Source organism: Phycodurus eques, chromosome 15 (assembly GCF_024500275.1).
Source record: "Phycodurus eques isolate BA_2022a chromosome 15, UOR_Pequ_1.1, whole genome shotgun sequence".
In the NCBI taxonomy this organism is placed as follows: Eukaryota; Metazoa; Chordata; class Actinopteri; order Syngnathiformes; family Syngnathidae; genus Phycodurus; species Phycodurus eques.
The window spans coordinates 6,565,915-6,707,307 of record NC_084539.1 but is presented as its reverse complement, the minus strand read 5'-3'; the positions used below and the strand labels follow the sequence as shown (position 1 = coordinate 6,707,307).

The following is a 141,393-nucleotide window of genomic DNA, read 5'->3' as shown; positions in this document are numbered from 1 at the left end:
ACCACCAGGATGTGACTGTGAAGTAAATGAATAATGCATCAAATTGTAAAGTGCCATTGCGCGCCTAAAAAAGCACATTTAAAACAAAATTTCACCTAATTTTAGGTATTATTATTATTCATCGACGAGACCTTCGGACGCATTCAATTTCGGGGGGGGGGGGGGGGGCATTGAAACGATTGCATCTTCAGCCATCCCCCTAGACATTTTCCTGTGTTGTTAATAGATGCCCAAAAACCTCCATCCGCCAACCACCCACCCCTCATTGACGATGGGCTTTGGAGGTTGGAAAACTATACAATTATATATATATATATATATATATATATATATATATATATATATATATATATACACACACTCACATACACGCACACACACACACGAGTTAACAACATGGATGGTCATCACTTCACACCCAAGGACTTCCCTCAGCAAGAAGAGCCAAGAGACACCTGTGTTGGACAGATTTAGTCTTATTTAGTCTCTTAATCAGCAGAAACACATTTTCCACAGCTTTATTTTCACTATAGAGAGGATGTGAAGAGGCTTCTTGGTGCTTATACCAAAGAGAAGGGCCGAGCTGCTTTGGATATTGCCTTTGCTGAATACCTAACCAAAATGGGGATCAAAACCAAGCCAAGAGACAATTAAGAGAACTGCAGTGGACATTGGGACAGAGTAGCTCTTCCTGGTTCCTCGTCAGACTGCCGTTTACCAACATGCTGAAAAAGCCACGTGAGACAAAACGCTCCACAATCTTGACCGTGTGAAATACAAAAACTTAATTAGAGTAACACACAGCAGAGCGCAGACCTACAGTACGACAGGTTGGAAATGTTGACATAAAAGCTTAAAATGGAGGACTGTGCATCCACTTGGTGGTGCATTTATTAATTGAATATAAGTTACTTCGCAAGCGACTCTGTGGTTCATGGAGAGTCAAGTGACACTTTTTTAGTGGAAGCATAGCCCTCCATTTGCATTCTGGGGCAGGGAGACTGGTTCTATCAGTAGGCTGCTGAAGATAATTATTCTCAAAATCTTGATTTGCATTGAAACGGTATTAGTTTTGCTCGCATTTTGCATGCTTATTCAAATCAACCGTCTCATTCCTGCCTGATTTCAGCCATACCCTGCAAGTAACGGATATTATGAAGTGTACAGTGCTGAGAAAAAGTGTTGGCCCGCAACTCAGATTCTTCTTCTTTTTGTGTTTGTTTTTTTAAGTTTCCCCACTTTAATGTTTAGGATCATTCAACAAACAAACAATACATATCAAACAAAGGTAACCCAAGTAAAGACAAAACGTTTACATGGTTTGGTTTTTAAATTGTAATTTTATTTTTTAAGGGGAAAAAAAGAGCATTGTCTATAAATGGCAATGAGTCTTTCACATCTCTGTGGAGATATTTTTGCCCACTCTTCCTTGCAGAATTGTTTTAATTCAGCAACAATGGAGGATTTTCAAGCACGAATGGCCTTTTTAAGGTCATGCCACAGCATTTCAATCGGACTTTGAATAGGCCACTCCAAAACCTTTGTTGTTTTTTTTAAAGCCATTCAGAAGTTGACTGGTGGTGTGTTCTGGATCGTTGTCCTGCTGCAGAACCCTCGTGCGCTTCAGCTTGAGGTCACAAACCGATGGTCGAACATTCTCCTTTAGGATTTTGTGGTAAAGAGCAGAATTCATGGTTCCATCAATCACAGCACGCAAGTTGTCCAGGTCCTGAGTGTGAAAGCAGGCCCAGAGCATCACACTAACACCATGTTTGACTGTTCGTATGATGTTCTTTTTCAGAAAATTCGGTGTTACATTTACGCCAGATGTAACGAGACACACAAAAAGTTCAACTTTCATCGCGTCAGTCCATAGAATATTCTCGAAAACCCAGATTTTTTCTTTTTTTTGCAAAAGTAAGACAAGCCTTTACGTTCTTTCTGGTCGTCAGTTGTTTTCACCTTGGAACCCTGCAATGGAAGCCATTTTTGCCCAGTCTCTTCCTTATTGATGAGTCATGAACAGTGAACTTAACTGAGCCAAGGGAGGCATGCAGTTCTTTAGATGTTTTTCTGGATTCATTTGTGACCTCCTGGATGAGTTGTTGCCATGCTTTTGGGGTAATTTTGATAGGACGGCCACTCCTGAGAAGGATCATCACTGTTCCATGTTTTCTCCATTTGAGGGAAATGGACCCTTGTGAGGATAAGTGGTTCAGAAAATGAATGTATGGATGGATGAGGGTAATGGCTCTCACCATGGTTTGCTTGGAATCTAGGGCTAGGATTTTCTATTGTTTACACAGAGATCCAAACAGGGGAAACCTGAAGGTTCCAGTGAACTGGCCGGAATTTACCAATACAGTTCCTGGACATCAATGCAAGGACGAATGGAACCTCCATTAAACAGGAAATTAGGTTACATTTTGTAAAGTTGTGGACCAGCACCCTTCCCAGCCTCTCTTCGAACAGAGCTGTGTGAAGCAAAACATTTGATTTATGCAAATAAAAGCATATATAAAGATACTTTGAATTATTTAATATACAACATCTTGTAAAAGTCAACCAAATGCATTGGAAGAGGCAAATTCAAAGTGTGGAAAGTCACGATCATGATGTCTCAGTAGAATTTCTCAGTAACGTATTATTATTTTTTAACCTGTGTTAAATGTAAGCCTAAGGAAGCCAGTTTGGGAGAAGCCAAACTTCAATGATGATGCAAGTTTTGTATTTACTTTACAAGACGGACGAGGGGGGCAGTTATGCCCGCATCACATCACCCCCACCCAGACCAACCAGCTCCACAACGGATGTGTGAATGTATGTGGTGCATTAAAAATCAGCGGGGGAAAGGCTAGGCGGGGTAGGGAACAAGCTGGAGTGCAGTAACACTTGTCCGACACTACCCTTCCTCCGCCGAAGGGTGTATGCATCAAAACCGGAGGACAAGCCAGGCAGAGAAGGGGAACGACCGGACGGGAGACCAGCACAGATGTGCCAGCACCTGGCCTGGCGTCCGCATCATCATGCCTCTCGCCAGCCCTCCAGGGTACCCTGGAGGAGATGTCAATGTGCCCAATGCGTGAAATATGTACAGTGTGAGTAATACAAATGTGCAGAGTGCATGATGTAAGAGGCTCCCAGCGACTCTGCACAAGATAATAAATCCATCCATCCATTTTCTGTTCCGCTTATCATCACTAGGGTCACGGGCGTGCTTGAGCCTATCCCAGCTGACTCTGGGCGAGAGGCGGGGTACGCCCTGAACTAGTTGCCAGCCAATTGGAGGGCACATATAAACAAACCACCATTTTCACTCACATTCACACCAATGGGCAATTTGTTACATTAATACTACTACTCTGACTGTGTCTATCAAAACTGAGTGTTTTTAATCGGGCAAATTTTCGAAAGAAGTTGCGCACATACTGTTAATTACAACCAAAGTAATAAACATATTGTTACATTAATACTACTGCTCTGACAGTGTCAATCAAAACTGAGCCTTATTAGAGGCCAAATTTTCAGAATCAGAATCATCTTTATTTGCCAAGTATGTCCAAAACAGGAATTTGTCTCCGGTAGTTGGAGCCGCTCTAGTACGACAGCAGACAGTCAATTTACAGAACACTTTGAGACATAAAGACATTGACAAAAAAAAAAAAAAAAAAAAAAAAAAAGCCACTGAGCAGGAAAGGGTTGCTAGTTATCTGGTAATGCCGGTACATTATTTATTTGTTTTTTGACAATTGTGCAAAAAAAAAATAAATGCAGAGTCCTCGAGCACTTTTCTAATGAAGTTGCACAAGTGCACTTTATTGTCTGGCCTGTGAGTGTTTACCTAGTACTCAAAGTATTTTAATGTTGTGGTTAGTGGTTACACTGGTTGTTACCAGGCATCACCCTGCTAACATTGCATTCACAACAAAGTGTCATGAACGGAACAGAGGATAGGACCCAAAAATGCACGACTCCAAAACAAATGGACAGTTTCCAAAAAGAGAGGTTTAATAGACGGGCATAGGTCGGTACACAGGTAGGCAATCCAAGAAAGGCAACAGTATCCAAAAACATGAGGCAAAGAGGCAAGGTCGATAATCCGTACAGGGTCAAATCTTACTGTGAGTCTGTGACGTGGAAACAAGGAATGCTGGAACGCGACGACAAGGTACAACGAGCTGGCAACGAGAAGGAATGAGACACGAGGTTAAATACAATAGGTAATTAGGGTGAACGAGGCACAGGTGATGACGATGCTCACAGGGGCAGGTGTGTGAGAAACAGGGGGGGGGGGGGGGGACAAAACCTGGAACACACACCCATGACACAAAGGGATTAGCAGCCAATATGGAATGTTTGACTTGCATCGGGACTCTCCAACAAGTCCCCACCCCCACCACCCGCGAAGAATAGGGTCAAATCTTGATCTATTGAACCACAATTAGACAAGCATACAGCATAATTTTTCAACGCAAGCACCCGGCTAATGTTGATGTTTAAATTTTACACATCAGGCATGTTTGGTTTGCTAAGGCTCCAAGCTAGCAACAGCAGTCTACTTAATCTGCAGTTCACACATGAAGTAAAAATGGCAAGAGCCTCTCTTTGTGTTCTTGTGGGTGGAGTAAGGCCATGTCACAGCCTATCTATGGAATCAGATTTGTGGCAAAAAGAATCACACAAAACTTTTTAAAATTGCAAACAACAAAGAACATTGTCAAACAAAACTGCAAATAAAAAATTAGACACCAGCCTTACAATAGCAGCCATAAAATTCTAAGTTAATGATTATTTGCTAAAAAAAAAAATGTTTATCAGTTTGAACGTTAACTATCTTGTCTTTGTAGTGCATTCAATTCAATATAGGTTGAACCTGATTTGCTAATCATTGTATTTTGTTTTTATTTATGTTTAACACAATGTCCCAACTTCATTGGAATTGGGCACACACACACACACGCGCACACACACACAGCCCCCCTGGAGAAGACTCCACCAGCCATAAATTGGTCCATTAACTTCCATGGTGGAAAGTCTTCATAAGGTGTGTTTACAGACTGAGGGCGTGTTAAAAAAACAAAAAAAAAACTACTTTGCATTCCTCCTGCTGCTACCTGCTCTCACCCGAAGTGTGTCGTCTGAGAATCAGAAAGCAGCCAGCCAGTACCATGAGTCAGAATCATTATGTTAAGAGGGTAGCCGCCTCGGCCAGCCTGGTAGTATGTGCCCTTCTCTTCATGCAAACCGGACAACCCCAGGGCCCACAAGTGGGCACCGACTACTCCACTTGGAGGGATGTGATGATCCAAGGCGCTGATGTGTGCATCATAGCATGTGTTTCCCTCCTTTTGGTCTCCACGTACAAACTGTTCTTCAGCCCAATGGAGCTGCTTAAGACACTGGAGGATGTGGGATACATCAGGGAGGACGGCCGCTCCAAGGCGCGCACTGCCAACGATGTGCGCCGCCGCAGGACAACCGGAGACCTGCCACCAGTCTACCCAAACGGCTGGTACCGAGTTCTGGATTCTCATATGCTGGAGGGAGGAGAAGTCAGAGATGTCACCATGGTTGGTACGTAATTCTGGATTCAAATTCTACCATAATGTAAGCGAGCACTTCCTAATGTCTTAGATCCTTAGATTGGTGTGATGGAGCTGTGGTTCTAAAAGTACCACGTAAAAAAAAAAAACAAAAAAAAAACACTTACTTCTCAAAGTACCACCTTAATGAACACCAATAAATACAGAAGTGTCGTTGGCCCAAGTATTTCATCAAAAACGAGAGTGAGGTTTTAGTCCTAAAGATATATCTAATGTTACGGAAAGCCACAGTAACATTATGCACCGTTTATTAACACCGTGCTTAAATATAGGATAATATACTTAAATAATGATCCAATTAAAATTTATTGCACATGAAAGTTAAATAATATCTGTACCTTACTAAAAGTTTAAAAACAAACACCTTTAACAGATTAACGCTATAGTATATAACTTTTGGCGCCCCCTAGTTTGAATTCTCCATGACAACAAAAGAACAGAGCTGCCGCTTCAATATGACGTAAGGCAACGCAATGTGATTCTACAACATTTTTACTATGTTTTGAAGAAGATGCGTCATTTTATTGCCATCATCTGCAGTGCGCCACCAACCGGGTCAAATGAATAGGGCGGTCACTAAATATAAAAAATAAGATACTGACGAATATAGCAAGATGTTAGAGGAGCAGATTGGCTTAATCCTCATGTCATCTCCTCTAGTAGTGGCTTTGGTGAAGATGATTTTTTAAAATTATTATTATTATTTTTTAAGTTGTGGATTCTAGCTTTCAATGCAAATGTATTATACTAAAAAGTTAAATACACCAGAAATGTACTTGTATGTATTCTTTCACGTACCACTAGAAGAAGAATCACTGGAGTAGACAAAAATTGTCTTTTGTCCTGATCCAGGAAATTGGAGCCGATTAAATCTGGTGACAAGACATATATAACCCTTAAGGCAGGGCTCAAGAGTCCAGCTAATTTGGTCCCTTGTGCGTCCTAATTTCTCAACAGTGTGCCTCTTGAAAAAGGGTTACTGTTAGGGGGTTAGGTTAGCGTTAGGGGTTTGGGTGTTAGGGCAGTATATTGCCTCTTAAGGTATTATTAACTGCGGCACGGTGGACGACTGGTTAGAGCGTCAGCCTCACAGTTCTGAGGACCAGGGTTCAATCCCCGGCCCCGCCTGTGTGGAGTTTGCATGTTCTCCCCCGTACCTGTGTGGGTTTTCTCCGGGCACTCTGGTTTCCTCCCACGTCTCAAAAACATGCATTAATTGGAAACTCTAAATTGCCCATAGGTGTGACTGTGAGTGCGACTGGTTGTCTGTTTGTATGTGCCCTGCGATTGGCTGGCAACCGGTTCAGGGTGTACCCCGCCTCCTGCCCGATGACAGCTGGGATAGGCTCCAGCACGCCTGCGACCCTAGTGAGGAGAAGCGGCTCAGAAAATGGATGGATGGAGGTATTAATAACTCTCTATATTTCTGTGTCAAATGTTTAATATTCAAGTGCAATTTTTGTGAACAGTCTGAATCTTTTTTATTTATCCAAGATATGTTATTTATTTTTCGGCATTTCAATGCCAATGGTAAATATTCTTGAGAATTAAAAGTTAATCGCTCTTAAAAAGGATTTACATATGCTCTTATATCATTATATCAGCAGCATAAAAACAACAGCCTCTTTTATTGTTGCTATTAAAATATACAGTCCTAAAAATGGGTTATCGTGACCTAGGTGAGTGGCCTATTATGCCCATCATATTTAGTGTGGAAATAGCCATGGATGATCACATGACAAGAACGATTGACAACTTCTTTATGAAAAATGTTAAGGCCTGATTTATCTGAAAGTCCTGACCAATGCTTTAAGCACTTTAAGCACCAACACTTTTCAATAAGTTTCCTGTCTCGTGGAATTTTGCTTCAAATAACGAACATAAAAGATTGCGACTTAATCATTTGCTAGTCAATATTGCCTAAAAAAAACCCAGGCAGCTATGTTTATTCATTTATGTTAAGATTGAACCTGTAAAACTGTGGCGTTGAATGCGATGCGTTTGGACCTATATATTATGCACCCACTCAAAAGTTGGTGGCACCAGTGCACCCAGTTCAAAAAGTCTAGAGCCCTGCCTTAAGATCAGATCAGATCAGGGGTTCCCACCCTTAAATACTTAAAGAGCCATTTGGACCGTCTCCCACAGGCAAAAAAACAACAACACACCGGGAGCCACAACACTGCATATATCATTTATTTTTTGTTTTTACCTGTAAGTATAAAAACAAACAATAGTTTGTTACATTTATGAAATCAATGAACTGCTACAGAGAACACAATATTTTATTTGTGCAGGTAACAAAATCAGTTGAAAAAAAAGATGCTTGGTTGAAGCCTACTTTCTAATAAATTAGTCAGTCTATTTGAGTCCTCCTCATATTTATACAATAAAACCAAACTGAAATGATCCACCTGCAGCGAACCCAAAATGCAAACCAAAATGGCCGTCTGCTTCTGTGTTCTGTCATAATTTTACCACATAAAAGCATACAGCGTCAGCACATCAGGGCTGTAGATGTCGCCTTTATTTTCACAAACGATGGTCAACTGTCATCTGCGAGGTGTGAATGATGTCTGTTTTTAATAGAGATCACGCAGCATATAACTTTAGTTTTCTTCCATTTATCCATGGTTTACCTACCGAGGATCAAATAGCTCAATAAATCTTGGCACCAGGTGTCGCACATCGGTGGTTGTGGATAAGGATTGATTAAAAAAAAAAACATTTTATTGTCATGTTACAAGAGCACCATTATCCCCAAATTTAGAATTACATTTGAAAAATGAATGAACTAAAATAACAATTAATTGAAATTTAATATTCATTTATTTTACAAAGTCACATGGAACCACAGCAGAAAGGATTAAAGAGCCACATGTGGCTCTGGAGCCCTGGGTTGCAGACCACTGCCCGAGATTAACAAAGCAACTTCAGTAAAACAGAAATATTCACTTACTGTAGTACCCAAAAATCTGCATACATAATTGCTTGCAACCAGTCAGACCACATTGATGACCTTTCCCAAAACAATTAGGAGTAATTAAAGTCTTGTAATTGTCTTTTAAGAAGATAGTTTGAAGAGAATTATTTTTAATTGCTTGCAACCAGTCAGACCACATTGTGGACAGTTCATCTTTTCAATTTTGCACTATGTATGCATGTGTGTGTGTGCGTGTGCGTGTGTGTGTCTGTGTGTTTGTATGAGTCTGACGAGACCTAGAACAGAAATTTGCCTTTTATTTTGCTTTTATTTCATTATTCTGTGAGAATGCAAATCAAGATTCAGTGTTATTCAGGCCCAAACATGTTTAGCATGTATTCAGTACTGTACACTCTTAATTAAAGATTACTAAAAGCAGCTTGCAAGTTCATGTTCATTGGTTTGTTGGGAAATTTGGATACTTAGAGACATTGTCTTGTCTAACAATGACTCATTGTTGACACCTTCTCACATGTACACTTATATTGTGCAGGATTGTTGTAGTCAGTGAAACATGACTCCCTTAATCACACAACTCTTCAGTCCAGCTCTAACCATTTGTGATAGCATTGTGTTTATCTTGTGTCGTCACAAATGTTAATACCGCAGGAGCTCATGATGATTGATTTATTGTTGAGTTGAAATCACCGATTTAATTAACTGACCAAAATGGTCAAGGAAAATTAATAAATAGATCCCAAATAATAAAACATACGTTAGCTTAAAACAGAGTCACTGATGTTGTAGTGGTACACTCGCCTGACTTTGGTGCAGGCAGCATGGGTTCAGTTCCCACTCAGTGACGGTGTGAATGTGAGTGCGAATGGTTGTCCGTGTCTATGTGTCCTGCGACTGACTGGCGACCAGTTCAGGGTGTAGTCCGCCTTTCGCCCGAAGTCAGCTGGGATAGGCTCCAGCGTCCCGCGACCCTAACCAGGATAAGCGGTGTTGAAAATGGAAAATGGATGGATAGCTTAAAATATACGGTAGCATGCATGCACGCTAAAACATACGCTAGCATGCATGTAGCGTATGTTTTTAAAAAGCCAGCAGGAGGAAAACTGTGTTCGGTTGTACTTTATTGACGTATTTAACAATGTAAACAGTGAGTTCGGTTGTACTTTATTGAAGTATTTGACAATGTACTCACGTAATTTTTTGATCAATCCTTATCCACAAATCCATCAAAGTCCTCATCTTCTGTATCCGAAATGAACAGCTGGGCAAGTTCTCCATCAAACATGCCGGGTTCCCTCTCGTCATTGTCAGAGTCAGTCTCGTTGCCGGAGGGCTGTTCAGCAATGATGCTGGCGTTTTCCTGCTTCCTCCACTTGCAAACCATGGATTTGTTGATCTTGAATTCTTTCGCTGCTCGATTCCCATGTTCCTCCGCGTAACTGATATCTTGCAGTTTAAACTGTGCTTCGTAAGCGTGTCTCTTCGTAGGTGCCATTTTCGGGGGTCCTTAGCCAAACCGATGTTGTTTTCACATACTATATACCTACTGGGGGCTCCAGCTCATCCTATAGGATAGACGGTATAGAATATAGATGGATGAGGATAAGCGGCATAGAAAATGGATGGGGATCATAATTCCTTGAGGAATACAGAAAATACTGTAGGGAAAAACAGTAATGAAAAGAAACACCTCCCATGTCTTTTGTATTTGGCTGAAAAGAAGGAAAAAGTAAAACAAAGATACAATGTGCAACCACTGAACTTGAATAGGAGAAGGGATGGAGACTTCAGCACATTGGTGCAAGAAATGAGGACATCGACGGGGAGAAGCATCATCAGTACGCATTTGCAGTCCATGCAGTCAAAAAAACTGGGCTGCGCTCAGTTGACTCCTGCGGGGTCCACGCGGACCCTTGTACACAGGGGCAGATGACGATATTTACGTCACATGGACCAACGTGCACCTTGCAGACACGTAACGTATGAACTGGCCTTTAATTGCCACACTACCACCAACACGAGAGAATTCAGAATCGATCACAGGGCACTTTAGGCAGACAACTATTCACACTTAACTCATTCACTGCCAGCCTTCCCAGTTAACATGGATATTTGACTTCTAAAGCCGTCAATGGCAGTGGATGTGTTAAGTATTTAGTGTGACACTCCCCCATTAACCTGTAACCTTTTTGTACACCAGGACCTGATGATTGGGTTATACTTAATTAGCATGCATTGGAATGTGCCACAGAACCATTCACAAGAATGTTGATCTAATTTTGTAACAAAAGGTAAAAACATTGGAACAAATAACTGTATGACAACGTAAATTTGGAGGAAGCTGCCCCTATAAAACTCAAATTAATGTATTTGTTAACATCAACTGCTCTAATATGTACTTTCTTGCTATATCAAAATGGCTCCTGTGAAACAAAGTTATTTAGACAACAAAATCTGCTTCTCTTAGGTGTAAAGTTAGTAGTGTTTCGAGGTGAGGATGAGAAGGCCTATGTGTTAGATGCCTACTGCCCACACTTGGGTGCCAACCTGGCTGTGGGAGGACGTGTGGTGGGAAACTGTATTGAGTGCCCGTTCCATGGATGGCAGTTTCGGGGGAACGATGGCAAATGTGAGAGAATACCATATGCTGAAAAAGGTATGATCCAAATCAGTTGCTTGTGCATAATCACTTTCATAATTAAAAAAATAATATAACAAATATAATGTCACTCAAGCAGTAACATAAAAATGCTTGCGCATGTTACTTTTCCATTCTGTGTCATTGAATAAGATACTCAGGTGCTACCATTGGAGAGATTTCCAACAAGTATGGAAGGTCTTTGGTGTGTGATAGTACTGCATTTAATCTATGCTATCTTCAAGTGCCAGATTTTGCAAAGGTGGACGTCTGGCCCAGCTGTGAAGTTAACAGTCAGATCCTGGTTTGGTTTCACTGTGATGGAGAAGATCCTCAGTGGATTGTCCCAGAGCAGGATGAGATTACCAGGGGCGAGTGGGTCTATCGTGGAAGAACAGAACATTTTGTCAGCGCTCATATTGAGGTATGTGCTTGTGATGTTAAACCCCCCCCACCATCATGACATACACGACGAGCACACTTGATTTAGGGATCAGTTGCTTACCGACCAATCTTTGTCCCTCAAAAGATGTCAAGGACAAAGTTAACATTCACAAGACTGGAATGGGTTTCAAAGCCATTGGCTACAGGCTTGCTGAGAAGGTGACACCCTTATTCGAAAGTGAAAGAAACCATGAGATCATCAATTGCCCTCAGTCTGGTGCTCGAGATCTTACCTCGTGGAGTGAGAATGATCATGAGAAAAGTAAAGAACACAACAGTAATTTAACAGTAAATGATCTGAAGGCAATTGGGACCTCAGTCACCAAGAGGACAGTTGATAACACACAGCTCCATAACGAATTGAAATCTGACTCAGTGAATGTTTGGGATGAAGTTCTGTGATCAGAAGATGACACCAAAGTCAAGCTCTTCGGTATCAACTAGACCCTCCATGCTTGGAGTATGAAAGAATCCTAGTATGACCCAAGGAACACCATACCCACAGTCATGCATGGAGGTGGAAACCAGAGATGGGAGCAGTCAAGTCAAAAGACTTGACTCGATTTCACTCCAGTTGCCTGTTTTATGACTTGCGACTTGCTTGCCAAATACTTCAGCAAGGTTTGACTTTGACTTGGTAGTCAAGAGACTCGAATTGACTTTGTGGAAATCTTCATTTGAATTGAGACAGTTTGCCTTCTTTTTTTATTTTAAAAGTAAGAAACATTTTTGAGGGTCAAGAGGATGGCAACCTGCATGGCTTTCAAATCGCGCATTAAAGACACTTGAAATATGTATGTGTAGATTCTCAGTCGTTCAGGTCATGGCAATCTGCAAAGGTTGAATCAATGCAACCAGACTGTCCTTGTTTGTTGAAGAAATGTCACCTTTAATCCAGAAGGCTTCTTTAGTTCTAAAGTTTAGGTGTGGAGTCCCTCTATTTATGCCAGGGTGGGTGTGTTCTCTGGGGGTGGTACATAATTGGGTGTTGTTGTTGCCCAGTGTGGTTCGTGAAAAACGACCGTCCTGCATAGCAATCAGACTTGTCTTGTGGCAAAAGAGCTCGTTAGGGCCGGCATTTGCAGACTGCAGAGCAAAGGTGAGTTGACATGTTAGCCAAAAGACAAGAGTCGGGAACAAGTAAGAGGGGAAAAAAGGCAAAAAAAACCCTCATGCTTCACTTGAATGTGGGTATATTGTTGGAATAAAACTTGGTACTTTGATAGGAATCTCTGTCTCCAGTATGACTTGAATGACTATTTCATATCATCATATCATATAATGACCACCCCCCCCCCCCCCTTCCCCCCCTTCCACAGACACACCACCTCAGGACTGACGACCATTAATTGAAATTCGTGCTTTTATTTTGACAAGTAATGTCGAACCGGAAGTGCTGTGAGTGGTGTGATGTAACATGCACGTAGCTGTGCGAAAGAACAAAGATCAGCGTGGCGGGCACGCCTCCAGTTAATATGCAGTAAGAGAGTGAGACTTTGTGTGAAGCAATCATATCTTATATTGTTTGTTAAGTAATTTCATGTGCAAATGTGCACATGTGCAGTTAAAAACGAGTTTGTGAAGTTAATTGGCACATGGGTTTATAATGTGAGTGACTTGAATCAGAATCATCTGAATCTAAAATCTGATTGGTTAGACCATTTCAACGGTGGGTGTGTTTGTGGGTGTGACCTGGATGATCTCAGCATTTAGGATTCTGAAGGATTTGAGCAGATTACGTTTACATGACAACACATAAAAGATGAAATCTGATGGTACACAATATTCTGCTACTACTATAACATAACAAACATTTTGCTTAGGGCCCCAATTTGGTCAGGGGCGGCCCTGGTTAAAGGCAGACAACAGCTGATGCCTCAAACCTCCCCCTCTGCTAAGAGAAGGCTCGAAGGATTTACCTGAGGAAGGATTCTCCTTTTAAGATGAATTCAAGATATACATTGTATTTGAAACTTGAAGGGTGGAAGCGGTCTGCAAAGAGTTGACTGACTCCATATTTTACATTAATACATATTTATTTATCTAACTCTGTGGTGTAAATGTTCTCATTTAGATCATTTTGCTAAATTAGATAGAAAAAAGAAAAATTAAACGGTGTTTTCAGTTTTATTGCACATGTTCGCCTAACACACTGATGATGCATAATGCAGTGTTGCATTAAGCCGCCGATGTCACTTTGCAGGAGATCCCTGAAAATGCAGCAGACCTGTCTCACCTGACTCACTTGCACACGCCAGGCATTGTCAGTGGAGTCGATCTACGCTACACAAACAACACAACTTGGCAGTTTGTCCGACATGGTTGGAAAGTATGTTGATTTTCGGCTAATACATTTTTGCATGTTCACAGCTACCATGTTAGCATTCCCAGCATTCTTAGGATATATGAGCCTGATTCTGGAGGTGCGGGTGCCATTTCCTCTTCTCAGGTTTCTTAATTGCATAATGTGAGGCATATCACAAACATGTTAAGACAGCTTGGAACTCTTTTAAATTGTGTGGGGAAAAAACTCTTTTGAGAAAATTATTTATTTCTCTCAGTTCTATATGTGTGTGTGTGTTTTTAATTCAAGGCTCAGTGGGCACCAGAGTCCTTTCCCAACAATCATTGTTCTCAAATGCTGGTGAAACATTCCCTTTATCTGTTTGGACGCCATTGGCCTGTGTTGGATCTACACATTGTTGCTAGACAGGTACAAGAAAGTCAAAAGCATATACAGTATAGGATGTAACTCTTCATTGAACCAATAACTTGAAAATTCGTTTTCATAGAATGCCGTCTTGTAATTTTGATAATAGTGTCGTAGTGTCACTCATAGCCTTTGTGACACCATATGAGCTGAAATATGTTATGTATTTTATACTGACCCTGGCACAAATGTTCCAGGCTTGCTTTATGAAACCACACAAAGTTGCGGCAATACGACAATATCCTGTCTTCGCAGGGTTCTTTGTAAAAAGGAAAGCTGTCATATTTATACTATGCAAAAAAAAAAAGAAAAAAACCCCAAACTTCTAGACAGAAATCTACATTTGAATGTAACTACTCAATTCACTGAAGAAGATGCATACGACATTAAAAGAAAACATTTCATGAGTTTCAGGTAGGACCAGGAGTGGTGTTTCTGAAGTTTGACCACAGTTTCTTAGGCAGGGGAGTGATCATGCAATGTGTGACACCAGTGGAGCCTCTTTTGCAATGTGTCTCACATACAATCTTCTATCAGTCAAATATTCCAGCCCTGGTGCCCAAATTCCTCTTGAAAGGAGAATCTATTCAGGTAAAGCCTACTTGCACACTGACACACAGTACATATTTTCCTTGCCATAACTGTTGAACACAGGACACAAGACTGAACAACGCCTAGTACCCGTCGAACGGATGTATCTAATTTGAATTCGAATTAGATTGTATATTTTATAACCTTTTCAGTCAGATTTCTGATCATTTTCAGATGTTTTAAAAGTACTAAAAGTATTTTAAAAGTATTACACTCTGTTTGCGCCTAATATCAGTCATAATGATTTCTTTGTGCTAGTTGTGTAAATATTACTCAGCGATTCAAAATTTGATGTAGAACTTTACTGAGAAGACATTACAGTGGTGCCTTGAGACATGAATGACCTGATTTACGGGTTTTTCAGGATACAATCTGTTGTTCCAACAATTTTTTTTAGATAGTTTTTGCTTTGCGACCGCAAACTTGAGATACAAGCCCTGTATGGTGGCAGTGTTCAAATTAGTATGTTAATATTCTCAACAACAAAAAAAGAGGATTCAAGTTGTTTATTGCCACTTTCAGTTTAAGATTACTAGCAAAAAAAAAAAGAGAATTACAATTTATGTATATAAAACAACCACATAGCCTTTACTCCACTAGCTTAAGGCTAATGTTAAGATAACACATCAGGTAATGATTAGCATTTATGTGGCTGTGTTAACTTTAAGACACAGCTATTTGAACACAAACTATGGGACAGCAACACATGTAGACAGACAATATAACAGTTAAGATTAAGGGGTCTCTAGAGACATTGTTACCCATGTTTATTTTTTTTGTGTAGAAATTTCTTTGACTACACTTAAACCTTTGTGTCCTGCATACAGTGTGAAGCGATCCAGGGTTTAGGGGTGGGGTGTGCGACGTAGCCACGGGTTTATTATTTATTTTTGTTTATTGCTTTCTGTATTTTTGTTGTTGTTGTATTGCTAGAGCGGTCAGAGACTTCACTAAATATAGAAAAAAATTCGCCAATTGACAATGCTGCAGACAAAAGTCATAATTCTTGTTGACATACTGTCCACACATGCGGACATCAAAATAAAAGCACTACTTTCAAAATAATATGTTTTTACAGACATTATATTTTGACTTCACGGTCACTGCGAGGGCCGGTCAGAGATTGTGGACGGGCCGGATGTGGCCCATGGCCGTACTTTGCTCTGGTCTGGCTTGTAATATTGCATCAAGCTTTTTGTATACATTTATTTTTGTAAAAAAAGAAAAGTATTCAGCTGTCAGACGAGACCTGGGAGAAAGTATACTTAATATATTTTGGATGTGCTGGGAACAAACATTACAGATTCCAGTAATATGTATTCCATTTGTCTGTTTTTGTCTAGTTTGAGCGGGATGTGATGATCTGGAACAATAAAAAGTACATCTCTAAGCCTCTCCTCGTGAAGGAAGATTCTGCCATCCAGAAACACAGACGCTGGTACAGTCAGTTTTACAGTGAGAACAGTCCTCGACTCCAATACCAGCGTAACACTTTGGACTTTTGACCTGCCTTTCGTCAGTTCATAAACATTTGCTTTCAAGTTAGCAGTCCATCCATTTTCCATACCATTTATCCTCACTAGGGTCGCGGGTGTGCTGGAGCTTATCCCAGCTGACGCTGGGTGAGAGGCAGGGTACACTCTGAACTGGTCGCCAGCCAATTGCAGGGCACATATAGATAAACAATGATTCCCACTCACATTCACAGCTATAAAAAAATGTAGGGTCTTCGATGAACCTACCACGCATGTTTTGGGAACGTGGGAGGAAACGAGTCCATGGAGAAAACCCACGCAGGGGGAGAACATGCAAATGCCGAGGCCGGTTTTAAACCCGGGTCCTCAGAACTGTGAGGCAGATGTGCTAACCAGTCGTCCACCATGCCACCTAAGTTAGCAATATTTGTGTAAATTCATATTTATGAACGTCATTTCTACATAGAAGTTGAAAAATATCCTTTTATAGTAATCACAGTGCCCAGTTATTATGCAATTAATTTAAGCTAATGCTATGTGTATGTATTGTATGCTGTTAAATTGCTTACATTACAGTAATTAGGTCCCAGGATTCGTGTGGGGTCTCAGTCTGAACACTTGGGACATGATGTAAAAGATGAAAAAGAAAGAGACAAAGAAGAAAGTAGAGGTATTTCACAAGTACAAATACAATGATTGATGCCATATTTCCTATGTGTGCTAGCTACTAAATAAAGTGAGTACAAAAACAACAATGAAAGACTGGTTCTTGAAAACATCACATAATGGCGCCGAGGATGGTGGCTATGAACCTTCACACTTTCTGTAATACGTCGGGAAACCACCAAAACTTGCAAGAATTACTTGCTAGCGATGTCAAATTCTGATCTACCGGAGGAACGAAAGTGTATGTTATAAATGTGTTAATATGTTATATTACAGTGTGACTAGACTAACAACAACATACATAGGTTTTTACTACCCTGGATGACACTGAAGATGCATTAGACCAGTTATTCAATCCAGGCTGGCCCTCAATTCACATTCCACTGGGAAATCCTGAAGAACACACTGGAGTGTGTCTGACGCATGGCACCTCTGGTCAAAGAAATGTGTGTTGCGCAGATGAAGAAATTATGGATGAACATCCTGAATATAACATTTAGACTTATTTCAATTACAGAAATGTCTCAATAGGCTGGACTGGACTCTAGCTTTTCACTTGATTAATATTCAAGTTAGTTTATACAGGTCAGCGGACAAGTAACAAGTAAATAACAATGTTTTAGCCGAGGTTGTAGATCAGATTGCTTAGTAATAAATTCACTCTTTTATTGTCTGGTACAGTATATGTCAGTTAATATATTTTAATATGTTATTTAAATATCGAATATGGAAAATTAAGTGAGAAATTACCATTTGCAGTAAGCTGCTCTCTGCTCTGAGATGCTGAGAGCTTCTAGCTAACTGCCACACAGCACTTCCTTACAAAAATAAAGAATCTATGTCCTGTATGTTTGTAGGTGTAGGTCAAAAGATATGGTCATATATATATATATATATATATATATATATATATATATATATATATATATATATAGTAATTTCATAACCATTAGGCGCACCGTATTAAAAGGCGCAGTCTCAGTTACGGGGTCCATTTCTGTATTTAACACAGACATAAGGCGCACCGTATTATTGGGCGCAGGCATGGTAGAACATACGATAGCTTAAAACATACGGTAGCATGCATGCACGCTAAAACAATGTTTTTAAAAAGGCAGCGGGTGCAAAACTGAGTTCGGTTGTACTTTATTGAAGTATTTAACAATGTACTCACGTTATTTTTTTTTATCAATCCTCAACCACAAATCCATCAAGGTCCTCATCTTCTGTATCCGAAATGAACAGCCGGGCAAGTTCTCAATCAAACACGGCAGGTTCGAGTCAGTCTCGTTGCCGTGCGGCTCCTCAGAAATGATGCCGGCTTTTACGAAAGCTTGAACAACAGTGCAAGCAGAGGCGTTAGCCCAAGCATCCACAATCCATTCACAAATTGTGGCGTAACTCGCCCGGCGCTGCCTCCTAGTCTTAGTAAAGCGGTGTTCGCCATCTGACATCCATGGCTCCCACGCCGCTCACTTCACTTTGAACGCCCTGCGGCGGTTAATCGCAATAATAATAACAATAATAATAATAATAATTGCAAGCTCCAAGTTATTGCACTCAGTCGAATGGTGACTGTAGAGACGCAATTGGAATCACTCTTATCACAGTCACCCTGTTAAATGGGCTGGATCAGTTAAGCTAAGAAACATGTTTTTGGAATGTGGGAGGAAGCCAGACTAATGCAGAAAACCTACTCAAGCACCGGAGAGCATGCAAACAATACAGTTTTACAATTAAATTAAAATTACAAAATGTTATATGCAGTTTTCTCTTTCTTTTGTACCGTTAATTATGTAATTGCTGTCACGTAATTACTTAATTACTATTAATGGTTTACCTTCCATAATAAATACTGCATAAAAACATTATATTGCTTTAAGCTGCTGCGATTCACTGGAGACCAGTTCAGGGTGTACCCCGCCTCGAGCCCAAAGTCACCTGGGATAGGCTCCAGCACACCTGTGACCCTAGTGAGGATAAGCTGTACCGAGAATGGATTTTTAATTCCAAAATTACTACAAACAAAGCTATTTATGTCCATCTGTCTTGTGATGTGTCGCTCTACTTATACTAAGACATCATGGTGAATGGCCATTGTTTGTTCACTACTTTTCAAGATGCATTGTGGGATGCACTGAGGCCACTATTAATATATACAGAATGATTCCCAACAGAGCCACTGTATTCTTGGGATCCTGTCTGGCATGGGCCCTTTGTCATTAGTTTCCCCCACTTAAGGTTCCCCTGCCTGTTCCTTACCGAGACTAAAATGCTCCAAATGCCCCTAAAACAAGGCAGTGTAGTATTTGTCATGTTGTTTCACTGGAACTGGATTTTATTAAGAGAATGTGATGTCAAATCTAAAATTGCTTTTAAAAAAATTGAAATAATGATTTCAAATGTTTTTGGGTGGGTTGTCATTACTTTTTTTAAGGGGATCTTTAATCAATAAACACTTAAATATTCAGTCCGTGTTTTGGCCTTTTCCGTCTTTTTACTTCCAATTTGTTAGATATATTTACCAAGCAAGGTACAGGTAACCGTTTTATAAATGTGAAAGTCCACGATATAGAGAGATCATTTAAAAACATTCTTTATGTAGTTTTGTCCCTCCGACCCACTTCAAACAAAAAACACAGTGAAACTTGGAACACTCTTTTAGAATTATTCCTTAGCGCCTGTTCTCACTCTCTGTCAAGAAATGGGAGACTTCCGTATAACATCACTTTGAGGAAACGAAAAGATGATGACTCTGACTTGCACAGTTCTCCAAATAAGGCAAAGTGTGCTAGCTGTTTGTCATTCTCAGTTGAGGCTCACTGTAAAAATGAAACTTAAAACATAGGAGAATCAAACATTCTATGATTTAAACACCACATTGTTTAACCAAACCATATAATTTCATCTAACAAAAATCAGCCATCTTAATGCAAGCATATGATGCAAAATGCGATAGATGGGCTGACATATATTAGCATAGATGTTACGATGTTTGTAATCCATAAAACAAGTGGTACTTTAACACACTTGGAGCAGCAACACATACAACACTATTCAAAGCGAAATAATCGCTCTGTTCTGTGGAAACCATACAGTAGACCTCAGTGCTACCCAGCATGTTGCGACACAACGTTGTGCTCCACTGAAGGCGCGCAACTCTAAATTCAGACTTGCCTAAAATCTGTAAAACCCTTGGAACTCGCACATTTAATCCATACAAACAAAACAGAAAATAGTACATAGTCAGTGTGTCCATTCAACTTGTCCCCACACAATATATATTTGCAGCTATAAGACATAATAAAACATTTATATTGTATTCAAGTCAGTGTAAGCGTATGAAAGTGTTTATGGAAGATTTTAAAATGAAATGTTGATGAAGATATAAAGTAACACTTCAATTCTTCATATACACTCAAAAGTGACTTGCATTTTTAAATAATCCTACAAGCAGACAAAATAGACTCAGCCTTGTCATTTTATTTAATTGCCCTTCACTTCTTCATCATCATCAAGCAAGCAAGTGTTTGCAATGGCCTTGGTCACAAGGTACGGGTCACAGTTTGCTGCAGGGCGGCGGTCCTCAAAGTAGCCTTTCTTTTCTTGACCCACCTGGCGAGGAATGCGGATACTGGCACCTCTGTTTGCAATTCCAGCAGAGAATTCGTTCACATTGGACGTCTCATGACGACCTGTGAGACGTCTCATGTTGTCCTGACCACCGTGCGGGTCGTACATCTTAATATGCTCCATGTGTTTTTTGCTCAGCTTCTTGATGGCCTGCTCAATGTATCTGTCAGCAAAGATTACACAAGTGAATGTGTGATTGCTTGTTCTCTGCACTTAACAAGTAGATTCTCTCCTTACACTCGGGCTCTATTTTTGTAGCTGGCGCAGCTACGGCGGAGTGTAAAAAAATGGTGTATCCTGATCGTATCCCTGCCGTGTTTGCCAATTTGGCAGACTGGTCTGCGACAAGCTAGGTGTACCAGCACAACGAGGGTGTGTCCTTTGACTTGCGCCCTGCTCAATGAAAATTTGGTGGCAGAAAGTCAGTCAAAACTTATGCATGACGGGATCACGTGGGAGGAAACTGGAGTGCCCAGAGAAAACCCACGCAGGCACAGGGAGAACATGCAAACTCCACGCAGGCGGGGCCGGGGATTGAACCCCGGTCCTCAGAACTGTGAGGCAGACGCTCTAACCAGTCGGCCACCTATTGCCGCCTATTATCCATCCATTGCCGCCTATTATCCATCCATTCATCCATTTTCTGAACCGCTTCTCCTCACTAGGAGCCTATCCCAGCTGTCATCAGGCAGGAGGCGGGGTACACCCTGAACTGGTTGCCAACCAATTGCAGGGCACATACAAACAAACAACCATTCGCACTCACATTCACACCTACGGGCAATTTAGAGTCTCCAATTAATGCATGTTTTTGGGATGTGGGAGGAAACCGGAGTGCCCGGAGAAAACCCACGCAGGCACGGGGAGAACATGCAAACTCCACACTGTGAGGCTGACGCTCTAACCAGTCGTCCACTGTGCCGCCTATTATTATTATTATTATTATTATTATTGTTATCATCATCATTATTATTATTATTATTATCATCATCATTATTATTATTATTATCCCACAGCCTGGCACAGGGGACAGATTTTCCATTCTGCTTGACCTCACAGTCGAACAGGACAAAAAAAAAAAAAGTGCATATTTCCCTCTTTGGCACTGGGGTGTGCTAGTCCATGAAATTACCAACACCGGGTCTAGCTCGCCTCTGCGCAGAGTTACGGATTTATACCAGTCATGAAAATAAAGCCCAACATGTCATATTGCTTCAAATATTTAAATTCAAATTGATGGTAGTACGTTGAAATATAGTTACAGTTATAGGAACTATTTTAAATTGTGAAGAAAAAAAAAACAATACAGTATGTCTCCTCTTCTCTGTGAAGATAATTGTATACCGTACTTCCTCAAATAGTGGCGTCAACTATAATGATGCAGCATCTCATTCAGGAGCATCATCCACTTGAAAAAAATCACATCTCCCCCAAATAATTGCCTCTTTATTACCTCATAGATACCTGGTCCCCTTAGCATTTGAATAAATAAATACCCCCGGTCACTGTATGAGGCAATACATGAGCTCAAACCATTGTTTAAGATTTCACTAATTCACAGTGCACATTACAAATTACTACCAAAGCACTTTTTAGGAGGATTGTTTACTTACTGTAGTCCTCCTTCTTCCCTCATCTGCTTTGTGCTGACATTAATGTGGCCACCAGCACCATTCCAATTTCCCTTCATTGGTTTCGGGTCCAGTGTTGCAACAACCCCAAAATCTTCACATAGACGGTGCAACAAGAAGCGTGCAACCCACAGTTGATCTCCCATCTCAATACCTTCGCAGGGACCTACCTGAAACTCCCACTAAGTCAAGACAATAAAACAGGGGAAATAACTAAACAAGGGAACTAAGTAAGAGGGTCTCTGGGGATGAATATTCCAGAGAGAAAAAAATCACCATGGCCATGTAAATCACGTTTGCTTTCTTTACTTGCCTGAGATGGCATAACCTCAGCATTTGTTCCAAAGATGTTTATCCCAGCGTAGAGACATGCCTTGTAGTGAGACTCCACGATGTCCCGTCCAATAGCTTTGTCTGTGCCCACTGCACAGTAGTAGGGACCTTTAAAAAAGTCAAACAAAAGTTAATCAATGTCTGCATTGCCTGACTAGAGCGTGGACCATTGGAATGGAGGGGTCACAGTTCAAGTCTTGCTGCAGAACAAAAGAAGATATCTTTTGGTCTGCAGCATTTGTAATAATATTACAATTGTTGGAGAGATGCTAGATTACATCCTGACTACTGTCAGCTGCCCTGCCATGAGGAAGACACCAAACTTCGGAAGCTTGCGACAAGCAGATAATGCTCACTTTCTCCTTTTTCGTATGCTGTTCTCCTTGGACATGGGTAACCTTATGGAGTGTGTGTGACTGTCCCTTGTTCCTCGGTGGTTTATATTTTTGTTTGGTGATGCTCCCACATAACCTTTATGGACAGAATTTATAGGCGCAACCGAGGCGTAGAGGGTGTCCAGTTTGGTGGCCTCAGTATTGTGTCTTTGCTTTTTGCAGATGATGTTGTTCTGTTGGCTTTATCAGGCCGTGATCTCCAACTCTCACTGGAGCAGTTCGCAGCCGAGTGTGAAGCGGCAGGGATGAGAATCGGCACCTCTAAATTTGAGACCATGGTCCTTAGTCGGAAAAGGGTGGAGTGTCCTCTTTAGGTCAGGGATGAGATCCTTCCCCAAGTGGAGGAGTTCAAATATCTCGGGGTCTTGTTCACGAGTGAGGGAAGAATGGAATGCGAGATCGACAGGCGGATCGGTGCAGCTTCTGCAGTGATGCGGACTTTGTATCAGTCCGTTGTGGTGAAGAAGGAGCTAAGCCGAAAGGCGAAGCTCTCTATTTACCGGTCAATCTAGGTTCCTACCCTCACCTATGGTCACAAGCTGTGGGTCGTGACCGAAAGAACAAGATCCCGGATACAAGCGACCGAAATTGGTTTCCTCTGCAGGGTGGCCGGGCTCTCCCTTAGAGATAGGGTGAGAAGCTCGGTCATCCGGGAGGGGCTCAGACTAGAGCCGCTGTTCCTCCGCATTGAGAGGAGCCAGATGAGGTGGCTCGGGCATCTGTTTAGGATGCCTCCCAGACGCCTGCCTGGTGAGGTGTTCCAGACACGTCACACCGGGAGGAGACCCCGGGGACGACCCAGGATACGCTGGAGAGACTCTCGGCTTGCCTGGAAACGCCTCGGGATCCCCTCGGAAGAGCTGGACGATGTAGCTGGGGAGAGGGAACTCTGGGCTTCCCTGCTGAAGCTACTGCCCCCGCGACCTGACCTCAGATAAGTGGAAGACAATGGATGAATGGATGAATGCTCCCACCCTGTTACGAGCCCCTAAACACCGGTAAGCCTCAGCCACAATTGGATTCCCCTCTTTATTTGCCTTGTATCAATGGTGTTGTTGTTGTTGTTCTTAGATTCTATATTTTTTTTTTGTCATAAAGAAACATTCTGTCTGTTGAGTGGAAATTTGTCTCTTGTCTGTTTACTCACCACAGTGTGTTCTGGTGAGATGAAGACTTTACTTTTGGAAGCGATAACTTCCCAGTGTAGTGTAGTTGTTCACATTGTTGGCTTTAATTCAGCTGGTAAAGTTCAGAAGCCGAGAACTCAATGCCCCACTGCATTTTAAGGATGAATGGGCAAGAATTGTATCACAATACTATGCTTTCGATATACTGACCTTGGGGTGCAGGGAATCCATTTTGAGGCCAACCAAATGGATGCCCATCTTTTCCAATGAGTGTGTATTCCTGCTCAATGCCAAACCATATCTGGTGCTCTTTAACCTGGTCCATGACTTTCTTGCAACTCATTCGATGGTTTGTGTCTAAACCAGACATAAAAAGTTTCAGATTTCCCGTTTCAATTTGGAGAATCACATATTTCAAGAAAAAAGTGGAGAATGTACCTGCAGCAATGCGGTTGTATCTTAAAACTTCGCAAAGGACCAGTTTGTTGGGGTCAAGAGTGAATGGATCTCTGAACATGTGCACTGGGATGAGGTACATGTCGCTGTTGGAGCCTTCAGACTGGTATGTGCTTGACCCGTCAAAGTTCCATTCAGGAATATCTACCAGAAATCAGATTACCACACAAAACAAAACACCAAAAGGCTAACCCAAATGAACGAATGCTGTTTGATCATAGCATGTTCAGATTTCTGCATGTACACATTTGAGGTCATAAACACTTTAATTTGCCCTCCTCATACCAATGCTGATTAATTAGGGGATTAACCTCAACATTTAAAATTTACTTGATCCCCAAAAGTTGTTGTGAAGTAGTCAACCATTAAAACAATATATTTACCTCGTATACTTTTTGGTTCTTTATCCAGGGTCCGGGTTTTGTTGCGAAGTCCCTCTCCAGTTCCATCAATCCAGATGTAAGTCACCTGGCATTTGTCTCCTTGTGGCAGACTCATGTAATGCTCACGTACAGCCTTGTTAAGGCAGGAGCTGATCGACACTGATGTCATGTTTGAAGAGGTTTCTATCCTGCAATGACATTTTACAACTCATAGCAGTCATAATTAAATTCTCTCTCTTTTTTTTTAATGCTCAGAGGTTTAGACATACTGGTAATGCCTCGCTTAATCACAACTGTTAATAGTTTCTCTTTTCTTCAGTTGCCTCTTGGCATTGATTGGTGTTCTTCCATTTTCACTTTTCTTGCATTACATTTGTGAGGTAACCAACTCAACAGACAGATATTTATACCTTTATTTTGGTAGCTACTATTTATTTAAGTTATTCAAGTTTGTCAGTTAACTAATAGCCTGTAAATCATGCTGTTTCATATATTATCACAGTATGCTATATTCCGTCAAGTGGGAATATTGCAATTATTGTTACAGTTTCTTGCCATAATTTTTCTCATTCAATAGGAAACTCAAACTATGAGAAAATGCATCAACTGTATTCTATATTCATAAAGCAAGGTATTCAATATAAAGCACACAACTTACTTTGTCAAAGGTGATTTCAGGTGTCTACTGACAGCTCTCCGTCAGCACAGGGCATATATACCTGTTTGTGGTATTTAACTGCACGCCCATGATTGGCATACAACTGTAGTCGAACACAGAACGTGACACATCACAGACCGACTGCTTCTATGTGTGTGGGTGTGTGTGTGTGTGTCTGTGTGTGTGTGTGTGTGTGTGTGTGTGTGTGTGTGTGAATAAATGCTTTTGCCCCTTTATCTCAGAAAACATGGAGTTTTTCATATCTAGCAGTAATTCACAATTTACTACATATCACAAGAGTCCAATAACAGTTTAAAATGAGCAAAAACACAAAACTGAAATTTGATCTTAAGAGTTTTAGTGGGAAAAACAATGCAATTGAACATGGACAACAGGTTTTGTGTGTTAAAAGTTTAAAACTATTTACAATAAAATTTCTGATTCTTTGTCTCTAAATGTGCAAAAACAGTGCATAAAATGTAAACTATGTACAGGCGGCTTTTATCACACACGGCAATTCTCTCCTCCCTGGACTTATTTTAGTCCAGGTGAACTTCCTCCCTTTCTCCAGGTTTTTGGCTGCATTGTTTTTAGTGTTTTCACATATGAGTCTGAAAACATATGAGTCACAAAAGTGCGAAAAGATTTCACCTGGTGATGGATTTCCCATATTGAGAGGTGGTTGGACACCTGGGATGCGTCTCGGGTTGAACCTCAGTGGATGAGGGACTCTATCATCCGGCTCTCCAGCTGTCTTCCACCTTTGTTGATGTGGTGAGTGGCTTTGGTCTTTGACTACATCACCAGAACCTCCAACATGCCCACGACTTCTCCCTCTTTCTTTCTAAAGAACATATCCAGAGTGAAGGCTTGCATGTGTCAAGCAGACCAGGAGAAGCTCATCCATGATTTTATCGCAATTAGACTTGACTATTGTAATGGTCTTCTGACTGGAATCCCCAAAAAGAGCATTAAACAGCTGCAGCTCATTCAGAATGCTGATGCGCGGGTTCCGATCAGAACAAAGAGGTCAGAGCATATTACTCCAATTCTACAGTCTTTACACTGGCCTCCATTCAGCTTTTGATTAGATTTTAAAGTTCTGCTACTGGTCTATAAATCACTAAACGGTTTAGGTACTGAATACATAAATGAAATGCTAATAGCATATAAAGGGTTCTGAGATCGACAGACTCAGGTCAAATAGTGGAGCACAGAGTCCAAAGCAAACATGGTGAAGCAGCATTTAGCTATTATGCTGCACACAAATGGAATAAGTTGCCAATAGAAGTGACGTCAGCCCCAAATGTGCATGTTTTTAAGTCCAGGTTAAAAACTGTTCTTTTTTCCCATGCTTTCTAGAGAATTTGTGTCTACAGCAGTGGCCTCACAGGACGATGAAATGACGAATGGTCCACCATTCTACAGTATAACAAACAGTGATCAGTGCATAACTTCTTGCTCCAGGCTTTGTTCCTTAGCAGTAACAGATAATGTTGTTGAACTTGATACTCCACAATTTTCTCTTTTAAACTGCTGTAGGTATAAATAGATGCAACATTCTGCACCCTTGATTCTTCCAATGTGTTTGTATAACCTCAGCCAACTAAGCTGAGGTTATACAACCTCAGCTTACATGACGCCCAGAACACCGGGCCATTTAGGGGCCAAGCACATTTCACTTGTGCTGGCGTCACTCCACTTGCTCCCAATGCATTTTACAGTTCATTTTGGAATTGTATTGTTTGCTTTGAAAGCGATGAATGGGCTGGCTCCATACTACCTCGCTTACCTTTTACACACATACACTCTAAACACGGTGTCTGAGGTCTGCCGACAGATCTCTCCTTGTTGTCCCAAGAGCAAGGTTGAAATGCAGCGGAGACAGAGCCTTTGCTACTGCAGCCCCCAAACTGTAAAATGAGCTACCCCTCCAGGTGAGACAAGCTCCCGCTCTCCTTATATTTAAATCCCATTTAAAACCCTATTTGTTCTCCCTGGCATTCTCAGACCCTTTAGGAGAGTTGGCAGTGTGTGGTTTTATTTTGTGGTTTTGTTGCATTTTTGGAAACCGTTTTTATATTCTGCATTTGTTTTTTGTTTTTACTGCTGTTGTATTTTATATTTGTGCATTTTAATATTTGATATCTTCTGATATACAACACTTTGGTGAACTTTGATTGTTTTAAAATGCACTTTACAAAATAATTGGATTGGAAACACACATGCCACAAAGGTATTGCTGTGGCTTATTGAAGAACTAGAAAGACAACGTTCTCAGTGCTCAAGTATGACATGCATGGATGTGATTGAGCAAGACAACCCTCTAACTGATTTATGCAGCAAATAAGTCCTACAAATGGTGGCTGTAAAAGACATGTTACTCCTTGTCAGAACACGATAATTATCTCATAAGATCTGTATGTCAGTTGTTGTGGCAAGTGAATGCTGATATTTCCCGTGGAGGTGGGATGGAAATAACAAAAAAGGAAGGAAATAAATTAAGTCGCACTGCATATCTCAAATGTTAAGGCCTGGCCTGGCGGTTTTTCATGTCATCTGTAACATACTCAAGACACTGCACGTAACACTGAAAAACATGAAAAAGCGAAAAGAATGTGGAACATATCATGAGCAAGATAAAAAAAAAAAAAAGTTGCTTTTGTAAAAGAAAAAAAAAAGGATGATGTGACATAACTATGCTCATGGCTGTCGTGGTTGGGTATAATAAAATAATATACCACCCAAAAAATATATATATATCTTTGATGTCTTGCACAGAGTTAGTCTAATAGCATAATTGATCAGTCATTTTAAACTTGTTGTCACCATAGCAATAATAAAATAAAAGACCGTGAAAGATCAAGGTTGTTACAGGAAATTATCCAATTTCACCTACCGGTAATTGTTCTGAAAATTGTTGTTACCCAGCCTGGAATAATTTGTTACCAAGCCATATCCAATTGATGTTATGGTCAAAGAGGGAATATACAATCTACCAGGGAAATGTAATTTTATTTCACATGAAATTTAATTGTTTTAATCTTCTTTAATGTATGGATTAATGGAATATGTATGTTGTTATTGATTTTGAAATTAATACAATGGGGGGTTGAACTTGACAAACCTTTGCTTCCTTCATCCCCTTCTCAAACTTGCACTTTATCACACAGTGTGCTATTTTATGAGTATGTTTTTTACTTAGTTTTATGCTTGTGCTTGTTTGAAATAACGAAAAATCTAATTTATATGTATTTACTCCAAATGTATCTTTGTTCATCTTTCTATGCCAACGACATAGAGTGACAGGCGGAAAATGTTTTTTTTTTTTTTTTAAACTTTAATTGAGCCAGAACAACCTAATTCAGATTAAAAATCTCTTTAACAGTAGTGTCCTTGGTCAGGACAAGCTACAAATATTCAAACAATCTTGAAATGCAACAATCAAAATTAAATGTTCTTCCACTAGATTGCAGAATAACAATTAATCTGTGTACTTGTGTATCCTCCTGTAGCCAGTCATCCAACAGAATGGTAGCGTTGCATTCAAGTAATCAGGCCCAGATTTCACAGTAAAGTAAATTTGTGAGTACTATAATTTTATACAATAACATAATTATTCAGGGTCTATAATCTTTTGTGAGATTTTCAACGTCAAATATGCACTTGGCTCAATCAAGGCTGTGAAACAGTTGTATGGGGAAGAGTGAGTTTCACACATAAAACCTCAACTTCATAAGCATCACAAAATGTGACTGGATATCTTCATCTTGTTTAAAACATTTTGTTACATTGTTTTTACAAATATAAAATATTGATTTTACTCTAATGACACAACGATCACAGGAAAGTGCTGACCCTTCTAATCAGTACGCTAACTCAGTAAAGCCACACTGATGTTACAAGGTTCTTGGTCCAGGTTTGACTGAGTTTGTTTTTGGGTTTGGGATGGCTGATGGTTAGAGTGGCTCTCTTGCAATAAAACACAGAACATCCAGTTTCCCCTCATGCGGTGTTGTCAATGTAAATGCCCTGTTGAACTGTAAGGAAATAACTGACTAAATCAAAACAAACACACAGACACACACACCTCTGGTGCAGCAGAGGTCCAGCCTGATTGCAGGGCTTGACACTCCATCTCCGGTACTGCATCCATCCACAGAGCAGCCCATGTGCAATCATCACACAGAGCAAGAAGATGAGCACAGAGGGATCCATTCAAATATAGTGCAACATTAATAAAACATAAGAAACAAAGACGGTGAAAATAATGGTGCACAATTTTTGTGTCCCATGACTAATCCCGCTCTTTCATCCTTCATTGTCGCCAGACACAAATGGCTGCAGATGTGGTCACGCGCTCGCCATGCAACCATGACAACAGCGATCCTTATTTTAAATGAATATATTTCATCTGAATGATGAGAATTGCTGCGACCAGACTGTTGCTAGGGACAGGATGCCATTATCCCCTTCTTGAAAGAAACAAGGCTTTTTTAGAGTGAGTGTGTTAGTTAAACCAATTTTAAAATTAAAATGCATTAGGTTGATGGAGTTACATATTTGCAGAGGTGGGCAATGTAGCCAAATATTGTATTCAAGTAAGAGTACTGTTGCTTTAGAATAACATGACTCAAGTAAAAGTAAAAAATAGTCCTCCAACACGAAGAAAGAACTCAATGAAAAAACTAACCAAGTAAATAGTAACTTGTTAGTAATTACTTTTTTTTTTTAAATCAGAGTATGAGCATAAAATAAAATAATAAATAATAATAATATATGGGTGTCGACACACACCTGCCACCATTTCAATTTTTAACTGCCCAAAAACCAGCAACACATGCATTGGGCCCTAAAGAAACATTATTTGCTTTATTCACTTAAATGACTTCATAAAGAAGCTGATTTACTGTATTTTCTCATGTATAATGTGCACCCATGTATAATACGCTCCCGCAAAGTTGACCTAAAAATTCTGGAAAACCCTTCTACCTTTGTATAATGCATTTTTGCCTCCTCCGGGTGGCTGGTTGTCGTGGGGCCGGCGGACCACCCTGGGTTCCTCGGTGTTGGTCGTAGCAGCTGTACAATAGAAAAGAGAGTGGACACTGGGTAGATGTGACGACACTGCCTGGAGAAGAGAACACAATTCCTTGCAGAGCCGATTAGAAATATAGATTGGTATGTTTGTGCATCCCATAAATCCATAATTTACTTTTTCCAGCATTCTCACTTGTCGATAGAAACATAAAGTCATAACAGACGCAGTATGAGCAGTTGGCCGTTCATGTGGGATTCATAATGCATTGGTCCATCCATCCATCCATCTATGTACCGCTTATATTTATTTGTTATGATATGACAGAGTATTTTATTGTACAGTGTGTGCATTATGTATATTTGGTCAGTATTCTTCCAGTTTCTTGGCGAGAAGGCGGCGTAGGTATATATAAGGAAAACCTAACCTCTTGTCTGCGCCGCTTCACCGCTGCACCATGGCGGCTGCGAGATTTTGTTCTCTTGCTGGCGGTTCAGATCCCGAGGGCCGTAGGAGAAATAGTTGGCACCGCAGCTTGTTTCGGCCTCTGCCTAACTACACTTTTGTGTATCCAATGCTTTCAGCTATGTCTTTCTCAAAATATGTCAGTTCAAAGTGATCAGCATAGAGTCCGGAATGCTTGCTTGGCACCCATAGCTGACCACGTTTCTTCCCCTGTTTATTGACTTTCCCTATCCACTGGTCACGTATTCGTTTATCACTTGGAGAGCCAAAAAAACTCTTTGCCACTGCCTGAACCATTTGTAAAACCAAATGCCACACAATAAATCATCGTGAAATCGCTAAATCATCCATCCATCCATCCATCCATTTTCTGAGCCGCTTCTCCTCACTAGGGTCGCGGGCGTGCTGGAGTCTATCCCAGCTATCATCGGGCAGGAGGCGGGGTACACCCTGAACTGGCTGCGAGAGAGGACCGAGGAGAGGCGAAAGGAATACATGGAGATGCGACATAGGGCAAAGGTAGAGGTGGAAAAGGCCAAACAAAAGGCAAATGATGACATGTATGCCTGTTTGGACACTAAAGAAGGAGAAAACGATCTCTACAGGTTGGCCAGACAGAGGGAAAGAGATGGGAAGGATGTGCAGCAGGTTAGGGTGATTAAGGATAGAGATGGAAATATGTTGATTGGTCCCAGTAGTCTGCTTGATAGATGGAAAGAATACTTCGAGGAGTTGATGAATGAGGAAAATGAGAGCGAAGGGACAGTAGAAGAGGCAAGTGTGGTGGACCAGGAAGTGGCAATGATTAGTAAGGGGGAAATTAGAAAGGCATTAAGGAGGATGAAAAATAGAAAGGCAGTTGGTCCTGATGACCTTCCTGTGGAGGTATGGAAGCATCTAGGAGAAGTGGCTGTGGAGTTTTTGACCAGCTTGTTCAATAGAATTCAAGCGAATGAGAAGATGCCTGAGGAATGGAGGAAAAGTGTGCCGGTGGCCATTTTTAAGAACAAGGGTGATGTGCAGAGCTGTGGAAACTATAGAGGAATCAAGTTAATGAGCTACACAATGAATTTATGGGAAAGAGTAGTGGGGGCTAGACTCAGGAAAGAAGTGAGTATTTGCGAGCAACAGTATGGTTTCATGCCTAGAAAGAAGAAGAAGAATCATCTTTTATTGTCATGAACATGCATGCATGTACACGAAATTTGTTCTCTGCCTTTAACCCATCACATGGAACACATACACATGTTAGTGGAAGACACTGGAGCAGGGGGCAGCTGAAGCACCCAGGGAGCATTTTGGGGTATCAGTGCTGTGATATTCCTGCCACTTGACAGCTGCTGAAAGTAACTAAAAAGTTACTTTTTCTAACTTCTTTACTTTTGAAATCAAGTCATCAGTAAAGTAACTAAGTTCATTTTAAGCTCAAGTCATCATTAAAGTAACTAAGTTACTTTAATGACAACCAGTTCAGGTTGTCAATAAAGTAATGGCAACCAGTTCAGGGTGTACCCCGCCTCCTTCCCGTAGTTAGCTGGGATAGGCTCCAGCACGCCCGTGACCCTAGTAAGGATAAGCAGTGTAGAAAATGGATGGATGGATGGAAAATTAAACACAAACGTGGAAATAATCTTTAATAATAAAGATAAATAATTAGATTAGAGATTAATAAAATTAAAGATTAATAAATAATTCTTGTTTAAGTGTCAGCGGTTAAGTCCATGCTTTACTGTAATTATGAAACATAACGTAGTATCACAGTGCAGGTTTTTTTTCTTCTTTGCAAACTGTATCCTCAAATATAAACATATTATAATATTGGATAACTGTAAATTACCCAAAGAATATCATTTAATATCCATCCATTCATCCATTTTCCGTACTGCTTACCCTCACTCGGGTGGCGGGCATCATTTAACATAAATGTATTAATTTATTCATTTGCACTGATTTGCATGGTTTCACTCGATAAATGTAGCTACCTCAGGCGTTATGGCGAAAGCTCAATTTGTGTTGTGACATAATTGTGCCAAAATGTGATCAATTTCTTTTATAAAGAACTCACCACAGTTCTCCTCGTCGGTCCAGTCGCCACAGTCATCAGTGCCATCACATACCTGCCGTTGGTGGACGCAGCCCCCACGCTGACACTCCAGCGTTTCAGCTGGGCACTCTTTGCCAGGTAGTGGAACTGCAGAAGTTAGAAGAGGGAACAACTAAATTTAAAAAAAGTAAGACACAGTAAGACTTGAACAATTTTTATTTTTGTGGTCGTGCTTTGCAGTGGTAATCATGCGGTTCGTCATACAGTATTTCCGCAATGCCTTCGGCACAGCTCTCAGTGATATAATGCATTTCTACACCACTGCAGACTAAAAACAAAAAATAAGCATATTGTTAAATTAATACCACTCTAAAATGTCAGTAAAAAAAAATAAAATCTTTGTAAAGACAATATGTTTGATACAGTTGTATAACGGACATGCTCTTCTCCGTCAAACTCTGTACTTAATTCTACTGTTCCATTATCAATACAGAATAATAATTTTAAAAAAAAAACTCTATTATTAAAATACTACAACTGTCCGCATGTCAAAGTGTCCTTGGGCAAGACACTGAACCCTAATTTACTCCCAGTGGACCTGGCAGCACCTCCCATGGCAGCAGTCGCCCATTGGTTTATGAATGTGTGTGTGAATGTGAGGCTTTGTAAAGCGCTTTGGGCACTGTGACGATGTAGATAAAGTGATAAGTAAGTGCAGTCCATTTACCATTTATTGTTCCTAAGATATCAAATAAACTACATTTTTTTAATGTATCTCAAGATTCAAATTAACTTTGCTGGTTGCATTCCTTAACGGAAGAGCACTGACGTCTGTATTATTGGGAAGAGGCCTCTGGATAAGCAACGTGTCGGCAGGAAAGGCTCCCAGTCAGTCAAGCGGCGCACTCAACAACATTTATAGATTTTGGAACTCGGTGCACACATAAGGCGCGCCGCATTATAAGACTTTTAAGTGTGCCTTATGAAAAAAATTTGTGTGTGTGTGTGTGTGTGTGTGTGTGTATATATATATATATATATATATATATATATATATATATATATATATATATATATATACAACATTTTGGAGTCAATGATAATTTTTCACCTTTTTATAGTTGAATGTGGATTATTTCAAAGCGAAAGATCTCTTGGAAGCAGTTATGGGACATGGAAGCATTTTGATCCTTGTGCAACACAAACATACAGAAGTTTTAGTTGAATTTACCCTTGAGGGATTATAATAAGCATAATAAATAAAAATAAAACAAAATTCCTGGAATGAACTGCAGCTGACCCTAATGGTTTCACAGTTATAATGGACAATTTAGCACTGAGGAGAGAGCAATTTAATCCATTATGAAATAAGACTCTACTTTTGCCTGTCAATATTAGAATGTGTTTGGCAATTTTGCTAAAGCATAGCTGAGCTGTTTTCATGTCTCTTCTGAATATGTACTTGGTAAATGAGCAAAATGTTAAAATTATTGGCCAATAAAATTTGTTTTGTCTCTTGCTGTCTCATGTGCTTGGCTTTGAATTATTTTCTTTTCTTTCTCCTTTGTAGTGACAATGTACTAAACTGAAGACAAACACACAAGAGACACAAAGTTAGCTAGTTAGCAGCCCAAATAGATAAACATAATTGCTTGGATTTATTGTCTTTCATAGTCATATTGTATGTTTTTACATTTTACATTCAGCGTTCTTAACCACTCAGCCACAGCTGCACATGCACTGCTGCTAGCAAAATTCATGGGCCACGCTTCTGTCCTAAATCCCAATGGAAAATTTGCATATTTTAGTCATGCTCACTATGATGATTCCATGTAAACTTGGGGCAGATGGCTCTGCTGCTGCACAAATCAGATAAAGGACTGGGAGAGCCAGGACGAAACAGTCAAAGTAATGCCACGTGTACTACTAATTAAATTACACCAAAAACAAGATGGTAAGGATGATGTGACAATTGTATTTATCCACGTGTTGAGTCCAAAATCACTTACTAAGCACTATATAGTTGTTAGGACATTTTGTAGTGGTGTCTGAATGCTTAATGATCAAATTCAGCACCCTTTTTAGTGCACTCTAAATTTCCCACAAAGCATAGCAAAAAGTAGTGGCCAACTGATGGTCACCCACGAGTCGTGATATACCATGATGCATGGCGTCTTCAGAAGAAGAAGAAATACAAAAATGGCAGGACGAGATGCCTCGCAGACGGATGGAGTGAAGTTTCCTTATGAATGTAAATAACTTCAACAAAACTTCAATTGTGGGCATTTTTATAGAAATGTACAGTAACACTATGCAGCAATCCTTTTTATTTTTATTTATTTAAATGTTTTTCAACCCACCCCAACAGCCTACTTCATTATTGTACGACAGCTGTGACATCATTTAACAGAATTTCGGACAAAGCGATGGATTTTGCAAATGACTCGCTGTTCTGTAAGAAAAGGTACTATGCTTCCACAACACAGTGTCATTTGCTGGACATGCAAAATTGCCACTAATCTCTTCTGAGTGCTCGTGTTGTTGAAAAAGCTAGATGTAGAGGAAACCTTTAAATGGAAAGAGCAAAAAAAAGCAAAGACGTTAGAGTGAAGCAGTCATGCTCCAACATCAGTACAGCTGTTGGGAGAAAGGCAAAGCGGGCGACAAACTGTGACAGATGGGCTGGCCAAAAGACATCTGTTCCACTACAGTAAGACTTGGCCTGCAGGAATTCTCCTCACTGTGGTACAGTGTCAGGAATTAGTGTTGCCACACAAATCGACACGATAGTCCCATCTGCAGCGAGCTGTTTGACTGTACAGCTGTACAATAACCTTGACTCACTGCAGTGCCCTTTCTGTCCACAGACAACCGCATTCCCACAGTGGGCCTGTAGGAGGAGTCGTACAGTGACAAACAACTGGGGCCTCCTCTTTACTCCAGTCAGCTTGTTCCTTCCACTCATCTCGTCTGTGTGTATTTATACTGTATTGGCTGGTTGTAATACATGTAGTACTGTTGTATTGCTTACGCTCTTTGTTTCACATTTAGTTTTATTGGGACTTAGATCTTTTGCCCACAGTAACTTTCAGCATTTTAGTGATAAAGATTTTGAATTTCACATGCCTTTGATTCTGCCTGGCTTCACTGCATTTGGGCTACTACTTCTACCTCCACACAACATGAAATGTGAATCTTCTTTTTTCTTTATTGTAGTGCAGCGTATTTCCATCCAGCCAGCCATCCATCCATTTTTATCCTCAAGAGGGGCGCAGGTGAGTCGGAGTCTATCCCAGCTAAATTTGGGCAAGAGGCAAAGTATACCCCGAATTGGTTACCAGCCAATCACGGGGCACATATAGATAAACAGCCAATCACACTCACAGTCACACGTACTGACAGTTTAGTCTTCAATTTACCAAAGGAAAATGTTTCCAATTCAAACCTCAACCTCAGAACTGTGCAGTTCCACCTCTCAAGAATTATTATTGTGAATGCATCTGGATTAAGACAGCATTTAGCTCATCAGGTTGGGAAAGTTTGGATCATGCTGTGGCCCATAAGTGCCTGGATGTCATTTTCACATTCAGTTCTGCATAATTGTGCCAAATCAGTTGGAAAAAACATAGAAAACTTACAAAAAAACAAACAAACAAAAAACTGTAACCCAGGGTATACATTGCGTGTGTGTCGGTGCCACAGGGCACTGATGAATTTTAATAGTCTAACAGCTTCCGGAAAGAAGCTGCTCCTCAGTCTGGTGGTCCTACAGTGGATACTCCAAAGCCTCCTGCCTGTGGGGACAGGATGGAAAAGAGGATGTGCGGGTTGGGTTGAGACTTTGATGATGCAGAGAGTCCTTTTTCTCCACGTGCTGATGAAGATGTCTGTAATGGTGGGGAGGCTGCCCCCACCATCTTCTGAGCAGTGCAACACACACACACAGCTGCTGTGCCAGTGTTGTGTGTTTTGGTTCCAGGTGAGGTCCAGGTTTGTCTTTCCTGAAGTCCACCACCATCTCCTTGGTCTTATTCACATTGACGCAAAGATTGTTCTCTTTGAGCCCGTCCACCAGATGGTCTACCTCCTCTCTGTACTCGGACTCATCATTGTTGGTGATGCGTCCCACTACTGCTGTGTCATGCGCACACCTGACTATATAACAGCTCGGGAATTTCGCTGAGCAGTCATAGGTCAGTAGTGAGAACAGGAGGGGGCTCTGCACACAGCCCTGGGGGGAACCAGTGCTGAGGGTGATGGAGGAGGAGACCGGGTTGTGGATCCTGACAGTCTGCTACTACTAGTAATGAAAATCAGGCATTTACTTGTTTTTGTGGTCCAACATAATAATATTTATGTAAAAAATAGACAGTACCCTTAATTTAAAACTGCAATCCACAACTATTTTGTTAAAAATATATATTTTCAGGCGGCAACGGTGGGCGACTGGTTAGAGCATCAGCCTCACAGTTCTGAGGACCCGGGTTCAATCCCCGGTCCCGCTTGTGTGGAGTTTGCATGTTCTCCCTGTGCCTGCGTGGGTTTTCTCCGGGCACTCCGGTTTCCTCCCACATCCCAAAAACATACATTAATTGGAGACTCTAAATTGCCCGTAGGTATGACTGTGAGTGCGAATGTTGTTTGTTTGTATGTGCCCTGCGATTGGATGGCAACCAGTTCAGGGTGTACCCCGCCTCCTGCCCGATGACAGCTGGGATAGGCTCCAGCACGCCCTGTGCAACCTTTGGAATCTATCTCTGCAATCAAACAACCAATATAAGACTTGCACCCATCAACATGTATTTTCACTCATTCCTTGTGAGCAGACTGCTCCTGCCGTCATTGATTTTAAAGTGTGCCTTCCTCAGACGACCTATCCAACTACCTGTCAGCTGTTCAATAGAATTTAGATCAGGGCTTCTCAGAATAGTCCATTCTTCGATATTTTCCATTCGCACTCACATTCACACCTACGGACAATTAACCTACCATGCATGTCACAGGGAGAACATGCAACCTCCACACAGGCGAGGCCGGATTTGAACCCGGGTCCTCAAAACAGTGAAGCCGATGTGCTAACCATGGTCAATTCCAAAAACTAAAAAAAAAATTCAATCAATTGTCCTGTGAAAATTATAATTTAGCATTTTTGTGACGTACAGTACTTTTCATTGTTGCTCCTTTGTGGAGCCATGTACATGACCTTGGATCATTGTTCTTTCTTTCTGGGTCATTGTCATTAGAAGCTCATTCTGTGTGTGCAACATTAGCAGCAAAAGCACCTTGATCTCCTTTAGTGGCACAAGCGAAATAGGCCAACATGTACTATCTAGGTAAACATTGCATGCACCGAGCAGTGGTGACCGGTCAAGGCACAATTGGTCGCTCAGAGCAAAATTTGTTACAGCCAAGTTTGACTCGCAAAACACATCTGTAGCAATCTGCACACATTAATACATTTAATAATCAGCATCTCTATGTGTTGAATTTATATTTTTTATGTTTCTGACATGTTATTAGCGAAATGTTGATTGTGAACTGCTCCAGATGATGTATGTGGCGCAGTTATACAATAGTATTGATGATTTCTATAATTACTGTGTGATAGTATTAGGAGGTTTGATTAAGTTGGGTAAGTCCCCACAGAAGGCCGAGGTACCAAATGCAAGGCCTGCCACTGATATCCACATAAAGAGAAATGTATGCTAGCTGAAGCATGGGACCTACATCTTGATTTGTACTCAAAATGTAAAATATTTCACCAAGCATTCTTTTCAGTGCTGTACAGGTTGTCACTGTCAACCAATCCAAGAGGGAAAACTACAATAGTTACTTTGAACGTGGTCTTAGATTGTAGTTGATTTCTGATTGCAAGGTACATGTTTCTTTTGAGTGCACTCCTCAGCTCATCATTTTTGCAAGAATTCCTGTCCTGTGTATAGCCATCCTGATACAAATGGCTGAGGTACGTTGTCAGCGATCAAATCACTACACATTGATATGACCAAGGGCGACTTGGCCAAGGTGCCCGAGATAGCTGGCTTCAGTGATCATATTTGCAGATGTATTTTGGTTTTAGTTCTGTGACTATTTTAAAGACTGTGTAGTGTAACTTATTTAGTTATTTAACAAATACAATACACAAGGATTACTTGACAAACAATATTTTTTTCAACAGTCTCACAGGCCACACAGTCATGGTGCGTGGATTTAATTTTGTATTTTTTTTTTAATTGTTCCCCTTGCTACAACACGTATTTGTGTATCTATTTGTATCTATTTTATGAGACTAAAGTGATAATACAAAACAAATATTGTATATTCCTGGAGGAAAATTGATGTTCTGACAGGAGTAAAGTCATAATTTTAATGAGTGAATGTCAATAATTCTGGTTGGGTGACTGAACAAATTTACAGTACGTGTACAAATGTAGGGTAATGCCCCTCTGCTTCTGAGCTTCTCTAATTTGTCACTACTATTGAGCTGTATTGATCCGCCATTCAACCCCCACTGCTTTACCTGGCAAATGTAGCTGAAACCTAAAATCCAATGACAATTGTGTTGTGTGCACGAATACTGAATACTTTGGGAGAGGCTAGTACTGACAGAGTTAACACATCAATGATTTATCGGAACCTAACATGAGAAACACATCAGAAAGACCGGCATCCGTTTGAGGCTGACTCACTGAAGCATTCATTTCAAAGACCTCATCAGCTCTGTTTATGTCAAAGTGCTGGCAAGAGGAAGGCCTGCTTTGCCCTCTCTTTCTTCGTCAGAAAATCACGGGCTGAATGTCGCGGTCGTCCAACCACAATGGACATCACAGGGTTGCATTTACATTAGAGTAACGTGAAAAACACGGTGTATGAGGAAGACATGCATGTTTCAAACACAAGCTGTAAGCATGCAAAGCGCTTTGAAGTGTTTAACTGTCGAGCTTACTGTTTTACTGCCATTATGTTTGTGTATGTGCATAACCTTTACTCAATAAACTGTTCATCATTTTACATCTGCCTCCGCCTGCTCTTGGGTCCAGCTACTCCCCACACGTGACAGAGTATCTTATAAACTACAGGTACAAGTTAATTTTCTTGAACTGTATCGTAATTCGTAACTTTTCATATTTTTCATTGATAATAGCATATATTTTACCTTGAACCAAGAGCTTCAAAATCATTTTTGTAGTGGCTTGTAATAAGGAGAACAGTATGCCCGCCATGGCAACCCATATTGTATATTTTTGTACATGATATTGATGGACCACAATAAACATGTTTTGATGGCATAGCATTAGTATATTGCAGCACTAGTGTTAGTGTTCAGAGCTGTGTGCAACCACAAAACGTGGATTAATATCTATTTCAATGATGATAACACTGGAACACACAGACAAGTGTTTGTTAGGAAAATCCATGCATTGATTTTTATTTTATTTCTTTTCTTCAGCGCAAAATTTTATAATGGGAAGGTTCACTAATAAACAAAATATTGGAGAGAAAAAACTGAACCGATATATCAACTACAGGCATGTTTTCCTTTCGTTGTTTAGTGACCAAAGTTTGTTCAAAAGTCAAATGCAAGTCAGCAAATGAGTTATATTTATCATTGGTTGTTAAGAGGTTAGCTTAACGGCAAATGTCAGCTAACAAAACCAAGGGGACGACCACTGCAGCTTGAGCCATTTTGGAGAAATTCTGTACTGTTAGAAATAAAAAAAAAAAAAACTATTTTTCACTCGTAATCTGAAGGTCGCTACACTTTATGAAATTTTGATAAGAGTTCTAGACGGCCATTTATGAACCCGTGTCTGCAGTGCCGTTCCGTCACCTGTGGGTATCGTTGCTGCTCTGTTCAAACTCCCAGCTTGACTTGCCAAGTGGCGCGGTACCCAGCGGGATGGAGACGCCTTTGTTGGTGAAATCCTCCGGACTGGCTGGTGGTGGAAGTTAATTAATTTTTTGTTCTAGTGTGAACTAGGTATCTTTTGTCTCCACTTTGATGGGTGCTGGTAATTCACTTAGCGTCGTCATGCCAAAAGCAAATGTCTCTGTGTTGCTTCTGATGATCATGGCTGGTGATTCACTTAGCGTCTGTATGTGAAGTTGAGTCTCACCGCGGTTGTCTATCTCGGCGGGAAAGGTGAGTCTCGTCGGAGACTGGGGTGCTGGGTGTTATCTTTCCTTGGCGTGTCCGCTACACCCACCCACGACTTCTGCCTGCTCCGCAGCTTGCACTTTTTATTGTGCTTCAGTCTCACTGAGTGCAAAACCCAGAGGAAACTTGGCTAATAATGGCTGCAAGGCGGGTTGGTTCAGTCTAACTGATGTGAGAGTGGGTGGAAATAGAAGCAGAGGAAGGCTTCTCACCCTCATTTAACAGGGAGTCTTATCACTGCAGGGCTGTCCAATAAGTAGTGAGTTGAAAGCAAACTGTCTGCTGCAGTCACGTCAAGGCAAGGAGGGTAATTACTGACGCTCTGCTCGCCCTACCACAGTGAATGCAGAGAACAGACATGCAAACACCAACGACATGAAAATGATGGGCGGGGGGTGGTGGTGGTGGGGGGCAGTGTAGGGGGGCCTTGGAGGATTTTTAAAAATTTTAATATAAATTAATCAATCTGGAAGACTATGAAGAGTACAATAAGGCAAAATAAATTTACTTCACACAGAAAGACATTTACAGTTCTCAAGTAAATGTTGATGTACAAATTTAAGATTAAAATTATATTTGCCTCATTTCTTTGCTTTTTTTCTTCTGGCCTCCAACGTGAGCCAGGTTCATCTCCAACTGCATCTGTTGCCTGCTTCAAGCTGTGCCACATGAATAGCATCCTCCTCTTTAAGCACTCTCATTCTGGAAAAGAACAGACTAAAATCTTTGTGTGTTTCACTGCATTTTTCACTATTGCCAACTTCAAAGGCTAATCCCAAAATGCATCCTCCAGGAAAACATTAAGTACAGTATTTTTCTGTTTTTGTTGGCCATTTCTAAATTTGAAGTTAGTTCATTGTTGTGACATAATACCTAACATCGCTCTGTCACTTAATACATTTAAAAGTAACATCCATAAAGTAATTAGATAATTGTAGGCGTGTTTCCTAATTAATACAAGATGTACAACCCCAATTCCAATGAAGTTTGGATGTTGTGTTAAACATAAATAAAAAACAGAATACAATGATTTTCAAATCATGTTCAACCTATATTTAATTGAACACATGAAAAAGACAAGATATTTCATGTTCAAAGTGACAAACTTTAATGTTTTTACCAAATAATCATTAACTTATAATTTTATGGCTGCAACATCTTCCAAAAAAGCTGGGACAGGGTCATGTTTACCACTGTGTTACATCACCTTTTCTTTTAACAACATTCAATAAACGTTTGGGAACTGAGGACACTAATTGTTGAAGCTTTGTAGGTGGAATTCTTTCCCATTCTTGCTCGATATACAGCTTCAGCTGTTCAACAGTCCGGGGTCTCCGTTGTCGTGTTTTACGCTTCATAATGCGCCGCACATTTTCAATGGGAGACAGGTCTGGACTGCAGGCAGACCAATCTAGTACTGCGGGTACTCTTTTATTACAAAGCCACACTGTTGTAAGACGTGCAGAATGTGGTTTGGCATTGTCTTGCTGAAATAAGCATGGGCGTCCATGAAAAAGATGATGCTTGGATGGCAGCATATGTTTCTCCAAAGCCTGTATGTACCTTTCAGCATTAATGGTGCCTTCACAGAGGTGTAAGTTACCCATGCCATTGGCACTAACACAGTCCCATACCATCACAGATGCTGGCCTTTAAACTTTGCGTCCATAACAGTCCGGATGGTTCTTTTCCTCTTTAGCCCGGAGGACAAGACTTCTACAATTTCCCAAAAACAATTTGAAATGTGGATTTGTCGAACCACAGAACACTTTTCCACTTTGCATCAGTCCATCTTAGATGAGCTCGGGCCCAGAGAAGCCGGCGACATTTCTGGATGTTGTTGATAAATGGCTTTTGCTTTGCATAGTAGAGTAGAAAGTCCGCCTCACAGTTCTGAGGACTTTCAATCCCCGGCCCCGCCTGTGTGGAGTTTGCATGTTCTCCCCATGCCCGCGTGGGTTTTCTCCGGGCACTCCGGTTTCCTCCCACATCCCAAAAACATGCATTAATTGAACACTCTAAATTGTTTACATGTGCACTGTGATTGGCTGGCGACCAGTTCAAGGTGTACCCCGCTTCCCGCCCGAAGATAGCTGGGATAGGCTCCAGCATGCCCGCGGCCCTAGTGAGGAGAAGCGGAACGGAAGATGACTGAATGAATGAATGAATAATAATAATAGGGCGGAATGGTGGATGACTGGTTAGTACATCTGCCACACAGTTCTGAGGACCGGGGTTCAAATCCCGGCCCCACCTGTGTGGGGTTTGCATGTTCTCCCTGTGCCTCCGTGGGTTTTCTCCGGACACTCCTGTTTCCTCCCACATCCCCAAAACATGCGTGATAGGTTGATTGAAGACTATAAATTGCCCATTGGTGTGAATGTGAGTGCGAATGATTGTTTCTTTCTATGTGCCCTGCAATTGGCTGGGTTCCATTTCAGGGTGTAGCCTGCTCTCGCCCGAAGATAGCTGGGATTGGCTCCAGCACGCCCGCGACCCTAGTGAGGAGAAGCTGTACGGAAAATGGATGGATAATAATAATAATAATAATAATAATAATTAATAATAAATTCACAAATATAATAGGGAATTTCATTTTGTTATCCGAGCAAATCGGAGGTCGATTGATGGCACGTAATGGATTGTATTCGATTCTGGGCAAATTGCATGTCTGTGCCACGATAAGTTCCATTTTGGTCTTGTGGTCCTCATCAAACCTTTCCTCTTTGGTGGCACACCTCTGTGGTGACATTCCAAAATGCATGGGGAAAAAAACAATAAAAGCCAAAGAGGTCTTTTTTTTTTTTTTTAATCTTAGAGGCATATAGTTGAGCTGCTGACTTTTGGACTTTCACTGTTGTGGCTTGTTTTGGAAATGATATTTACAAATATTGGGGACAGTTACATGTATAAATAAAATCAACTGAATTGAGCTAAATTGTCACAAGAGACAAATTGGGACAAATTGAAAGCAGTTATCTCCAAGCTTTGTGATGATGAATGGTGATTTGTTCATCCTTGTGATTAATTCATCACCTCTCTCAACACCAAGAGACACCAGTATGTGTTGACTGATTTATAATTCAGCACACTGTTTGATGATTCTTATACTAACCCCGTTTTCACGCACCTTTTTAAGTTGCAGCATTTGTTGATAATAATCATGTGCCTGGAATAAGCCCACCATGGCCCAGAGCTGAGTCCCCCCCGGGTGACATTCATTTGACTCTTAATAATTTAAGCAAAAGAACAAATGTGTGTTTGACTTGTTCACACATTGAGTTTGTGACTGCATCCGTTTTGTGAGTGCGTGTGAGAGATTGAGAGGGAGAGAGATTCTTGTTTCCTAGGTAACCGTGAAGTTGATTCAGCTCCTGTATCTAGCAGTGAGGAGGCTCCTAACATTTACTTGAACCCGAGCTTGCACACTACAGAAGCCTGCCTCCTGTCACTCACGACAAGGAACACAATTTGCGTGGGACAGTAAGTGTGTGACAGATGGAAAGATTGATGGCAATGACTTGCTATCTGATTAATGGCCTTTTTATTCAGAGAGTAACACAATAAAATCAGATTCTAGTAGTTAGCAGGGTACCTTTACATCATTCTATACCACCAGGCACGTGCATAGAAATTCTTGGGGGCAGGTGCTCAAGTCAAAAAAGGGCACCCATCGCCAAAATTATTCATACTATTATGAAAGAATAATAGTGTCTATTTAACTTATGTATTTATTTCTGTTAACGCAATACACAGTCAATAAAACAGCTATTAAGGTAAGGTATTGAGGTGAATGGGAGCTATAGTGGATTTAAAAAGTCTACACACCCATGTTCAAATGGCAGGTTTCTGTGGTACACAACAAAATGGGACCATAAATCATTCAAAAACTTTTTTTTACTCTTAACCTATAACCTGTACAACTCAATTGAAGAAAATTAAGAGGTGAAATAAAAATAAATAACTGAGATGACATGGTCGTGAGTGCACACACCCTCTTATAAACTGGGATGTGGCCGTGCTCAGAATCAAGCCGTCACATTCAAACTCAAGTTAAACGGGAGTCAGCACAAACCTGCCACCTTTTAAAGTGTCTCTGATTAACCCCAAATAAATTAAAGCAGGAGCATACTGTATGTGTATATTCTACCAAGGACAAATACATGCCCCTCAAATATCCAAAACCCTTTGAGTGGAAATAAATATATATAAATATAGTGGAACCTCGATATAATGGACTAATATGGGCGGGCGGCAGGGGCTTGGGGGGTGTGGGGTGTGGGGGGATCATCCGTTACAGCCGATCGCTCGGTACATTGAAACACGTTTGTTTTTGTTTTTTTGTGGCCAAATGCACCCATATTACTGTACAGTACAAAATTAATGGTTTGTACTTTTTTTTTAGTGGCCTAAAACGCCCAGTGCAGTACAAAGTTATTGTAAATAAATATAAAAAAGGCTGAAAATGTTTGAAAAGTTTCAAAATGTATCCAAACTTACCGCTTGTGTGCTTTATGTAGTGTGCATTTTTGATGTACTAGTCATAGCCTTGTTGCCTTCATGAGCCACGAAGAAAAAGTGCGTCCTAATTTCAAATCCATTGTCATAGATAAACGACTTGAGCAAAATAAATAAATATATAAATAAAAAAACTGTGACTTTACTAAAAATAGCATGTTCCGCATTCCAGAGAGTTGTGTGTTATATTCCTCTTTTGCGTAAACAACGCAGCCAGCCATGTGAGCTCGCTTGGCGGCGTAGAGCACTATCCTAGATATTCATTCATTCATCTTCCGTACCGCTTACGTCAGCTATTTTTAGACGAGAAGCGGGGTACACCCTGAACTGGTCGTCAGCCCATCCATCCATCCATTTTCTACCGCTTACCGAATCAGATGCCCCAGCCACCTCATCTGGCTCCTCTCTATATGGAGGAGCTCTACTCATAGCCCCTCCCGGATGACAGAGCTTCTCTATCTCTAAGGGAGAGCCCGGACACCCTGCAGAGGAAACTCTTTTCGGCCGGGATACGACCCACAGCTCGTGACCATAGGTGAGGGTAGGAACGTAGATCGAGCGGTACATTGAGAGCTTCGCCTTTCGGCTTAGCTCCTTCTTCACCACAACGGATCGATACAATGTCCGCATCACTGCAGACGCTGCGCCGATCCGCCTGTCGAGCTCCCGTTCCATTCTTCTCTCACCCGTGAACAAGACCCCAAGATACTTGAACTCCTCCACTTGGGGCAGGATCTCATCCCCGACCTGGAGAGGGCACGCCACCCTTTTCCGACTGAGGACCACGGTCTCAGATTTGGAGGTGCTGATTCTCATCCCAGCCGCTTCACACTCGGCTGTGGACCGCTCCAGTGAGAGTTAGAGATCACGGCTCGAAGAAGCCAACAGAACCACATCATCTGCAAAAACAGCCCGTATCAGGGGGTTCGGTACCCCATAATCCCGAAGCACCCCCCGCAGGATTCCACGAGGGATACGGTCGAAAGCCTGTAGACTGGTTGGGCGAACTCACGTGCACCCTCGAGGAACCTGCCGAGGGTGTAGAGCTTGTCAGCTGTTCCACGGCCAGGACGAAAACCACACTGCTCCTCCTGAATCAGAGATTCGACTTCCCGACGGACCCTTCTCTCCAGCACCCCTGAATAGACCTTACCAGGGAGGCTGAGGCGTGTGATACCCCTGTAGTTGGAACACATCCTCTGGTCCACCACCCCACCACCCCAGTCTGCCAATCCAGATGCACTGTCCCCGATGTCCATGCGATGCTGCAGAGGCGTGTCAACCAGGACAGCCTCACAACATCCAGAGCCTTGAGGAACTCCGGGAGAATCTCATCCTCCCCGGGGCCTTGCCATCGAGGCGCTTTTTAACCACCTCGGTGACCTCAACCCCAGAAATAGGAAAGCCCGCCTCAGAGAACCCAGACTCTGCTTGGTTGTCAGCCGATTGCAGTATCCTAGTATCCAATTTTTGAACACATTGTTTGGTCCCAGTGGTCTGTTTGATCCGACATCTGCTATATCGGGGTCCGTTTTATCAAGGTTCCACTATGTACAAATGAATTAAAGGGGAAAAGAAAAAAAAGAAATAAAAGGCACTTTTTCATCCAGGTTAAAGGGGAAAGTGCTTGAGTACCACTTGTGGCCAAAGTGTGCATGTGCCTGTATACCACTATCGTTGTATGAATGGGTGAATGTGTCACATTGTGTGGAGTTTTTCCAAGGGAGCCAGACCTCATATAAATGAAGGCCATTTAATAGGTATTTGTTTTTATTAAAATCATTTGGCAATTTTTTTTTTTTTTTTTTTTAAAAGGGAGTTTTATATATATGTGTGTGTGTGTGCCAGGCCCATGAGATTTTTAAATATGTGCCTTGGCTCAGTGTAGCTTGAGGAACAGCTGTATACGCAATGCCGCGCTCAGAATCACTGGCAGCACATCACGCCAACACGCAACATTAAAAAAGAAGAAGAAAAAAAGAGAGTGGGTAGCGCATGGCGGGAGCGCGCAGGAGCACCAAAGCGCGCGTGCACAGCTGTCAGAACCAAGGACAGCAGCCGCTTAGCCGGGAGCGACCTGCAAGGGAGCTTCGGCGTGATCGAGAACACCGAGCCATTCACGTGCGAGATGAGACGCTGCAGGTCGGAATGAGGCGCAAGATGTTTCTTCCCAGCCTGCCTCTAAGATGATCGTGCTCAGTCCTCCGCATTGCCGATAAATTCTCAGCTTTTTCAGTGTTCTCACACTTTTGGCCACCCTCCCTCCATCGCTTCCACGATCACACCGCCCACTCGCGTCGTGCCTGCAACCGACTGTCCGAGTCGCGCTGCCGTCCAGAAGCTGCTCGAGCCGAGCCGCCTGCACCGGGGAGAGAAGTGAGCGGGCTGGAGGCTTCCGTTTGACGGGGCTGCTGACGCAAACGATGCGGCTCTTTCTGTTGGCGGTGGTCGTCTGGTGCTCGTGCGCGCGGGCCGGCTGCGAGCCGAAAATTGTCAACATCGGAGCCGTCCTGAGCCAAAAGAGGTACGAGCAGGTCTTCAAAGATGCGGTGACCCAAGCCAACCAAGTCTACGGACGGGACAAATTTAAACTCACGGCCATCTCCGTCACGCATAAACCCAACGCCATCCAGATGGCTCTGTCTGTATGTGAGGACCTCATCTCCAGTCAGGTATGTAAAGCTGCCTATTTTGTGCTGCGTTTTCAACGCAACTCAAAAATTGTGTCGAGGGAGTCTTTTAATGAAAAGTTAGGTGGGGATGGTGAAACATTTCCTGTACTGGATATGCTATTCTCATGTATTTCCCACTCAGTTGCCATGGTTACACCACCCTCTCTGGACTCTGCATAGTTACAGACCTCAGGTTCATCCATCCATCCATCCATTTTTTTTTATACCGCTTATCCCCATTAGGCTAGTGGGTTAGCTGGAGCATATGCCACCGAGAGATGGGGTACACCCTGGAATGATTGCCTACATATCGAAGGCACATGGAAAAACAAGCTTTCACACTCACATATACACCATAAGGACAATTTTGGTTTTGGAATTTGCGAGGAAGCTAAGGTACTCAGGCTACCCAAAGGGCCCGAATTTGAACCCCAACCTCAAAACTGTGAAGCGGGTGTGCTAACCACTTGTGCCCTTCCCTGCCTCATGCAGCTTGGTTCAGCGAGTCCAAAATTATGACAAGGTGATAATGAATGTCTGTTGTCAATCTACAGTATCATAATGATTTATCAACTGTACAATCATACTGGGCGGCACGGTGGCCGACTGGTTAGAGCGTCAGCCTCACAGTTCTGAGGACCGGGTTTCAATGCCCGGCCCCGCATGTGTGGAGTTTGCATGTTCTCCCCGTGGCTGTGTGGGTTTTCTCCGGGCACTCTGGTTTCCTCCCACATCCCAAAAACATGCATGCTAGGTTAATTGACAACTCTAAATTGCCCGTAGGTGTGAATGTGGGTGCGACTGGTTGTTTGTTTGTATGTGCCCTGCAATTGGCTGGCAACCAGTTCAGGGTGTACCCCGCCTCCTGCCCGATGATAGCTGGGATGGGCTCCAGCACTGCCGCGACCCTAGTGAGGTGAAGCGGCTCAGAAAATGGATGGATGGATGGACAGTCATACTGTAAAGGCACCATTAAATATAACCACGAAAACAGTTTTTCGGTGTTGACTGAATGTCAAAGGCACCATAGTGGGTCACGATTTTAAATTTTATCTAATTAATTAGATGCTTTGCATTTACCCCTCCTTGAAGCCGTCACCTTATCATGGTGGAGGGGTTTGTGTGTCCCAGTGATCCTAGGAGCTAAGTTGTCTGGGGCTTCCCGCCCCTGGTAGGGTCACTCATGGCAAACAGGTCCTAGGTGAGGGACCAGACAAAGCACGGCTCAAAGACCCCTTATGATGATGACAAACTATGGACTCAGTCAGGACGCGGGTCACCGGGGCCCCCCTCTGGAGCCAGGCCTGGAGGTAACCCTAACCCTTTCGGGCCGGGCCTGCACCCTTTCGGGCCTACACAGCCCGAAAGAGTAACGTGGGTCCCCTTTCCCATGGGCTCACCACCTGTGGGAGGGGCCGTAGGAGTTGGGTGCATTGTGAGCTGGGCGATAGCCGAAGGCAGGGACCTTGGCAATCCGATCCCAGGCTACAGAAGTTGGCTCTAGGGACGTGGAATGTCACCTCTCTGGCAGGGAAGGAGCCCGAGCTGGTGTGTGAGGTCGAGAAGTTCCGAGTAGATATAGTCAGACTCACATCCACGCACAACTTGGGCTCTGGTACCGGGGGACATTGAGTCCGAGTGGGCCATGTTCCGCGCCTCTATTGCTAAGGTGGCTGACCGGAGCTGTGGCTGTAAGGTGGTCAAAATTAATACACATAGCCTTAACCTTATCACAAATGATGACACGGTGTTCAGAATTCCATAAACTCAATTTGAATTCTCCACTGTTAGATAGGATCCATGGATCCATGAACTGTCCATTACCTCTAAAGGTAGTGTTACGATGGAATCTGGGTGGCTCTGACTATTAGTCACAACAATCACAATCACACATTTCTCTCAACCATCCGATTATGAAAAGTAATGATAATAATACAAAATTAAGACTAAAATGCATGATTGTATGATAACTCATATTGAATTGAATGAATGCATTGTAGAAAAAGACACTGCTCACAAAGGTAAGTGTAAAACTATTGTGCCATATGAAGAGTTCATATAGATTGCACATTGGGTGAGATATGGTACGACCTCAGATTATACCCATACTTCATAAACCTTCCTCGGTTAACCGCTAAACTGTTTATTTCGCTTCAAATTTTTCTCAGTTGTACTAAAAAGGTGAAAACAAAACACTTAACCCAAGCACCATTTGGCCAATTTGGCATCAATGCAAAATGTAACACCAACCACAAATCAGTTCATTTTCTGTCCAACACAATTAACTCCCCACCACAGACAGTGGGCTTCGGTTCAGGGGCATCTCTCGCATGAAGGGGCAACTGTAGATTTCAGACCAACACAGCTGCAGATCTAGTGAAGTGCAATGAGAGCCAGTGAGGAGTGAAAATGGAAAAAAATGCCTTGGACTATTATATGCAGCCTGACAGGCATGTACTGTACGATAGCTAACAGTGATAGTTGGAGAAATGACATTCGGGGTGGCTTCCTTTCTGTAACAATCTGTTTGATTGCCAGTGTTATAACATGTAATCCTGCTTTTAAATGAGGATTAATCACAACATGTCTTTCTGGATTACAATTGTATTTAACAAAGTGGAGTACCGATTGAACCAATTTAACACATTCCAGAAGTAATGCATGGAAAGTGCGATGTCCCTTGGAGAGTTGTACAACCATACGTTCATGTAATCCTCAACATGGCTTTTAAAAACCTTACATTACTGCATGTTAAGGTGTGAAGTCACTCTCCTTCCTCCAACATGTATTATTAGGCTTCATGTAATAATAATAATAAATAAATAAATAAATAAATAAAAACGCCAATGAGTCTATGACTCTAAGTTATAGAGGCTGGGAGAATAGCATAACATGAAGGCTTCTAGCACATGCTCACTTGCTCACTCATAACACGCAATTCAAGCCGAACGTGTGCTTATTGCAACAACAATCATGAGGGTCTATGCACACATACTGGGCCTGATTTAGGCAGCGAATGAAAGTTTTAATCCTCTGAGTTTGGCTCGCGGGCGATAACAGTCACTGAGAGAGAAAGTCTGTGGCAGATGGAGGAGTAGATGCCCGCGAGCAATCCTTGGATGGTAACTCTCACTTTTGACCCAAACATATGGGCTGCTCGCATCTAATAATCCATGGCTGCGCACACGCCAACTTCATTCCTCTTTCTCCACAATTATAGGGAATTTTCTGGAATTTATCCAGTCAGATTATTTCTTCTCCGAGTGTGTAGCTGGTGGTCTTTGTGTGGGTATTAGTCTAAAACCGATCCAAATTCATATACATCTGTTGACAACACACAATGAAGGCTTTTTGAATATTAGGAATAGTTTCTCTCTTTTCTTATTATCTGATCATTCCAGTGAACAGTAGAGGAATGTACATAGACTCGATATAAGATTTTTCAATAGTGCATGCAAAAATAAATGCATCATGACGTTAATCACAACATCATCAACATTACAATTTAAAGCTAGATTACCAATCAGATGCAAGTAATCATTTGAAATAGCATCATCTGTACCTCCAGTAGGCTTTGTCTTATGACGGCAACATTGTATTGAAGCATTTTAAATGTCTAGTGCTTCTATTTACTTTTATGTGCTGTCACTGACACAGGATTTGAGTGGATTTGACTCAGGGAAAATACTATGGACGAAACTAAGGGAACATGATGGACACGGTCTTGCCCTCATCAGAATAAAATAATATTTTTATGAAAAGTAATGCACTGTCATTTAGTTTTGGTCATGGTTGTTATAAAGATACTGCCAGACCACCTTGAACGTACTGTAGTCAAAATATGACAGTGCTATATAACATTTTCATGACAGCATTATATAGATACTGTTTTGCACAATTTCATATTGAATGATGTGAGTGTGACATACTGTATTTGCGCCACCGCACATCATTGATGAATGCCATCAAGTCCAAGGTGTGTATTGAAGGTTTACTTTGCCAGCTGTGAGTATCATTGAGTGACTGTGGCTCAGTTGGTAGAGCAGGTTGTCTGGTGACTGAAGGGTTGCCAGTTTGAATCCGGGCCCCAACTTTCTGCTGTCAAAGTGTCCTCGGGCATGACACTGATCCCTCTTTTGCCTCCAGTGGGTCTGGCAGTGCCTTGCATGGCAGCAGCTGCCCACTGGTATATGAATGTGCGCGTGAATGGATGAATGTGAGGCTTTGCAAAGGGCATTAGGCACTGTATGGTGGAGATAAAGAATATGTGTTTAACCATAGAATTATTTTCTTACTTTCATTCTTTTCTAGTTAACCGGTGAAAGCAAGGTCAAACTGTTGTATGTATGAGGCATCAGCTCTGTGGAAATGGAGTCACATGAGGGATTGCATTTGTGACAGAAATGTGCGTGCTGACAAGATAAATGCATCTCTAAGGTGAAATGACAGTTCAGTCCCAATTTATCACTGAATAAAATGTTTATCTCTTTTATCTCTCTCCCGCGATCCTAAGCAGGATAAGCGGTGTTGAGGAATGGATGGATGGAAATTTACCTGCCAAAAACTCTACTTTTGCAAGGGCTAACTCAATAAATGTGCTGTGACAAAGTGCAATCATGAATTGCAATTTAATGGAAGCAAATGCATTTAACGCATGAAACGCAATAACATTAGTCTGCAAGCACCAACTTTTCATTCGAAAATCCCCGTCAGTTTCGTGTATTGTCAAGGACGGTACATCTCCGTTGTTCTGCTTGACCATTGGTCACGAACTGCAAAGAAGTTGTGAAGTTCTGTCTGATTTTCTGCGAGATCTTTTTCTTTAATGTCTGCTAGACTAACATTCTCATTAACTACCAGTAGACTGTATTTCCTCGGTTAAGGTTGTTTAATACCAGAAGAGTTGACACCCATCGCTGGGAAGCAGACTCTGCAGGGCGGCTGTAGAGTGTCTGCCGCCCCCAGTTTTCCTATGCGTGACTCAACGGTCTTAACTGTTTTTTTTCTTTCTAGTTTGAGCAAGCTTAGGGTGCATAGATAGAGAAAGTCAAGGCTGTAGCAGTGGAAGGTTTAGAGCAGTAAACAACTAAGGCTCCAGCCTGAACCTGTGTAAAATATGTGCCTGAAGGATGACTATCCTTACAAACTCAATAGTTGTGATTTCCCTCTCTGTTTACTTCTGGCGTTTTATTACTGCAGTCAGGCCAGCAGAAAAGATTAAGTCAAGGCAGCTCCTACAACAAGTGTAAATAGTTTTGTACCGCCTCTCTGCCAACATGCTGAGAGGGCCAACTTCAAAATAAAAGCTTCGTATTACGACATTGGAGATCACGTCACTTTAAGCTTTTATTTTGAAGTTGGCCACGGAGTGCGGTGCGGTAAGCGCCGCACCGCCTTAGCCGTACGTTCACCCCCAGGTGGGTGACTGACAAGGATGCGGGCACTGCTGCATATGAAGTACTTTTCATATGCAGCTGTGCCCGCATTTTCCATCCATCCATTTTCTGTACCACTTATTCTCACGAGGGTCGCGGGCGTGCTGGAGCCTATCCCAGCTATCTTTGGGCGGGAGGTGGAGTACACCCTGAACTGGTCACCAGCCAATCGCAGGGCACATAGACACAAATAATCATTTGCACTCACATTTAGAGTCTTCAATTAACCTACCATGCACATTTTTGGGATGTGGGAGGAAACCGGAGTACCCGGAGAAAAGCCACACAGGCACGGGGAGAACATACAAACTCCACAAAGCCGGGGCCGGGATTTGAGCCCGGTCCTCAGAACTGTGAGGGAGATGTGCTAACCAGTCGTCCACTGTGCCGCCGGCCGCATTTTACTTAAAAAAAAATAAATAAAAAATCACCTACGATCAGGCTCATTTAGTCTTTGCAGCCAAAATCGCAATCACAATTAAAATTAGATTAATTGTGCAGCCGTAGAGGAAGGCATAATAAATGTGATGTCCCACTATCCCAAGCTTTAACAATATAAAAATGGTACACAGAGACGTCTCTGCAGGAAGCTTTCAAACGGCTCAGCCTGAAATACACCTTGAAGCGCTCGTCGTGAAACTATAGCTCACGAAAGAGCTTTTAAACTCAGAGATCCTGCTGTGAAATTAATATGGGATGCACACGCTCCCGTTTTTTTAGCTGCTGCGTCACCTCCTGTGCCTTAAAATATGCAAAGCCAGGGCTTTCTTTTGCAACAATGCATAATACATCCTTGCCAAGTTGCGGTCTACTCAGCGGGGAAAGGCTCCCAATTTCCGTGGAGGCTGCTACGTCAGCACTTCCAAATATGAGCATCGGCTGCACCAGGGTGCTGTTGTCTTTGTGTATTGCCGCAGGGCCCTTTCACACTGAGTGTTGTGTGAAAAGGGCTTTATTGGGGCAACACTGAGTGTTGTGTGAAAAGGGCTTTATTGCTGTCAAATAAAAATACTGCATATGTGCATTATCATGCGGTCAGTTTTTTCTCACATAGGCTGATTTCACAGACGAACATGCGCAGCTACCTGTATAGTCAGTACTGCGGTAGCTTCTGTTGTGATCACGTGGCCATAATGATCGAAAGAGATTTGCAGGTTTGAAGACACAACATGGTTTGTTCCAAAGTTCAGAAAGATGACTCAGAAAAGAGAGTTTTTAAAACTGAATGAATTGACCAGTACATTTGTATTCTTCCAGAAATCTGAAAACGGTTGACCGATGTGATGTTAAAAATGGTTGATGATTGATGTTTTAACAGCATTGGTAAGCACCAAAATAATTTTCCTTTCACACCAATGATCATTTTCTTCTGTAATGGGTGATACTTTTAGACGTTATTTAACCAAAATGCCACTTTTAATGTTAACATTTAATTTTTATTGATTTTCATGAATTTTAAAATGTACTGTTAGCAGATTATTATTTATTGATCAAGATGTAAAATTATAATTATTCACTTACATTCTTGGGCAAAAAAAAAATCACGCTTTGATTGATTTCTGCTTAGTTTGACTGTAAAAAGTTCAGTTTTAAATTCTGATTCCTATTCGACTGACTGGCAATCAGTCCAGGGCGTCTTACGCGAAATCAGTTGGGATAGGCTCTAGCTCAACCCTGACCCTAATCAGGGTATAAAAATGGACGGATGGATGCATTCAAGGTGGCACAGTGGCGACTGGTTAGCACATCTGCCTCACAGTTCTGAGGACTCAGGTTCAAATCCCGGCCCCGCCTGTGTGGAGTTTGCGTGTTCTCCCCGTGCCTGTGTGGGTTTTCTCCAGATGCTCCGGTTTCCTCCCACATCCCCAAAACATGTGTTAGGTTGCTTGAATACTCTAAATTGCTCATAGGTGTGAATGTGAGTCTGAGTGGTTGTTTGTTTATATATGCCCTGTGATTGGCTCCAGCACACCCTCAACCCGAGTGAGGAGAAGCGGTATGGAAAATGGATGGATGCATTCAAGCAAATCATTATATTGTATTGTCTCTTGTTGTTTTAATGGCAGTTGGGTTAAAAATATGCTAGCACAGCATTTTTTCTAACACTACAGAACTACACTGTACTGTATTTTCTTTGCTCCCAAAATTTTGCCCCCAAGCAACCACCCAACAACCAACGCTACGTATTTGTAAATACTAAAATGCCACATGTAGAGCACTGTTACAACAGGACAGGCAAAAAGAGTTGAAAAGTGGTACTCCAACTTTGTTTTTCAGTCTCAATGTAAAGTGTTGTGTCCTTGCAGGTCTACGCCATCCTGGTGAGTCACCCACCCCAGTCCAATGACCACCTGACTCCGACACCTGTCTCCTACACTGCAGGCTTCTACCGCATCCCTGTGGTGGGCCTCACCACTCGCATGTCTATTTATTCAGACAAGGTACATATGTGTATTATGAAATGTTGTAAATTAGATACAGGATGGAAGGGAGGAAGAAAGAGAGCTGACACAAAGGCATGGAGTCAGGAAGTCCGCTGGGAGGATTTCAAAAGCTTCCAAGATGAAATAACCTATCAGTGTCCATTAGAGGGTGGAGGATTGAGTATGTTCGTAGCTTGAAATGGAAAGAACTCCATCAATAATGTCTTTGACCTGAATTATGCTTTTATGACGCAACCACGAACAATTAACTTTTAAAGAGATCCCATAAATAAAACTCCAAGGGCCAGTTTAAACTTTGACTGTTAAAACGATAGAGGCAATGCCAAAGTTTTCTAACTTATTTGTTCTCTGACTCCTGAATTTACCCTCAAGTTTATTTTGCCTCATATCAACTCATTTCTTTCTTTCTTTTTTTATCTTTATGAATCAAAGTGACCATATTGAGGCTGATCATTTCATGACGCCATGTTAACACATAATTGTGCAAGTTCAATATCATGCTGAACCTCAAAAAGTTTTGAAATGAGATTCAAACCACATAAAAATGAAATCAATGATTCAACTAAGAAGTGGGATTCCATTATACCTTTTGTACTCCATTTTGTCCTCATGTGTTTGATACATTTTGAAACCAATGTAATAGTTTTTCCAGAAAGGTATAAACAGCTATTGTTAAAATACATATTGGAAATACCTTGGAAGCTTGCCTGCATTTGGAGATAATTTGAGTGGCTTTTTTGGTATTATTTATTACAGGGTCACCAACCTTTTTTTAAAACTGATAGCTTCTTCTTTCGTACTGAGTAATGCAAAGGGCTACCAGTTTGATACACCCTTCTGAAAATCAGCTTAAATTACCTTCAATTATGTCATTATTAAAAGTTTATTATTCATTTATGTGAACACACTGATCATGTTAATTATGTCAACTATAATTTAAAAAGGTAGGAAACAGATAAATATCAGTATGCATAACTTTATTATTTATATATTTGTAAATATATATTTATATTTTAAAACGATCGGTTCTCCAACATTCATAAGAAATCACAATCTGACATCCCTGGTGAGCTATTTTTAAAACAGGCCTATGGGCTGCTATGTGGTCTCCAGGGTCAACCTGGTGCTCACGAGCCCCATGTTGGTCACGCTTGATTTAATACATGTCATGCAGCCTTTTTGTCGGAACACTTTTCTCTTTCTGGAGAAAAAAACAATCATTTGACTTGAGACAATGGGATCTGAATTACGACAGACAGCCCAGAGGACAGAAGTGTCTTCGTGTATTAGGCCAGATTTGATATTGTATGTAAGAACATTACTTAGAGCTGTCTCAAGGCCAGAATCTGCTATTGTATGTTGTTAAATTCCACTTCCAACATATAATCATCATGACATTCATGCCGTTCATCAGTTAACCCTGGTTTCGGACAAATGACATGGAAATGAATTCTGACACTCTTAACTGTGAATTCAATCCAGTAAACAGAGTAAAATATGTTTTTTTTTTTTAACTTGTGCACATTTTAGTAAGCCGTGTATATGTTCATGGTTATTATTAACCATTCCAAGAAAAAATAATCTCCATCACTGTCTTGGTCATCGCAGAGTATCCATCTGTCCTTTCTGCGGACCGTCCCCCCCTACTCGCACCAAGCGCATGTGTGGTTCGACCTGATGCGCGAGTTCAACTGGAACCATATTATCCTGATTGTGAGCGATGACCACGAGGGCCGAGCTGCTCAGAAGAGGCTGGAGACGCTCCTGGAGGAGAGAGAAACCAAGGTGAGATGTTCTGTCTCCTAGGTCCATCTCTCACCTCCCAGAGTTTGTATGTACATAGTTGTTTCCCTCTCTGTTACGTGGCCACATCTCTTTCTCACCATTGTGTAAGCATTTGCTAACATTCAAGAGACATCAACAGCATCTAATGTGGTCTACTTTTGACAAAAGTTTGTGCGTTTATTTGCTCATCTTCACGTTGCTTTTCACCATAGTCCAAAATTATCCCATGTCTGTCAACATTGGGAGCCAAATAGTGGACTTTGATGTGAGGCTTTGCGAACCATCATAGACAGACGTCATGGAGTCTTTTGGAGGAGGTCATGGGAGGAATCATTTTCCTCGCAGATGTTTGTATTTCCGTTTTATATAGCGCTGATGCATCCATCTATGTGTGCCTCTGAGCTGTGGATATGGGTCACTGAAATGCTGATGTTCCATGAGGCAAATCTCACTTGACCTGCAATGATGCAAAAGGGTGAAAGAGGAAGGGAAGAAAAGCATCTTTCTCATTCATTTAATAAGATGAAATTACCCAAGGGTATCTTTTTTCTTTACACACTCATTGTGCCTCTCTGGGTTTCTTCGCTGTAATTGTGTACCAGAGTGAAATGTGTCCCGATTCAGAGGTTTAATTAAATCAAAAGGCGAAGACATGGCCAATATGACGCTCTCACTTGAGGCAATTCACAGGAAGGCTGTGAAAGCTGTTGAAATAAGTGACCTGGATCAGCACTGATTAAAATATGGCTTTTTAAACACGTCTGCATTTATCGCAATGGATTGGGCTACTTTGCATTCTAAACAATGCTAATAACATCTCAAATTAGCGAGCAGAAACTCAAATCCTGCATGCAAGAGGATCAATGTGTGGATGAAAAGCATTGTGATGGGAACCCAGGAAGTTTTTTTTTTTCATTTGTGTATTTTGGATCTGAAAAGGAAGATGCAGGCCCCATTGAAAATGAGATAACGTTGAGTATGCTTTTCCAACTGTCTCTACTGTGTCCATAATTATATTGCGCTACAATTCAGGGACTGTAATTGTGTAATAAAACTACTCACTCTAAAATGACAGTAACTAGTAATGTATTATATATTACATTTTGGAAACACCAAGATCATACGAATCCTCCAGATTGACAGTGCATATAAACCTGTTTGAAATCATATTTCCCTGTGAACCTTAATGTTTCAAATACTACTAAAAATACATCAGTGGCAGATAAATGTTTCACTTGCTTTATCCTGAATCTGCTTGATTTTAAAATCAATCTATAATTAATCACAATGACTCACTACAGGGAGTCCTCGAACCTTGCTCTATCATCTGTAGATTACAGATGTATATTGATAGTACAACGCCAATTCCAATGAAGTTGGGACGTTCTGTTAAACATAAATAAAAACAGAATACAATGATTTGGAAATCATGTTCGACCTATACTTAATTGAATACGCTACAAAGACAAGATATTTAATGTTCAAACTGATAAACTTTATTGTTTTTCGCAAATAATCATTAACTTGGAAATCTATGGCTGCAACACGTTCCAAAAAAGCTGGGACAGGTGGCAAAAAAGACTGAGAAAGTTGAGGAATGCTCATCAAACACCTGTTTGGAACATCCCACAGGTGAACAGGGTGGGTGCCATGATAGGGTATAAAAGGAGCTTCCTTGAATTGCTCAGTCATTCACAAGCAAAGATGGGGAGAGGTTCACCTCTTTGTGAAGAAGTGCGTGAGAAAATAGTCGAACAGTCTAAGGACAATGTTCTTCAACGTACAATTGGAAGGAATTTAGAGATTTCATCATCTACGATCCATAATATCATCAAACGGTTCAGAGATTCTGGAGAACTCACTGCATGTTAGCGGCAGGGCCGAAAACCAACATTGAATGCTCGTGACCTTCGATCCCTCAGCCGGCACTGCATCAAAAACCGACACCAACGTGTAAAGGATATCACCGCATGGGCAAAGGAACACTTCAGAAAACCAATGTCAGTAAATACACTTCGGCGTTACATCCGTAAGTGCAACTTGAAACTCTACTATGCAAAGTAAAAACCATTTATCAACAACACCCAGAAATGCCGTCGGCTTCTCTGGGCCTGAGCTCATCTAAGATGGACTGATGAAAAGTGGAAAAGTGTTCTGTGGTCCGACGAGTCCACATTTCAAATGTTTTTTGGAAATTGTGGACGTCGTGTCCTCCGGGCTAAAGAAGAAAAGAACCATCCGGACTGTTAAGGACGCAAAGTTCAAAAGCCAGCATCTGTGATGGTATGGGGCTGTGTTAGTGCCAGTGGCATGGGTAATTTACACATCTGTGAAGGCGCCATTAATGCTGAAAGCTACATACAGGTTTTGGAGAAACATATGCTGCCATCCAAGCAACGTCTTTTTCATGGACGCCCCATCTTATTTCAGCAAAACAATGCCAAACCACAGTCTGCACATGTTACAACAGTGTGGCTTCGTAGTAAAAGAGTACGGGTACTAGACTGGCCTGACTGCAGTCCAGACCTGTCTCCCATTGAAAATGTGTGGCGCATTATGAAGCGTAAAACACGACAATGGAGACCCCGGACTGCTGAAGCTGTACATCAAGCAAGAATGGGAAAGAATTCCACCTACAAAGCTTCAACAATTCGTGTCCTCAGTTCCCAAATGGTTATTGAATGTTGTTAAAAGAAAAAGTGATCTAATACAGTGGTAAACATGAGCCTGTCCCAGCTTTTTGGGAACAAGTTGCAGCCATAAAATTCAAAGTTAATGATTATTTGCTAAAAACAACAAGTTTATCAGTTTGAACATTAACACTTGTAGTGTATTCAATTAAATATTGGTTGAACATGATTTGCAAATCATTGTATTCTTTTTATTATTTATGTTTCACACAACATCCCCACTTCATTGGAATTGGGGTTGTAGAAAAACAGTAATACAATTTTTCATGTAAGCTTTGAGTGGTTTATGTGATGTAACATCATATTGATTTGGACTGCCACCGCATCTCTTGATGCTCTAATTAAAAGCGGAATATTCTGGTTAATCACTTAGTCGAGCTGCACTGATGCAGTAAATTGACACTATTTTTAGCATCGTGGTGAGCCATGAGCGAGGTCATTTAGTCACTCGGGGGATCACTGACACCACCAGCAAAGAGGTTCTGGACACGTTCGACTTAGTCAGAGAGCAAAAGTGACTAATGTAACATGAAATATGAATGTCTGAATCTGGATACAAAAATAGACCACTTAGAAAAACTCTCACGGAAAAAAAGACCAACACAATTTCTTCTTATCTGGAATACTGCCAGAATGTTGCTAAATGGAAAGATGTGCTTTGAGATAAATGCTCCAACACTTTATAATTCAAATGTCACTTATAAATCATTTAAGTGGTATTAATATTGCAGCATCCCCTAAGAAAGAAAACATACAATAGTTTAGCTTAAACATTTCATGTAATCGTCATTTTATTGGTTTCCAATTTATTGTATTACTAAAACGAGAGAAATTATATATCACTTTGTTTCTGTTTCTCAAAGTACGATGACATGTACAGTTAAAAAACAGTATAAAATACTGCGGCCTATGGTTCTGATATAAAATATGACTAAAAGTATTAGAAGTACAATGATGTGTTGCAAAAGTAAAAGAACAGAAACTCTCTGTCCTTTTTGTCCTCTAACGTCACAATGTAAGGCATTCCTAATAAAATGATGATAACGTGATATCTTCAGTCTTTGTAACACAAGGGAGAATGCATTTTTGGAAAACTGGAAAACCCTTCTCCTCCATTCCATTCACTCCAATGGAATGGTATTCTACAGACTAAAACGGAGGTAGGCAATTAATTTTACAAGGGGCATGTGAGAAACTGGAATCATTTTTGGGGGCCCCACCAACCCAACATGGTAACCTCAGTTGTATTCAATATCAATTTAATGTCTTAAAATAAAGCAATGAATCTTAATGTTTTGAAAAGATCCTACTTGTGTCGATATGGTATTCCTGTATGTTGTTACAATTAGGACATTAATAATAATAATGAACAACTTGAAAACGTACAGGAGCGTGATATTCCATATTCCCGTCAAAGTCAGGCAGGTAGGCGACTCTGCTTGTGTGGTTGATGCGGGAGAAAGCTTGGTGGTAAACTTCTCAAGAGCATGTAGAGAACAAAAAAATATGTATACACATATACTTTACCTAATATACCTTAAATCAACATTTGCAAAAATACGGTTTTAGTGTGTGTCACTTTTTCTTAGTTTTTTAAAAAGAGTGCTGACATTTTGAGCACCAACTGCAAACTCAAATTAGCACTTATTTGTTCGGACTCCCAAATAATTATCAGGGCAAATCTCCCCCTCTTCCATTAGCTGTGAATATAAATGCAAACACGCTGCTAACATGCTGCAAGTACACAAGATGTTGAGCATGCAATGCTTGGAAGTACATGTAATTTATAATTAATATAATTGAGAGTCTTCTTCGGCGGAAACCAGGATATACAGTGATGGATATTTATTGGAAAATGCAGTCGGACAGAATGAGGTTCGAGACGTGACAGACGGAGAGAAAGGAGAACGGAGGGGGAGAAAAGGACAGAACGATCCCAGGAGGAGGACATTCACATCAGTGTGCCTCGCCACCACCAACCCCCCGCCATGCCATAGGAGCCAGTCGCCGCCCTTGCAGCATATCAAAACTACAGCTGTCACAAGCCTTCAAACGTTCTGTATCTACTGAAATGAACCTCTACCCCGTTCTTTCTTATAACTTCTTCAACTGTGAGTAGTGCCTAAAAGTCAAATCAGACTCTTACAGCCTCAGCTGTTTCAGGTCAAGGATATTCTGCTGTGCTTGCACTTCACACTGTGGGTAAACTGCACATAGGCAGTAATGCATATCAGAATGTGACACTAATTAGGTGGCTGCACACTGGGAAATCATTTTGTTGCCATTGCTAGATGCTGCAAGGCAGCCAATAGTAAGCTCACACTCTCTATGGAAAATGTTGTGTTGTTACACTTTTTTCATCACGTTTTTGTAATCATCTTGTTTGCTGCATTGAAGTTAGAAGTTGAAGTGGTTGAAGGAGGTCCATAAACTGTCACTTCTACAGCGCACCTTAGTCCCTTTTAGTGTTTATTTGCTGGTGGAGTGTTGAGTGCATCTGATTGTGGGTTATTGTTTTATTCCGATTGACACTGTCTGATGTACGCGTCTCTACGTGTCTGTGTTTGTTTGCATCAAACATACCTTTTGATATTATGGCTGAAAACTTCAACCTTGGTTGGGTTACATTAATGGTGGAAAAAGTTATGAAATTATTTATCTTGGTCTCATTTTATATATCGCAAAGGCCTGGCATTCAACCTGAGGACTTTGATGGATTTGTGGATGAGGATTGATTGAAAGAATAACGCGAGCACATTGTTAAATATGTCAATAAAGTACAACCGAACTCAGTTAGCATGCAATGTTTTGGCGTGCATGCATGCTACCAGATGTTTTAAGCTAGCGTATGTTTTACCACGCCTGCGCCCAATAATACGGTGCACCTTATGTATGTGTTAAATACAGAAATGGACCCCGTAAATGAGACTGCACCTTTTAAAACGGTTCGCCTTGTGGTTGCGAAAATACGGTAATTGCTGAGAACAATTGTAGTTGAATTGTTGAGATATAGCATTAAGCATTAAGCTCCTTTTCACCATTTCAGTTGTCCAGATTTTTGGGATGTGGCTCAAACCAAGTACTAGGGTTGGCCATCGAGAATCGAAAACCGATTGAAACCGGGACTGACGTTCCGGTTCTCCCGGAATCGTTCAAATTTATACATTTCGGTTCCCAGTTTCAATGCCTACGGTCCGCCGACGCCGAAGAAGAAGAAAATGGATGTTCATAATTTGGAAACTCTTTATTTTAAACCATGCAAAGGTTTTTGACCCAGCCCCCTAAAATAATCAGAATCGAGAATCATTTGGAACCGGAATCTGGACCGGAATCGCTCAAATTCAAATGATACCAAACCCTACCAAGTCCCGAGTGCCTCCATTCCATCAGTGGCTGGCTATATGGTGAAATTCAAAGTTACTTATTACAAGGCCCATTTCTACCACTACAACAGACAGTTAGCTAGCAAGCTATGCCTACAACCCAAAATCCATTCATCCATTCCATTCCATCCCTTCGTTTAAAAACAAGACAATAGACTTTATTTCAAATTAACAGTGCAAAAAATGCAAAAACGTAAATCTGTTATGATTCAGTTACTGGTTTGGTCCGTATCATCCGTCAGAAAATTGGCAAAAATGTTGTTCATTGTTTTTTAAAGTCAAAGTGAATGCTTGCAAATGTCTTATTTAGATTCAACACAAAGATAATCAGTTTGCTTTCATGGAGGACTACAGAAATCTGAGAATATTTACTGTTGAGGAGCTGAAAATTGAAGGATTTGGACAATTTTACATTTAACAAGCTCTCTAAATGATTAATCGATTATCAAAGTAGTTGGCAATTAATTTGATAATTGATTAGTTGTTGATCAATCGGTTAATTGTTGCACCGCTCGCTGTGTTTTAACAATAAACATTCCTTGAAGTGTCTCTGCTATGTGGACCTAGACACGACAACAGAGAGCGAGGTTATGGAGTATTGAAAGACCTCATGGTCTGCAGCGAACGGATGCGTCTTAGCCTACAAGCCAGCAAGCAATTAGCACCAAGTCCTCGGGGCATGGAATTTTTTGTGTTCCATAGCAGCAGCTGCCCTCGTTCCTCACCACTAATCCTGTGGTCCTGCTGGTATGAACATTTCAAGGCTAGCGGCAATCAGAATAGCCGAAGCTAGTGGGCTAACAGCTACTCTGATCTACAAATAACTTATTTTCATGCTCTCGGTCCCACGCAGATGTATTTAAGACTGTGTCGCCTTGTTGGTTGAACATTTCGCTGCCCCCCCCACAGAACGCTACAGTCAAAAGTCCTTTGTAAATTGGCCGACTGGAAGAGATGTTTAAAACCCATGATTAGCAATTAGTTGACTTCAAGCTTTAACCGTCGATGAGGCTGATATTTGATATTTGATCTAGTGATGATTCTTTGTGACATGTCTACTCGGACTCGGACTAATTGGTTCAACCAGTAGTTTCCACTTCTGTTATTTTAGTTTATTTTGGATCGACGATTTAGCTGATGTGAGTTTCCAGGAATGTATGTGTTTGTGTGATAACCATTTGAACATATAAAGCACAGGTGTCAAACTCAGCGCCCGGGGGCCAGTTCTGGCCCGCCACATCATATTATGTGGCCCGCGAAAGCAAATCATGTGCTTGAACTGCCATGATTCTTGCTAAAATCTGTAGAAAAAAAATTGAATTGTCATAGGGAATAAATATTTCCAACCATGTTTTTGTTACCAATACAATAACTTAAACAATAGTTACAAAGTATTACCCTTGAATTTCGATTTCCAAACTATTCAGCTATCAATTTGTTGTCTATGTAATAATAGAAGGAGTTGATTCAATATTTATATGATTTAAAAATCTTAACGGCCCTCTGAGAGAAACCAGAACTACAATCTGGCCCGCGACACAAATGAGTTTGACACCCCTGATATAAAGGAAGAGCTTAAATGTAATATTTATGTGTGATAAGCAGATGAAAGCAACTCAATTAGAATGAAATAATTAATTAAGGCTATATAAGCCTGAATAATCCTTGCTGTGTATTTGTACGTTGTATTGTAAGTCGGATTTGTACAACCACCGCTGCTCAACAGTCTTGATGTCTTTGCAAGCCTCACAATTAAAGATCCCAATTTGAACCACAACAGGAGATTTGTTGGAATGCTTTGCTGCCCTCCATTTTCAACTGTTTATAATATTTTTCTGTGTCTGCATATTTTCTCTGTGCACATTACTCATCAGAATAAAAAAAGGAACTATGAAAACCTCGACCAACTGTCCTATGACAACAAGCGAGGACCTAAGGTATATTTGCATGGTCAATGCACGCCGCCCACCAACTTTCCAAATGTAGCAACTAGAAAACCAGCCCAAACCAGTCACCAGCCGACCCAGAAATGCCCTCCACTCCCTTGGTAGCACGTGTTTTTTTGTTTGTTTTTGTTTTGTTTGGTTTTTTTAAGAAATTCCCATGTCGTTGAAATAAAGAATGGTTTTGCTATGAAAAATGTTTAATTTTCAGCAAGAAAAAAAAAACATCAGTGAGCAGCGCCCTGGCTTTTATCATTTTCATTTTCAATTTCTAAAACAAGGAATGCATGTACTCTGAACTCTCACGCTGTCACGTAAAGAGTTTGCAAGCCTTTTTCTTTGTGGAGAACTGGTAGTGTGGGACCAGCCCGTCTCCCGGATGCTCCTTCTTCCTTACTTTTCAGCAGCTATTTTTGTTGCTGAGGCAAAATATCCCTGTCACCTCCTTCACCCGTTTTTAGTTACTGGTTGCATTGACCTTTTTCTTATCCCTACCTAACACATGCACGTCCTTTTTCGGAGCCTTGATAATCCTCAGTTTGCATGTAAAACCAAATGCAAAAGGTTTTTTTTCCCTTCAAGCTTTTAATTTTTTGAATTCAGCCGGTACCCCACTGGATCGCTTTTTTTTTTTTTTTAACCTTTGTCTCCCGTTTATAAAATATAATCGGTCAAGCTCAAACCAAGCAGGTTAAGAAGCATCATGGTGTCTAAGGCATGGGAAGTAGCTGGCTTGACATTTCTTCTGCCCCGATCACAGGCAGAGAAAGTCCTCCAGTTCAGCCAAGACACTAACTTAACGGCCCTACTGCTGGAGGCCAAAGAACTGGAGGCCCGAGTCATCATCCTTTCTGCCAGGTGAGAGTTTCACGCAAAATAACATTTGCCAATCCATTTTCTGTACCACTTATCCTCACATTGATCCAATTTCTCACAGAATCCTCTTACCGTGAGACATTTTTTATGGGGGGGGGAATGAGATATTTGATGTTCAGCATCTATTAGAAAGTACAATTACGCTATGTGATTCGTTGCACTTTTGTAAATTTAGTGTAAAGTGCTAAAACGTATTGCATTGTCATGCTATCACATTTTGTAAGAATAGAGCATGTTTGATGGAATCCATATATTTTTCCTGTGTAAAGACAGTAAGAGGATGGCAAGACCACAATCAACATTTACACCCACACAATGTCTAGTGTTTGTAAGTGACTGCCAAACTACTTTCAACATACCTTGTTGTGATATTTTACTACGTTGTGTCCCAAAAACAAACAACCGAAGTATAATAAAAATCTTACGAAGATAAAAAAATAAATACATGAATGATGAACTAACATAGTATAGTGAGGTTAGATCCACTTATCTATGTCACTAGCAAAGATCTCTGCCTACCTCTCAGCTCCCAATCCAGGACTGTCAACATAACAAACACGTGTGTTCTCACAGGTAGGGTTGGGTCACAGGTGGAGCCTATCCCAGCTATCATCGGGCAGGAGGCGGGGTACACCCTGAACTAGTTGCCAGCCAATCGCAGGGCACATACAAACAAACAACCATTCGCACTCACATTCACACCTATGGGCAATTTAGAGTTGTCAGTTAACCTACCATGCATGTTTTGGGATGTGGGAGGAAACCGGAGTGCCGGGAGAAAACCCCACGCAGGCACGGGGAGAACATGCAAACTCCACACAGGCGGGGCCGGGGATTGAACCCCGGTCCTCAGAACTGTGAGGCAGACGCTCTAACCAGTCGCCTAGTGTGTCGACCGGAGCCAACCAATCAGAGGAAAGGGGGCAGTCTTATTCAAACATGGTCAAATCAGATACAAAACTGGGTCAAACAGAAGTAGCTGTCAGAGGAGCCTTTTCTGGAAACTAGGATGACAAAACCAAGGTGTTTTTTTTTTCAATTAAATTAACACTTTTATACTAAGTGCATGTTAGAGAGTCACTCTATGGAGATATAAATAGCCAAAATATGGGACACCTTTAAAGACAACAATTTGCACATGTATGCATTCAACTTGTTTCCTTTAGCTTCAAAGCATTGCTTGCAAACAACTAACAAAAATGAAAAACAAAATGTGACTGTATCTTTAAAAGCATTCACATGTAAATGATGTACATAAAGTGCATTCATAAATGTTAAACGAGTGAACACATACTGTACTTGCACATCGGTATGTATTTACAAGAATGAGCAAAATATTTAGAACTATATCAATGGGGACGACCGTACTTCTTTTGCATAATTGCATAATTATTGCATAATTATAATTTCCCATAATAAAACGTTGACCCGTCTTTTATGGTCCTTACTTGCAGTGGCTTTCTTTTTTTGCCAATTGCTCTCATTGGACCATTCTTCACCATTCATTTTGTATTATTCTGTCTTCTTTTGCTCTTAATGTCCTTGTCATCTTCTGCCAGCGAGGAAGACGCCGCCGCCGTGTACAAGGCTGCCCGCTTCCTCAACATGACAGGCTCAGGCTACGTGTGGCTGGTGGGCGAGCGGGAGATGTCGGGTAAAGCGCTGAGCGAGGCGCCAGACGGTACGTTCATCATCCAGCAGGGACCTGTGGCAAATACCCAAGTTAACCCGGGCGTAACTCAAAGGCCAATTCCAACAAACACATGATTAGTGAGATTACAAATGGATTCATTACTGTACATGATTTCACCATGGAACCAATGTGTGTCGTGTGATGGATAAGCGTTTAAACGTTTAAGCACCGAGTGTTTAAAGGTTTAAATGTGTTGTGTTCAGTACTCCTTGTTTTTGTCAGTTGAATTGTGTGTTTCCTGGCTATTCATTGTGCTATTCTGCCATGTTAATGTCCTGATTTCTAATGAACTATTAAGGAAGAGTTTTGCAGCTGGTAGAATGGTAAGCTACAACAGCCTTTCTTGTTCTCATTTCTTCATTTTCTCTCACTACATTGTAACACTTTGTGGTCACCAACTTTGTGTCTCTCTTCCCTCCCAGTCACCCTTACACAACAAAACCCCTTCTCAAAAAGCATTTCCCCCCTCTATTTTTTGTGCTGTCATTGTCTCCACTTCCACTGGGGCTTCTTGCAGAAGTCAGATGGACCTGGTTGCAATCAGAAAACTTAGCTGAAGTTGGATTATTGACTGGTCTGCTAGCATTTTTGTTTTAACACCAGGAATAGTTTGCCTGATTCCCCAAGTTCTGAATAACAGGAAAAGGATAAATGAAATCCAACTTCAAGGGACTCTTTACACATGCTGTGAAAGGTCATCAGTAGCAAAAAACAAAAAATACATTTATTTATGTTGCCCTGCCTGATGAATTATTTTTGAAGGCAGGGCAATTAGATGCTACTACTGATGTGTCACCTTTATTCAGGATGTCTAAACTAGAGGCCCTATAAGTTTTTGCCCACTTTGAGCATTGCAAAAGGATCCTGAGACGCAGCTCTTTGCAGATCAGTGATTGTTTGTTTGTCGTTGGATCGGTCATAGGTTTGATCGGCCTGCAGCTCATCAACGGGAAGAACGAGTCAGCTCATATCAATGATGCAGTGGCGGTGGTGGCCCAGTCCATCCAGGAGCTCTTTGAGAAGGAAAATATTACCGAACCGCCAAGAGGATGTGTGGGCAACACTAACATCTGGAAAACGGGGCCGCTCTTCAAAAGGTATGCCAAATTTTATGGCATATTCTTCTTTTTTGGTTTTCGAATTTTATTGAGAGAAAAAAGCATACATAAAACATGTCTTCATTTTATTTGTTTAACTAAGCCCTTTCAAAAAGACATACAGGAGAATGCAGAATGTAATGGTGTTATAATCTTGAAATCATAACGTGAAGATACAGACTCCTCATCGGACTCAGGGTTAAGACGTCTGATTGACTCAAGGGGTCACTTTCCTTGATTCACTATTTACATTTGGTGACAAAAGTCTTTCACAGCATAGTAAATGTTAATTATTATAGTCCTAATATAATGTATACATAACTCAATTGATGCATCTCTGACAGGTTCTATAAGAACTGTACATTAATGGTAGATTTATTTTATACGTTCCTAAGATGAGATTCATTATCCGATCCCCAAATTTAAGGTTATATTAGACTGTCGTTCTGCTTTTTCAGGGAGAAAAACTAAAGGAGGTGAAATTACAAAAACAATACAGATTACATAACATATTCTGTCTGCGGTACGTAAAATCTGCTGTATCTGCCTGCTGACCTTCAAGTGACCTACTTAGTTTTTTTTCAACAGCATAAGAGAAAAAAACTCCTTGCAGATGTGCTATTAAAACACAACACAATTCGCTGAAGCGTTACACTCCCACGAGAACACATACACACAGCACATTATTTCATGCTCGAACACACATCCACTGTTTCATTATGCACATAGCCTGTAATTATTCGCATTCACTTGCCACAGGGTGCTCATGTCGTCTAAATACCCAGAGGGTCTCACAGGACGCGTGGAGTTCAATGACGACGGAGACAGGAAGTACGCCCACTACAGCATTCTCAACTACCAGAAGAGTCGCCTCATTCAAGTGGGCATTTATAACGGGACACAGGTAAACTAACGGCCGCCACAATTATGCACAGGGATTCGCGTTAAGAATTTCAAGCTCTATTTTCTACAATTGTATGCATTGTTTTGCTTCTCTGCATTTTTTTTATTATTCTTTTATGCCATTTCCCAAGATAAAAAAAGAATAATAATCTTGAAGAACTAATATCGAACAAATATTGAAAGATGGCATCGAGGGATGTAAGAAATGACATCACATCGTGGGCTACTCGTTGGAAATGTAGATTGCTTCGCCTCTAAAACAAAGAATGGCATTTTTCTTTCTGAAACATGAGGCGCCATTTTGTTCAGCTGTGCTCAGCAGAAAGGAAACAGAACAGAAGACAAGCGACACTCGGGTCAACACTGGCTTGGTCACGACAATGGATGTGATGCTGGACACAATATGTGATGGGCTGAGAAAATTAATACTTCAGCTGTTCTTTATGAGTTTTCCTCAAGAAATATATATTTGTTAGTTTATCTATGTTGAAATGTCACCAGTCTGTAGGTGTCTTGATACGTATAAACACAATGCATCAAGCAAAGCATTTCTTAACAGAAATGAGAGTTCATAAAAAAAGAATGATATTATAATTTTAAAAAAATCATGACACCCTAAGGTAGGATACAGAAGTCCAAAGGCAATCATAAATAACAGAACAGCTGTGGTTACATAAAAATGATTTGTTAGTTATGCTTACTCCCAATGTTAAGGTCTTATCATCCACGCACCTCCTGTCAGCACCCAATTTTTAAACTGTATCTGCTCGTGTGTGTGTGTGATCCCCCTGTAGGTGGTAATGAACAATCAGCGGAAGATTATCTGGCCCGGTGGGGAGACTGAAAAACCGCAAGGCTTCCAGATGTCGACTCGATTAAAGGTCAGGTGGCTTCACATTTACACAGCGATGGTATGTTCACTTCTATGCATATAAACTATGACACATAGACTAACTTATGTTCCCTGTGAGACAGTGTGTAGAGGGAAATGAAGCCGCTCCATATCCGTAAGAGCTGCAGCAAGATATTAAACATGGATGTTTCAAATGAGGCCTGAGAAACGCTGGGCTTTACTCTTTTTATCTGTGCATATGTTCTTGTATCTGTCTCTTGGACGTCCATTTTCCATTGCTGTTAGATGGTCCCATAGGTTGGAAACAGCTGAAAGGATGTGATAAACAGCTTTCTGTCCTATTTGTTGTAGATAGTGACAATACACCAGGAGCCATTTGTATATGTGAAACCCACTATGCCGGATGGAACATGCAAGGAGGAAATTACATTAAATGGAGTCTTAATTAAAAAGGTTATCTGCACGGGGCCCAATGAGACCATCCCAGGTAACACATCAGGGACGTTTATATCAATGTGCTTTTAATGCACAGAAACCTACTGGAGATGCATACATACATATATATGCAGTAGGTATCTATATATGTATGCATGTAGCAGAGTGTGCCATTCAGAGTGTGTGATGACTGATGTACTGTGTGTGTGTGTGTGTGTGTGTGTGTCATATGTGCTCAGCGATTGTGTGCGAGCATAAGATCTGCATCCGGAGAGTGCGATGCATTTGTCCAGTCTACGTGCGCCGGATAAAGACTCTAAATTATAAAAACTGTATATTTCCTCAGGGTGGATTGTAATTAGCAACATTTGCTGGTTTGGTTACAGGACGCCCAATTGTGCCGCAGTGTTGTTATGGATTCTGCATTGATCTCCTGATCAAGCTGGCTATGACCATGAACTTTACTTACGAGGTCCATCTGGTGGCTGATGGGAAATTTGGTACCCAGGAGCGGGTGGGTGTCACTTTACATCACTCAAGGACATCTTTGTGATTCAGTATTTCAGTCAAGGCACAAAATGATGCACCCTATCTTACTCATGTTATTGTTTTGGGGTGGGGGGGATTTTGGAATTGGTCATTTACCCTACCTACCATTCAGCTATGAATGCCATAACTATGAAGCTGGTGCCATTCCGCTAAAAGACACTAATAGTTGAAGATACCTGTCATCAGTGTTTGAAAAAAGTGTTGAAAAATTATATGACACTGACTATTTATGTTATTTAACTTTAGTAATACTGTCTATTTTAATTCTGTGAACAGGTAAACTAATAATCTTTACTGCCGCCTGTAATGATTGACGTGTAGACCAACCAATGAAGAGCATGTGACGTAAGCAGTCAGTCAATGGCGCTGCGAATAATACTTTGAATGTAGGCCATCGTACTCGGTATTGTGTAACAATCACTTCCATACAAGTGATTGGGGGGAAAAAAACCTTTAACCAAAATAGTTCACGACAATCTATGACACATCATTGGATTTGCAGAGTTGCTGAGCAATACTCTCTTAGAAATAAGTTTCTCAGAGAGTTCTTGAAATAAGTTTCAAGAACACAATTATATTGTATACTTCTGGAATTAAGTCATTTTAATTGATAGTGTCCTGATTATCATGTTAATGGTGCTCCAGGTGAACAACAGTAACAAGAAAGAGTGGAATGGCATGATGGGAGAGCTCCTGGGGGGCTTGGCTGACATGATCGTTGCCCCGCTGACTATAAACAATGAACGAGCCCAGTACATTGAGTTCTCCAAACCCTTCAAATATCAAGGTCTGACCATCCTCGTTAAAAAGGTAAATTCATCACTTTGCTATTCTCTCAAATTAGGTAAGCACCAACTGAGGTGGCATGTACAGTATCATCCAGATTTATAGTCCGTTCAGAGCGATAAAATACCACATTAGCCCCAGTGCAGCCAAAATGTAATTTAATACATGATGATAATATTGTATTTTTTCATTTCAAATAATTGCCAAAAAGTATTGTGTCCATTACATTTTGCATTAGATCCGCATCTGAGTTTTATATTAGGTGAGGAATTGCACAACTGCAGCAAATCCCATTAGTATACGTGTGGATGTGGTAACTGGAAACAGAAATGTTCTATTATTAACATGCTGACCACTCATACTTTGGGAGCCTTAGACTTGTAAATGACATTGCTTGCTGATCTATAATGATTGTATTTTCATCAGAACAATTGTTGAATATGGCGGCACAGTGGACGACTGGTTAGCACATGTGCCTCACAGTTCTGAGGACCGGGGTTCAAATCCCGGCCCAGCCTGTGTGGAGTTAGCATGTTCTCCCCGTGCCTGTGTGGGTTTTCTCTGGTTACTCCGGTTTCCTCCCACATTCCAAAACATGCATGGTAGGTTAATTGAAGTCTCTAAATTGCCCGTAGGTGTGAACGTGAGTGTGAATGGTTGTTTGTTTATATGTGCCCTGCGATTGGCTGGCAACCAGTTCAGGGTGTACCCCGCCTCTCTCCCGAAGATAGCTGGGATAGGCTCCAGCACGCCCGCGACCCTAGTGAGGAGAAAGCAGAATGGGAGATGATTGAAGGAACTTGTTGAATATGTGTCATTAAATCATTAACCAGTTGCGATGTGTCTTTTTAGGAAATCCCTCGCAGTACACTGGACTCGTTCATGCAGCCATTTCAAAGTACTCTGTGGTTGCTGGTGGGTCTTTCGGTACATGTGGTGGCGGTGATGCTTTACCTACTAGACCGGTTCAGGTACATGGGGAACCTGTGTGTGTGCGTGTGCGTGTGTGTGTGTGTGTGTGTGTGTGTGTGTGTGTGCATGGAATCTTAATCCCTGCAGATCTTCCAATCAGTTTAGATGACAAGACAGACAGAGGAGGAGATTGAGTCCAACCATCGCATCGCTATATCTGTGCTGCCTTCTTTGTTTGTTTTCCTTCTGTTTATCTTTCTGGCTTTGCTCGCTCATGTTCAGTTCCTTCCCTTGCCCTCAGGCTGCCAAGGTTTTCTCAAGCACATTCTCTGAATTTCATGCAACCCTTCCAATGTTTCTCCTGCAGCCCGTTTGGAAGATTTAAAGTAAATAGCGAAGAAGAAGAGGAAGATGCCCTCACCTTGTCATCTGCCATGTGGTTCTCCTGGGGAGTGTTACTGAACTCTGGAATTGGAGAAGGTGACATGCACAAACTGAAACTGTAGAAATTTGTCATTTGTTGCATATGGCAACCTGGTAATAGTATTGTGACTTTGGGGCAAAACATTAGCTGTGCCTTGCAGGGAAATTGATGTCAATTGATGTCAAAGGCATTAGAAATACTGCAATTTGACATACCCCAGCCTTTCTTTGAAGATGACATTGTAATTGTTTTAAAAGGGCTTTGATACTATCTTTCTTTTCCATTTTATTCCTGTAGTCTTTACACAAATTCACTTGATTTGGTGTCTTCTATTTCTTGTCCATTTTTTTGCGCTCTCCTTTTGTTGTGTACAGTATAGTCCAGCATATACACTTTGGTCGAGTATTTGAACAGTGACATTTGACTTCCAGGTGCACCTCGCAGTTTCTCAGCGAGAATCCTTGGTATGGTGTGGGCTGGCTTTGCCATGATCATTGTGGCTTCCTATACTGCCAACTTGGCTGCTTTCCTAGTGCTGGACCGGCCTGAGGAGCGTATCACCGGCATCAATGACCCAAGGGTACATGATAATATGATCGCTTGTCAACACTACAATCACTTGCAACATTGTTAATCAGACCTCAGACCTCTGCCAGAACTTAAAATTTGTCCCCTGCGAAATCAATGATTGAATGACTAGGATCTTAATACATAAAAGATTGTAGTCATTTTTGGGGTGATATTACAAAATGTAATTGGAGCTTACAAAAGCAAAAGATGTGATAACCTGGCAAAACTTTCAAGATTATAAGCATATAAAAGACTATATTATAGGATTTGGGGGGAGGCTGTAGTTTGTAAGGACTTGGCTTTCGGAGGATCAAAGGGTTTACAATATTGTGATTGGGACTGAACTGGACTGAAGAGATGCTAGTCAGATTCCTAATCCCTTAAATAAGGCACCAGGCATGAATGACTGATCAGATTCAGAATCCTGATCAGATTCAGATGTTACTTGGCTTAACAATATACCCACCTTGATTGGGAAAGCTCACAAATGTTGAGGTTCTTATTAAAACAAAATGTAAAAAATGAATGGAGTATTGGGTGTATGGAATTTCTGCAAAGGAGAAGAATGTTTTTTTTTATTAAAAAAAAAAACTTTGGAAAGGGTGTTTGCGCACAATAAACCGCATGCTGATTTAAACATAAATTCCTATGCACAGGTAATTAACACACAAGTATACGGTCAAAATATTTGGCAGCAGCTCTTGTAGTTTTATGACTTTATGACAAATGTTCTCTTCAGCTCAGAAACCCATCTGACAAGTTCATCTATGCCACGGTGAAGCAGAGCTCCGTGGACATCTACTTCCGGCGGCAGGTGGAGCTTAGCACCATGTACCGCCACATGGAGAAGCACAACTATGAGAGTGCCGCCGAGGCCATCCAGGCAGTGCGTGACAAGTGAGTCTCGGCCAGGCCACGTTGACAGAGCGTGTTGCCGGCTTCTCAACCTGTCAAGCACAAAGTCAATGCTGCCCCGGTCAGGTCAGGGGGATGGGGGAGGGGTGGGTGGGGTGGTGGGCGGGGAGGAGTGGAAGGGACACATGGACCTTTGGATCAGATGGAATCTGTAGGACTTACTCCAGCCATCTGTCTGATCCAGGCCCATGGCTCAGCAGAGACCCAGGTGGGTAGATGTGGACGTAACAACCAAACAGGTAACAGAGTGATGTGGAGCTAACATTGAGTGGAGGAGAACCCTTTTTCAGGTTGTACCCAGGCAAACATCTATGAGATGGGGGGACTATGATGGGGGAGGAGCCCTCACCCATCTGTCATTGGATTACATTAGGTAAACGCTGAATGACTCACAGGATCTGGTGTGCGAGAGAGAGGGCCGCCGATCGTAAATGTGTATGTAGATCATTGTACTGTTGCACCGTAACCCCTCCTTCCCCTCCTCCTACTCCTCCCCCTCCCTCCACCTTCCGCCCTCCTCCTCCTCCTGCCTCCCCCTCCCCCACAGCAAGCTGCATGCTTTCATCTGGGACTCTGCGGTGCTGGAGTTTGAAGCCTCGCAGAAGTGCGACCTGGTGACCACGGGAGAGCTGTTTTTCCGTTCGGGCTTTGGCATAGGCATGCGCAAGGACAGCCCCTGGAAACAGAATGTGTCCCTGGCTATTCTCAGGTCTGTCCCAGCCGAAGGTGCATTATTCGTCCAATTTGTATTTTCTTTTCTTTTCTATATGATTTCATGGTCATGTATTGACCATTTTTAGCCATTGCCTTGTCACATCTCTCTATTTAGCTCCCCTTCCTGCCTTGTCTGTCTGTCTGTCTGTCTGTCTGTCTGTCTGTCTCATATATGTTGCGATCAGGGTATAAGCGACTCTAGTGTCTCAGTATTTGTGCAGTGCATTGACTTTATCACCTCTCTCCCTGAACCCTTGCAGTTCTCATGAGAACGGCTTCATGGAAGACCTAGATAAAACCTGGGTGAGATACCAGGAGTGTGACTCAAGGAGCAATGCCCCAGCCACACTCACCTTTGAAAACATGGCAGGTATGGTCCATAATGCGTAGGAAAAGCGGTAAAAGTGATTGGACAAAAACTGCAGTGGTAAGTTACTGTAGCCCTTTTTTGTCCAATACCTTTATCCCCCAATTTTCTTTGTGTCGGTGTGGGTCATGTGTACAGTCTCTCGTGCTGTGACTTCATAGTCGTAAAATTGGGAATGTGTGGTTTTCAGTTATCCGTGGGAGCTGGTCTAAAAGAGGCGTGGCAACCACTGAGCATGACTTACTGCTCTGCACACAATGTCCATGCTCAGTGGGAGAAGTGTGTGTTTTTATGATCAACAGCTCACATCTTTTCTCTACTGCTCCCTCTGTACAGGGGTCTTCATGCTTGTGGCTGGTGGCATAGCAGCAGGGATCTTCCTCATCTTCATTGAAATAGCATATAAGCGCCATAAAGACGCCCGCAGGAAGCAGATGCAGCTCGCCTTTGCGGCCGTTAATGTTTGGAGGAAGAACCTGCAGGTAGGAATAATTTCCTTTGTCCTAACCAGGGTGAAAGAGCCTGGACTGAGAGAGAATCGCTTTAGCTCGCCACACTTCTCATAGGGCTCAATGTGGGAACTTTCCAAGTCACATGCGGGAAGTCTTTATACACAAAAATATTCAACTACAAATCCCACACAGTGGCCAATCTGCCTCCAGTAAGACAAGTAGTATGTAACTAAGTGCTTGCATATGCACTACATCATTCACTTTCCAAATAACTTCATAATAGGACTTTATGACCCTTTAACAAATCTTAATACACCAATCTCCTTGTCCATAGCATGATGTTTTCTATTATGGCTTGTGTAATCTGTTTAAGGTCAGCTCATGCAAACATACGGTAAAAAAAAAAAACAGAAATACAATTTCCAATCGGTAAACACAATTTCATTACGTCATCACATGGGTCGCGGGAGGGCTGGAGCCTATCCCAGCTATCTTTGGGCAGGAGGCAGTGTACATCCTGAACTGGTTGTCAGCCAATCGCAGGGCACATACAAACAAACAACCATCCGCACTCACATACACACCTACGGGCAATTTAGAGTCGTCAATTAACCTACCATGAATGTTTTTGGGATGTGGGAGGAAACCGGAGTGCCCGGAGAAAACCCGCGCAGGCACGGGGAGAACATGCAAACTCCACACAGGCGGGGCCGGGGATTGAACCCCGGTCCTCAGAACTGTGAGGCAGACGCGCTAACCAGTCGTCCACCGTGCCGTCTCTATTTAAGCCACTGATATTAAAGACTGGTTTGATTATTAGTTTCCCAGGTAAACCTAATTGAGGGGTAATTACTAAAGGAGGTTTCTTCACATTATTAAGTTAGTTACAGTTTGAATGCATAGTGAGGTAAAAGAAGGATCTTTCTGCTGATGAATAACACAGAATACTGGAGTACAATAGCTTGGCAAAGGAATGGAAAATACTGGACATTTCATGTATGGGTGTCTTTTTATATATTATAAAAAGAATGACCATGCCTTCCGCAGTAAAATAATTACCTTGCAGGAGCACACCATTCCACACAGCAAAAGCATGCAATTGAAGCTTTGCCATAGGTTTAAATGGAGAATAACTTATGGTGTAGTCACCATTGTCCCTTCACCTCAGCTCTATTGAGGACCTGTGGAGATTTCATAAAAGGAAGGCCTATGAGGGTGGACAGCAGTATACCTGCAAACAGCAATTCTTGCATGCTCAAATGAGATACAGGTAGACACTATCAACTGAATTACAAGTTCAATGTATGAGAGTGTTGTTAAAGTGTTATGAAAGAACAGCTCCTATGTAACTTGATGAGCAAATATGTTTTTGGGTTGAAATATCATTTGTATTAGTTTTTGTTATTTATCTCTCTAATGACTACATACAACAACATATAACTTTTTTTTTTTTTTTTTACAACCATTTGTTTTCTTTTGTTTTAAACTGAGTTGCATAATATGTTGGAACACTGTGATGTGAGTAATTCTGAAAACAAAAACCAAAAAAAACGCTGTTCCCACTGAGGTGGTTTTGTTCTAAAGAATCCTGATTATTAATTATTATTATTAATATTTATTATTAATAATAATTATAAATGGTCAAAAACATTTATTCAGTGTGGGAAATAATGTGGAACACAGTGAGGACCAACTTAAAACGTCTTCCACTTAATACTTTTGAACTACATTTTAATATAATTATATATTTCAGCTATTTGGTTGGCTCACTATTTAAAGCATAGGTTAAATCTGGTGTAATCTAAAGCAAAGTGAAGCAAATGCATTGATATAGGTAACTCAATGTGCTATACATGATTAAAAGCATTTTAAAACAAAGAAAAAAACACAGCTTATAAACATTTTACATTTTTTTTCAAAGTACAATATAAAACAGTGTACTGGTGCAAAAAATCTCCATCCATCCATCCATTTTCAACACCACTTATCCTGGTTAGGGTCACAGGACGCCGGAGCCTATCCCAGCTGACTTCGGGCAAAAGGCGGACTACACCCTGAACTGGTCGCCAGTCAGTCGCAGGGCACATATAGACACGGACAACCATTCGCACTCACTTTCACACCGTCACTGAGTGGGAACTGAACCCACGCTGCCTGTACCAAAGTCAGGCGAGTGTACCACTACACCATCAGTGACGCAAGAAATCTCATTTAATCTAAATTATTTCAATTTTTGCAACTGGTCTGAAATCCTGTATTTCATTTATTTATTTATTTTTAATTTGCATGAGCTGACCATTAAAGCACCACAACAAACTAGTCATGGCTCCTTCTCGAAGGAGGGTTGTCATCCATTTCCCCTTCAGTCTTATGCTTTCACTCCCTGCGCGAGCTACGTGTAATGGCGAGCCACTGTAACTGTGTGATGTGGGCATTGCACCATATCATATTTTATATGATCCAGAACTCTGTAAAAAAAAAAAAAAAAAAAAGGTACAGTATAAAATCACAAGTGCCTGTCAGCAAATCAATCTCATCTTGCTGACTACTGTTCAGTATGTACGTGTTCTCAGCGTCCTGATATAGATGTACATTCTGTGGATGTGTACAGCAGGCGATTGCATGCTTGGTAGGATGTGAGCGGGGGCGGGGTGGCGCATCACGGAGAAAGGAGAGGGGCACACTTAACTGCGAGCAGACCGCCATGATTTAGATCCACGTCAACGACGATCACATCGATTTTTCTGCAAGGCTAAACAAAGATTGCTCAAGCACGCTCATCTTTGCTCATTACCCATCACCAGTGCCTTGGAGCTAAAGAGGCAGACTATCTTCACTGCGATATCGCATATCCGCAAAAATGAAACCTCATGCAAGGAGTGCTGAGGGAGCCCATGAGTTGAGCTAATCCAATATGTCCTGTGCCAGACATTATTCATACTGTTTGGGTGTGCTGTTATGATTGCTCACAGTTACCTCATTTTGACAAATTCAACATGACAACTTGGAAATGTAAGACATAAAACCATCACGATGGAAAATCTACCATTGCAGTGTATGTGACCTCCTCCTCCCTCAGTGCAGCCACCACTGAGAACTGGAATCCCATTGCTGGCAATTTTGGGGACTTTTTGTATGTGGGATCGTATGTAAATATTTGTTTATAATGCCTCATGTCGGTATATGACCCAAACTCGCATACATAGGAACACAGGGTTGGAACTTCAGAAAATGTGCACTTCTGACTATTCGAAATATGAATTTGTGAAGCTTACCGTACTTCTTTCTCCCTCGAAACTGTCTTGGTCGCTAGATGCGGCCGATGCAAAAATATGTTTAACTGACTTTTCATTGCACTCCATACAGATGTCTCTCAATAATATTGAATATCATGGAAAACACACATTAATTTAATGATTTATTATATGATTCTTATAGAGAAATATTATATTATATTTTATAATAATCTAATTTTACGAAGATTCTGACTTTGGGGTTTCTATTAGCTGTATGCCATATCAGTTACAATAAAAAAAAAATGACTTGAAATATTTCCCTCTGAGGTTAATGAATCTATAGAATATATGACTTTCACGTTTTTAAATTGAACGACTGAAATATATTTTTCCATGATCAAGTCTTTTATGGAGATACACCTGTACATGCATACACTACAAATTCACATTGAGCTATAGTCACTAAAGTTTTGAAGGTCACTCAAATTGAGAGTTCCACTGGAATATAGATCTTTTTTTCATTCTGTATTTTCATGTTGGCGCTCAGCCTTGCATGACCAAGTAGCTGCAAATGGGGCTTTCAAGCATTTCCATTTCAAATGTTAGTCAGAAGTGCACTTTCTGAACAAACTTGTCATATTAGAAGTGATTCAAGAAAACTGTGATATGTTCTGAGTTGATGATGATGATGATGACCATGATGATGATTATGATGCACTGTAGCGCCATGCTGCTCTTTCTATGGAGAACTAGCTAGCCGCGAGTGCCCCACCAATATGAGGGCCCCGCATCGACTGTGCAACACGCAGTGCCTCATCAGGCCTACAACGTGAAAGAAATGGGGTCTAAAAAAAAAAAAAAAAAAAAAAAAAAAGGTCTCTTTGGAAATTGATTTATGTTCCTAAAGGAAGACAGTTTATGGCGGTTTGTGTTTCCCAGCCTTTCATTATGAACTAACATGAGATGTCATCTTCCAACAGGAGAGTAATGTAATTCTTAATTAAAGTCAAGCGATGACTGCACCAATCACTCCTTCTGCCAGCTTCATGCCATCCATGCCTGCCACTTCCCGCTCACCACCTGATCACTTCATCAGGGGGTTGAGAGGAACGTGCTGGATGGCACCAATGCGCCCTAAAAAAAAAAAAAAAACTGAATGAAAAAGAATGTACTGTGGGGCCAATGCTGGAGATTATGAATTTGTCATGCTGTTTGTTTTGTGTTTATTGATGCTATGTTTTTCCATTTTCTTATCTTTCCATCCAACCATAAAATGTCCTAGCATGATGAAATTCACACCACACTTCCCTGCCCCTCCCTCCCCCCTCCTCCCCTCCACTTCTCAACCTCTCACTTATTCTTTACTTTATTCATGCAATGCTTTCGTTTCACTATAAAATATTAAGTATTTTCCTTTCTTGCATTAGCTGACATTTGGTGCATATTTGGGATCTAGAGTCTGCATTTTAATTTTTCTGATGCATTTCATCCCATTTCATTCCCTTATGTGTGGGGTGAATTTCCATTATATCCGCTATGGTATAATGACTTTAAATGGGCTTCAGTTACAATTGCTGTTGTATCCCTCTTTCATATGCATTTGAGTGGCTCTCCACTAACCCTATTGTAGCTTGACTTTTTATATCTGCCTGGCTTTGAATGTGGATGTTTGCTTTGCTTTTTTTTTTATTTATCCAAGCTATTTTTCCTTTTCCTGATCCCTTGGCTCAAGCATAAGGATATTCTTACGTAATAACGATCAAGTGGATGGACATTTATTTTATTTTTCTTTTCTTCCCCTATGCAGCCATCTTCCTCTCTAGAGACTCAGGATGTAAGAATACCTTAATATGAGTTCTTATATGCACACAAACACCAAATTGTTGAGCTGAGAGTAGTGGTGGGGCACTCTGATGGTGATGGATATGGTTAAAAGTGCTTATTTTTCTTTGTAAGTTTGTAAATATGATGCATGTCCAAATTTCAAACATCTAGTTGAAGTTGTTTGGCGACCTTTTAGCTGTCTATATTGAGTATGGGTGTTGTTGGCTCTCGGAACTGGGACGTTTGCGCTCAGGCGATAGTTGGCAATATTTGGGATAGTTTAATGAGTGAAACATGCTATCACGCCCACTGACATCTTTACGACCCATCATTCATTCAAATGCATTTCTAAGAGCCCTACGATTGGACTACCGTGCCAGCTTTGCTGAACCTGTGTGACAGCTTGCATAAAATTTATATGAGTGCCCTCATATCATACGGTTAAACCTTCCCACTCTCACGTCCTGAACCCTCTCTATCGCCCTCTTTGCTCATTTTGCTCCCATCTAATTAGAGCATAATACTTGAAGTCGATTATTGGGGTGGCTGGGAATGGAAGAACAAAGTGAAAGCAAGGTTATCTCCCCAGCCATAGAACATGAATAATGTTTCGACATATATTTATTTTAGGATAGAAAAAGTGGTAGAGCAGAGCCTGACCCCAAAAAGAAAGCCTCTTTTAGGTCCATCAGTACCACCCTGGCCTCCAGCATCAAGAGACGTAGGTCCTCCAAAGACACGGTAAGCAGACCGAGAAGCGACATCTTCCCTTGTTTATTCCTCCCTCTCTATTTTCTTCTCTTCTGTCCTCTCTGCCCACATTTCCATATCCAATCATGAGAGTGTCCCATGCTCCACTCATCCATATCCACCGGGCTCAGCTGCCTCTGCCACGTGTCTGTCAGTTCAGCATTCGATCCACCATCGACCATCCTTAGCGCCTCCACAGGCTGGAGTGCTTAAGTGCAGGTCAGGTCAGGCCGCAAGCTACAACTATAGAGGCTATCCGACTTTATTCATTACAGGGGAAGGAGTGTTTGTCCACAGTGGGCGGTTTGGTTGAGAATTAAAAAAAAAAAAAAAAAAAAAGAAGCTGCCAGTGGTGTTTTGTCTTGCGCTGCTGGTTTGGTTGTGGAATCTGCCAAATGTTTGGTCCTTGGACATGGTGTGATGCGTGTCCTGTAATGGTTTTGTGCGCGTGCGTTTGTGTGTGTCTCTGTCTGTATGTTTTAATTGTGAGCAGTCGTTTTGGCAGCTTTATCTTTATCGTATTCACCTTTTCTTTGCACCAATCCTGCACTTTGTCTGTTTGGTTTGTTTCGGTTTCAAGCATGTCCTGGTGTCCTAGCATTTTATCCCAAATTCTATTTTCAAGGTGGCTATTTGATGGCCAAGTCTGCTGAGAAGAAAACTAACAAGGTTTTAAACTGATCCAGCTGTCTATTTCAGGATTACTCATGGATTTATATTCATATTCAAATCAATTATTATCATTACTATAATTGTTTGCTTTGTCATATTTTGCTGTCATAATTATTGTTTATTTTTCTGTGTGTGTGTGTCGTGAACTGTCTGTGACCTTTTCAGGGTGTTTCCAGGTGGTGAAGACTTCTTCTTTTATTTTGACTGTATGAGGCCGTAGACTCTCACTGTGCAATTGATGCAAACGTGAACTGATAATTTTTTTGTCTTCATTCCTCTTTGAATCTTGCTGTCGCACATTGAGAGTACCAGTTTCACAGTTCAGTGTATAAGCGCCACTCGTTGCCTAGCATACAAATGCAAAAGTCTGCTCTATACATGTATGAGTGTGTGCGTGTACGTGTGTGCGTGTTTGTTTAATAATGTCTCTCACTTTCTCTTGTGTTCACTGACATTTTATTATCGTCCTTATAGTGAACAAAAGCACATTTACTCTCCCTTCTTGAGGTTTGGCAGTAGAATTGAAGAGAAGACGGGAGGGATCATCATTTGTATTACGTCTACTTTGCTTTTCTGTTCGGTGCGGGAGCCGAAGTGGAAAAGCTCGAAGCAAAAAAAGTGTTTAGCCGAAACACACGATGCAACCAAAATATTTACCATCCTCAGTCTTTGACCTTTCTTTTTGATTTTATATCAATGTTATTCTTTTACATAAATGGATATCAATGGACTTTAGTGTCAGTGTCCCTCACCCACATGCCACACTGCTCCTTTCTCCCTCTACAAGCATGCAAACTGTCATAGATGTAGTGGCAGTAGAAAACAGTGCAATACCCGCTTTAGCTTTGCTGTGTAGTGATAAGCTCCACCATAGTTGTATTTTGAATAAGTGGCTTTGAAACGATTAGTTTGCTTGTGACGTCTCTGTTGTGCTGCTCCCCTTGATCCCAGTAGAGGCCACTGTTAGCAGGCCGACGAAGGAGCTATAAGCCATATGAGCGGAAAACTGAAGGTCAAGCCAATGGGGGACATCCACTCTTGAAGATTTCATAGTCTGGATGTCTCTGTAGAAAGGAGTACAGTATTGGGGCTTCACTGTAAACCCCCCCCCCCCCCCCCCCAAAAAAAAAAAGATGATTCTATGTGAAGAAAGCCATAGAATTAGAGCATACGAACTCATCTAAATCTTAATGTTAATAAAATCCGCATGCGTCATCATCTGCATGAATAGTTTAACATGTGAATGTTCGCGGGAGAACAGAACTGAAATCGTCTCTTTTTGGGTTTTCAACAAATGTGCAATGATATTACTTATACAGTTATAGTGTATGTCAAGTCGAGAGGGAAGCCACAGCTCAACTCAGCAACTCAGCGTTCTTGTGGAAATTCTGACATTGACTCATTCAAATGATGACTTTACACATTATGACTTTTTTCTCATAGTTCTTTTTGGTGTTGCCCTAATACTCCTTCATATTTCTGCAAATGGCTCCAAATTTTAAATGATAATATAAAAAACACTCAACAATTTAAGCACATTATGTATCTATCTGTATCCTCTTTCATAAAAAAAATAATTTAATTCAAAAAAGAATAAATAAATACATAATGCTGACATGCCAGTATTTGTTTTCCAGAATGATTTATTATATATTAAGATTGATTGTTCAATCAGGTTTGCAAAACAACAACAACAAAAGCATTAACACTAAAAAATACAACCTGCGGCTGTCAGACTCCATACTTAAGGCACAAATCAATCAAGAAAAGCCCTGTTACCATAGCAACTAGCAACCTGCATGGAAACCAAGTCTTACTGCTCCTCTCCATAATTGACTTCACTCTGCTTCAAATGAAGTGATGGCTCGGACACAACAGCACTTTGAAATCAACCTCAAAAGTCTTTTTTCTCTTCCTGGGCTGCTAAAATCAGAGATGACGCCTCTGCGCATGGAAGAGTGACTCCTCAAATCAAAGAAAATTAGCCCTTGAAGGAAAGACATGATTCAAATGTGCTGTTGTCTTGGCTCATGTGCACATAGCGTCCGCTCCCAACTGACCCGCCTCAGGCACAAGAAGTCTAGAACAAAACTAATCCGCCTGAGATTGGTTAGAAAACCTTGCTGCAGAAATTAAGTGCATTAAAATGTCGAGAATATTATACCGCTACTCCATAAAAAGAACACTTTTTTTTTTTTTTTAGCAGAAAATAACACTCTTCCGTGTTCTCCCTTCCTCCTATGTTCTCTCCAACTCTGCAGCAATACCCACCCACTGACATCACAGGGCAGCTCAACTTGTCTGATCCGTCCGTCAGCACTGTGGTGTAGGGAGCGTGAGCACCCAACTTGCCCCAGCCGAAGGAGAGAGGGAACAAGAAGAGGAAGGCGACACGGGAGGCGATCCATCGCCCTCATTCTTTCACCGCCAGCCAGCGGAGATTGTCGACAAATTGAAGACGTGGCTTAAACCACCCAATTTGCAACCTTTCAACGTCTGGATTACCTGACCATACAGGTAGATGTCTCGAGGGTCCCTGAGCATGCACCGAGCCACCTCAATCACATATAACCTTTCCCATATGCATATTACTTACTACCTGCGTATTTTATCTTACATTTTTCGGACATACTTCCTTACTTGTCGATTATTCCCATTTCCTCACCTGCCTCCTCGCTTTCTGGTGACGTTTAGTTACAATAATGAATAAGAGCGTTTTAATGCCAGTACTGTAACATAGCACTTCCAAGTAGAGCCTCTAAACCATTGTAATATTTCGTTTTTAATGGCACAGTCCTGCAATATATGTCCTGTAAGCTTCCTTTAATATGTGCATCTTTAAAAGGAATTGTTTGTGTGACCTTACACATTTGAAAATAGTTTAGATTTGATTTATTTCATTGGGAAGCACTACTAAAGACCCTAATGATCATGATTAATCATGAAGGCATGTGTGTGTTCGTATACAGTATGATCTATTTGTGTTTGAATGTCACTGGTCATGTAATTACTTTTATGATGATGGTTATCATTCATAGTTCATCTTTCCCTCTTTGGTTGTCCACCAAAATGCCAAATGCATGTTTTCGATTACCCTACGAATTTCTTCAATAAATATTATTCACTTGAGCTTTAGTACATTTTCTAGAAGACTGAAGCATTTGTTTTGCTGTCCGATGAAACTGCAAACTAATATTTTTATGCTCTAAGCCATGTTATGTTTGGGGCTGCCCTCCGTCTTCCACTCTGCCGCTGCAGTCTCTCACTTTTCCGGTCTCGAAGGGGTTGCATCAAAAGGCCAGGTTTTTCAGCCAACCAGCCCTCAATCGTTGGTGAAAAACCTTCCTTGTGGCAGAGGTTGTTGCTGGGGAACTTTTTCACGAAGGAGCCTGAGTGGATTTGAAGCATTGCTACGCTCGCAAGCTTTGGTTGGCTGCAAAAACAGGCCTTTTCCCAGTTTCTGGAGCTGAGAAACAACTGCCTTCCTGGTGTGCAGCACCACATAGCACTTTACGCTGAGAGGGCACTCCCAAACTGTTATAAAATACACTACAACAGGATGGCCATAAACTCACCTTTACTGTTCCTTTTTCTTTTGTGCGATTCTGCATTGTTAGACAGTAACTCAGTCTACAGATTCATTTTTAACAAAGTTGTAACATTTTGCACAATCACATGGTGCCAAACATGCATTAGTCCACGACCTTTTAACAATTTGCTCTGACCTGCATGCTGACATGTTATTACCACTCCTACTGTCTCTTATTTGTCTTAATTGTTTTTTTTTCTTCTGACATGTTGTCACTGTGGATTTGAATTGAGTGATCCAGTTCAATAGAATGAAATGTTATAGAGTTTGGTTTAGTGTCGACGGGGATGGGGATACTGTATTGAGTGTTTGTGTTATGACTGCTGCTGAGAATGTCTTTTACTACTTTTCTTATTTGTTCACTCACACACACACACAAACACACACATTGTTATACAGGCCTGCACACACACAAACACACACACACTTAATATAGAGTATAAAACCCTTGATTTCTTTATTCATTGAACCGTTTTGTTAATAGAACTGTAAATAAAACATAACTTCAAGTCCCAAAATTGTGTTTTTCAATTATTTATCATCTGCATCGATCACTTTTATTTATCCGTTAATCCATTTTCTAATCAATCCCAATCCCAATTCACTTCACTTCAGCATGAGGTGGGTTACAAGCCTGGATTGGTCGCCAGTCAATCACAGGGCAATTTTGAATCAATATTTGAAATGTCATTATTTATATGATCGTGTAACATTCCTGAAAAAGGCCATTTTGAAAATTGTATGCACACATTTGAGCAGGCCGCTATTGAGTTTGAATTATTGCTAGACTGAATGTCTTAGACTATAATGTACCTGCAATGGGGGAGGGGGATTACATGTAAAAACATGTTTGCATTATGTAATAACCCTTGAACTAAAAACTCTGAACCATCTAAGAAAGAGCATAAATATAATCTAGTACTTCTCAAATGTGGTCGCTGATGGCATATAGTGGCTTCAGTTCTAACTCAGTGAGTGTGAATGATTGCTTGTACTTTATGTGTCCTGTGGTTGAATGGTGACCAGTCCAAGGTGACCTCCACCTTGATCACAGCAGACCAAGTGTCACACTTGGTCATGGAGATGAACAGAAAGCCAATCAAAAGATACCACTAAGAACCCTTACCCTAAAAAAAAGGCAGTGACCCGCAATGGTCTTGGCTGACCTATCCTCACAATGTCCAGTTTCCCTTAAAAAGTCAGCCTTAGCAATGAATTATTGATCGTGTCTGGCAGTCGTCTTCCTCCGTCACATCCTCCATTGTGCACCTCGCAAGACCATTTATAGCTCTGATCAACCAATCAGAGGATGGAAAAATGCCGATGTTACTCTAAGCCTTCAGGAAGGCCAAGACTCCATCCATCCATTTTCTGAACAGTTACGACCCCCTTTACCAAAAAGCCCTCACTGACTACTTGTGGGTACATCTGGATGATATATAACATGTAAAGTCAGTTTTAATGTTTTTGTTTAGCGGACATGTTAGCAATATTAGCAATGCTACACATGATTTTGTTGCGCTGGAATGAGTGCAGTGTCTTGATTTAAAAGCCACATATAACTAATAAATAACACACAACCTATAGCTAATATGTTAGTATGTACGCATGCACAGATATACGAAGTGCACAGAAGGAATTGAAAGACAAGTCAAACCCACATCCCGACTCTTCTGACCTCCAGCTGTCTTTTAAGTCTTCTGTGTATAATACTTTGAGGAAGTCTATCTTCACGTGCAAATGGACCGGATGACATTTTACTCTTCCTACAGAAGAAAATCCAGTTGTAAACTCCTTTTGCGGAACTAATTCTTCTTTCCTTCTTGTTTCTTGATGCTGGTTTGTATAAATTGGCAGCTTCTTCCAAAAAGGTGGGTGACAAAATAAGCCTGTTTCCAGTGATTGCTGAAAGAGAAAATTCTACTTTACCAAACATTGTTTTGTGTGTTCCCAAATGTGAAATAACAATATGCAGATTATAGTCACATGATCCACTTTGTATATTAGCATTAGATTGCAGGAGTGCAGGTAACGAAGAGCCTGTCGAGTATGTATTTTAACATGTGAGCCTTAAAAATAGTCTTATCATTTTAGAGTTAAATATTGACACAAAACTGCACCAACGCCAGTTTAGTGCTTTGTGGAAAACTTCACTTCCAAGCTTAACTTTACATTCAAAAGAGGATGCAATTTGCAAGCCAGCTTTGAGGCTGCACCCATTTACATGCAAATACTAGACAAAAACAACAAGTAGCCCTGCAGTTCCTCAGTCCAATCACCTACGATGAGGATCGCTGCCAGCCCAAGACATCTATTGTTTTCATCTCGTGAGTGAATAACTGCTTGCTTTGTCTGTCAGACCAAGAAAACGTGGATTTCAGATTCCATCCAAGCAACAAATGTGCATCAGGTCTCGCTCCACATCAACTCAGGCTCTAAGTAAAGACATTGTTCCTACCACAGGACGAGTAGCCTTGGAGCTTAGACTTGGGGAGGATCATAAATCCTGCAGTGTTAAATGTTGCTTTCTGCAGTGGGATGCAAACAAGGAGTGCAGGAGGTAGACTGACCTCACATACTGTATTTAAGTCATCTAGCGAGCCACTTTTTGCCTCGATCATGGCTCAGTGTGCGGCTCATCCTGCTGTCCTCATCGTTCTGCTGGTGTTCGGTCTGGCCGCAGTCCTGCTCCTCACTGTGCCGAGCGAAGACGTTGCCAGGGCGCCCGGGTTCATGGTAAGCTTGGTCCCGTAGGTTATTTTTGGTTCAGTGATAGTGTAAAGTTGGTTAACATGTAAACAAAAGAGACAAACAACTGGGAGACTCCCAGCCTGGAGGAATCTTTGGCACGAGACACTTGGTTTTCATTTCAAATCACATATTTCTAGATATGACAATCTGTAGTTTATGCACTCAACAGACACACACATTGGTATTCACAGTATTAACTGTATGTACCCAATATTCACTCACATAGGAAAATACACAGTGGCTTTTAACGGGAGAAGGTGGTGGTTCTTGGGAGGGCAGAAATAGACCCATGCTGTACCATTATTTATAATCGTTTATTTATATTTTGAATCACATTTAATTGGAACAAACACCATATTTGATTCAAGTGAATACAGAGGAGGACAATACAAGACAATCTGGAAATCAATTTACATACTTCACAAAAGATAGTCGCACAAAACTTAAGATGTTGAAATGTCGTTATGCATGATGTCTCATGTGCGTGACTCACCTTTAGATTATGCCCTTATCATTAAGTGGTTACCTTGTTTTTGCACTTGTGTGAGAGATACCTGACCTATTTTAGCTTTAGGCGTGCCCAGACTGCTTCAAAGGTCAACTCCAGTTTCTGTTGCCTGTGAAAAATAAAGGCCACAAAAGATGTTTATTTCATACTGTGTGTGTGTGTGTGTGTGTGTGTGTCTGTGTCTGTGTACTATGTACTATGTATGTGGTGTGTCAGAAAAGGTCCAGGAATGATGTCACAAAAGATATCTTTCAAACCCAAACTACAAACTACAAGTTTTCCCCTTCAGCGTTAGCCAGACGATCAATCAGTATGTCTGCAAAGAGATCCAGCGGCATTTGCTTCATTCAGTGCACGAGAAGAGGAGAGAGTTGAGGCAGGACAACTTGTGGCTGCTTCACCATGACAATGAGCCAGCTCACAACGCCTGGAGCATCCAACAGTTCTTGGCCGGGAAACAACATCACCGTGCTGAAGCAAACCCCTACTGCAGACACGCTTTGGCTCCATGTGAATTTTTACTCTTTTCCAAGTTCAACCCGTTTTGAAGACATGGATGACATCAAAATGGCCATGATGATGGAGCTGCAGAGGATCCCAGAAGATTCCTTCCAGGAATACATGAAGGCATGACAGAAAAGGCTGGGAAAGTGAGCTACACTCCAGGGGGATTACTGCAAAAATAAAAACTTGTAGTTTGTATTTTGGCATTGAAATACTGTGGCGCCTTGAGATACGAGTTTAATTCATTCTGTGACGATGCTCGTATCACCAATCATCTTTCCCTGTCGAAATGTATATATATATATATATATATATATATTTAGTAGTGTATGTATGTGTTTGTGTGTTTGCATAGTATAGATATAATCAGAAACGTACAAAATCAGTAAGCCATATCCAGCGCACATGCTAATTAGGTATTACAACACTTAAAACCTTTAAGTACTCAAAGGATTCTTTAGGATTCATTTGAACCTTTGGATTTGTTTAAAACATGCAAAGAAGACAAGTAAGCATTCCCATCAGCATGTAAGGATGTGTGCTTTTAGTTTAGGTGTAAATTGCAGAAAATGTAACACTTGTGTAGGTTACATTTGGTTAACGGTCTCCATGCTCTTATTAAAAAAATATCATATTTGTTCCTTGATCTTTTTAGTACGGAATTGTTTTGGATGCTGGATCCTCACACACATCCTTATTTGTATACAAGTGGCCTGCAGACAAGCAAAATGGCACCGGTGTGGTCACCCAACACAGTGAATGTCATGCAAAGGGTAGGTTTTACTTGATTCTAATCACCCAGACATATTCTATACTGCTTGTCCACATAGGGTCACTGGTGAACTGGAACTTATCCCAGCTGACTTGGAGCAAGAGGTGTGGTACACTGGACTGTTCACTTGGCCATCACAGGGCAAAACTTGGTTTCTGTAGAATGAAAAAGATGTTTAAAATCAGTTCTATTCTATTTTTATCTTATCACACTTTTTTCTGCGCATAGCATTGACTTCTAAAATTGGGGCCAATTGTTTGCTAGTTTAACATTCACTAATTCTCATTTCATAAAATGGAATTATATAATTGCTGTACATTTAATTCATCATTAAGCAACCGTTAAGAGAGACTTCCACATTTGATTTTATATTGACCACTTCCAACAATAACCAGTACCTCAGCAATGATATAGTTTTCTTTTCAGGTACTATAAATTTGTGCATTTTTCCCCATTGTGGGGGTAATACTTATGATAACACGATCAAGTTACAACGTGAAGCCTATCATGAAGGGTTTTTCCTCTTTCAGGAGGTGGGATATCCAGCTATGCTGGCAAAGAGGGAGCGGCGGGGCAGAGCTTGGAGGAGTGTCTAGACCAGGCAGTGCACGACGTCCCTGCATACAGACACAAGGTCACACCTGTGTACCTGGGTGCCACAGCTGGCATGAGGCTTCTGCAGTAAGTCAATCTCTGGAATAATCTGTTTGGTTTAGATGCGGTATTGCATTGCTTTTTCTTGTGAAAAATATGTACTGTATCTAGAACATCTGATCTTCAAGCTGCAAAGAGTGAAATCTTACTCCAGATTACTCTTGTTGCCTGAGCTCATCTAAAATGGAAGTGGAAAAGTGTTCTGTGGTCCCACAAGTCCACATTTCAAATTGTTTTTGGAAATTGTGGACGTTGTGTCCTCCAGGCCAAAGAGGAAAAGAATCATCCGGACTGTTATGGACATAAAGTTCAAAAGCCAGCCTCTGTGATGGTATGGGGCTATGTTAGTGCCAATGGCATGGGAACTTACACATCTGTGAAGGCACCATTAATGCTGAAAGGTACACATAGGTTTTGGAGAAACATATGCTGCCATCCAAGCAACGTCTTTTTCATGGACGCCCCTGCTTATTTCAGCAAGACAATGCCAAACCAAATTCTGCACATGTTACAACAGCGTGGCTTCGTAGTAAAAGAGTGTGGGTACTAGACTGGCCTACCTGCAGTCCAAACATGTCTCCCATTGAAAATGTGTGGCGCATTATGAAGCGTAAAATACGACAACGGAGACCCCAGACTGTTGAACAGCTGAAGCTGTACATCAAGCAAGAATGGGAAAGAATTCCACCTACAAAGCTTCCACAATTAGTGTCATTTCCCAAACGTTTATTGAATGTTGTTAAAAGAAAAGGTGATGTAACACAGTGGTAAATATGACCCTCTCCCAGCTTTTTGGGAACCTGTTGCAGCCATAAAATTCTAAGTTAAAGATTATTTACTTAAAACAACGTTTATCAGTTTGAACATTAAAACTCTTGTTTTTGTTGGGTATTCAATTAAATATAGGTTGAACATGATTTGCAAATCATTGTATTCTGTTCTTATTTATGTTTAACACAACGTCCAAACTTCATTGGAATTGTGGTTGTAAATCAAATTCGACTGTTTGGTGGAAATGGTTAATGATGATGTTTTACCGTCGTAGCATTTCCAGTCCAGAGCATTCATCTCAAATTCTGCAAGAAGTTGGCCGCAAAATCCAGGCATACCCTTTCAGCTATCAGGGGGCCGCCATTCTCTCAGGTCAAGAGGAGGGAGCATTCGGTTGGGTCACGGTCAACTACCTCTTAGAGAATTTCATTAAGGTAAGGGTCAAAATTGGTAGGAATTTGACTGATTACAGTATACCTCTTTCACAGTGAGTTGATGTTAGTGCTGGTTAAGTACTTGGTTGTGCCAGGTTCAACACCTTCAAACACCAGTTTAATTTCACACGTGCAGAGATCCAAGCAAGCGTTATGTCATTCCATCACATATATAACAGCCATTATTTGCACTAGGGACCTGTGGTTACCCCTTCCAGCAGCTGACCTTTCCTCTGTACAAAAGTGGTGCTAGTCTGCCACCAGTTTTGTGGGACCTTTTATTTAAAAAAATGTTTGGGTTAAAAAAATTAATAATAATAATAATAATAAAACACCGATGCTAATTTGGGCTCGAATACCAAACTACAACTGCACAGGCTCGGTGTGACAGGTGTACTAGTAGCTTATAAGTGTATGTGTGGATTGGTTAGAAAAAAGTAAAAAAAACAACAACAATTGTCCACTGACAGCGTTATGCCTGTGTCAGTAGACAATGGTTAAAGGTTACCCTTGGTAAGTGTTTTAGACAGAAAAGTCCATCGCTCTTGAGACAACCAACACAAAAATGATTTCTCTCTTTTCGACTGTTAATTTCTTTCTAGTATGGCTTTGTAGGGCGGTGGCTCAGCTCCGGCAGGCCTACAGTGGGGGCCCTCGATTTCGGCGGCGCATCTACCCAGATAACATTTGTGACTCAGGAACAAGTGGAGGATGAGAAGGACATGATGAAGCTGCGTCTTTATGGACAGGAGTATTCTTTGTACACACACAGCTTCCTCTGCTACGGGCAGGATCAGGTCCTCAAGAGGCTTCTGGCCCACATTGTCAAGGTGCCTGACTTAATTTAAGGTCAACTGTGAGCAAAATATGGCATGATACTTTCAAAACAGCAGATACTGATTTTGAATTTTTTTTTAAAAAAGTCTTTGCATTACATAACTATTCATCCAAAATAATTAAATTTTAGATTTAGACGGGGTACTCTTAAATGAATTAAGTGTATTGGATGTTGCTTTTTCTATTTGTTGCTGTATAATGTTTTTGGAAGAAATCTCATCCATATCTTTTGATATCCCGCTTTCTCTCTCTCAGTCTCAAGGTTATTCAGTATCAGTCACTCACCCTTGCCATCCTATGGACTCTTCTGTAAAAATAAATCTGGACACCATCTTCAGTTCTCCATGTACAGCCAAGTACACACCGAGCACCTACAAAGCTCAGGACTCTTTGCTAATAAACGGCAGTGGCCATTATGAGCAATGTGTGGGCAATGTGTCAGAAATCTTCTCCTTTGACGGATGCCCCTTCTCTCACTGCTCCTTCGATAACATCTTTCAGCCCAACGTGACTGGCAGCTTCATGGTAAGAATCGGTAACATTGACCACAGGGCGACAATAAATACAAAATGTAATTGAAGCACATCTACTTCTTTTTTCTTTATACATTCAATTTACATGCAATTGTCGTACTTGTCTGATTTCTGCACCTGTCTGCTTAAACAGGCATTTTCAGCCTTCTTCTACATTCACTCCTTCCTGCAGCGCATCACTGCAGTCACAGTTAGCACGCCCATGCAAATGGAGGAGACTGCTAAAACAGTGTGCAAGATGAGTTTTGCTCAGGTAATTTGATGTAATGTTATGTTTCATTTATGTTTTATAAAGTCTTGTAATCTCACATTTCCAATCCTCCCCTTATCCACTCAAATGTATGCGTTTGCAGATATTTCCCTTAATATGAAAATAAAATAACACACTGAGAGGTGCTAGTAATATGTTAACCATTTTTCAGGTAGGTGTAAAATAAATCAAAGAACGAGTCATTTGATTCATAACTAAATAGGTGATTGGCCCTCCATAGGAGAAGGAATCATGATGATTTTAACTTTTGCCACTTTATTTTAAAAAGTACACATTTTAAAGGATTTCAGGTATTACTGTCTTGTATCGGAGCAAGAACCCAGTTAAGATATGGGTTCGAATCCCAGCTCAGGGGGAGTTTGTATACTCTCTGTGCTCTTGGATGGGATTTCTCTGGGCATGGTAGTGTGAATGATGTGCCCTGCAATTGACTGCCAATGAGTCCGGGATGGACCCCGCCCAAAGCCAACTGGGATAGGCTCCATCTCACCTGCAACCCTCAACAGAATAAGCAGTATAAAATGGATGGATGGGTATGGCAATTTTCATGAATTAGTAGAATAAAAATGAGAAGTTCAGTGTTACGCAACATCTGATTTTCATACAGTACTTGTGTGTTGCTGTTTTCTATTAAATTAGAATGTTTCTGTGGGTGGCATTATTTCCACTTGATTTATTAATTGTACACGAACTTGCTTCGTGGAGTCCTTGGAAGGGGTGCTGGAGAGCGCTCCTGCTGGGGTCTCCATTGTTCTGCTGAGGGACTTCAATGCTCACAGGGCAATGACAGTGAGACCTGGAAGGGCGTGATTGGGAGGAACGCCCCCCCCCCCCCCCCCAAGGGGGGGGGGGGCGGGAAGCAGTACACCATCAATACTGTGTATAGTGGGGATAGGATGCTGCTGACCTTGACTCAGGAGGTTGTGAGTCGGTGGGGAGAATACGTCGAAGACCTCCTCAGGACCTCCCCGTGTCCCTCGGGGGGTCTTGTGGGAGGTGCGTCAGACGTATGGGGTACCGGACCCCCTGATACAGGCTGTTTGGTCCCTGTACGACCGGAGTTTGGGCCGCATATCCGGCAGTAAGTCAGACTCGTTCCCGGTGAGGGTTGGACTCCGCCGAGGCTGCCCTTTGTCACCAATTCTCTTCATAACTTTTATGAACAGAATTTCGAGGCACAGCCGAGGCACAGAGGGGGTCTGGTTTGGTGGCCTCAGTATTGCATCTCTGCTTTTTGCAGATGATGTGGTTCTGTTGGCTTCATCAACCCGTGATATCCAACTCTCACTAGAGCAGTTCGCAGCCGAGTGTGAAGCGGCTGAGATGAGAACCTCCAAATATGAGACCACGGTCCTCAGTTTGAAAAGGGTGGCGTGCCCTCTCCAGGTCGGGGATGAGATTCTGCCCCAAGTGGAGGAGTTCAAGCATCTTGGGGTCTTGTTCACGGGTGAGGGAAGAATGGAACGGGAGATCGACAGGCGGATCGGTGCAGCGTCTGCAGTGATGCGGACTTTGTATCGGTATTGTATTTGGTGAAGAAGCAGCTAAACCGAAAGGCGAAGCTCTCGATTTACCGGTCGATCTATGTTCCTACCCTCACCTATGGTCACAAGCTCTGTACAGGATACAAGCGGCCGAGATGAGTTTCCTCTGCAGGGTGTCCGGGCTCTCCCTTAGCGATAGGGTGAGAAGCTCGGTCATACGGGAGCATGTCAGAGTAGAGCCGCTGCTCCTCCACATCGAGAGGAGCCAGAAGAAGTGGCTGGGCATCTGATTCGGATGCCTCCCGCACGCCTTCCTGGTGTGGTGTTCCGGCCACGTTCCGCCGGGAGGAGACCCTAGGGACGACCCAGGACACGCTGTAGAGACTACGTCTTTCGGTTGGCCTTGTAACGCCTCGGGATCCCCCTGGAAGAGCTGGATGAAGTGGCTGGGGAGAGGGCAGTCTGGGCGTCCCTGCTAAAGCTACTGCCCCCGCGACCTGACCTCGGATAAGCGGTAGAAAATGGATGGATGGATGGACTAACTTGCTATCACATTGTTTCTATTCACATTTAGATGCTGGCTCTTGTTCCAGATCAAGCATCTCGCCTGAGGGACTATTGTGCTTCCTCTGTGTTTGTCAAGGTTCTCCTACTCAAAGGATACAGCTTTGATGAAAAATCATTCTCACGCATTTCTTTCAAGAAGAAGGTGAAAGCTTTGGTACCTTTTAACAGTCAGGTGTATCCAAGATGATTCTATGTTAAAGAATATGAAGGGGCATGTTCCATTCACATTTTATTATTGATCCTGCAGGCTGGCGACACCTCAGTTGGGTGGGCTCTTGGCTACATGTTGAGTCTGAGTAATTTGCTGCCATCAGAAAAAGTTCGAACGTGGAAGGCATTAGCACCGGGAGTATGGGAAAGCCTCACAGTTCTTTTTGTGCTGCTGCTGGTCACCATCCTGGTCTTTATTGCACTTCGAGTCTGTGAGTGGAAAAAGAGAGGACTCAATGACAGAGTCATCTAGACCTGCAATAACACTGTGCCGTCAGAAAGCAATTACTGTCATCGAGTTTACACTGTTTGGGCTCTATATATCATCCGGGATTTAAATATGAATGTGAAATTTAAAAAATGCTTTGAACTCCTGATTTTGTAGGACCTCAAACATACTTCTTATGTTCTGTGCTGCAGAAGTTTTACTGTACTTTTACAAATACTGTATACATAATGTCCCTGGTGGACCACACGCAATGTGGAATATGTATAGCAACTGTTTTGTTCAATTTCTGGAGGACAGAACCAACACAATGATAAATGTGTTTCTAAAATATTACTGTAAGACCACTCTGATTCAGCAATATATTAGCCGTTGTTTTAGCTTGAATTAATTGTATGTTGTTGTTGCTGTTGTCTTTTTTGCACAAATTTGGGAATTATGGACATAGTTTCAATGACCATTTTAATGCTATGCATAACAACTTCCAAGTAAACTGCAATTATTCTGTTTTTTAAAAAATATTCTTCTGTTTTCTTTTTCAATACTCTGCTGCAGGCTTTATTTAATTTACATTATATAACCTAAAGACAACCATGTGTTTACATACTAGACATTTTATAGTTGATGATCCTATGACAATGTTTTTCATTCATTGGAATAAAATTAAAGCACACTTGTATAAATGATCAGTAATTACTGGGAGGGATTTGGACATATTAAGGGTTAATAGCAGTGGTGTCTGGTCAATAGAGGGCGCTAGAGCACCACCCTAACCGCTCAGCTGAGTCCCCTTGAATAAGACAAAATTTAAATAATAATAATAATAATGCATTACACGTATATAGCGCTTTTTATGATACTCAAAGAAGCTTTACAATTGCACACATTATTATTATACTCCACAGTCACACCCAAGTGGTGGTAAGATACTTGTGTAGCCACAGCTGCTGTGGGGCAGTTTGACGAAGCGTGGCTGCCATTCTGTGCCTACAGCCAATCCGACCGCCACCGAACATCCAAACACATTGCCCAGGGACACAACGACATAATGAAATAATGAATGAATGAATACTATAATAATGATTGAATGAATGTAGTGAAGTTAAGGGGTGGGGGACGAGCTGTTATGACCCTGTTCCTTTCTTAATAAAGGTTATAACTTCAGAATGTAAATCTTTTAATTTTAATATTTTCAGTGAATAACTGTCATCATTATTAAACTTTCGTTATGGCATCAAAATAAAATATCTCAAAATATTAAGTTGATAGAATTCAGCAAACTAATCAAATATAAATATTGTTTTGAAAACCGTAAACGGAAGTAGTTTGAAGATAACGGAAGTGAGTTATATACAAAACACCCTAGCTTGCAGCCATACTTGTAGTGGGAGCAAACTAGAGAGTGTTATATGCTTGTATGTTTACATTGTGCATTTACACGGGCCGAAACGGATTTTGCTGTTAAATTACAAACCATTTAGTTTGTTATCGAGTTGCGTGGAGATGTGCACCCAAACGAAAGCGGCTGTCCGCATGGTAAACATCCCGCAGGCAGACATCGATCCTTCCGGCGTGTTTAAGTACGTCCTCATCAGGGTGCACAGCAGAGAGGAAGAAGACGACACGGAAGTAGATATCGTCCGTGGATACGGCTGGGGAGAATACCACGGTGAGCACAGCTAATGTGTTGCGAAATGTGACAACAGAAACAAGTAAGCAGCAATGTGAAGTCTTGAGTGGCGATGTTGTCTCCCGTTAGAGTCGCTGCGACCATGGGTTTTGGGACATCGCGTTTATTTGAGTCAATGACTACATGCAAACGAAACATTCACTACGTTTAACGACATAATTACAGATGAGTAGACAACCTGGCCTCCGATCTCAATGCAACACGAGAAAACACGTCGCAGCCACTGCGTACCACGAGATGGCTCCCTTGTGTATGAATCCCTTGTTTGTGCATGTCAATTTAGTAGAATAAGGGTTTCAATGTTCTGTATTCCAAACGTGTCTGATCACTAACTGTTGCTACACAATTCAGGGATTAGTCGACAAATTGGATTAAAAAAGATTAATGCAGTACAAAAGAACGTACAAGGTGTGTTTACATTGCCAGTAACGCACACAGCAAAACAATTTTATATTTTTGTTTGGCAGTGTGTCCACTGCATGTGCCACATGCATAGATCTACACTCTAAGTGTAATTTGGAAACTTGGTGATCAAGTAGTGGGGGGAAAAACATTTTACGCTTTTACAGTCTGAATTGCACTTTTTAACAGACCTAGTCATTTTGCACTGACTTAGACAACATCATTTAACAAGTTATGTATGTTTTTAACCTTGAGTCCACCGATCACTAATAATTATTTACCGTGTACGAGAGGTCTTACTAAGCCAAGCCAATCAGGCTGGAAAGAGTGTTGAGCTCTCGCGTGAGGGAAGTGGCTCGGACTTCCCAGATGCTTCAACAGCATTGCAAAAATCAAAACAGAAGTGAGTACAAGAACATGCAGCTTCTCAACTTCTCTTTCCATCTTTCCAAGTTCTTTTTACCAATTTTACAATTTGAACACAAAACACACATTTCTCAAAAACCTAATGATTTTACAAATGACATGAAATGAAAGCACCTTTCTAGAACGGAATATTAATGCCTTCTATTGATATGTACTGTACATCCTGTATTGTAACCAAAAGTGCACCCAGTTCCCCGCTGTATCGTGTTAACTTTTATCATGCACATGTAAATCACATGACATGGTTCCTCTTTGCATTGCATGTCAGCGGATATCTACGACAAGGTTTCTGAAGAGCTCGAGAAGGATGGACTACTGGACTGCGAGTGTATCGGAGGAGGTAGGATCAGACATGATGCCCAGGCTAAGAAGATCCATGTTTACGGCTACTCTATGGTGAGTTTCCAGTTTGACACGCACACATGCACGAAACACACACACACACGCACTCACACACCCTTCAAATTCTGACAAACAGTGTGGTTATCAAGTGACAATTTCTGGTTTTCCTTACAGGGGTTCGGAAGAGCAAACCACGCAATAACCACTGAGAAACTGAAGGTCCAGTATCCAGACTATGAGGTGACCTGGGATAACGAAGGATACTGAAATGAACTGCAACCAAAATATGATAGACATCCCTTCGCTTCATTGGAGTTTAACACCATCATCAGAGACCGTTTTCATCAGCAGCTTTTTCGGTACCACAATTATATCCACATACTACTATTAAGTCTTACTTCTGTCACCAATTAATAAAATTAAGTCACTTCTCGCAGTTGGAGTGGTGGACGAGTTACTGTCAAATTATCCTCACAGTTCAGAGTTTGTAGGTTCAGATCTGGGGTCCGGCCTGTGTGAAGTTTGCGTGGGTTTTTTCCACATACTCCGGTTTCCATTGCTATTGGTAATTTTTTTGGTTAATTGAAGACTCAACAGGTGTAAATGTGAAGGCAAACGGTTATTTGTTTGTGTTTCTCTGTATGTGTCCTGTGATTGGCCAGCGATTAGTCTGAGGTGTACCACGGCCTCTTGCCTGAAGTCAGCTGGGATAGGCTCAAACACACCCACGACACCAATGAGGATCAGAAAATGGATGGATGGATGGAAGTCTCGTCTTACCTTTTTGTGCCACATGATGGCAGTAGTGACATTTAAAGATAAGATTAGGCAATGGATTATTTAATAAAAATACTGCTTCAGTATGGACATGGAAAGTCAATATATTGAACATAGTTTTATATACATACCAATTTGATTGTCATTCAAATTGAGCTTTATTGTCCTGGACAAGGCAGCATTTTTGATGCAGCTCTTGTATTGGATCTCATTGTATGGTGCTCATGTACTGTAACTAATGTGGACACTTGATTGCATATCAAATAAATTGACACACCATGCAAAATCAGTGTTTTTTTTAATGATTTAATAATTAGTTAGATGGAAGAACTACTGCTAGAACTACTGCTTTTACAATTTGACCATTATACACTAACACCATGGATTTAAAAAAAGGAGGAATGGAGGAATGCCCAGCAAACACCTGTTTGGAACATCCCACAGGCTAATTGGGAACAGTTGGGTACCATGATTGGGTATAAAAGGAGCTGATGCAAAAATTGTATATATTATTGCATAAAAATAACTGCATTAAGATGATAGCACCCTTGTTCACTGGGAACAAGAGCAGTTTGGAAAAGTACTACACTGCACATTCCACTAGGCAATAAACCCCCTCACCTCCATTCAGAGACCACATCCTGAAAAGGTCATAAAATGTGATACCACCTACTCAAGCTTAATAAAAAGGGCAGAGGGGAGGCAAATTATAGAAGAGTCCAGCTCGCTGAGAGAGCGACTGCTTCTTCTCTTGCCGCAAGAGAAAGGTCCTGGCTCAGGTTGTGTTTTGTCTCTTTCCGGTGCATGCTAAATTGAGAATATCTGTAGATTTACAGATTAACTCTGACATAAAACTTGGTCCTTCGAGTCGGATGCCAATATATCTGCGATCGTGGGGGTGTTGCTGACGGCTACTGAAGACTGCGCACAGCCAGACGAAATCTACAAAAGAAGTCCACTTCCCGTGGCCGGTTGCGTCAGCATTCTCACCAGGGTCGTGGATTGACGGGATCCAGAACTAACAGCGCCCATTGAGACAGGGAGAAAATGCAAGCCGTGAGTGCAGTTGTATTGTTTAGGCGCCTAGAACAAACGAGGCTTCAAGTCCCTGCCTAGAAGAGTGGAGCTTTTGTCTCACACTCAATACAGAAACAGGGTTAAAGTCCCGTGTTAGGTACATACGATATTGTGTGTGAGTTTGAGTGAGTGTGTGAGTGCCTGCAACGAGTCACCAAACGCTGAAGCAGCGGGACAGCTGGAAACCGAACGGTGTTAACTTAAAACTGTCTGATCAGTTAAAGTAAGTGAATGGTGACAAGTCGTTGATATTTTGGCAGTCAAAAGGTGAATCGAAAACAAGTGAAACCTGTGATAAGGTTAAGCTTGCTCCGTTGAGAGAGTTTCACTCCGTTTGCTGCAAGTGTTGTAATAGTTACCAGAAAATGGGAAATTGTTGCTGTAAGAATCAGAGTGACGATGAGATCACAGGAGAGGAAAAGTATATGAAACAAAAGTATGAAAGCTCAACTGAGTATGTGGTCAGGTGGAAAAAGAAATATAATTTTAATGGAAGATTGACAATAACAGGGACCATTGAATTGGTAAAAAAGTTGAAAGAAGAGAAACTAAGAACAGAAAGTACAAAAAAACACAGGTTAAGTTAGATAGAGAAATAGCAGCAGCTATTAGTTGGGAAGCAGAAGCACAAAAACGGGGGAAAAAAAGGTCAGTTAGACGAATGAAATGAAGACAGTGAGAAGCAGCAGCGACACAGACAACAGGGAGAGGCACCTGAGGCCTCTGCTCCTCTCTTATCTAGCCCTGCAAGGGAGGAGAATCCTCCATCATCATCATTTTTTTTTTGTCAATGTCTTTCTGTCTCCAAAGTGTTCTGTCAATTGACTGTCTTTTGTCGTACTAGAGCGGCTCCAACTACCGGAGACAAATTCCTTGTGTGTTTTTGGACATACTTGGCAAATAAAGATGATTCTGATTCTTATTCTGATCATATACTGGCTCCCCACCGCCTTCTGTAAACACGGTGATAAGCCTGTATCTACCTCTTCCAGCCACACTAGCGCAAACAAGAAGCAAAATTGGTGGTCTGGGAAATTGGAGCAGAATGATGGGTGGGGTATAAAGTCCAGACTCCTCTCCCAAATTGCAAAATTTAACTGAAGGGGACCTGGATCCCATGATCGAAGTGACAAATCCTGCATATGAAGGTGAAGGAGGCAGAGAAGGCAGAACAATTCTTGTTTACAGTCCTTGATCAAAAGAAGAGTGTGTGAAAGCGGTGGAAAGCTTAACAACTTACAAACGAGATGGAGAAGAGTGGTGCCGTGATATGCAACAGTTGGTGAGCACATATCACTTAAATGAATTAGAAATACAGCAAACATTGCAGACCGCCCTCACAACTGAAAGGAGCAGAGTACGAGGCAATTTTAATCCAATGGGAGGTAACCCTCCTGCACCGTTTCCTGCTGACAGTCAACAACTTGCAGACCAACTACAAGGTGTGCTTGAGAGAATTTGAGAGACAAATATTCAGGCACAGAGCAGACTATGGTAAAATAAGTGCGACCGTGCAAAATGAAGATTAACCAGTCGATGAGTTTAGGGCACGGTTTGAGGAAGTGTTTAGAACAAATAGTGGTATAATAGAAGATGGACAGGTAGGCGGAGCATATCAACAGCAGTTAAAAAATGCATTGCTAAATGAAATGAGACCAGAAGTGAAAGAGTTGATTAAGAAACATGATGTCAAGGCTTGGATGAGTTCATGAATCATGCTAGACATGCTGAAAGCGTAGTACGGAATAAAAAGAAAAATAATGTAGTGAAGAAGACAGAGACATTCTGGTGTACTGAAGGAGAAGAGGAAGTAAATTATGTTGGAAATAGAAGAGGTAGAGGACGCGGCAGAGACCGTAGTCGTGAGAAAGGAAGATGAGGTTGTCCTAATAGGAAGAGAGTTGGAATCAGTCAAAACTGAATGCAGAAGGTTGCTGGAATTGTGGCAAAGAAGGACATTGGGCAAGAGATTGTCTTGACTAGATTAGTCTGAACACAGACAAATTGTAAAAGATGACAGTGTTAGCGATATACAAATAGAAAATGATATAAACGAATTAGAAAAAGTAGCTGAGTTACAAAGTTACATGTTTTTGTGTGATTCAGGAGCAAGTAGAATAGTGATAAGAAAGGGAAAAAATGCAGAAATGTCTAAAGAGAAAACCATTGTTAGAGTTGCTAGTGGAGCAATAAATATAGACACCCTGACAAAACCACTAGTTATCTATGATCCAGAAATAGGAAACCATGTCAGAGCACCCCTAGTAGTGGCCCCACACTTCCCAGTAAATTTATTGGGCAGAGATTTAATGACAGTATTGAAAAGGTTAGCGAAGAAGAAGTGGGACACCGAGAGGACCGAGGAGAGGCGAAAGGAATACATTGAGCTGCGACATAGTGCAAAGGTAGAGGTGGTCAATGAGAGGGGTTGTGGGGGAAGAGTGAAGCTACAGGGAGAAGAGATAGCAAGGGTGGAGGACTTTAAATACTTAGGGTCAACCGTCCAGAGCAATGGTGAGTGTGGTCAGGAAGTGAAGAAACGGGTCCAAGCAGGTTGGAACGGGCGGAGGAAGGTGTCAGGTGTGTTATGTGACAGAAGAGTCTCTGCTAGGATGAAGGGCAACGTTTATAAGACAGTGGTGAGGCCAGCCATGATGTACGGATTAGAGACAGTGGCACTGAAGAGACAACAGGAAGCAGAGTTGGAGGTGGCGGAAATGAAGATGTTGAGGTTCGCTCTTAGAGTGACCAGGTTGGAGGAAATTAGAAATGAGCTCATCAGAGGGACAGCTAAGGTTCGATGTTTTGGAGACAAAGTTAGAGAGAGCGGACTTCGATGGTTTGGACACATCCAGAGGAGAGAGAGTCAGTATATCGGTAGAAGGATGATGAGGATGGAGCTGCCAGGCAAGAGAGCTAGAGGAAGGCCAAAGAGAAGGTTGATGGATGTCGTGAGGGAAGACATGAGGGCAGTTGGTGTTCGAGGAGGATGCAGGAGATATATCGGCTTACATGGAAAAGGGTGACGCGCTGAGGCGACCCCTAAAGGGACAAGCCGAAAGGAAAAGAAGATTGAACATTGCAGTTGTTCCATTCAAAGATGGAATGATGGCAAAAAGACTGGGCTAAGAAAACAATATATAGGGTGTGAGGCCATGGGACTGCACATTTTTATTGGACTTTGGATTTGGTGAATATGCCCCCTGTGTGGGTAGCGGAAGAATTGCTGAGGTGAGCTGAAAGTAATGTTAATAAGCCTGAAGATCAAATGGAAAATTAGTTTTTTGCCTATCATATTGAGATACAAGGAGACCCCTGGGGCCTCAGTGTACAAAGACTTGCGTGGATTTCCTCCTAAAACATGGCGTACGCTCAAATCCAGAAAATATACGCACAAAAATATTCAGATGTATGAAACTCTGCGTACTCATGAATCAAAGCACATTTCCTTCGCACATTCCAATCAACGTGGAAATGAGCGCACATGTTGGAGTAGCCGACTCCTCCCTGTCCACGCCTACATTTGAATATGCAAATCATATTTAAATGAACCCTGCACCTGAGATGCCGATCTCTCCATGATCAGAAAAAAAGGAAAATGAGCAAGGCAATGAAGAAAAAAAATTTTTCTGACTGTGAAGTTGCCCAATGAAGTGGAGGCACGCAAGAAAATCCTCTTTGGCACGCTGTCCTCCACCGTTAACAACACGCGAAAGAGGAGCGAATGGGACAGCGCGTGTGCGGCTGTCAATGCTGTGGAGACAGAATAGCGCGGACACGCTGAACTAAAAAAGAAGTGGTCAGACATTAAGGTGGATGTGAAGCGGAGGACAGCTGCCCACCGCCAAAGTGTGGCCAAAAAAAGGTGGAAGAACCGGCGCGGAGGGCCTCACCCCGTTCGAGGAGAGAATCGCTGCGATCATGGGTGACGCTGCTATCTCAGGGGTGATGGGAGGGCAGGTGGCTCACTATGATCACCCCAGAAGGTTAATACCATGTATTTTTTAGAACTCATAACAAATGTGTTCATACAGTAACCTACACTCAGCCCTGTGATTTAAAGGTTCATGCGTCACGAAGCGATTGTGAAAACAATAGGCGGCGTAAATGATCGCCTCGATCAATTAATAGGTGTCCTCACAAATATCAGTGGTTCATTAAATACACTGGTTAACAAATTAATTCTCAGTCCTTGCCTCAATTGAATTTGTTGAAATCAAATGAATTGTTCATCAGTGCTAATTATTCATGTGTCTCTGGTGTGCAGACTTAAGAGAACAGTTTCCCAGCATCACCTCTAAGTGTCGCCAACGCACCAAAAGCTGCAGAAACGTGCGTTCACCAGCCATGCAGTTGGCGTGAGGCACCGCACATTTCTCAGGTCATGTCACTCTTGATACATCTGACCTTTGCCGTGACAAAGAACGGACGCCACATTTTTGTACGTACGCACCTTTTGTACATGACGCCCCTGGTCCTGACGGCACATATGAACATGAAGTAATGAAATTAGGGCCACAAACAGTGCAATTGCTATATTTGTCCTAGAATTAGACTTGTGCAGTAGTAGCAGTCGCTTTAAGTGACGAGGCAGAAAGACTGTTTTGTAATCATACAATTTCACACGTGTCTCTAATGAAAAGTAAACATGAGACATGGGCAAATTTAGGCCTTATGGCAGCTACAGTACAAAGAGCTACATATTGAGAGCCAAGGTCTGGGAAAAGAACAGACTTTAGCAAAACATTGCAGATGTACTTAGATGTACTTATGATGGCATATAAGAATGATGCCAGCGCAGCACATTGCAGACATACAAATAGAAGAGGTATGACAGCAATTTTTTTTTTTTTTATCACAGAGCAGCTGAACCAGCTTCCTGATGAATTATTAAAACAAATTAAAAAAAAACAGCTCTGATGTTGACCTACTGATATCATGTGAGCCAGTGGAAATAGTCGAACAGTTTAAGGACAATGTTCCTCTATGTACAATTGCAAGGAATTTAGGGATTTCATCATCTACATAATATCATCAAAAGGTTCAAAGAATCTAGAGAAATCACTGCATGTAAGCGGGAAGGCCGAAAACCAACATTGAATGCCTGTGACCTTTGATCCCTCAGGCGGCACTGCATCAAAAATGTGTAAAGGATATCACCACATGGGCTCAGGAACACGTCAGAAAACCATCCATCCATCCATCCATTTTCTGAGCCGCTTCTCCTCACTAGGGTCACGGGCGTGCTGGAGCCTATCCCAGCTATCATCGGGCAGGAGGTGGGGTACACCATGAACTGGTTGCCAGCCAATCGCAGGGCACATACAAACAGACAACCATTCACACTCACAGTCACAGTCACACCTACGGGCAATTTAGAGTCTCCAATTTATGCATGTTTTTGGGATGTGGGAGGAAACCGGAGTGCCCGGAGAAAACCCACGCAGACACGGTGAGAACATGCAAACTCCACACAGTCGGGGCCGGGGATTGAACCCGGGTCCTCAGAACTGTGAGGCTGACGCTCTAACCAGTCGGCCACCATGCCGCCGTCAGAAAACCAATGTTAGTAAATACAGTTCGGCTCTACATCTGTAAGTGCAACTTGAAACTCTACTATGCAAAGCAAAAGCCATTTATCAACAACACCCAGAAACACTGCCGGCTTTTCTGGGCCTTAGCTCATCTAAGATGGACTGATGAAAAGTGGAAAAGTGTTTTGTGGCCCAACAAGTCCACATTTCAATTTTTTTTTGGAAATTGTGGACGTCGTGTCCTCCGGGCCAAAGAGGAAAAGAATCATCTGGGCTGTTATGCACGGTGTTGGTTCAAAAGCCAGCATCTGTGATGGTATGGGGCTATGTTAGTGCAAATGGCATGGGTAACTTACACATCTGTGAAGGCACCATTAATGCTGAAAGGTACATACAGGTTTTGGAGAAAGATATGCTGCCATCCAAGCAAAGTCATTTTCATGGACGCTCCTGCTTATTATTTTATTTAAACCACATTTTGCACGTGTTACAACAGCGTTGCGTCGTAGTAAAAGAGTGCAGGTACTAGACTGACCCGCCTGCAGTCCAGACCTGTCTCCCATTGAAAATGTGTGGCGCATTATGAAGCGCAAAATACGACAACGGAGACCCCGGACTGTTGAACAGCTGAAGCTGTACATCGAGCAAGAATGGGAAAGAACTCCACCTACAAAGCTTCAACAATTAGTGTCCTCAGTTCCCAAACGAGTCACTGATGGTGTAGTGGTACACTCGCCTGACTTTGGTGCAGGCAGCGTGGGTTCAGTTCCCACTCAGTGACGGAATGAATGTGAGTGCGAATGGTTGTCCGTGTCTATATGTGCCCTGCGACTGACTGGCGACCAGTTCAGGGTGTAGTCTGCCTTTCGCCCGAAGTCAGCTGGGATAGGCTCCAGCGCCCCGCGACCCTAACCAGGATAAGCGGTGTTGAAAATGGATGGATGGATGGATGGAGTTCCCAAATGTTTATTGAATGTTGTTAAAAGAAAAGGTGATGTAACACAGTGGTAAACATGACCCTGTCCCAGCTTTTTTGGAACATGTTGCAGCCATAAAATTGTAAGTTAATGATTATTTGCTAAAAACAATAAAGTTTATCAGTTTGAACATTAAATATCTTGTCTTTGTAGTGTATTCTATTAAATATAGGTTGAACATGATTTACAAATGATTTGGTTTATGATTGTATCATGGCCTTGCATGCTGGGAGAACTTAAAGTCCAGCTGTTATCTTTTCGGAAGAAAGGCAATAAGTAAAAGGAGGTAAAAGGCAGCTTCAGGAGACGCCAGGAGGTACCTGCCAGATTGTGCTGCCAAGATGTGGTGGAAGAGAACAGGGATTCTACAAATGAGGACCACATCCCTCATCTTGGCTTTGATTCTGCAGTTGGGTAAGAGCACATTTGGCCAAATGCTTCAGAAAGTGTGTTTTTAACCGTTTCCTTCCATTTGCTGTCATGAAAAATGACACTAAATTGGTCCTCACAATCAAATCATTTATCATCATTGTGTGTTTCACTTGGGGAAAATTGACATCCCAACCGAAATAAACCAATATTTGTATCATTTTAATATTTGTGTATTTATACTAAATTACTTGAGCATATTTTAATATTGTCAGTGTAAGGAGTTTAAACGGAATATGACATAGCATGTGGTGTAATGTTTAACCTCTGACGACTTTGATTATTTGTTTCATACTGTATTGTGCTCCACACAAATGTACCTTGTTAATTCTGGCTCAAATATTTTTACATTCAACTAAAAAAGGCAATTGTGCGCCGCATGTAGATATCAAAAATTTAACTCACCTTAATATTTTTTGAGCTACAATGCACATTGTTTTGTTGATTGTTAGTGACATAATATTATTGAACAATATGTTACAATATTGCGGACGACTGGGCAGTCTAATGAGAGGCAATACAAGAGTTGTATCAAGTCTGCCTTCACAAAGATGATGATGCTCAGTTTAGACAGTCAGATAGGTGTTATACTCTCTTATTGTGGTTGCCATTTGCAGTGGTGCATCATGCTGAGAAGATTTTCTTCTTGCTTTGGTCACCTTATGTATAGCTACACAAAAGAGGCAAACTCGCTATAATTATCAACATTATTATACACAGCTCTTCGCATGATGCACGTTAATACACTTTATATCCACAATTATGTGTAAGGTTTTTTTGTTTTTTTTTAATCCATAAATTGATACCGGTTCCTATCTTAGTATCATTGAGCAAAGTCAAAAACTAGAATTATATTTTTAAAGGGATATGTTTATAGAATACGGAAGCGTATTGCATACACTTGGATTAAAAAAAACTGTTTTTCTAAGTCATTTTTTTGAGGGCTTTGTTTTTTTGATTATTTCTTTCTGTTTTTCTGACTAAATGTTTCTGTCTAATTTTTTCTCCTTGTTTTTCTGAGTATTTTTTTCCTTTTTCTCTGAATAATTTTTCTAAGTTATCGCAACAAATCAAACTCACGCGAGAACCTGCGAACTGCAAGTGACTCTTTGCGGACTCCATAGTAAGCAACATGACCGGCTTATTTAGTTTGAGCAAGTTTTATTTTGATGTGGGTTTGAGACACTGGAAGATACTCCTGTCTTTGAGTCACAGAGATGATATTGTTATTAGTCCTTAGAAATCTTTTTTTCAGAAAAACAGGGGGGCGGGGGGGAATTACTCAGAAAAACAGGAACCAAATTAATTAGAAAAACAGGGAAATAAATACTCAGAAAATATGGGGGGGAAATTAGAAAAACTGAGAAAAATAATTAGTCTGAAAAACTGAAAAAAATACTCGGAAAAACAAAGAAATATTCAAAAAAAACAAAGTCCTCAAAAAAATTACTCAGCAAACAGGAGTTGTTTTTTTTTTTTTTTTTATCCAAGTGAATGCAATACTTCCGTAATAAAAACACTGTTGATAATCACACTCTTTAGATTTTCTTGTTAAAAATCTCTTGACTGATGCCAGTCAAGTGTAATATACAGCTTATGTGTTACAGCTGATAGATGTAACTGTAAATTATATTGCAGGCAATAAGAATCAGAATGTACAATCGTACAATGAAGAGATATTGGTGTCGCGACAGGAACAGACAAAAGACAAGGTACACAATGACAGTATGAGCAGTGAGAATAAGACCCAATTAAAAGTCTGAAAGTCAGACACAGCAACAAAATAAAAGAAAGACCATACACGTACGATCACTAACAAATATTCAGTTCAGAGCTCATACCAAAACTGGAAAATTAATACCAAGTATTGTAAAAAGTGCAATGTGTGGATGTGCAAATAAGCAATTAGTAGTGCATAAAGAAGATGAGCAACCTCTAATTATCTTCAAGTAAATACATTTCACAAGGGATAAATGAAACCTGAAGTCTTTTCATCCTCTTAGGGGCTCGAAAATGACAGCCTGAGTGCAAAAGCTCAAACTCATTTTGAAGTGGATGCTTAGGACAATCAAGAATAGCATTAGCTTCCTGTTATATATCAACATTATTCCGGCCTGCAAATTTCCTGAGATTTTTCCAGCGGTTTTAACCAAGACTAAAGAAAGGATTCTTATCAGGTTTCCAAACCGTGCAATAACACAAAAGGTTGAAACAGATTAAACTGAGTCATCATCTCAGAAGAAACATGAAAGATTCTCATTTTCCTCAGAAAGAACAATCTTTGCTGAACCTTTTTGGAGGTTACATTAACATGATGTTCGAAACAATTTAATGTCAAGGACCGCACCCAGATATTTGTAGCTCTCCACCATCTCAACAACAGCACCTTTGATAACCATTGTTGGTTGAAAAGAAGTCGACGTCCTCAAATCAATCATCATGTCTTTGGTTTTTGACACTTTCAACTCAAGTATAAAAACACTGCAAAATGTCCACTAACAAATACAAAATCATGTGAGTAGAAAATAATTTTGTAATACAGTATGACCCATAAAACATGCTGACGATAGAGACGTGGTCTGCAACGTGATTTGGAGACCTTTGGATGGACAGGTGGCATTTTGCCTTCATTAACCTGATTACGTTCCCTCTGGCCTTTGGGCCTGCTGCAAAGAGCTGTGCCATAAACTGACAGTCCTGAAATCTGATAAGAGATCATGACGTGTACAAATTAATGAATCCTGATGCAAAAGCATTTGTTTTATAAAAAAAATAATAATAAGCAAAACCTCATGTAAAATCTGATATATTATCATTGATCATGAAAATTATTTTCAAACTTCTGTATATTGAATGTGCGACTCTCAGCGTCCACTGCAGACTAGAACCAGTTGAGTCAACATTGTTCTCTCCTTTAACACAGGTGCTTCTCATCCATGTCTCAGCCCTGAGAGGAGATGCGATTTTGTGTGTGACTGTTCGGATTGTAACGATGAACAGGACTGTGGTACGTTCTTAACATTTTACATTTACGCAATCATCCATTTCTTGTTGCACACATGCACGGCGTAACATGCAAAGTCCACATATATAAAAAGTGTGCACACACCTAGTGGATATGAAAATTCCACACACTCCTTTTCAAATAACAGATTTTTGTGATATAAAAAAATGAGGCCAAGATACATCAGGTACAACTTTTTCTACCACTAACGTGTTTCGTAACCAGTGCAAGTCAATTGAAAAAAAAAAACATCTTTTAGAAAGGGAAAATAAAAAATAAACAACTGAGATAATGTGTTTGCACAAAGAACACCATACCTAAAGTGAAGCATGGTGGTAGCAGAAGCATCATGATTTGGGGCTGGTTTCTTCAGCTGGAACTTAGGGTCTTATATTCAAGCTGGGCAGAGTTCTGAGCAGTTCCAAACACCACTCACGGTTAGCAAAACCTTCAGGCTTCTGTTGGAAAGAAAATACATGTCAGGAAAATGTTAATTAATGTTTGATTATGATCTTTTTAAAGGTGATTGGTAAATAATGAGCACAGCTACATCCCCAGATATAGGCAGCTGTGCACACTTGTGCAACCACGTTATCTCGGTTGTTTATTTTTACTAGCCCTTTCTAAAATAACTTGTTTTTTTCAATTGAGTTGTATAGGTTATATATTACTGGTGAAAAAGGTTTTGACATGATTAATTGTGGTCCTTCGCATTTGAACAGGGGTGTGTAGACTTTTCATATCCACTGTAGAAAGGTCCATGCTCAGATTTGAACCTAGAAATATCAGGCAGATGTGCCCATCACATGGCTCCACCATACTGCAGAATATCACCTTTATTTTCTTAAAATTGTTCTCATGTCAATAAAAAGGCCATCGCCTAATATGTGACAGCATGTGAGTATACTGATTCTTGTAAAATATAAATGAAGGGATTCAGTATCCAACTGCCTGCAAATTATAATTCTAGCTCTAAATCTAGGCATACTTCAAATGTAACATACAGTCTCCAAGCAGTAAAATTGTAAAGTTAATATCAGCTCAACATTATGTGCTATACAACAGAGTGATGTTAATAATTGTCCCTGGAACAGCTCCTAAAGTAACTTGATACAATTTGGTGGTTTTGTAGTTTTGGTTATTTTAATTATAGAGGTTTTTTATTTTAAATTCTTATTCTGTATTGATAATGGAACAATGGGATTCATTACAGAGTTTGACGGAGAAACTCTGTTTATTCCTTTCAAGGCTACAGTGGGAAAGGATTCCAGTGTAACTTTGAGGGCACAGGAATTTGTGGATGGAAGGACCAGTCCTTGAATGCAGCATACAAGTGGGAACGGCGCCAGAGAGGGAACACGCTGCCAGACAGCGGGCCGTCCTCTGACTTCACCACAGGGACTTCCGCAGGTATCGCTTACATCAATGTCACTTAAAACCGATCCGATAGAAGAGTTTTTACAAACATTGATCTAGTGTATTATCCAAAATAGCACTGGCTCGTACTGGTAGGCATTTCTAAAATGTTGCTTTCTTTTTCTTTGCTACACAGAAAGACACTTCTATTAGAAACAGTTCTCTGTATAAGACAGGTCAACTTCACACGAAGGGAACAAGCTCTCAGTCTCCTGTATTGCAAGTACAAAACCGCAAAGTACAACCCTAATGAAATTTGGGACAGTTTTCAATGAATAAATACAAAACTCGTCTTAAAAGCAATACAACAAAAATAAAACCTTGTCATATGAAAGATAGAGAGTGGTGTCAGTGCTGAGGGCTTCAGGGCAAATTCTGTGGCAAGGACATGATGTTTTTGATTGATCATTTTTGTGGCTTTTTCAGCCAACCTTTTACTCCCAAAGTATCTCTATCTGACTCCAATGATCTTGGAGTACACTTTAAGAATGCTGATTGTCCAGTTTTTGTCTTTCACTGACAACCCCTTTAACCAGCAGATCAAAGATAAGGTTAAAAGTCTTCCTACAAAAGATGGATACAAATTGCATGAGAAGGTTTCACAAATGGAGAAAGAGTTGAGCTTCCCTTTATTGCGAATAATGCTTATATGTTTAGTCATACATGTCTTAATCCATGCTGGATTACATCCTTCCATGCATCCATTTTCTTCACCGCTTATCCTCACTAGGGTCACAGGCATGCCTGACACTTGGGGGGGGGGAAAAAAAAAAAAAAAAAAAAAAAAAACGACAGCTAGGTCAGTAAAGCATTAGCTCACTACATACATTTACCCAAGGCTTTTTGCTGAATTAGAACCAGGAAAAAGACCATGTGTATTATCTCCATTTGTCTTTGGACTGCTAGTTATTTTCATGTTTGGCTGATCAAACCCACACTTTTTCATGTCCAGCTTCTTCTGGTACATTCTACTCTCGAAAGTTCTTGTCTTAAGTAACTTCAATGATTTACTTAATATCTGTTCCTCCATTTTACAAAAGTGCGATCGTTAAAAAAACAAAAGTGACTTAATTCTGCAATAGAATTACAGCCTAAAAATGGAATGGAGTAAAAAGGCTTTATGTAAGAACAATGTAATATCCATCTATATGTAACACGTTCATGTCACACAGGTTGGTTTATGGGTGTGACAGAGGTCAAGTCTGCAGGTGTCAAAACTGCTGTCCTTGTGTCACCAAAGATGCAAGAGTCCTCACCAACGTGTCGCCTTCGTCTCAGGTATTTCCTGTGGGATTCAGGTAAGCAGTTGTATTTTCTCTCAAAACCACACGTTTTTAATTGCAGTGCATTATGATGTGTGTCACATGATAACACCAGAACTCAGGTAAAACAAATTGATGGCCCTATAGGTGAAACAGGTCTTGGCTCCTCTCCACTTTTGGCATCTGTCCTCCACCAAGACTCGGAAAAGGCCGTCGTTTGGCGCCCTGAAGCCACCAGCGTCCGAGGGTGGAGGGAGGCCACCGTCTTTCTCGGCCGTATCACCACACCCTTTCAGATCCAGCTTTACTCGGACCGCTTGGAAGGGGGAAGAGGAGATGTTGCTGTGGACCAGCTGGAGTTTCTGGACTGTGCTTTGCCTTGTGAGTATCCAAACATCTTTTTTTTTGTTCTTAGGAATACTGTCGTCTATATCAAATGGCCGCACATGCGTGGGTTTTCACCGGGTGCTCTGGCATTATCTAATTAGATCAAATAAAGCTGTAGCATATATGGATTTGGGATCAAACATAATTTATTTGAGAAATAAATTTGTCAAAGACGAACGCCTGCGTTCACTTCCAGGTGAGTCCGATTTACTTTGTAACGTTAAAATCTGACTATTTTATCTCGTAAAGGGGCACCACGTCTCTTTTTAGATGTGTAAAACTTTAGGGAAAAGTGATGAAAAAAACTCCATGTCTCATAATTTGAAGGTTGCTACAGGAATTAAATAAGAGTTCTAGATCTCAGAGTTCTCTTATCGTATCCAAACACACAAATGATACAGGTAGTTGGTTTTATATAAAATGTAATGACATCTAAAAGGGGTCTAACTACAGGGAAACAATGCAGAGAAAAGGAAAACAAGGTACAGGTAAGCATTCGTAAAGCAGGTCGAACTTGTGGTGTAGGTGTGAAGTGAGGATGTACAGTGAGCAATGCATAAAGCTGGGACTCCTGTTGGAGTTCATTTAAACCCAAATATGCACCAATTTGTACTTTAGTCGACCGCACGTTGGGCTTACATTGCGTGCAACACGATTTAGGTAGGCTGGTCGATCTCCAGGATGCTTGGGCGGTCCGGTCGAGGACAGGTGGTTGTGATGGAAAAAGGAGGGAGAAGAAGAAAAAAAAGCTTCAAGTGGAGAGCGGCCAAAGCCCGTGAGTGGCATGGTCCCCAGACGCTCGGAGCAGGCGTGCGTGGTCCATTTCCTTCCCAACGGAGCTTTGTCCGTGAGCTGCCCAAGCATCCCCACGGGTATCTCGGGCACTGGCAGGGTGCCCTGCGGCGGGGGAAGGTCAGGCGCGTCCTTGTCACCTCGTGGTGAGAGGTGGGGCTTCCTGGCTGGGCCAGGTTGTTCTGCAAGGTGAACGAACTAGCGAGAGCGAGCCTAGGACAAAGGAGCTTTGGCCTTTTGTGCACAAGGCCGAGAGAGGGAGTGTCATTTGTGTCGTGTGCGGTGAAACGTCTCATCCGGTTCAGTGGACAAACAGATTTGACATCAGACATTCAAATTTGAAGAAATACAATCACTAGTGATATTAGTGTGGTTGTAGACACTGGGAGCAGTCATGCAAAGTTCTTAAAATGTCCCACAACATTCAAATTCGATGAAGTAGCAGTAACCTTCCACCGCCAGTGGGTGTCGCTGGTGTGTTATCCATTGTCCCAGATGTCTTGAGCGGCATTTCAAAGGGCAAATGGTCCTTTGAACTTTTATCTTGGCATGTGGCACCAGCGGATTTTCAAACATTTTGGGTCGGTATCTTGAGCCCTGCACACACAGGGAGTCTTCTGATGACTGGGCTAACTGTTAATTTAAAGTCTGGGTGAGAAGTCAGGTTTTCTGGTCTCTGCCTTTGATGAGTTTCTTCAGACTGGCTGGTAATTCATTTAGCGTCCGTGTAAGATAAACCAGGCATCCCCGTGACCATCTGTCTCAGTGGGATGCGGAGACAGGGATGCAGCCCAGTCCGAGATTGGGGGTCATGGTGCCATCTGGCGAGAGCATGTCCGTTATACAACTGTATCAAACATATTGTCTTTACAAAGATTATTTTTTTTTTTTGACCGACATTTTAGAGTGGTATTAATTTAACAATATGCTTATTTTCTGTTTTTAGTCTGCAGTGGTGTAGAAATGCATTATATCACTGAGAGCTGTGCCGAATGCATCGCGGAAATACTGTATGACGAACCGCATGATTACCACTGCAAAGCACGACCACAAAAAGAAAAATTGTTAAAGTCTTACTGTGTGGGGGTCATATACTTTCATACTGGTCTTGTATTTTATCTGTTCAGATTTTAATTGTTATAATTCTGTGATAAGTCAGAAGTATTAATTTCCAACCACAATGAAAAAGTACACAATATAGAATAGTTATTATTAGGAATACGAATAGAATACTTTTTTAAATTTAGTTGTTCCCTCTTCTAACTTCTGCAGTTCCACTACCTGGCAAAGAGTGCCCAGCTGGAATGCTGGAGTGTAAGAGTGGGGGCTGCGTCCACCAACGTCAGGTATGTGATGGCACTGATGACTGTGGCGACTGGACCGACGAGCAGAACTGTGGTGAGTAATCACAAGTTCTTTATAAAAGAAATTGGTCTCATGCCTTTGCCTTTAGAAATGCCATTAAACAGTTTAAACCATTCATTTTGTTTTGCGTTTGTCCATATCTTTAAAATTCTCAATTTAAAATCACTCTCTCTAGAGCTTTCTGTTATGTCACAGTTTGGCATAATTATGTCAGAACACAAACTAAGCTTTCGCCATAACGCCTGAGGTAGCTACATTTATCGAGTGAAACCATGCAAATCAGTTCAAATGAATAAATTAATACATTTATGTTAAATGATGCCCGCCACCTTAGTGAGGGTAAGCAGTACGGAAAATGGATGAATGGATGGATATTAAATGATATTCTTTGGGTAATTTACAGTTATCCAATATTATAATATGTTTATATCCTCACTAGGGTCACGGGCGTGCTGGAGCCTATCCCAGCTAACTGCGGGCAGGAGGCGGGGTACACCCTGAACTGGTTGCCAGCCAATCGCAGGGCACATATAAACATCCATTTGCACTGACATTCACACCTACAGACAATTCAGTCTTCAATTAACCTATCGTGCATGCAGTGTTGCCACAGTTACCTTGAAAAAGTAACTTAGTTACTTTACTGATTACTTGAGCTTAAAAGCAACTTAGTTACTTTACTGATTAGTTGATTTCAAAAGTAACTAAGTTAGAAAAAAAGTAACTTTTGAGTTAATTTCAGCAGCTGTCAAGTGGCAGGAATATCACTTATCCACAGTACAAAAAAGCATTAGCTTAACCATACCCATTACTTGGTAATGTACGCCACACAAGTTACAGAATGATGATGAAAATAATAAAGCATTCAATATATTGATTTCTCCTGCTGTTCATACACACATATTTATGAATGGAATACGTCTGACATATCCATCACATCCACAGAGCTTGCGTATCTGCCTGCTTATGTTTCCTGATCAAATTCCCCAAAACCTCATTAGACCAACGGTTTCCCTCGCACCAAGTTAGACGTGGTCTGAGCAGGCATAAGTTTAGACATACACAAAGGAAACACCCTTGTTGCACTGTTATGTCCAGCTTGGTGCAGACCAATGTGCCAAATTGGTAAACACGTGCAGCGAGCCTTGCACTTGTGTGAAAGTCAGCTGCAATAGAATCCAGCTTCCCTGTGACCTTAAAAAGGATTGTGGTGTTGTTGTAAAATACTGCAAAGTACAGCATATAAATTAATTGATGTGTCTCTGATAGTGTCAGTCGACACAAATAGCAGTTCAAATAGTAGTTTCTAACTTCTTGTTTGTGCAGAGGGATATCAGCGCTGTGACTTTGAGAATGATGTGTGTGATTGGGACCTCAGGTCATTGTCCAAACTAAAATGGGTAAGGACAAGTCAGGAAAACATCTCCATCACAGATCCTCTGAAAGGACCAGGACGGGATCATTCAATCAACAGCGCATCGGGTACTAACAATTCAAATGTATTATTCAATCATATTTTTGCTCTGATATGTTATGTGCTAATTCTTAATTTATATTTTAAAAAATAAAAATAGGAACCCTCAAAATCTACTATACTTAGACAAAGGCTGATGACTATTACAGGTCACTTCTTGTATGTTACTGTTCCTGATGGAGGGCTCCAACAGGATTGGGCAGCTTTCCAAAGTCCTCGCCTAGAACCCACCAATATGACTCATCCTTGCAAGGCAAGCCGATATCTTCTCTTCAGTGGTTTTTTTGTTACAATTTAGACACATAATTTGAGTCAAGTCTACCAACTTCCCACCGTAGATGATCATGTACACACATCAGTTCGGGCCAAGGTCTGGTGGGCTGACGGTACTGGTGACGAGCAAGACCATCTCCCCAGTGTGGGAGCGGGGCGGAGCGCTGGGTGATGTTTGGGTGAAGGCTGAAGTGGAAATTGTCAATAACTCCACTTTTCAAGTGAGTGATTATGCTGAGCCCACACATTCAAAACACAGATTGGTAATTTTTACACAAATCATTTTTGATGCAAGGCCACAGTACCTTGGGAATTAGCCTGACCTGTCGCATATTCATCCATCCATCCATTTTCTGAACCGCTTCTCCTCACAAGGGTCGCGGGAGTGCTGGAGCCTATCCCAGCTATCTTCGGGCGGGAGGCAGAGCACACACTGAACTGGTTGCCAGCCACTCGCAGGGCACATAGAAACAAACAACCATTCACACTCACATTCACACCTACATGCAATTTAATCAACCTACCATGCTTGTTTTTGGGATGTGCGAGGAAACCGGAGAACCCGGAGAAAACCCACGCAGGCATGGGGTGAATATGCAAACTCCACACAGGCGGGGCCGGGATTTGAACCCCAGTCCTCAGAACTGTGAGACAGACACTCAAACGTTTTCCTCTTTATTTCTCCAAATTTTCCTCTCATCTTACAGATTGTTATAATGGCAGCAGTCAGGGAACTTGCATACGGAGGTATCGCGATCGACAACATTGTGTTGTCTCCTGAATGCCGGCGATCAAATGGTAAAGATAATCAAATAAGGATAAAAAAAAATATCCTCAGTATTTGAAGTAGTGTGTGACATACTTTCTTTTCAGAAAGTGTCAGTTTCGATAAATTTCCTAAACCTCCCAAGAACCCTTGCACAGTGCCTGAAAAGATGTGTGACTTTCACACTGACTGTCCGGGTGCACAGGATGAAGCCATGTGTGGTGAGTTCATTGCACTTGTTCCCTCACATTTACTTGTATCAACTGGTCTAAACACATTTATTGCTTTGCTCTTGAACAGTAATGAGTCATCTTCATATGTAACCATGTTATGCAGAAAACTGAGTCCACGCCCTTTCGATAATTTATTTATGTTTTTACTAGATGACATGCTGTAGCTTGAAATTGGTCGCTCATCCTTTCAAGTGTTTCCTACCTCGAGAGCTGCAGTTCATCCTGCTCATTAAATCTATGCATCAACATGACCTCCTGAAATGTAGTGCTGTAATTTCTCGTGTTTAATGCGCATTTTTTCCCCAAAAATTGTCAAAAGGCAATAGTGCACATTATACATAGGTATAGGAGAAAATGAAAACGACTTTGACATTTTATAAATGTATGGTTATGAAAAAGCTGTACACTTTCATTCCAATATGCCACCGCCCCCTAGAGGTTATAAAAAGGTGTACACTTTCATTCTAGTATGCCACGTAGACGTTATGAAAAAAGTGTAGACTACACTTTTATTCCAATATGGTGGTGGTACATATGACTGCATATGTGTAGAATTGTGCTCATAAGTTTACATACCCAGGCAGAATTTGTGAAATGTTTGTTTGTTTGTTTGTTGTTGTTGTTTTTTAATACGACTGATGACTGAACAACCATCATTATTTTCTTTATGGTTATGTTTTGTTTAATGATAATGCTTTTCTGAAATGCTTGACAGTTTAATTTGAATCCCATTAAAATAAAATTAAATGTTTCGCCTGGTCCTTCATGTTTTTTTTTTAAGAATTGTACGCATCTTACAAAGTCTGCCTGGGTAATTAAACATATGAGCACAACTGTGTGTTTTGTAATTTACTAAATAAAAGTAGAGCTATGAATTTCACAATAAAAGCAAGTAAATAAAAAGAAAGTATTATGTGTTCAAATAAAGTGCTTAACTTCAGAATAATTCTTTGAAAAAATACAGATAATACTTAATGTTTTGATCATATGGGTAGAAGCAAAATCATGCATTGTAAAAATGCATTATACATAGGTTGAAGGGTTTTTCCAGAATTTTGAGGTCAACTTTGGGCATGCATATTGTACATGGGTGCACATTATACATGAGAAATTACAGTACTCATCCAAATCATACAGTGAGAATCTCAGGCATAAACAAACTATCTGTTCCATAATGCTTTGGTGACCTAACCAAAAAAAAAATAATCCTTATATTAATTTATACATTTTTCTCATAGGAAATAATGAAAAAATGGTAGTACAGTAGCATGTCATTTAAGTGGTGGGGCCAAAGGAGATACTTTTTTCATGGGGCCTCAAATCCCTGGCAGTGCCCTGCGCTTCCACGTATACATCACTTGAATTACATTGGGGTTGCCATGGTTGAAAATGCTGCCTGAGAACGAAGGGCTCCAGGCTTGATTCATCGAATCATGACACGGTTGAATTGAAGTGTACTATTAGTATAAAAGAAAAGATTGACTTTTGATCCATTGAATTATTGATCTAATATTACTGTTTGTGTCACAGGGGACTTCTCATACAGTAAAGGCAGCTCAGGCTGGACAGACACAAGCATTGGTAGTCAAGGTTGGGTGCTTCACCAGAATTCCACTGCAAAAGGTATAGATTAACACTGACCATTGGTTCATTTGCAGTTTTTTAAAATTATTTTTTTTAATGTGAAATGACTACATTATAAACACGTGTTTATTTTTGGCAGAAGAGTATTTGTATGTGGCCAAGGCCTCAGGCCAGCAGCTGACTGAGGCACAGACACGGACCCCTCTCCTGGGCCCCTCTGGCCCGGCTTGTACCATACAATTTGATTTTGCACTCACAGGAAATCCAGCTCATATCGGTACACTTATTTTTTAATTACGATGCATTTCTTCTTGTATTTCCACAGCATACATAATCAAACATTTGGCTACTACATCTCTTGGCTGCAGGGGACCTATCAATCAGGGTGATTGACAGCATGTTGGGTGTGCAGCCTAAACTGTGGGAGTTCAGTGGAAAGACCGGAATAGGGGAGGCAGAGTGGCAACCTGCACATGTGGCCATCGGAGCCAGGAAACATCGTTTTCAGGTGCATATTTTGTAAAGCTTGCAACAAACCTATGTAGGAGAATGAGAAGTGCATTTCCCCTAAATATTTAAAGCTAAATTATAATTGAAATGGATACACTACTCACAAAAAAAGTGATTGATATTCATTTTTTTGGGTGAAATTTTGCAGTGAACCTAAAATGTGTTATAAACCTTAACAGATTCACTTAATTTGACCTTCTCTAAACTTCTGAATGCAGATGTCCAACTGTTCAATGTACTTTTTGCACAACTTGCTGTTGTACAACCCCAATTCCAGTGAAGTTTGGACGTTGTGTTAAACATAAATAAAAACAGGATACAGTTATTTGCAAATCATGTTCAACCTATATTTAATAGAATACACTGCAAAGACAAGATATTTAATGTTCAAACTGATAAACTTTATTGTTTTTTGCAAATAATCATTAACTTAGAATTTTATGGCTGCAACATGTTCCAAAAAAGCTGGGACAGGGTCATGTTTACCACAGTGTTACATCACCTTTTCTTTTAACAACATACAATAAACTGTTTGGGAACTGAGCACACTAATTGTTGAAGCTTTGTAGGTGGAATTCTTTCCCATTCTTGCTTGATGTACAGCTTCAGCCGTTCAACAGTCCGTGGTCTCCGTATTTTACACTTTATAATGCGCCACACATGTTCAATGGGAGACAGGTCTGGACTGCAGGCAGGCCAGTCTAGTACCTGTCCTCTTTTACTATGAAGCCACGCTGTTGTAACGTGCAGAATGTGGTTTGGCATTGTCTTGCTGAAATAAGCCAGCATATGATTCTCTAAAACCTTTATGTACCTTTCAGCATTAATGGTGCTTTCACAGATGCGTAAGTTACCCTTGCCATTGGCACTAAAACACCCCCATACCATCACAGATGCTGGCTTTTGAACTTTGCGTCCCTAACAGTCCGGATGGTTCTTTTCCTCTTTGGCCCGGAGGACTCGACGTCCACAATTTCCAAAAACAATTTGAAATGTGGACTTCGTTCTCACAGAACAGTTTTCCACTTTGCATCAGTCCATCTTAGATGAGCTCGGGCCCAGAGAAGCCGGCGGCGTTTCTGGGTGTTGTTGATAAATGGCTTTTGGGTATGACTGAGTAATTCAGGGAAGCTCCTTTTATAACCAATCATGGCACCCACCTGTTGCCAATTAGCCTGTTCACTTGTGGGATGTTCCAAACAGGTGTTTGATGAGCATTCCTCAACTTTCTCAGTCTTTTTTTCGCCACCTATCCCAGCTTTTTTGGAACGTGTTGCAGCCATAAAATTCCAAGTTAATGATTATTTGCGAAAAACAATAATCTTTATCAGTTTAAACATTAAATATCTTGTCTTTGTAGTGCATTCAATTAAATATATGTTGAACATTTGGCACGGTGGACGACTGGTTAGAGCGTCAGCCTCACAGTTCTGAGGACCACGGGTTCAATCCCCGGCCCCGCCTGTGTGGAGTTTGCATGTTCTCCCCGTGCCTGCGTGGGTTTTCTCCGGGCACTCCGGTTTCCTCCCACATCCCAAAAACATGCATTAATTGGAGACTCTAAATTGCCCGTAGGTGTGACTGTGAGTGCGAATGGTTGTTTGTTTGTATGTGCCCTGCGATTGGCTGGAAACCAGTTCAGGGTGTACCCCGCCTCCTGCCCGATGATAGCTGGGATAGGGTCCAGCATGCCCGTGACCCTAGTGAGGAGAAGCGGCTCAGAAAATGGATGGATGAATGGATATGTTGAACATGATTTGCTAGTCATTGTATTCTGTTTTTATTTATGTGTAACACAATGTCCCAACTTCATTGGAATTGGGGTTGTATAACAACGAGCTGAACAACAAAATTCACATCGTGTTTGATCCATGAATCGACCAACATACTATATGTATGTAACAAAAAATGTTGGGCACACAAATGTTCTCCACTTTAGCCTCTTATTATTTAAACCATTAATGTAAAGAGACTCAAAATGAATACTCTGTCCTTAGCATTGCTTTGCACTGTATTGTGTACTGTTTGTTTAGGTTTGTTGTAGTGAGCACTAGTTATAAGAACAACAGCTCAAAAAGTTTATGAAATATTGATGAAGTATGCGCAATCTCTGAATTTAAATATTTTCGCCTTGGCTCATCTCTTCCTCTTTTCTCCATCAGTTGGGATTTGAATCTCGTGCGGTGAAACTGTGTCCTTGCGCCAAAATTAAAGTAAAAAACATTCACTTCACCGGTTGCCATGCAGACTATTTTCCATCATCTTCAACAGGTAACTTTTTTCATTAAAAGATCCAAATAGAAAATGGAAAATCCAGAACACGTCCCAATACTTAGCTTGATTTTGTATGGTTTTATGGGACAGCACCGTCATGTAACTTTGAGGATGGACTGTGTGGTTGGCACCAGGACAACAGTGACAACTTTGACTGGACACTGCTTGACGGGATGGACCATACCATCGGGATTGGTACACTTATTTTTTTACATTAGATGAAGGCCCCTAACGGGGGCAAGCCAAAAAGAAAAGAATAAGTGTTTTTGAACATACATGCAACACCAACAACTGATATATATATATATATATATATATATATTAACTGCAGAGAAAAGTAATGTCTTAAATCATAAATTACTGTAATTGTTTTGCTTCATCCATCTTTGATCTCTAGGTAAAAGTCTTGTAGTGGACATGTGGAGTTCGTCACTGCGTGGTGCATTTGGACGTTTGCTGTCATTGCCACTATTACCGGGTCAAACGGGACACTGCCTGACTTTCTTCTACAAAATCTATGGACCAAACACTGGTGAGTTACTCGGCCAGGATGACTCATCTTCAAAATTGTTGCACCATCAGTGTCATTGTGTTGTGAGTGGACTTATAGAAATATATTTACCTACACTCACCAAAAGACATCTCATGGGCACCTAAAACCCTGTCACATTCACCCTAAAATGTCTCACACGCAAAATACTCTGATTCACAAAAAAAACTCGCACACTTAACCACGAAAAACTTACAATCCCGAAAATGAAAAAACATCTCACACATAAAACTTTCACAAAAACCTTTCACACTTAACCAGAAAACCTCTCACATTCAAATGTCTGACACTAAAAAGTTACTCACAGAGACCTTACACATGACCAAAAAACCTCTCATACTCACCAAAAAAACTTCACTCTCACCTATAAATATCTCACACACAAAAAAACTCTCACACACAAAAGCTTCTCACACTTTATCAGAAAACCAAAAAACAGCTCACGTGTACAGAAAAAAAACATGCCCAAAAAACTCCAATGTACACATGAAAAACTCTCACTGAAACCAGAAACCTCCCTCACACCAAAAAAACCTGACACACTCACCAAAAAACATCTTACAGAGATGTACACAAAACCTCTGACACCCCCCCTAAAAAACTCACCAAAAAAAACTCACAGTCACTATATACATCTCACACTTTACAAAAAAAAACCATTTCACACACTTCAAAAAACCTTTCACCCACACCAAATAACCTCCCACTCACACCCAAAAGCCCCTCACACCAGAAAGCTTCTCCCTCTCACCCAAAAATATCTCACGCCATAAAACCTCTCACTCACACCAAAAAACTGACACTCACCATAAAATGTCTAACACTCAATAAAAAACTCAACCAAAAAAATCTTAGAGATGTGCACAAAACCTCTGACACTCACCCCTAAAAAACTTTCACCCACCCACAACAAAAACCCCTCACACTCACCAAGAACATCTCACCCAACTATTTACCTCTCAATCACCCAAAAAACTCTCACACTTGCCAAAAACATCTCAAATACACCCAAAAAACATCTCACACACACACCTAATAACCTGTCACTTACACCAAAAAAACTCACTCCAAATATTATATATATATATATATATATATATATATGTCATGTTTATTGGGTCCTTTTTAAACAATATATGTATTTATATATAAATAATAATAATAAAAACTCGATAAAAGAAAACTCACCTTTCACATTCATACATTTTTGGGGTATGAGTGACTTTTTTTGGGGGGGAGTTGAGAGCTAACTAATTGTTGGCCTATACAGCACTTCATATCGTACCATTATGTTGTACAGAGCCTCAATTATCTGAACAGGGGTGTCACTAAGTTTTATGGGTGGGGCGGGGGGGGGGGTTAGCTCCCAGGAGATGCACAGGATGTGAGCGGCTGTGGTGCACGGCTACAAAATTTCACAAACAGCTAACGAAGACTGCGAAATTGCTTTTTAACGTCCTTTGGACATATTTTAAAATAATACTTTACTGGGTTATTTCACTCTGTTTTTTTCAAATACAGTACACAAACACGGAAAGTATGTTTACAGCATTAACGACAAAAAAGAAAAAATATGTACACATTGTTAAAACTGGCAATTACTTGGTGGGTGGAAGCATCAACCAATGCTTAAGCCTCCCTAAAATAGGCCTAATGATGCCACTGTATCTGAATACCATTAACTTCTCCTAGGGGCTCTGAATGTGAAGTTATTTGATACACATGGTTATGAGAAGTTGCTATGGACCCACAGTGGCGCTCATGGTAACATATGGCATGAAGCACAATGCCCAGTACCACACCAGTTCACAACATATCAGGTATGCTACATCAACATCTTGAAAATTTATAAAATTGCACAGAGATAGAGCAATCACTTCTATTTCTCTCTAACTCTCTACCCGCAGCTGATGTTTGAGGCTGTACGCTCCGGCTTTGACGGCCAGGTGGCCATTGATGATGTGGCGCTGGTGGACCGTCCTTGTTCATGTGCCGAGGATGTGTTCTTTTGAGGGTCAGGAGTGCGGCTACAGAAGCTCAGGTCAAGTTTATTGGGTCCTTAGAAATGGACACACCGCAACAGCGACAGGACCAAAAACTGATCACACTCTGGAGACAGAACTGGGTAATAAAAAAGTCGCGCTTTGATATACTCACTGTAGTGCCACGACATTAGTAAAATATACATTGTACTTATACTTGATTGGCACTATCAGAGAGGTATTAATTTAGCAATATGTTTTAGCGTGTGTTTTATGTTTTACTTCCCATTAGATTCTGCAAGAGGTCATATGGTTGTGGTTGGTTGGTGTATATGCTGTGTAAATCCTATTCTGTTCTGCGTATAGGTTTCTACATGCTGGTTAAAACTGGAGGGAACGTCCTTCCAGCTGGTGCTACCACAACCCTCACGTCGCCTGTTCGCCAAGGAACAGATAAAACTGAGTGTATAAATTTCTGGTATCACATGACAAGCGAGAATCCTGGTGAGTCCCTCGGACACAACAAAAGTCACAGACAGACTCACAAACAACACAATACAAATGTGAAATGTTTGCAGGTTCTTTGTCGGTGTATATGAAGCCAGTGGAGGGCGAGAGGGTCAACATCTTTACGGACAGTCTGAACCAGGGAGATGTCTGGCGCCATGGTAACGGCAACATCTCAAGCAACGTTATGGACTGGCAGGTAGAATGTGGTGGCGTTAAAATGCTTGGAAATATTTTTTGAAAATATTAGAGGATATTACAAATTCAAAAATTATATAGTGCATAATACATGTAACAGATCACTGCCAAATGTAAGATTTTTGCCTGCAGTTGACCTAATTTAACAGTATTGGTAATTTTCAAAAGCATGTTTTATGTTCCTGTAATGGTTAATGCACCAGTGTTTCTAAGACCAAAATATAATTGTTATTGCTAACCAGGATTTTTTAATGTTATTACATTTTTGTATTAAGGCCAGGTACACATATAAAGAAAATGGGCCATTTATTAGGCCAATCCGCCCCTTTTGACAAAAGTCACTGCTAGCTGTAAATATCAATACTGTAAATATCAGTCACAAAAAATCAGTTGCTACTTTGCTCAAACAAAAGAGAAATGTTTAAAGGGATCGTATTTATTATTTAAATGATGCTTATGTGTTGACGTTTTTGTTCTCCAGCTACAGTTTGAGGTAACAGGAAGAGGAGGCAAAGACACTCATGTTGCAATTGATGATATTTTCATTTCTGCTCGTCCATGTGAAAATCGAGGTTTGTAGGTTAAAAAACCATTTCAATCCATATTTATGCCCTCCCTATTTGTATTGGAGCTATTGATTCCACGAATAATGAAATAGTGTATAAAAAAATATGATCTACCAGTGCAGTCTGTTTTTAATTCTACAGACTGGTGTTTTTGTTGGACATTGTCTTAGGTTCAAAGTGCAGTCTAGAGAGAGGAATGTGTACCTGGAGTAATACTCAAAACGTCAAGCGGGACAACCTGGACTGGGATCTGACAAGTCATGAAAAAGAGATGCACTACTTCACCCCCTCAGAAGATCACAGCCTTGGAACAGAAAAAGGTCAACAGCAGAAACAAATAAATCAATCATGTTTATCTTCTTATGAATCCAAAACAGAAGAATGTCAAGGGACAGGGTGAGTCCATTTCACAATGACCATCTTCTCATTCCCTTTTGCCAGGTCACTTCCTGTTCATTCCAAGTAGCAACCGGACAGCGGCCAATCAGAATGCTCAGCTGCTGAGCCCTCACCTGCCCCCAACTAAAGGCACTTGCCTGAAATTCTGGGCTTACAAACCATATTCATGTAAGAATCAAGTTTTAGAATTAGTTTAGAATAGGCAAATTTTGTTTTTAATTCAGTTGGAGCACAATTTGCCTGTAGAATGATTTTCGGACTTCATTTCTCAATCATCTGTGAAGATTTGTGATTTTTGCCATTGACGGTGCTGTGCTCTCTTAAGTGCTGTTGTTCTGGAGACTAATATGACTAGTGTAAACATGTTGCGGTACTAGGACTTGCTTTACAACAGCCTGTGTGTTTTTTGTTTTGTTTTGTTTTTTTGCATCTTGCAGCAGACAGCCAGCTGAAGGTGTGGACATTGACCGAAGGTCTTCTCAAGGAGCAGCTGGAGGTGAAAGATCTTGGGGGACCGTGGAGACGCTTTGACATTGACATTGTGTCCACTGAGGAATACCAGGTTAGCCTCTCACATGTCATAAAACATTGTAACAGCCCCGTTGTGACACTGACATGCTGCTTTTGTTGCTAGATTGTGTTTGAGGGGACCAAGGGTGCCACTGGTGTCTTGGCTCTGGATGACATTGAGTACACCGTCGGAGTCAACTGTGCTAAAAAAGTCACTGATGGAGCCACAAGTAAGTCAAGACAATCATATTGCACATTTTAGTATGTTCTACAAAACACAGGAGTTTTTCTATCTCACAAGAATCTTGTCAGATTTGGTTTTCTTTTTTCTGTAATTAATTTTATGAAACTAAAATGTCCTAAACCTGACACTCTAACCAATTTGGAATTGTAGCAAAATACTGCATAATCGCCTGAAAATATGGATTTTTTTTTTTTTTTTTTTTTACAGCATGTGTATGGAATAGTGTATAATGTGGTAAGACTTGCTTTTTGACATGTATTGCTGCTGAGATTTTCGCATTCAGTGATTGTTATGTTGCCTGCTTGGGAGAACACACTGGGATTTAACATATAAGCTAAAAAAATTATGACCGCTTATTTTTTGAAAGGCAAACCTTGCCCAAAAAAATATGAAATAAATTATTGCCCTGTATACTCAACAAAAACATTTTGGCTGATGGTCTGGCTGCCTTGGACTGGTCACAAGAAAAAGCCGCTCTGAAATACGTGTCTGTACATTCTTCCTCAAGAACTAAGCAAAGTCACTGGACATCAGCAACAATTGTACAGTTGTACAGCATGCCAAATGTGCTTTGTAGGTTAAAAGTCTGGCAGTGTGCAGGAGAATGGGATGTGTTCAGCTTCCAGGATTTGTATATGGGTCCTTGCTACATGGGCCATGCATTAAGCGATCGCAGAGAATGAATGGCAATCATCTAACTCAATGGATAAAAAAGTGTGTGTGGGGGGGTGAGGGGTGGGGGGGGGAGAAGAAAAGTGTTGAATTTCAAATTTTTGTTGAGTGAGCATGTTCACTGTACATTTTCAATCCAAAATGAATGAACAAATAAAATCTTCATTCAATTTCTTCTGTAGCCTCAACCGAGCATAGCAATGCAGGAGGGATTGCAGCATCAGTCATTGTGGTCTTGCTGCTGATTGGCACATTGACTGCCCTTCTCATTTACTACATCCGAACCCAGATGAGGGTCAGGCCTTTGACTGACCCATCATCATCATCATCATCATCATCTCCCGAAGCTCACAGTGGTTTCATTAACGATACCTATGAAGGGGACCTCATGGTAAGTTTGTTTCATTAAAAGATGTAATGGACCCCTATAGATCAGAATCAGAATCATCTTTATTTGCCAAGTATGTCCAAAACACACAAGGAATTTAATACAGTTCAAGCACTATCCATCCATCCAGTCATCCAACCTCCATACATCTATTTTCTTTGATGATTGGATTAATAATCTTCTCCTTGTCAACAGGAGGACAACGTGAGAATTCCATCTGCACAAAACCACCCAATGGCAGTTGGGTTCAATAATGTCTCTGTGAGTACAGTCTCTATAGCTTGTGTAGCATCTTTACAGTACAGTATATGCAATGTCCACTGCTACATAATATTGTGTGTGCAGGTCTCTGCTGGTGTCAGAGAGAGAGAGGTGGCTTGAGGAATGAAGACAGGCAGTCCTGCTACCTCTCGGTGGCCTTGTGAAATTTAGGCGATATCACAGCAGAAGAACTGCTTGTGTCGACCTTACATCTCACACACACATAAGCACACACACAAGCACACACACACAAACAAATACTTAATGCTATCAGCACATACTGTTTTCCCATCTGGTGATGACCTCAAGGCAGTGCAGCGTGTTGCCAGTGGACCGACAGGTGGAGGTCCAAGTAAGACAGGTCATGTTTCATGGGTGGAAATCTGTGCGTAAGAGCTCTTTTAAAGTTAAAAAAAAAACTGCTACTGTAAGCCTGAGCATTCAATGAGATGACATAAGACTGGATTTGAAGTCATTTGTGAAGAACAAGAGAAAGAGTTCATGAGGCTGAGAGTAGCTGTCGAGGAGTTGTATTGCTTGACGTTCCTAAGGACAGGAAGATCTTTTACAAGGACAATTATTGAGTGTCCTGCCGGGAAAGAGGAAGGGGGGAATGATTGCCAAAATAAGAAAGCTTGATAGTTTTCTGAAGTATATTTGACTTGCTTAACACAACAACCTGTGTAATTGATGATAAATGCATTAAATTGATGAGCATAGGAATGATTCTGTTTCTTTTTTAATGTATACCTGGAAAATGGTAATAAATATTTTAATTATAATGAATTATGGTACATCTTATCTTAATATACACGAAGTTATAATACAGCCAGAGTATACCAATTCAAAATCTTTCTGGAGACTTCTGAGTTCATTTTGCTGCTGTTATCATGAAGATTACTGAGCCTGTCCCGAAAGTAGAATTACAAGCCCAAGCAATAGTTTTTTTTATTTTTTTTTTTTTAATTGTCTTGAGTGAACATACACAAAACTAAATCAACACAAGATAGGTTAAAAGATAAAAGGGGAAAAAATAAAATACATTTACAATGTGCATGGTCAATAAGAGTAGGAAGAAGAAAAAAAAAAAAAAAAACCTATTGGGTACTTCCCCTAATTCCGAGTACAAATTTGACTTATATAATAGTAAAAAATAGGAAGCTATTCATATACAGTACGGGGCTGGGATGCTGCAAATACTGCCCGTATCAGAAACTGCCCCTGGGTTGAAGACATGTCTAGGATTATGTTTGTTCGGCTCTATGCTTTAAAGGTCAGAGGACAAAGATGTTAAGAATTTTCTTGATAACTCTAGAACCCCTTTACAAACCACATCTGCCATTTCAAAGTGATTATATAGTCGATATACAGCAGTGAAATCGATATATATAAATCTGAATGCGCCTTCTGCTTTTTGCATCCAGCGCCTTCCGGTCTTCGGCTCTATCTGGCGCTGTGACGTCACACAAACTAAACATCATGTTCATTCGCTGTTGTGTGCTATTGTTCTATACTGCTGTTCCCGTCCTTGTATATTTGTTGTCGTATGATTTAGCGATTTCACGATGGTTTATTGTGTGGCATTTGGTTGTACAAATGGTTCAGGCAGTGGCAAAGACTTTCTTTGGCTCTCCAAGTGATAAAGCAATACGTGACCAGTGGATAGGGAAAGTCAATCAACAGGGGAAGAAACGTGGTCAGCTATGGGTGCCAAGCATTCCGGACTCTGTGCTGATCATTTTGAACCGACATGTTTTGAGAAAGACTTAGCAGAAAGCATTGGATACACAGGTGTAGTTAAGCAGAGGCCGAAACAAGCTGCGGTGCCAACTATTACTCCTACGGCCATCGGGATCTGAACCGCCAGCAAGAGAACTAAATCTCGCAGCCGCCATGGTGCAGCGGTGAAGCGGCGTAGACAAGAGGTGAGGTTTTCCTTATATATACCTACGACACCTTCTCGCCAAGAAACCGGAAGAATACTGACCAAATATACATAACGCACGTACTGTACAATAAAATACTCTATCATATCATAACAAATAAATATAAGCGGTACAGAGATGGATGGACCAACGCATTATGAATCCCACATGAATGGCCGTCTGCTCATACTGCGTCTGTTATGACTTTATGTTTCTATCGACAAGTGAGAATGCTGGAAAAAGTTAATTATGGCTTTATGGGATGCACAAACATACCAATCTATATTTCTAATCGGCTCTGCAAGGAATTGTGTTGTCTCTTATGCAGGCAGTGTCGTCACATCTACCCAGTGTCCACTCTCTTTTCTATTGTACAGCTGCTACTTGGCTGCTCGTCATCATCATTGTCGGGTTCCGACCTCCTGATCGGCTCAAACATGTACGGTTTGACCATGTCAAGTTCAGTTGGGTCGAAATCCTCCTCCTCCTCGTATTCCTTTTTTTATTTTATTTATTTTTTTGTCCTGTGAAGGCTGTTAGGTCAAGCAGAATGGAAAATCGGTATCCTTTTATGCCGGAACAGTTTTACTGTGTCACAGTGGAGTTTTTAAGCTTCCGCTGTGGAACTGGAGAGGGACTTCGCAACAACACCCAGACCCTGGATACTGAACCAAAAAGTATAAAAGGTAAATATACTGTTTTAATGATTGACGACTTCACAACAACCTTTGGGGATCAAGGACATTTTAAATGTTGAGCTTAATCCCCAAATTAATCAGCATTGGTATGAGAAGGGTGAATTAAAGTGTTTATGACCTCAAATGTGTACATGCAGAAATCTGAACATCCTATCATTAAACCAGCATTCGTTCATTTGGGTTAGCCTTTTGGTGTTTTGTTTTGTGTGGTAAACTGATTTCTGGTAGATATTCCTGAATGGAACTTTGCCAGGTCAAGCACATACCAGTCTGAAGTCTCCAACAGCGACATGTACCTCATCCCAGTGCGCATGTTCAGAGATCTGATTGTCCGTTCACCCCAACAAACTGGTCCTTTGCGAAGTTTTAAAATACAACCGCATTGCGACAGGTACCTTCTCCACTTTTTTCCTGAAATGTGTGATTCTCCATATTGAAACGGGAAAGCTGAAACTTTTTATGTCTGGTTTAGACACAAACTATTGAATGAGCTGCAAGAAAGTCATGGACCAGGTTAAAGATCACCAGATATAGCAGGAATACACACTCATTAGAAACGATGGGCATCCATTTGGTTGGCCTCAAAATGGATGCCTTGCACCCCAAGGTCAGTATATCGAAAGCATAGTATTGTGATACAATTATTGCCCATGCTTCCTTAAAATACAATATAATAATATAATAATAATAATAATAATAATAATAATTGCGGCACGGTGGACGTCAGCCTCACAGTTCTGAGGACCCGGGTTCAATCCCCGGCCCCGCCTGTGTGGAGTTTGCATGTTCTCCCCGTGCCTGCGTGGGTTTTCTCCGGGCACTCCGGTTTCCTCCCACATCCCAAAAACATGCATTAATTGGAGACTCTAAATTACCCGTAGGTGTGACTATGAGTGTGAATGGTTGTTTGTTTGTATGTGCCCTGTGATTGGCTGGCAACCAGTTCAGGGTGTACCCCGCCTCCTGCCCGATGACAGCTGGGATAGGCTCCAGCACGCCCGCGACCCAAGTGAGGAGAAGCGGCTCAGAAAATGGATGGATGGATAATAATAATAATAATAATAATGCATTAAATGAATTGATTTCTAGAGTGATTCAGAGGGTTGTGCTCCGATCCAATTCACCAAAATCGCATGCCGGACTTAGCTGTGGTCCCATCAGGTGTATGTTTTGACTGACTTTCTGCCACCAAATTTTCATTGAGCAGGGCGCATGTCAAAGGACACACCCTCGTTGTGCTGGTACACCTAGCTTGTCACAGACCAGTCTGCCAAATTGGCAAACACGGCAGGGATACGATCAGGATACACATAGTTTTTTGCAATCCGCCGTAGCTGCGCCAGCTACAAAAATAGAGCGCGAGTGTAAGGAGAGAATCTACTTGTTAAGTGCAAAGAACAAGCAATCACGCATTCACTTGTGTAATCTTTGCTGACAGATACATTGAACAGGCCATCAAGAAGCTGAGCAAAAAACACATGGGGCATATTAAGAAGTACGACCCGCACGGTGGTCAGGACAACATGAGACGTCTCACAGGTCATCATGAGATGTCCAATGTGAACGAATTCTCTGCTGGAATTGAAAACAGAGGTCCCAGTATCCGCATTCCTCACCAGGTGGGTCAAGAAAAGAAAGGCTTCTTTGAGGACCGTCGCCCTGCACCAAACTGTGACCCGTACCTTGTGACCAAGGCCATTAGAAACACCTGCCTGCTTGATGATGATGAGGAAGTGAAGGGCAATTAAATAAAATGACAAGGCTGAGTCTATTTTGTCTGCTTTTAGGATTATTTAAAAATGCAAGTCACTTTTGAGTGTATATGAAGAATTGAAGTGTTACTTTATATCTTAATCAAAATGTCGTTTTTAAATCTTCCATAAACACTTTCATACACTTACACCGACTTGAATACAATTTAAATGTTTTATTCTGTCTTATAGCTGCAAATATATATTGTGTGGGGACAAGTTGAATGGAAACACTGATGTACTATTTTCTGTTTTGTTTGTATGGATTAAATGTGCGGGTTCCAAGGGTTTTTACAGAGTTTTAGGCAAGTCTGAATTTAGAGTTGCGCGCCTTCAGTGGAGCGCTACGTTGTGTCGCAACATGCTGGGTAGCACTGAGGTCTACCGGATGGTTGGATCAACAGTGTTGCTGGTGCACTGGTTCCCCCTCCTGAGACGCTGGATGGTGGACCAGAATTTCTTTAAAGCTTTCTGGAAGTCATTCTCCAGGGGTGAGACCATGGAGAATGACTTCCAAACTCCTCCCACGCCTGAGTTTTTGCCTCAGCGACCCTCAAAGCTGCCTCCGGAGTCCCACAGGCCAAAAAGTCCCAACAGGACTCCTTCTTCAGCTTGAAAGGATCCCGTACAACTGGTGTCCACCAACGGTTTCAGGAATTGCCGCCACGACAGCTATTGACCACCTTATGGCCACAGCTTCGGTTGGCAGCCTCCACAATGGAGGCGGAACATGAGCCGTCACCTTACAGTGGTACAAGGGTTTGTGTCTCCCAATGATCCTCGGAGCCAAGTTGTCTGGGCTTTATCCCACTGGCAGGGTCACACATAGCAAATAGGTCCTAGGTGAGAGACCAGACAAACTATGACTCAAATTACCCCTGTGACAAGTAATATTGTTGGACGCTATTTTCCCCTCGCTTGGACGCGGGTCACCGGGTCACCCCTCTGGGACCTTTGATGCTGACAGCATGACTCAGTAGCAGTTCCTACTGATCCATTTTTAACAAACCAGGCATACTCAAATTTGCTGTAAACAAGGCAATGCACTTCTGTAGTCAATAGCACCTTTGGAAGTTTATTTAGTATATTTATTTATTTCTAAATATATTTCCATGTAGACCTGAAAATTTCATATGTTGGGAACAACCCAAGTAATCCATACATACAAAGAAAGTAGAACAAATAAGACCAGAAATTAATTTGTGTGTAAAAATGTGAAATGACACAGGGAATAAGTATTGAACTCGTGAAGAAAGGGAGGTGCAAAAAGGCATGGAAACCAAGAAAACACCTAAAATCTATAATCAATAATCAAACAGCAATCCAACCCCTTGTCAGTGCAAATGAGTATCAGCTGGTTCAGTCCTCATTGATGGCCTACAAAAAAGGTCTCATTGCCAAGGTGCGAATCAAGACACATCTCATGATGGGTTAGAGCAGAGAGCTGTCTCAAAACAATGGGATTGGTTACAGGCATATAGCTAAGCTTCTGAATGTTCAGGTGAGCACAGTTGGGGCCATAATACGTAAGTGGAAAGCCAATCATACCACCATAAATGCCTCGATCAGGTGCTCCTCGTAAGATTTCTGACAGAGGAGTGCAAAGAATAATCAGACGACTTGGGACCACCTGTGGAGAGCTTCAAAAAGAGCTGGAATTAGCAGGTACTGTTGTCACAAGGAAAACAAGGAGTAATGTACTCCGCCGCCAGGACCTGTATGCACGCAGGACGCCTTTGCTGAAAAAAAAAAACATGTCAAAGCTGTGTGTAAAACTTGCTGACTTTTGTTAGATGAAATTATATAGTTTGTTTTAACATTACGGTGTTTAAATAACACAATATTTAATTCTCTCAGTTTTGCAATGAACCTCAACTGGGTGTGACAAATAAACAACTTGAACCAAACGACACTTTGCCTCTTATTTGAAAAACTGCATCCAAGTCTTCTTTTTGTTTGTTCAAAGTGATGTTACATGACATTCTCCCATTTCTTGACAGCAAGTGAGCAACAACAGGCACTAAGGAATACTTTAAAAGTGTGTTTTGAAGTTTAAGGGAATGGTAAAAAAATTGTTTGTTTGTTTTTTTGACAAATTGGTAGTAAAAAGAGGAAAAAGGTCAAAGCATGGACAGAGTACGTAAGCGCTATGAATATGCGCCATATAAAATAATTACAACGCACTCAAGAAGGTTGCCAGGTCATAGAAATATTGAAAATAATGTGTTTGTGTAGATTGTCAGTCATCCAAGTTCATAGAAATCTGCAAAGGTTATATCAAGGCAACAAGACTTCATCTTGGTTGTTGATGACATTTCACCTTTAATCCAAGCGGTTCCTTGAATTATAAATTTAAAGTGCTGTGTCACACATTCAGATTAGTTGGTACAAAATTATACTGAAAACATCCATCCATCCATTTTCTGAGCCGCTTCTCCTCACTAGGGTCGCGGGCGTGCTGGAGCCTATCCCAGCTATCACCGGGCAGGAGGCGGGGTACACCCTGAACTGGTTGCCAGCCAATCGCAGGGCACATACAAACAAACAACCATTCGCTCTCACAGTCACACCTACGGGCAATTTAGAGTCTCCAATTAATGCATGTTTTTGGGATGTGGGTGGAAACCGGAGTGCCCAGAGAAAACCCACGCAGGCACGGGGAGAACATGCAAACTCCACACAGGCGGGGCCGGGGATTGAACCCGGGTCCTCAGTACTGTGAGGCTGACGCTCTAACCAGTCAGCCACCGCCTATACTGAAAACACACATAAACAATCACATAGTGCAACACATTTCCATGGCCTAAATTGATGTTTCACTAAATTCCCACTAGGTGGAGGTATTGACTTTGTTCACGATTACATCCATCCATCCATTTTCTGAGCCGCTTATCCTCACAAGGGTCGCGGGAGTGCTGGAGCCTATCCCAGCTATCATCGGGCAGGGGGCGGGGTACACCCTGAACTGGTTGCCAGCCAATCGCAGGGCACATAGAAACGAACAACCATTCGTTCTCACATTCACATCTACAGGCAATTCAGAGTCTTCAATTAACTTAGCATGCATGTTTTTGGGATGTGGGAGAAAACCCACGCAGGCACGGTGAGAACATGCAAACTCCACACAGACGGGGCCGGGGATTGGACCCCGGTCCTCAGAACTGTGAGGAAGACGTTTCTAACCAGTCGGGCACTGTGCCAGATGAATTTGCAATGTCCCATCCATCCATCCATCCATTTTCTGAGCCGCTTCTCCTCACTAGGGTCGCGGGCGTGCTGGAGCCTATCCCAGCTGTCATCGGGCAGGAGGCGGGGTACACCCTAAACTGGTTCCCAGCCAATCGCAGGGCACATAGAAACAAACAACCATATGTACTCACAGTCATGCCTACGGGCAATTTAGAGTCTCCAATTAATGCATGTTTTTGGGATGTGGGAGGAAACCAGGGTACCCGGAGAAAACCCACGCAGGCACGGGGAGAACATGCAAACTCCACACAGGGGATTGAACCCGGGTCCTCAGAACTGTGAGGCTGACGCTCTAACCAGTCACCCACCGTGCCGCCATTTTCAATGTCCCGAAAATTCAAAATACATGTAAATCAATTTGACCTCAATGAAATAGCCATCTATTAATTTTGTGTGCCGCTTATCCTGTTCTGGGTGGCAAGTGAGCTGGATACTATCCCAACTGACCTTGGCACATATAGACAACCATTCACACTCTCATTCACCTCATATGGGCACTTTAAAGTCTTGCATTTTTTGGGAATGTGGGACTTGGGTTTTAGAACCCACGGGTCACACGAGTCCCGCTGAGGACAAAAGACATTGGCAACGAGAGAGAGTTTCTAGTCTGCTTCCTGGCCACTGTCGAGGTGTCCTTGAGCAACGCACTGACCCTGTTTGCGTGGCACTGATTGTGCGCCCCTTTACACTGACATCGTTCCTGCATGCAAAATATACAGTAGAGTTCAAGTTGAATTTCCCTTTCAGGGATTATAATCAGTATTAGTGATTAAAACACACACACACACAAGCTCTAGCGGAACATACAAACGCCACAAAGAAAGTTCAATGCTAAAGTCTCCAACCCATAACCTTTGACTGTGATTCAGACAGGCTTACCACATGTTCCAATAATAATAGTTTATCAATGTTATCCGTAGTTGGTTGGAGTACTGGGAAATTATGTCCACTTAAATATCCCGGTCCTCAGAACTGTGAGACAGACGCTCTAACCAGTCGGCCACTATGCCGCCACAATTAACATTTTGGACGTCATGCTTTCAATATACAGTAATTGCCTTTATTTTTTGTTTGTCCTCTGACTGAAGTTCGGTGCCATTAGTTTCCCTGTTGTCTGTCTCTGCCTCATGTCCGTGATAACCCTCAAGTTCATTGTAGCCTATGTATTTGCAGGGTTTCTGCAGGATTCACCAAATGAGATGACTTCCGATTTTTACGACCAATATTAGCTTTTCACGTTTTACTGACAGTAGGTATTGAATCACTGAACGACAGGAAAAAGAAAATGTCGCAGTGTGCATTGTGAACACTACATTCTAGATTAGATTATAGACACTCGTGAACAAGACCCCAAGATACTTGAACTTCTCAACTTGGGGCAGGATCTTATCCCTGACCTGGAGAGGGCACACCACCCTTTTACGGGAGATCGACAGGCGGATTGGTGCAGCATCTGCAGTGATGCGGACTTTGTATCGGTCCGTTGTGGTAAAGAAGGGGCTAAGCCGAAAGGCGAAGCTCTCAATTTACCCGTCGATCTACGTTCCTACCCTCACCTATGGTCACGAGCTGTGGGTCGTGACCGAAAGAACAAGATCTCAGATACAAGCGGCCGAAATGAGTTTCCTCCGCAGGGTGCCTGATTCGTATGCCTCCCGAACACCTCCCTGGTGAGGTGTTCCGGACATGTCCCACCGGGGACGACCCAGGACACTGCTGGAGAGACTATGTCCTTTCGGCTGGCCTGGGAAAGCCTCGGGATCCTCCCGGAAGAGCTGGATAATATATCCCAAACACATGCATGGTAGGTTAATTGGAGCCTCTAATTTGCCCGTACGTGTGAATGTGAGTGTGAATGGTTGTTTGTTTAGATGCAGAGGTGGGTAGAGTAGCCAAATATTGCACTCAAGTAAGAGTACTCTTACTTTAGAATATAATGACTCAAGTAAAAGTAAAAAGTAGTCATCCCAATATTTACTTGAGTATGCGTAAGAAAGTACTCAATGAAAAAACTACTCAAGTAAAGAGTAACTTGTGCGTAACTTCTGATGTTTTTGTTTAATCAGAGCATGAACATAATACACTTACCTGCAAGATGACT

General features: G+C 41.3%; 6 protein-coding genes across 18 annotated transcripts; 5 read left to right on the top strand and 1 right to left on the bottom strand.

The window, feature by feature from the left end:
- The first annotated feature begins 5,136 nt into the window (after positions 1-5,136).
- On the top strand, positions 5,137-17,141 carry zgc:92275 (cholesterol 7-desaturase nvd). Of its 3 annotated transcripts, none has more exons than XM_061699148.1 (7): positions 5,137-5,574; positions 11,012-11,200; positions 11,434-11,606; positions 13,830-13,955; positions 14,220-14,339; positions 14,751-14,927; positions 16,271-17,141. In XM_061699148.1, exons 1-7 carry the CDS (start codon positions 5,169-5,171, stop codon positions 16,430-16,432), a joined length of 1,353 nt encoding a protein of 450 aa, XP_061555132.1. In that variant the 5' UTR covers positions 5,137-5,168; the 3' UTR covers positions 16,433-17,141. The 3 variants fall into 3 exon arrangements, with proteins under 3 accessions (XP_061555132.1, XP_061555131.1, XP_061555133.1); XM_061699147.1 differs by having other exon boundaries at positions 11,428-11,606; XM_061699149.1 differs by lacking the exons at positions 14,220-14,339; positions 14,751-14,927 and having other exon boundaries at positions 11,428-11,606.
- A 2,545-nt stretch (positions 17,142-19,686) lies between these two features.
- Positions 19,687-25,796, bottom strand: LOC133413957 (glutamine synthetase-like). Of its 2 annotated transcripts, XM_061698907.1 has the most exons (7): positions 25,685-25,796; positions 25,027-25,214; positions 24,626-24,787; positions 24,398-24,544; positions 22,646-22,773; positions 22,315-22,514; positions 19,691-20,864 (listed from the first exon to the last, which is right to left on the bottom strand). In XM_061698907.1, the coding sequence occupies exons 2-7, from the start codon at positions 25,193-25,195 to the stop codon at positions 20,555-20,557; spliced, it is 1,116 nt and encodes a 371-aa protein (XP_061554891.1). In that variant the 5' UTR covers positions 25,196-25,214; positions 25,685-25,796; the 3' UTR covers positions 19,691-20,554. The 2 variants fall into 2 exon arrangements, with proteins under 2 accessions (XP_061554890.1, XP_061554891.1); XM_061698906.1 differs by having other exon boundaries at positions 19,687-20,864; positions 24,398-24,787.
- A 22,337-nt stretch (positions 25,797-48,133) lies between these two features.
- On the top strand, positions 48,134-88,394 carry grin1a (glutamate receptor, ionotropic, N-methyl D-aspartate 1a). 9 transcript variants are annotated; one of them, XM_061697624.1, is made up of 22 exons: positions 48,248-48,579; positions 56,321-56,455; positions 58,067-58,243; positions 66,191-66,253; positions 67,020-67,117; positions 68,695-68,816; positions 69,751-69,925; positions 70,685-70,829; positions 71,623-71,709; positions 72,033-72,168; positions 72,503-72,630; positions 73,311-73,475; positions 74,304-74,422; positions 74,731-74,843; positions 75,219-75,367; positions 76,097-76,254; positions 76,820-76,981; positions 77,247-77,356; positions 77,690-77,835; positions 82,849-82,875; positions 83,496-83,606; positions 86,549-88,394. In XM_061697624.1, exons 1-22 carry the CDS (start codon positions 48,331-48,333, stop codon positions 86,615-86,617), a joined length of 2,844 nt encoding a protein of 947 aa, XP_061553608.1. In that variant the 5' UTR covers positions 48,248-48,330; the 3' UTR covers positions 86,618-88,394. The 9 variants fall into 9 exon arrangements, with proteins under 9 accessions (XP_061553606.1, XP_061553607.1, XP_061553608.1 ...); XM_061697622.1 differs by lacking the exon at positions 83,496-83,606 and having other exon boundaries at positions 48,134-48,579; positions 72,033-72,181; positions 72,504-72,630; XM_061697617.1 differs by lacking the exon at positions 83,496-83,606.
- A 2,101-nt stretch (positions 88,395-90,495) lies between these two features.
- On the top strand, positions 90,496-98,501 carry LOC133413920 (ectonucleoside triphosphate diphosphohydrolase 2-like). Its single transcript, XM_061698851.1, has 9 exons — positions 90,496-90,612; positions 92,295-92,412; positions 92,942-93,092; positions 94,111-94,270; positions 94,873-95,100; positions 95,363-95,632; positions 95,774-95,893; positions 97,970-98,104; positions 98,210-98,501. The coding sequence occupies exons 1-9, from the start codon at positions 90,496-90,498 to the stop codon at positions 98,423-98,425; spliced, it is 1,515 nt and encodes a 504-aa protein (XP_061554835.1). The 3' UTR covers positions 98,426-98,501.
- A 1,267-nt stretch (positions 98,502-99,768) lies between these two features.
- On the top strand, positions 99,769-102,308 carry phpt1 (phosphohistidine phosphatase 1). Of its 2 annotated transcripts, XR_009769921.1 has the most exons (4): positions 99,769-100,067; positions 101,185-101,312; positions 101,433-101,617; positions 101,921-102,308. XR_009769921.1 is itself a non-coding variant. In XM_061698616.1 (3 exons), the coding sequence occupies exons 1-3, from the start codon at positions 99,902-99,904 to the stop codon at positions 101,523-101,525; spliced, it is 387 nt and encodes a 128-aa protein (XP_061554600.1). In that variant the 5' UTR covers positions 99,769-99,901; the 3' UTR covers positions 101,526-101,694. The 2 variants fall into 2 exon arrangements, 1 of the variants encoding a protein (XP_061554600.1); XM_061698616.1 differs by lacking the exon at positions 101,921-102,308 and having other exon boundaries at positions 101,433-101,694.
- A 7,656-nt stretch (positions 102,309-109,964) lies between these two features.
- mamdc4 (MAM domain containing 4) lies at positions 109,965-136,040 on the top strand. Its single transcript, XM_061699245.1, is given in 31 exon segments — positions 109,965-110,037; positions 112,976-113,059; positions 114,305-114,466; positions 115,645-115,770; positions 115,882-116,115; positions 118,186-118,311; positions 119,605-119,760; positions 119,902-120,005; positions 120,091-120,246; positions 120,733-120,823; positions 120,899-121,012; positions 122,555-122,647; positions 122,748-122,885; positions 122,977-123,116; positions 125,281-125,389; positions 125,483-125,587; positions 125,790-125,924; positions 127,635-127,762; positions 127,850-127,930; positions 127,932-128,067; positions 128,291-128,428; positions 128,503-128,630; positions 129,111-129,201; positions 129,366-129,515; positions 129,637-129,762; positions 130,032-130,156; positions 130,229-130,334; positions 131,203-131,411; positions 131,604-131,673; positions 134,521-134,683; positions 135,731-136,040. Coding segments are annotated over 31 exon segments (4,107 nt in total).
- Positions 136,041-141,393: the final 5,353 nt, after the last annotated feature.

Bases quoted from the DNA above. Each gene is read 5' to 3' on its own strand.
- phpt1 (XM_061698616.1), top strand. From the start codon at position 99,902: ATGTGCACCCAAACGAAAGCGGCTGTCCGCATGGTAAACATCCCGCAG. The intron at 100,068-101,184 runs GTGAGCACAGCT...ATTGCATGTCAG, and splicing joins CGGCTGGGGAGAATACCACG to CGGATATCTACGACAAGGTT. The intron at 101,313-101,432 runs GTGAGTTTCCAG...TTTTCCTTACAG, and splicing joins ATGTTTACGGCTACTCTATG to GGGTTCGGAAGAGCAAACCA.
- grin1a (XM_061697624.1), top strand. From the start codon at position 48,331: ATGCGGCTCTTTCTGTTGGCGGTGGTCGTCTGGTGCTCGTGCGCGCGG. The intron at 76,982-77,246 runs GTCTGTCCCAGC...GAACCCTTGCAG, and splicing joins GTGTCCCTGGCTATTCTCAG to TTCTCATGAGAACGGCTTCA. The intron at 82,876-83,495 runs GTAAGAATACCT...TATTTATTTTAG, and splicing joins CCTCTCTAGAGACTCAGGAT to GATAGAAAAAGTGGTAGAGC.
- LOC133413957 (XM_061698906.1), bottom strand. From the start codon at position 25,195: ATGACATCAGTGTCGATCAGCTCCTGCCTTAACAAGGCTGTACGTGAG. The intron at 24,788-25,026 runs GTAAATATATTG...GATTTCTGGTAG, and splicing joins AGAACCAAAAAGTATACGAG to ATATTCCTGAATGGAACTTT. The intron at 22,774-24,397 runs GTCAGTATATCG...ACTTTTTTAAAG, and splicing joins TGGATTCCCTGCACCCCAAG to GTCCCTACTACTGTGCAGTG.
- zgc:92275 (XM_061699147.1), top strand. From the start codon at position 5,169: ATGAGTCAGAATCATTATGTTAAGAGGGTAGCCGCCTCGGCCAGCCTG. The intron at 5,575-11,011 runs GTACGTAATTCT...TGCTTCTCTTAG, and splicing joins CAGAGATGTCACCATGGTTG to GTGTAAAGTTAGTAGTGTTT. The intron at 13,956-14,219 runs GTATGTTGATTT...TTTTAATTCAAG, and splicing joins TTGTCCGACATGGTTGGAAA to GCTCAGTGGGCACCAGAGTC.
- LOC133413920 (XM_061698851.1), top strand. From the start codon at position 90,496: ATGGCTCAGTGTGCGGCTCATCCTGCTGTCCTCATCGTTCTGCTGGTG. The intron at 92,413-92,941 runs GTAGGTTTTACT...TTCCTCTTTCAG, and splicing joins CAGTGAATGTCATGCAAAGG to GAGGTGGGATATCCAGCTAT. The intron at 95,101-95,362 runs GTGCCTGACTTA...TCTCTCTCTCAG, and splicing joins TTCTGGCCCACATTGTCAAG to TCTCAAGGTTATTCAGTATC.